At 37.8% G+C, this 135,403-nt stretch overlaps 11 protein-coding genes, 1 long non-coding RNA gene and 1 other non-coding gene across 21 annotated transcripts in view; 4 read left to right on the forward strand and 9 right to left on the reverse strand.

Moving 5' to 3' along the window:
• The first annotated feature begins 1,138 nt into the window (after positions 1–1,138).
• LOC140940713 (uncharacterized) lies at positions 1,139–8,213 on the forward strand. Of its 3 annotated transcripts, none has more exons than XM_073389677.1 (8): positions 1,140–1,711; positions 1,985–2,130; positions 2,860–2,916; positions 4,760–4,873; positions 5,490–5,603; positions 5,996–6,358; positions 7,027–7,118; positions 7,754–8,213. In XM_073389677.1, the coding sequence occupies exons 2-8, from the start codon at positions 2,046–2,048 to the stop codon at positions 7,847–7,849; spliced, it is 921 nt and encodes a 306-aa protein (XP_073245778.1). In that variant the 5' UTR covers positions 1,140–1,711; positions 1,985–2,045; the 3' UTR covers positions 7,850–8,213. The 3 variants fall into 3 exon arrangements, with proteins under 3 accessions (XP_073245781.1, XP_073245778.1, XP_073245779.1); XM_073389678.1 differs by having other exon boundaries at positions 1,142–1,711; positions 1,985–2,118; positions 7,754–8,210; XM_073389680.1 differs by lacking the exons at positions 7,027–7,118; positions 7,754–8,213 and adding an exon at positions 6,454–7,002 and having other exon boundaries at positions 1,139–1,711.
• A 23,895-nt stretch (positions 8,214–32,108) lies between these two features.
• LOC140940561 (uncharacterized) lies at positions 32,109–41,458 on the reverse strand. Of its 3 annotated transcripts, XM_073389549.1 has the most exons (7): positions 41,185–41,455; positions 40,552–40,654; positions 40,216–40,352; positions 35,354–35,383; positions 34,524–34,705; positions 34,056–34,252; positions 32,109–33,588 (listed from the first exon to the last, which is right to left on the reverse strand). In XM_073389549.1, the coding sequence occupies exons 3-6, from the start codon at positions 40,328–40,330 to the stop codon at positions 34,076–34,078; spliced, it is 504 nt and encodes a 167-aa protein (XP_073245650.1). In that variant the 5' UTR covers positions 40,331–40,352; positions 40,552–40,654; positions 41,185–41,455; the 3' UTR covers positions 32,109–33,588; positions 34,056–34,075. The 3 variants fall into 3 exon arrangements, with proteins under 3 accessions (XP_073245650.1, XP_073245651.1, XP_073245649.1); XM_073389550.1 differs by lacking the exon at positions 40,552–40,654 and having other exon boundaries at positions 41,185–41,458; XM_073389548.1 differs by lacking the exon at positions 41,185–41,455 and having other exon boundaries at positions 40,552–40,806.
• Positions 41,459–44,336: 2,878 nt separating this feature from the next.
• LOC140941059 (uncharacterized) lies at positions 44,337–46,812 on the reverse strand. The gene is made up of 3 exons (XM_073390018.1): positions 46,178–46,812; positions 45,441–45,611; positions 44,337–45,186 (listed from the first exon to the last, which is right to left on the reverse strand). Exons 1-3 carry the CDS (start codon positions 46,733–46,735, stop codon positions 45,151–45,153), a joined length of 765 nt encoding a protein of 254 aa, XP_073246119.1. The 5' UTR covers positions 46,736–46,812; the 3' UTR covers positions 44,337–45,150.
• A 534-nt stretch (positions 46,813–47,346) lies between these two features.
• LOC140942225 (uncharacterized) lies at positions 47,347–50,921 on the reverse strand. Its single transcript, XM_073391189.1, has 2 exons — positions 50,378–50,921; positions 47,347–48,290 (listed from the first exon to the last, which is right to left on the reverse strand). The coding sequence occupies exons 1-2, from the start codon at positions 50,457–50,459 to the stop codon at positions 47,347–47,349; spliced, it is 1,026 nt and encodes a 341-aa protein (XP_073247290.1). The 5' UTR covers positions 50,460–50,921.
• An 870-nt stretch (positions 50,922–51,791) lies between these two features.
• Positions 51,792–70,801, reverse strand: LOC140940064 (uncharacterized). Its single transcript, XM_073388941.1, has 3 exons — positions 69,825–70,801; positions 69,405–69,646; positions 51,792–54,384 (listed from the first exon to the last, which is right to left on the reverse strand). The coding sequence occupies exons 1-3, from the start codon at positions 70,081–70,083 to the stop codon at positions 53,770–53,772; spliced, it is 1,116 nt and encodes a 371-aa protein (XP_073245042.1). The 5' UTR covers positions 70,084–70,801; the 3' UTR covers positions 51,792–53,769.
• Positions 70,802–71,601: 800 nt separating this feature from the next.
• Positions 71,602–83,684, forward strand: LOC140940066 (ras-related and estrogen-regulated growth inhibitor-like). 3 transcript variants are annotated; one of them, XM_073388944.1, is made up of 5 exons: positions 71,602–71,659; positions 72,621–72,762; positions 77,888–77,944; positions 78,176–78,249; positions 82,903–83,684. In XM_073388944.1, exons 2-5 carry the CDS (start codon positions 72,744–72,746, stop codon positions 83,329–83,331), a joined length of 579 nt encoding a protein of 192 aa, XP_073245045.1. In that variant the 5' UTR covers positions 71,602–71,659; positions 72,621–72,743; the 3' UTR covers positions 83,332–83,684. The 3 variants fall into 3 exon arrangements, with proteins under 3 accessions (XP_073245045.1, XP_073245043.1, XP_073245044.1); XM_073388942.1 differs by lacking the exons at positions 71,602–71,659; positions 72,621–72,762 and adding an exon at positions 75,255–75,531; XM_073388943.1 differs by lacking the exons at positions 71,602–71,659; positions 72,621–72,762; positions 77,888–77,944 and adding an exon at positions 75,255–75,531.
• Trnal-aag (transfer RNA leucine (anticodon AAG)) lies at positions 73,664–73,744 on the forward strand. The gene has a single exon. It is a non-coding gene; the product is annotated as a tRNA-Leu (tRNA).
• Positions 83,577–88,138, reverse strand: LOC140940067 (uncharacterized). Of its 2 annotated transcripts, none has more exons than XM_073388947.1 (5): positions 87,963–88,138; positions 87,683–87,867; positions 85,205–85,272; positions 84,389–84,464; positions 83,577–84,311 (listed from the first exon to the last, which is right to left on the reverse strand). In XM_073388947.1, exons 1-5 carry the CDS (start codon positions 88,096–88,098, stop codon positions 84,150–84,152), a joined length of 627 nt encoding a protein of 208 aa, XP_073245048.1. In that variant the 5' UTR covers positions 88,099–88,138; the 3' UTR covers positions 83,577–84,149. The 2 variants fall into 2 exon arrangements, with proteins under 2 accessions (XP_073245048.1, XP_073245046.1); XM_073388945.1 differs by having other exon boundaries at positions 84,389–84,470; positions 87,963–88,135.
• Positions 88,139–91,164: 3,026 nt separating this feature from the next.
• LOC140942226 (protein SpAN-like) lies at positions 91,165–103,261 on the forward strand. The gene is made up of 12 exons (XM_073391190.1): positions 91,165–91,243; positions 92,217–92,297; positions 93,069–93,206; positions 93,412–93,490; positions 93,657–93,820; positions 94,155–94,250; positions 97,237–97,366; positions 98,690–98,874; positions 99,327–99,545; positions 101,457–101,613; positions 102,024–102,216; positions 103,187–103,261. Exons 1-12 carry the CDS (start codon positions 91,165–91,167, stop codon positions 103,259–103,261), a joined length of 1,596 nt encoding a protein of 531 aa, XP_073247291.1.
• Positions 103,262–104,721: 1,460 nt separating this feature from the next.
• Positions 104,722–113,477, reverse strand: LOC140940084 (uncharacterized). Its single transcript, XM_073388971.1, has 5 exons — positions 113,021–113,477; positions 110,630–111,430; positions 109,618–109,899; positions 108,672–108,964; positions 104,722–107,982 (listed from the first exon to the last, which is right to left on the reverse strand). The coding sequence occupies exons 1-4, from the start codon at positions 113,370–113,372 to the stop codon at positions 108,681–108,683; spliced, it is 1,719 nt and encodes a 572-aa protein (XP_073245072.1). The 5' UTR covers positions 113,373–113,477; the 3' UTR covers positions 104,722–107,982; positions 108,672–108,680.
• A 3,082-nt stretch (positions 113,478–116,559) lies between these two features.
• On the reverse strand, positions 116,560–125,590 carry LOC140940085 (cysteine-rich motor neuron 1 protein-like). 2 transcript variants are annotated; one of them, XM_073388972.1, is made up of 9 exons: positions 125,453–125,590; positions 121,703–122,075; positions 121,026–121,241; positions 120,675–120,744; positions 120,345–120,409; positions 119,470–119,673; positions 119,322–119,391; positions 117,419–117,483; positions 116,560–116,952 (listed from the first exon to the last, which is right to left on the reverse strand). In XM_073388972.1, exons 2-9 carry the CDS (start codon positions 122,061–122,063, stop codon positions 116,927–116,929), a joined length of 1,077 nt encoding a protein of 358 aa, XP_073245073.1. In that variant the 5' UTR covers positions 122,064–122,075; positions 125,453–125,590; the 3' UTR covers positions 116,560–116,926. The 2 variants fall into 2 exon arrangements, with proteins under 2 accessions (XP_073245073.1, XP_073245074.1); XM_073388973.1 differs by lacking the exon at positions 125,453–125,590 and adding an exon at positions 123,660–123,804.
• A 2,714-nt stretch (positions 125,591–128,304) lies between these two features.
• Positions 128,305–130,522, reverse strand: LOC140941322 (uncharacterized). Its single transcript, XR_012166447.1, has 3 exons — positions 130,318–130,522; positions 129,792–129,950; positions 128,305–128,676 (listed from the first exon to the last, which is right to left on the reverse strand). It is a non-coding gene; the product is annotated as an uncharacterized lncRNA (long non-coding RNA).
• Positions 130,523–132,475: 1,953 nt separating this feature from the next.
• LOC140940393 (uncharacterized) overlaps positions 132,476–135,403 on the reverse strand; it is a 9,195-nt gene continuing 6,267 nt past the window's right edge. The window contains exon 3 of the mRNA XM_073389362.1: positions 132,476–135,303. Coding sequence (XP_073245463.1) covers positions 135,266–135,303 — 38 coding nt within the window. The 3' untranslated portion in view covers positions 132,476–135,265. The remainder of the gene's footprint in view (positions 135,304–135,403) is intronic.

Consider the following 135,403-nt stretch of genomic DNA (forward strand, 5'->3'; position numbering starts at 1 on the left):
AACCTGAGAAAAATGTGGGTCTACTCATCGCTCTTAGCAATCTTCAACTTTAGGTTTAATAATCTCTTAAATGTGGTAAAATGACTTTATCAATTCAGTTAATAAACCCATTTTTCACTCCCCTACCCCAGTTCCTTGAGGAATTTTTCTTTAACCTTCAAACTTCAATACACTCGATATAGGAAACATTTCTGTTTGTTTACCAATACATCGCAATCTTGAAGCAAAAAAAAATTGTATTCAGAAAGTGTGCTAGCACACTATTACGCAAAATATCGAGGAAATTCACTTAACTAATTATCTTGTTTTTCCTAATGCAACTGATGAAAATTACCGCAATGAAGGAAGATATAACTCAAGACATGTTGAAAAAAGTCGTTTGCTGCTAAATTATGAATATTTAAATCTTTATATTTATCATTTAAAACCCGCCAAGTTCACGCTTTACATGATTAATATCCCTTTGAACGCCGAACCATAAGAAAGGCTTTGTTAAGTAAAGGCTTTGTTTTGAGACAATTCAGATCTCTAAGCAGATCACTGAGCTAAAGAATAAACTAGAATATAATGATATGCTGTTTGCACATAATCAAAATATCTTTGCTCTAAATATCTGTTATTGAATCAGATAGTAACCCTAACATGTCTACGAACAGGAGTAAAGCAGTGGGTCATTTGACAGTCCCAGATTGATAAATATGGAACTGATGAAGTTTTTTGCGTGAGATCTCATAGTCAGTTTTAATGAAATTTAAATAATTTATACCTAGTTGAAGAATATCAAATGTAAACAGCCCTGGCCTTAGAGCATTCGGTTCTGGAGGGTTGTCTTCAGTGCCCTTATATTCCAGGCCATTGAGCTTTACTAAATAAGAGTTTAAGCTGGTCGATCACTGTTTTGATCTGATTTTGAAGAGTTGACTATAGGCAATCGTTTGGTTTTAGTTGACATATTGTCTCTGACAAATCAAATTCTTTTGTGTTTTTGAATTAATCTGCTCTTGTGTGGCTTTCTGTATTAAAGATTATATTAACATTTTGATGAGAATCTTTACCAAAATAACAGACATTAATTAATTTCTCCCTAGATACGGATCGGTGAAAAAATAAACAACCACCGGAAATGGACTATTTAGAATGAAACGACAAGGCACATCACTGAGTAATTTCATCAACTTATTTCTTATTACCTGGAATACAGGCCTATCTTTCCTTTAAACCTGACAAAAGAGGCAATTTTACTTCACATAAGGATAAAATTGTTGACCCAAAGCGTCATGTCCTTTGTAATCCGGCTGTTTTTTACTAAGTGCAATACACACGTTGCTCGAATGTTCTTCTTTTTTATCGTGATTGGCCATGCATGCATGAGAAGTCAGTACTCACCGTACTTTTTTCCCCAATCTCATGGCATTTTTGTGGCTAAAATTTGCCCATAGACTCTACAGTTTTGACAGTATTAACTCTTTTAACTTACTTTTAAATAATATTTTCACACTTCATTTATCAAGTGGAACGTTAGCTACTTAGGAGACGTTCAAGAAGCTCGCCTACTAAAATAATTGAAATTCTTCGTTGCAAATATTGAATGAAAGTGAGCGACGTCTCTCTAGAGAAAAAGGAACACTGGAGCTACAGGCCCAAACAGGAAATGGTACCGATCTTGCACATTCCATCCGAAACTGATTCGAGTGATTTGTAACTCTGTCAGGTATTTGTGTCTGATCTACCAGTCTCTTCACCTAAAGAACATATCTATAATAGATATAAGAAATAGATAAACGATACGTATTTCCCCGGAAAAGACGCACAGTAATAGAAATTCTAGTTATTCATATGCTGATATAATTTGATTGAGCACGCTTCCACTTACCATAGACAAACAAACTACTTTAAAACGTACCGCTGAGAAATTCTTTACTTAAAATTTTCATCAAGTGCTGTTTATGTCTGATTAAGTACAGTTAGATTTTTATCTTTTAAGCTGACAAGCGAGATTTCTTCAAAGAGTCTTGAATGAGTCTTGTGAATGACATTCTGGAAACATGGTAGATTTCAACAAACGGTTTGCGACAAAGTATTTGGTTACGGCATTCTGTCTTCAAGTCATGTTCAGAGGTACGATAATTGGTACACATGACAACTCTACCCCTTAAGTCCTAGTTAGTTACTTATTTGTTTATTTCTTTTAGTTTGCATTTGTTTATTTGTTTATGTGCCATTATTTTGTTTGCATATCTCTTTCTCCGGTTTTTGTTTTTAATTCAGTGTTAACCGTAGTTTTGCTGTCAATTCACTTAATTTAGTTTTCAGTAGTCTTGGTTCTTAACTACGTTACGACTTTATTCACTTACCATGCTGAGTTTCTTAACTATATTTACATACACAGACACGGACTACGGACAGTCCTTTTTGCGCTTATAAAGCGCTTTCATATGACGTCACGGCGGCCATATTGGTGTCCCTGACAATAAAACGCCGGCCATGTTGGTACTCCAAACCAATTCTGTAGAAGTCGAACCTTTTACCTTTTGCTTATGTCAACACTTTCTTTTGCTCCAACAAATTTGCCTACATGTTGGCCACGTGACTGAAAACGCTCTATTGCCAAATACATAATCACCAATGAAATTTTATTGTTCTTTTTTGCTTATGAGCAAAATAAATAAACTTACAGACAGTGGTAAAGGCCACTCTCCAAATAACGTAGCTAGTTACCGTTGATGGCAACCGAAAAGAATTTCGAACTGTCCATCTTTGATGGAATTACATAAAGTGACTCTTCATTTGAGTGTTGCTGTCAGAGACAGCGTCACTCACTGGTACGAGGTTTTTCAATCACATCAGTGCTGTTTATAGTTTCAGAGGCAAACCAATCGTGCCCAGCAGGATTTACCGGAAGTAATTGCTCTACCGGTACGTATTTCATAGATTTTCTTATTTCCAGGGGTTTCTGACGCTCTTAACGGGGCTTTGACAATTGACGGTTATTTTTTTGCCAATTGTGACGTTTGACGATTAAATTTTAGACCTTTTGACGGTTGACTGTTATTAAGTAGAAATTGAATCCAAGAGTTTAAGTAAGCGTTAATTTCTGTATTAATTAATATTAAAGGGACAGTGTCCCGATTATGCGCACGCGCGAGCGTCATCTGTTTTTTCTTCAAAAGACAATAGAACTGTCAAATTGACTCGACAAGATTTCCTTCCGGACCGCACCGCCGACAGAGATTTGTTGTTTATATTCTCAAGTAATATTTTAGACTTTCGAAGAAGTCTTTCGTCTTATATAAAAATTTGGCTCGCGGTTCGAAGACTCATCGCGATTTTATCGCTAGCTGGGCCGCCTCGCAACCCGAAAATCTCGTTCCGCTCGCTTTAAAAACATATTTTCTAATTTGAAACTCGTGTCAGAGGTCAATCGCTCCAAGTCCAGTAATATCTGCCTGATTTGCTCGCGTTCTAGCCTCAAACGTTTGAAAGACATAAATAAAAATGCAATCTCAACGCTATGAATCATCACAAAGGTTAGTCAAAAATGATATTATGATTTCATGTCACTAGTTTTTCAAAACATGTAGCGCCTGTTTGTTTGATTTTGTCCGCCGTAGGGAGATTCATTTAAAAGTTTACTAACGCGTCGTTGCAAAACATTCTGCTTCACGAAGCTTCCCTCCACAAGATCTCCTCAGTCACATCAATGTCTCAACGGTTTCTTCCTTACAGTCTTTATTGTTGCTGTTTCATTTCTGCGTATTCCTTTCACAATTATCTGAGCTTGTATGGAAGCTAGCAGAAGAAATAAGCCTTCAATCGGTTTCAAAGTGCTTCCAATCTTTTGGTCCTCCGGCCAACGGTAATAAAAGTAACGCCAAAAAATCCAGATTTTGCCCAAATCGAAACTTAACAGGAACAATATATCATTGATCTATAATCCTGAGAAGTTTTAGTGTCGTATTGAACCCGGCCAAGCGCGATGCAAACGGATTTTTCAAGATTCTCTTACTCTCCTCGCATCTTTTGATTTCGCGACATCCTCTCCAAAAATCAAAGTTTGGTGCATGCGCAGTAACGGGATACTGTTCCTTTAACTATTGTGTTTTGGAGGTTGACTTGGTCTTTCACTTTTAAAATTTAAAAACACTTTCAGATGTAAGCAAGTTGTAAGGGCTTGTAATGTCTTAAGAGAGTGTCTTTGAGAACATGGAAACTGGTTTTTCCAGCTAAAAGGCTCTTTAGGAGCCAGATGTCCGTGAAGATCAGCTGAAGTAGTGAGATTTGAGATACCTTGAAATTTTTGGGCGGTTAATATTAATGTGCATTTTTAGAGGTTGACGGTAAAAAAATTATCTTTTCGACGGCTGACGATTACATTGAGACCCTCGTTTGTTAATTAATTATTGACCTTTCCAAAAACTGCTTTCAAATGCCATGTGGCAGTTTGGTTGGCCACCGACTGACCACGCCTCATTGAAAGGAGTGACGATACTCCTATTGTCTGGACATGTGACGAATTGTAGTTGGCTCGAAGGGCCAAGAGGAATGGGCGAACTTAAAGGAAAACGTAAATTACCACCACTGATGGTGGCATAACACAACCCAAACTAAGATCATGAGATCATGAATGCATGGGGGGAGGGGGGGGGGGGGGTATGAGAGGAGAATAGTTGATTGTCATATTTCAGTATCAGATTAGTAGTTACGTCAAGGATGCTTGTACATCATTCGACATATTTCAATCTGCTCTATTGTTTTACAGACATTAACGACTGTATTGGTGTTAGTTGTTCAGGCAATGGAAACTGTAGTGACCGTGTAGATGGCTACATTTGTTTCTGTAACAGTGGCTTTTTCGGAATCAACTGCGAAGTGGGTAAGGCGAGTCACCTCATCCAATAGTCTCATTAGGTTATCTTAGAAAACCTTTTAATCTTAAACTATTTTCATAACATTAACCTATTCCTAGACATACATAATAGTGATACAATCTTACTTGGGCCATCCACAAACAATGCCTATATGTATTACCCCCTCCCTTTTCTCCTTTCTCCCCTACTCCATTCGACCCCTGTGACACAGGCTACTCAGTCCGAGGGCATGTATAAGATTGCCACACCGATTACGCAGGGTTCTAGGTTTTTAGGCCCTATTATTGCGGAGTCCCTAAAGAGAATATAAAGTATGTATTTTGTTACACATGCAAAGCTTGTAAAGACGAGATGTTCATACAAGTACTGAGACACAAGACTGGTACTATGTTTCAGTTAAAAACAGCCTGCATCATTTTATTTTTGCAGAGTGGTGTCTGTACCCCACACCACTAATTAATTGTAGAAACGATCCCTGCTCACCCCCCATTTCCACCTCGAAAAGCACTCTCCCGAGTTTCAACTATAAACGAACTGTCCTTAAAGCTCTAACAATAAGTACTAGATAAATTTGACGTTGTTAGCTATTAAGCCTTAACAAGCTAACCTTTTTCTGTACAGGTGCTGATACGTGTTCACCTAATCCTTGTAAAAATAATGGGACTTGTATCAAACAAGGAATTTCCTTTACATGCAACTGCGTCTCAGCCTACGAAGGAACAAGATGTGAATCAAGTAAGTCCAGTTAAAGCAACAATTCCGGCTAATGTCATTTAATATGAATCTTACTCACGCTACCTTCATATATCAACTCGAAATTAAGTAAGTCTTTACAAAGTGATTACTTAATGACAACGAATTGCCTTACCTAAATTGCCTTGATTCTCGGTGACATTTTCAATATAGGAGGTCTCCTTTCCTTTGATTCTTTATTCAAAATAAGAAGTAAAAAATAATTTGTTCAGTTTCGCGTCATACAGTTCCTCACATCAGGGCCAAAAAAGTACCAAATAAGTTTAATGCAGTACCTTCAGCTTGTCAGTAATGTGTTCTCTGTTTTCTGAAGTTCATCGCCCAGGCATTTATATTGGAGCAAGCTAATTGTCTTGTTCTGTTCATATTTTCAGAGAAGCCACCAATCACGTTTTCAGTAACAACCAAGCTGAGAAACAGACAGTATATCTCCGACCTTGCCGATTTAACCAAACCTAACACGCGTGCTCTCATCTTAGAGCTCACCAATATTTTCCAGCCTTTCTTTATGAAGATGTTCCCTGACTTTCTTGCAATCAGTTTCCTTGGATTTTCCTCAGGAAGTTTAGTGACAAACTTTGACGTAACATTTGAGGCAACATCGAATGTTTCAAGCAGCAATATTATTCAGGCACTCACAACTGCCAACAACTCTAGAGACCTGCAGTTTCTAATTGTCGAGGAGATTACAGTTATATCTGTAGGAAATATGAATACGCCCTCAGAAACCCCGACAGGTTTGTTCTGACTCTCCTTCACTGTTGAGCTGTACTCGACACTTAATAAACACCTGTCACTTGCTGATACTAAATCACTTGCACTATCATTTTAGTTGAGACTGGTGCAAGTGAATTTTAAAAGGGGTAATTAATTCCTCAACAAACAGTTGGACCCAACACAGATACAAGGGGAGTCGTTTTAGCTGGAACAGGGCCAAAAGACAGCATTAATGCATTCTTTTTTAAAATTTGCCGGCTTGTCTGTATGGCCTTGGCCTCCTGTGATAAAAATATCCTAAAAATCTTTAATTTAGCTTTATCGTACGTTGTATGATTTTTTTACTTAATTATACGTTTAAGAACTTTCGCTCATACTGAATCATTAAAACACGGGCAGCGTCAGTATTTACATTTGATTGCGTTTGTCGGGTCATGAAAAGCCGAAGTAAATAAGAAATACCATAAGTGGATGTGAAGAGAGGAAGACAGGGAAAAAATTATAAATTGCAAAATATATTCATCGATGATTGCGACAAAGTATCGTTATGACATGGTTGCTATAGGAGAACTGTGGTCATCTCTCCCGGGAAACGACCTGCTCGTGACGCGGAACGATGACAGACCGCTGTAATCTTAGGCCAGACTGATAACTGTTGTATCGAAGGAGTTTTTTTTTTTTTCAGCAGATTCATCTTCACAGCTGGCGACGTGGGAAATCATTTTGATTATTACTGGAGTGGTTCTCTTTATCATTCTTGTGATTCTTGTTATTTTCCTTGTGAGTATACATAAAAGTATTACTGAGCAATATTTCGTTATTAACCACCTTTTGGCATTACACTCTCAAGGTTTTATACCAGTTGCCAGGGGGAAATTATGGTGTGCATGTGCAGAAGAAGTGATACCCCCACCTTGAGGCGTGTAACACCTGCGAGCCCCTTCTTGTCCAAATGCTGTGAGACCAGATTCCCTTCTCCCATTCTTAGCGGCTATCCACATGATACCGGAATGACTTTAATTCGGAACGAGCTCATTCCATCTCCATGTATTTATCTGTTTGTTACATGATACCGAAACAACATTTCGTTCTCGTACAAGTCATTTCGGAATAGGTTCATTCCTGCTTTCAAAAGGTTCGCTTCGGATTGAAAATCAAAAATCGTGTAATCTGGGGCGAGTGGCGCATGAGTATCTGATCTGACGCGAAAACAACGCGGGCAAGAACGCTTTACGGTAGCCGCTCGATTTTATCATGTGAATGCAATACGAACTTCATCAAGCAACGAAACTCATTCCCAAACGAAAGTCAGAAATCACATAAACAGGATTCACTGTCGTAAAAAAGTTAATGAGTCCAGTGATGTTTAGATCCAGCTGCATAATTTTCAATTTTACCCAATTTTCCTCTTGCAGGTGTTATACAGAAGAAAAGTTTACACCCACGAGGAGACAGTACCTGGTCATAGTGACTGGGAAAAAAATGCAAGCATTAAAAAACGTGAAGTGTAATTGCCATCGAGCTGCAAGATATAGATATATATATATTAATTAATCAAAGCATGTTACTTGCTTTTACCGATCACTTGGATTTTTTTCACGTTAATCTTTATCATTTTCTATTAAAGGCAACGTAAAATTTGTACCGTGTTACTATAGAGAATTACGAGTGGTGAAAAGGACCATTGAAGTGACTACTACTCAAAAAAGTGATCTAAAATTGTAAAAAACACGAAACCATGAAAACGATATTCTTTTAAAAGACAAAATTCAAAATGGAACATCTAAGTAAAGTTGGTAAACTTACATGGAGTTTGATAATAAAGTTCTTATCTGGTAATTGTTGTTTCTTTCAAAAACAAGTTAACGAACCCCCTTCAGAAACTGGCTGCAATGTGTAGTAATCTTTTTTAAGGCCCCACACATTTCATTAACCCTTTCACCCCAGATGCTTTGGATCGCCAAGTAATGAAATCAATTGAAGTTTCTGGGTAACTGACCACCTACCCCTCCCTTAAGTTACAATTTTTCAATAACTGAGAAGCAAGTTTTAATGTTGACTAAGGTGAGGGGTACGTGGTCAATTAGAGAGAAACTTCAATTGCACAATTTCTATATGCGAAAACTCGGCACTTCAAAGAGCTAGCAGATAATTTTACAATGTACAATGAACCTCCTTAAACAAAGGCAGACGGTCATTTTAGATTAGGGTGAGCCTTAAAGAAATGTAATCAGTAGAAAATGATCTCATACACAAATTCCTTGGCTTGTAAGTGCAACGCCCCTCAGAGGGATACATATTAGACTTTTTAGCTTCTCACAGGGTAATGCACTTTTGTGTTAATTGCTGCGGTTATTGGCTAATTTGAAGCCTGCTGCTAGAATTCTCTGAGTTGTACACATAATTGGCGAAAAAGAACAAACAACCTAATGCAGTTTTAAAAATGAGGCTTAGCAAAAGAAGGGTCGAATCCTTACATTTTTACAAAAACTGCTGTGTTAGTTGATAGAACATCTCTTCACAGTGATATCTTACAGCAGGATTATAGGTTCGAAGTCATTTGTCCGTCCTGTTATCTCGAACACTTAATTGGAAAAAAGGCACCCACCTTTTGGGAGACTAAGTCTCTAAGAATGACACACCATGGTCATTATATGAAACTCCAGCAGGGGACCATTTTAATTACTGTTGAGCTTTTTCTAAGCTTAAACCACAAACATATCTGCACCCTATTTCTCTTTACCTCAGAGTAACGTATGAAATATAACGCCGAGAAAAAGTCATTTTTCGAAAATACAAGGACCCGGCTAATGTGGAATTGTTTACACTTCATTAAAATACCTTTGTTAACATTAACCATCGGATCTGTATGTGCACAGTTTGAAAGATACTGTAATATTATAATAATAAATACAGAATACTTGACTGTTGGATTCCTTGATCTGCTTTCTCAAGCTAAGTGGGCATGATCTTTCGCGTGGACAAACCTTAAGACACTCACTCTGCTGAAGTTTTTATTTAATTTGTATAACAAGTCACTGGTTAGTGAAAAAGAGCACTATGTTACTTGAATATATCCTCTAACAATTTGTGAGAATTATGTGTAATTTTAATCTTGTCTTATTTTATTTTCTGATTATCGAGTACACCAATTGCGTGCTTATTTCCACTTTTCATGCACTTTCTCACTGCACTTTAATTTGTAGCCATACCACGACATTATTTACTGTTTGTTTCAAATAGGCAAGACAAAAGAACAGTATGACTGGCAGGTGTGGCTTTGCTGGCTCTTGGCCACAAATGACGCAAAAGAACATTTCCATGAAATAATAGTGGCAAAAAAAAACCTACAGTGAGAGCGAAAGTAACCTTTGGCCTTAGACATCACACAGTTTTCCCAGACCCAAAAATTCCAGGGAACGTATCACTAAGCTTTTTATTTAATATTTTATCTAGAATGTTTTGTATTGTTTGTTGATCGTGAGAGTGTCTTTGTACCTTTGACACATTAACATAATGCTGTTATTAAGCAATCAAATCATTCAACCAAGAAGAAAAATACAACAAGCCCTTTCGCAAAGACAACATAACTATATCATCTGAAACGTAATAAATTCGTTAAAAGAATCCAAAAGCTACTGAAAAGGTGAGTCTTGTTTTATTTTTCATGGACATTTTTTTTATCCCCATAAAGAATGTATAGGTCTATGCTTTTTAAATTAAACAATTGCAGTACCTTAAGACACTAGTTAAGTAAAATTTAAAACGAAATTAGCTACTTTCTGCTTGAAATCAGTGTCATAGCATTACCGCAAGAGTGTCTTCGACAAAGAAAAGATGCTTTTGTGATTCCAGTACCCCTAATAAGATGTAGGCTCTCAGTGTTCTTTTTGTCCTACAGTTGTTACAAACTCAAAATTTTTTCTCTTGAAAAAAGTATGATATTGAAAAAAAATACAATAAAAGAAAAAAGGTAAGAAGAGCACATCATTTAAAAACAAATTGTGTGCGCAAAGCCTATTGTCCAAAAGTTTTGAATTCAGTTTAGTCTTGCGCTGGCTTGCTTTGCGAGATGTTTTTCAAGTCGAATCTGCTAAAATGATACTTGATGCAGTTTGATAACTCATTGACAACTGGGGTTGCGTATTTTTCTCGGGTTTTCTAAGCTCTTCGTAATTCTCAAAAATACTCCTTCTAGAATTGTTATATATCATAGCATTGATGCCTCACCTGCGTAGCCAACAAATGAGCAAAAACAACAAAAAACTATTCGATTATTATTATTATCATTCAGCCTTTTTTATAATGCGTTTGTCAATTTTTTTTTGCTCTAGTGAAAACTGATTTGCTGTTTTTCTAAGAGGAAAATTACCCGCGCAAACTGAATAGTTGAATAAGCGTCTTGGAGGGATTTAAAACGGGTTTATAATTAGGAATTAAGTTGTCATTGGTGATGGCCCTTTGTTCACATTGTTTCTAAAAACAGATGTTTCTCGAAACTTCGTCGGACTCATTAACTTTAAAATTGTAATTTTTAAGTTTGCAATGCAAACTCTATATAATTAACCTCTATACGTCAAAAATAGCAGAAAAATACCTTGACGTAAACGTAGATACGTAATTCATAGACAATGATTTTTTAATAATTAAAAACCCTATATTTTGTTATTAGCAGTCATTTTACCTTTCTACATCATTGTCAAGTAAAACACTACATAAGTAAGTTTATACATTGCTAGGTCAATTCGGTAACCTCCGTTGTTAAATGACCATTCTTACCTTAATAACACACACTTTACTATGTTTTCACTTGAAAGGTTCCAGTGCAACAAACCTACAAAGGCAATTTCCTAAACAAATATCGATGATAGACATCCAGGGGACATGGACTTGAAAATACCCTATCTGGTTCATTTTTGGGGGTTAGTTCTTCTGCTGATCATGTTGAAAGGTAAAAACACTCAATCCATTCAAGTATCACGAACCACCTACTTTAAGTTTGATCCGAAACTCTTAAGGTTGGAAAAAGTGTTGGTATTTCATGTCAGTTAAAAAACAGAGCCAACCTAACACACCGCCGTGCTTTTGTGAAGTTCCCCCTAACAATTAGGCAGAGGGAGATAATGCCTGGAATCAAACAACATAGTAGATCTGAAAAATGAACAGTTTTTGAGAGAAAGAGGCTCTTATGAATTTCTGAAGGAAATGGATGGAATTGGCACAAAAGTTGGAGAGTACCGATAAGGAAAGACCATGCATTAAGTCGTTAATAACCGTTTTCTTTTTTACAGTGTCTACGGGTGATCAGCCTTGTTCGACTGGGTTTACTGGAAATAACTGCTCTGTTAGTAAGTATCTTGATATCTAAGTTTGCAAAGAAAAGAAAACAAAAAAAAAAGTGAATATAGCAAAAAAGGGTCTCGATTTGGAGCTTGCCCGACTTTCTGCATTTGCAAATAAGGATTGTTATTAGCGCAAGTTAAATCTCATCAACATTTTTTGTAGATGAGTAAACTAATCAAATATCTCTCTTTCAAGTTTTTCTTGTTTCCAACTAAATTCCTTGCCAAACGAAAATTTCTAGCGTGAGAGAAATTGTGTGATACTATGCGTGGTCACGTGTTTTAGTTTCTCAGTTCCGCAATAATGATTTCAGATTAAATTGCATCGTTCGTCCACTAGATATGTGGCGAGTAACTTTGCGACAGTGGAATATCCCTCTACAGGAGCAACAAAAAAAGTTTTCCATCTCACCCTTAGAGGTCGCTTAGTTAAGGTTTCAAATGTTGCGCGGTATATTGTGTGGAGCTTCCCTCTCTGTATACTGCTAGGAGAGAATAGTTTTCTTTATGTGTTAATTCTCAAGACACACTTTTCTTAGAAGTATGAATTGAGCCCCATTTTTCTCATTGCAAGCACTCAAAGCATGATCAGATGATCGGTTACGACAATAGTTAGATATTTGAAAGAGCAAAAATCGTTACAGTCCGTCCCCTTTTTAATAAAATGGCTGTCGCACCAATTATCATTAACTCCCAGATAAATGACAATCTTTTCGTTTTACAGATATCGATGATTGCATTAGCGTTAATTGTTCTGGTAATGGTAACTGTAGTGACCGTGTAAATGGCTACTTCTGTTTTTGTTTCCATGGCTTCTTTGGAATCAATTGCGAAATAGGTAAGGAAGAACAGACTGCTTTTAAATAGTCATTTAAGGTTGCTGATATCAGTTTCAACACTATCTACATGTGTCAGTCCTGCTACCCAATACCGTTTAATACTGTTTTAATTCAGTTGCAATGGCTATGGATCCCGACAAGTTTTTCATGGCTCTTTATTCATAACATTTTATTCATCGTATTCCAACTTTGTGAATGGATACGCTGACCAAGAGGACGCATCCAGTCAGTTTCAACTGAACCAATATATAGTTATGCAAAGTCAGAAAGCTTCCAACATAAACTGTAACACCTGTTTTACGACTTTAATTTCCACCTTTAATAGCCATTGTAAATAGAATGAATTGTTTTGATAATGCTACAGTCGCTTCTTTTGAATTTACAGTCAACTATGGGCACAGTTTTACCGTTTTAACAACCTTGCAATATGCGAGGAGGTGCTCAGAGTCACGTTAAATATGATTATACCTGGTGACAACACGTTTGCTCCGATTATTTTATTTTTAGATGCTGATAAATGCTTTCCTGAACAGTGTAAAAACGGCGGGACTTGCTATCATGAGAGAGACTTGTTGAAATGTAACTGTACTGCAGCGTATGAAGGAGAAAGATGCGAATCAAGTAAGTACGTCTTTAAAATCAAGCGTTTTTATAGATTAGAAGTTAGGTTTTAGATTCGTCTATTATTTGCAGTGATCGCCTATTTCAATCTTCTCATTCTTTAGTATCTACAACTAGGGGTACCTTCCAGCAAGTGCCAACGAGGCGAATTCGTTTATCTTTTGTGGAATATGCCTATTCAGATCTTCGCGATATTTTTTTCATAATTTTAGAGGTTTAAAATGGATTCCGCAAAAGAAAAGAATGGCACCCAACTTCAAAACAACAACTTTGGCACATTCTAGCCTTTCACTTCTATTAAACAATCACAACATGACTTGGAGCTTTGTTGGTAAATACGAGCAAGTTAGCACTTACGTTTCTTGAAAAATTCCATTGTATCAAAACTGCAAACGTTAGAAAGTAAAATATAGTTTAAATGAGGCCTTCGACTGCTGAAATTAAAAATAATAATTAAATTCCGAGCAACAGCGTCATCAGGGATAAGACAAATATTTCGCGTGGTAATATACACAAGAAAAAATTGGTGTAAAGTAAAATGTGTGAAAAGCATAGGAATAGGGCGGAATGAATCAGAGGTATAAAAATATAAACTTGAATAAAATACAAAGAACGAGTGTCACAGGACAAAGAGTCTCTTGAAAGGCATAATAATAGTCTTCAAAACAAAAGGTCCGCTAATTCGATGCTTTCCTCCCGGGAGTTTTTGGTTGTCTCAATGTAAATCGAGCAGCAAAAAAACATGCTGGTTGACAAAATCTCTCGAAAGACATAGATAAATTCTAAAAAAATAATAGGTCCGCAAATACGTTGCATTCCTCACGGGAGCTGAGGACTGGTTCAATGTAAATCGACCTGGGAAGAACACGCTGGTTCTGATAAAAGTTTTCAGAATATAACCCTATGCCTTGATCAACTGCCGCTTAAAATTCAATTCACAAAGGAAAAGAGAACACTGGAAACCCTGGTTCTGAGTCGAAAAGCGAACACGCTACGTCAATGTAAATGAAGCTGCAAAGAACAAGCTGGTTCTGACAAATATTTGAGCGTAAAACCCTATTCCTTGATCAGCTGCTGCTTTAAACGCAATTTATAAAGCAAACCAGGGCACTAATTGCCCTTTTCAAACTAGAAATCGTATGAAAGCTTGCTCACCTGTTAGGTACTCTTGAACAGACAACAAAAAGCTGCACACTGAATCACACAATTGAACCACTCCAGAAAATACCATGACATACCATAATGCTCTTTGTTTTTCACCCCAAAAATTTGAATTAGCATTGTTTTCAGTTTCTCTTGGGGACATTTTAACTCCCAAGAGAAACTGAACGTGGGACAATACTTATGCAAAATTTGGGGGGGACAAACAAAGAGCATTATGGTATGTTATGATATTTTCTGGAGTGGTCAATTTCGGACGACGAGTTGTAAATACAAGACCATGATGTCTTACTTGCACCCAAATATGGTCAAAAATGCAAATTTTAGAGGGATGCGCGGCGTTATAATTCTGCCGCCGAGGCAACCTCGCTTCTTAGCTCGGTTGCGTCGTTGGAAACAACTAGAAAGTTAATTATTTTTCTTTTCTTTTCTCTACTTTTTGTTTTTTTCTATAGAGAAGCCATCTATAACATTCTCTGTCATAATGACGTTGAGAAGCAGACAATATATATCCGACTTTGCTGACCTAACCAAACCAACGACTCGTGCCATCATCGCAGACCTAACCGACATATTCACACCTTTCTTTAACAAAACATTTCAGGACTTCCTTCAAGTAATCTTCTCAAGATTTTCCCCTGGGAGTTTAGTGACAAACTTCGATATATATTTTGAGCCAACAGCGAATGTTACAAAAACTAGTATTATCCAAGCACTGGAAAGAGGCAATGGTACAAAAGACTTGCAATTTGAAATTTTGGACAAGATTACATTTGCCAGTGGAAACCCAGAGAAAGTGGAAACCCTTGAAATAACTGAAGAAGGTTTGAAATCGGTTTGTAGTTGCTTAAAATGTCATTAAGGTTCGACCCAACACGGTATGGTCCTGGAAACCTATACCTTAAAACCGCCTCTTTCTTTCAAGCAACTTCATAATTTTTACCCCACTTTCTTCGGCCAGTCGAGAGCTAGTGAAGCTTTCGGGCAGGTTAGACATGTATCTGGTTCCAGGTCAATTGTTTCGATGCTTGAAAACTTGAAAGTGTCATTATTTTGTTTTGATGCTTAAAAATTTGCATTCCTTTCTAGCTATAGAGTTGTGCTATAGCAGCCCTTTATAGTTACAAATTGTCAGAAACATAAAATAATGGATCGAAATTTTAGGATCATGGGTGCAGCAGATAAAGGCACCTTCTGATAGAAGGTTTATGGTGTTCAGTCTCCTTAGGTGTTTGACGTGTTTACATTTATTATGGTTGGACTTTTGTCTTAAATGAATCACAAAGGAATGTTTTGGCTTGAAGTGAATGGATAGAAAGTGTTAAATTTTGAAGATTTACCAAGAGAAGATGTTCTTTTTAACAGATTCTTCCTCATCGAAGCTTGCAACCTGGATCCTGGTTTTGATCATAGCCGGAGTCATTTTCTTCATCCTTCTTTTGATTCTCGTAGTTTTGTTTGTGAGTATCAATAAATGTTTATAGTAAGTTGATACAGGACTTGTCAAGTTTGTCAACTATTTCTGGTTTACAGCTCAGGCGTTAGCCATATGGCGGCCATGTTAGTTGACAAAGAGTTGTCTGAATGTAAATGTTTTGATAAAACAGTGAATTTACATGACATACTAGTTGCTTGTACCGCGTAAGCTACTGTAGCTTCTTCTCTTATAAGGCAAACCTGGCGTTTGTCAAAACCTTGAAATAACAGCAATGTATATTAAAAAACATGATTCGTAGCCAGCACAGTAACACTATAATGGAACTGTTAAAGGTGATAAGAACTGTTAGCTTTATTTTTATTCTGTACCTTAATTTGAAACGGTTATTATTTGTTTGGCTGCCCTTTGTCTCTACACAAGTAGTTTACTTCATTGCCTTGTTTTGACAAGTAATATGATTGAGGCATAAAGTTATTCTTTTATACTTGAAATTCAAACTTCCCTGGACACTGTTATAAGTGAGTAGGTAAAAAGCTGGTCACTTGGTCTTTGTGAACTACTCTGTTCCTGGGGCGTAAAACAATTCTCTCTCTTGTTGTAGGTGTTATACAGACGTAAAGATAACCAGCACCCAATGAGACGAAGACGAAGTGAGATGGTAGTTATTGATGGTAGTTGGTCCTTAACATCGCAGAAAAACACGAGAACGACATTAGCAGAATGAAGAATCAACAATTACATTGTAAGTTGTTATCAGGTTTGTTAGGTCTCACAATTATTCACCGAAGTGGAGGTGAATGGTGCTGGATACATTCCAGTGTTTTTGGATCGGACACACTTTAATCAACGAAAAAAGGCAATTCAAGTCATGAATTCTTTTCGCTTCTCAACATAACAAAAGCTCATCTGAGTAAAAAGAAAAAAACAAAAAAAATGAAGTACAAGTGTGTAAACAAAAGCAGATGCTTTTGTGCTGTGTGCTGATTTTGGGTGTGGATGGAAAATTGGTGACACAGAAGTACACACAAGTGTGTACGCATGTCACAAAGCAAACGAACAAACAAAAAAGGAAAGTAAACAACAATCATGCTGCAATATTGTACTTAGTCTTTACCATTTGAAAAAGCTCGGAGCACGGGAGGGGTTCACTGAAGTCATATTTCCGAATATAAAATACATCACAATTGCCATCATAGGGTTGGAACATCAGAACATTGTAAGACACACGTTCAAACATGTAGTTTTTAAGGCTTCAAATCTCAGTACTGCTGTGTATTGTTTCACTTTCATTTGGCAACAATATTAAAAATCCCAAGGATTATTCGAAAAATGTCAGCAGGTCTAACAAACCTTTTCAGTTATAGATTTTGAATTCATAGTTCATAAAAAAATAATTGATTTTCTATAGAAAAAAACATTCCGTAAAGGCAACGTCCTTAAAGGTCTTTAGTATTAAGGTTAGTTACCGTTCACTCACTCATTCGTTTGTTTATTTATTAACAGACGTTTTTATTTCATCTTCATAGATTTTTTCGTGGATTAGACTAGATGGAAGATTAAGGCGGGCCACCAGTGGCAAATACTACCATCACCTGTTCTTGTTTTTGTTGCTATTATTGTTGCTGTTATTAAACCTCTCTAATAAAAAGATAATATTTGCGTTTTCTTGAAGTTATTGAAAAAGTTATTATTTTAGGCTTGATTTAACATAAAGTATACTTAACGTATACTTAACAACTCATTACTTTGTGCGGCTTGTAGCGAATTGGTTACTATTCTTTTTGGCCTTTATGTTTTGTTTTTCAAGTTCAGACCACCTCATGTTCTCAAGGAAGTTTTCCTTTAATTTGTATTTTCTTAAAATTATGCATACGTATTCAATTGGATAGGCTGACATTTAAAAGAAACAGTTTTCTGGGGTAACGTCACATGATCTGAAACAGGAAAACATTTTATTTTTAATATAATTTAACACTTTCAAATAGCTGAGCTTGGCTACACCCAAGTCATTGTTTGAAACTTCCCACAACAGGTAACATCTGGGAATCACCTCTCCACAACTGGAGGCCGGACGACTTGGTTTGTGTGTACAAAAGTTAAAAGATTGAGGGTTGTACTTTTGAATATGTTTTGTTCTTCTATTCAGCTTTGATTCAGTGAAATTGGAAAACAGTTACATAAATGAACTTAAATTAATGTAAAAAACTGAAAAGTAACAAGTAAATATTCATTTTTGAGTAGGGATGTTAATGTTCACTGTAACAGCTTGACTTGCCCATTAGACGGATAAACGTTAACACTGAGATCTCGCAGCATTACAAACACAACTGTTAACGAACATGCAACATTCAACCTAATTTCGCACGAGATCGTTTATTATTCATGCCGATCAGAACTGTCAATCACCAGCACGCTGAAATAAAATCTAAGCTCGAAGCAGAGACACAAATGTCAATGCCCTATTACTCACCACCCCCCTCGGAACTTTTCAGGGATAATTTATAACACTAGACATGTGCCATATTGTTAAACAGCTTGTGGTTCAGTGTCAAGTGTAATGAAGTCGTGATTGAGATGCGAATGCCCTCTAACGTAACTTTGGCATAGACACTAAAGGTGGTCGTCACTGCCAGACACTTTTTTACAGCCCTAATGGTGGCCTAATGGTTCGTCAAGCATTTACGATACCTATCCGAAATGACTATTTGTAGATGTAAAAGAATCTACAATTTGTAAATGTAAAAGAAAGCACTTTCTCCTCTCTGATTTAAAGACCGTGAACGTTGCTCCCGCCGGGAATCCAACTTCAACCAGAGTAGTAACGATTTGCTACTGAAACATTGTCTTCAGTAATTTTTAGAAAAAATTTTACTTAAGTTGGAAAGAGCACTAGAGGTTATTGCAGTCAACTAACAACTTTACAGCTATACCATTACGTTGAGGATAGGATAGAGTAGTTTGATAAGTTTTATAATGTCAGTGAAATATATGTAGGGTTTTGGATCCCAGATGCATAGTGAACTGTGTTCAACATCTTCATGCTGCTGCTGATGGTGACGATTATTAATACTATGAGGATCCTGGAACATTGACAATGTAGGCCCATTGGATGTGTTGGCCTTTTTGTCTCTTTTCCTTACAGCTAACATGATGAATACCTTCCTTCTATTTTTTCTCAATATTACTGAGTAACTAACATTTAGACTCGAAAAGCCTTATGTTTATAATTTCGTCTTACCAAGGAGCGATGGTGGTTTCCTACCCTCAACGTAATGGTATAGCTGTAAAGTTGGTTACTTGACTGCAATAACCACTAGTCCTCTTTCCAACTTAAGTAACATTTCTCTAAAAATTACTGAAAATAATGTTTCAGTAGCAAATTGTTATGATCACCTTATTGGAAAGTTCTATTATAACGTTTCCAGCCCACAAGTTTGCGGCGCACATGTTGACCTACACCTTCCAACGTCATGACGTCATTTATTAGCGCGAAAATAAAGGAAACAATTAAAAATGGGGTTTTATCGAAACGTTTTGTCACGTCTCTTACCCTTGGTGAAACCTGGTACCCATGATGAGTTAATTATACTTACGAAAAATGAAACGTTGAAACCAAAATTCCCGAACGATTGTTGATCTTTGGTTTCCGTTTTTTCCGTTTTGCTCTGTTTTGTTTTTTTCCTCAGGAAACGTTTTTGCTAGACACATAGTATGAGTATTGCACTCATCAATAACATTCTTCGTAATTTTATCCGACATATCCTGTTTCCATTGTCTCCATGACAGCCGACTTTGTAGTTCTTTTCCATAAAAGGACATAAATTATTTTTTATGGTTGCTATTAAATTGCAAGGCAGGTGGATCGTACAAAACTCCAGTTTTTAGAATCCTCAATTATTCATTAAGCGATCGCGACTTTTTGTTCGGTGTGAAATTAACGGAGGTTAGTGCGGAAGGAGATGTGTGCCAAATATCTGGAAATTTTGTGCATTTGCAAACAGTATATTTTACTCCACTGAGATGTATGTCTCACTTTTAAAGCTTTGCATATGGATCTTGACTGCGATTGTTATGGATATTTTCCCCACAGTTTTAGGTAAGACTTCCTTTTGTTGTGATTGTCATTTAACATAATAAGCCAGGTCTATAAAGTATTATTTACTTTTGAAATGGATGTCATTCAAGATTATCAAACTAGAGAGAGATGAAAGTCTTTAAAACTGCTAGTTTTCTTTCATCAAAATTAGATGCTTGTAACGAGAATGTGATTTGATCGAGTAGGAACTGCTATAAGTCGGAATGAAATTCTGTCAGTGTTAATTATAGAATTTCCATTTTTATATGATTTGCTTTCTTTTGATGAGAGACGTCCCAGCATTTACATTGGTTTGATGTCTTCAGTTTGTTCAAGTCATTCTAACTTCGTAAAGAATTTAAAAGCACCTTCAGATGGACGTCTCCTTGTTAAGTAGTAGTTTTAGGTAAAATATCCAGGCTTTTTTGGAACCCCACCAGTTTATCAATGTCCTTATTACTATTACTACACATTTTGGCAAATATATAAGTGGGATATGTGTAATACAGGTACAAAATGATCTCAGGTAAAATTATTTACTAACTTTTTTTTAATAGTTTCCACTTATTTTTGCCATTTCTTGTTATGGAATCCAACGTTAATAACGTTTCTCATCAATAAAAAATATTTAAGCAATAGGGGGCTGGTGATTTACAAGCTTTTCGTGTGTTCTCCCATTACATCCCATGTGGGTTATCACGCTGGGAAACCCATAGAAAGTGTGGTCTATTACTTTTATAAAATAACTTAAAGTTTTCTATGACTTTACCGGCAAAATAAACAATAGGCTTCTAACCAATCAGAACGCGCATATTATCTTAGTTTTATAAATCTGACAGGATGAACAATGTTCCAAAACCCTCATTGTAATCCGTTATAATCATCAATTTTGCCCATCCCTATATTCCTTTCCGTTTTAGGAGGTTATTTATATATTTCATTCGGTTCTGGTGGCTAGTTTAGAGTGACTGGATTTGGCTAAGTTGCGCGACATACGATAGTTCCCACATGTTTTTCACCTCTTCTCCTCCTATAACAAACGTCTTAACATACACTCCAGATTTTGTGGAACCTCTAAAGTGAAAAAGGTTTAAGCCAAATTAAAACTGTCAGAACTTTCTTTGTGAAATTTTAGCAGAGCATCCTAATTTAAAGTAACCATCTCATACGTTACGGTATATATCTTATTATCAATCATTCAAATTAATTCGCCTGCTAACTTTTCATTTCGACATCTATATCTTACATTTGGAAATGACACCTGGAAAATCTTGATACTTTACCCAACCAGAATAATGTGTTAACTTGATATTTGCTCCATTTTTAATAGGGGCAAGTAGAACTTCCTTTGTGATAAACGGGGCATCATTTTCCCAAAAGCCTTCTTGGTTTTCTACGACACTGATTGCCTCACACAGTCATCAAGTAGACACAGCCAAGCTGACCAACTTCACTTCTCGTTGGTATTTAAATCCGAATAATTATCAGACTATTTATTTCTCTAGTCAAAGTCCCCTTCTATCAGTGGATGGTACAACAGATCACATGATTTCAACTATGTCAAGGGATGGGAAGTCTACAGAGAAGAAACAAGATACAAACACCGCCTTTTCAAATTATTCTGTTACAACGAGACAAACATTGGTTGCAGAGATTGAAGTATCAGCAAAAGTAACAAAAATTCTAGCGGCAACGACAGCAACGAGAACAGGAGTATCAAACCCTCCAATAAGAGCAGCAGTAGTAGCAACAAAGGAAACAGCCGTAGCAGTAGTGACGACGACAAAAGCATCGGGAAAACTAACAATAAAATTAGGAACAATAACAACAACAGGTACAATGGGAGTAACAGCCTCGCCAAAAACGGCAGAAACAACAACAGCATTGATGGAAATAGCCGCCACACCAATAGCAACAGCAACAACAACAACAGCAGCAGCAACAATGGTAGTAGCAGCCACAACTAAAGCAGCGGCAACAAGAACAGCGTTAGCAACAAAAACAAGAAATTTAGCAGTATTGACAGCAACAACAGACAAGGCAGTAGAAAAACAAAAAACAACAATAGAAGAAGCAGCACTAGCAACAAAAACAACGACTACAATAACAACAGAAGCTACAAAGTTTGCTACTTCTGTTGTTACAGCGGTAGCAGCAGCATCAACAACGACTACGACAGTTACACCAAAAACAACAGCGGTAATGACAACACAACCCACGATAAAGAACATAGTTGCGAAAACATCCGAAGCAGCGGCAACAACAACGACAGAATTTGCTGCTTTTGCAGAAACAGGAACAGCAGTGGCAATTACCACAAAAGGAGCAGCAGCAACAACAACAGTAGCAGCAAAAGCAACAATACAGGCGGCATCGACAGAAACAGCAATAACGGTGATAACAAAAGGAAGGATGATGGCAGAAGGAACAATCCCTGAATTAACAACAAAAACCTCTTCAAAGGAAGTAACATCAGGAACTGTAGCCGCTTTACTGACAGTGTTTACAGCAGTGTCAACAGCAACGGCAGCAACAATCACAAAAGCAGAGCCTCCGGAGACAACAACAACATCAACAGAAGCAACAGCAGCAACAACAACGACGACAGACGCAACAACATCAACACTAACAGAACAAACAGCATTCGCATCGCAAAAGGTGGCGACAACAGCAATTACAACACCAGTAGAAGTGACAATAGCTACACCATCAATAACAACATCAGCAGAAGCAAACACAGTAACAGTAATTACAACAACAGTGACAACAACAACAAAACCAGCAGTGACAGTAACAACAAAAGTAATAACGAGAAAAATATCAAATGCAATAATAACAATACGAGCAGAGACAACTGAAGTAGCGACAGCAACATCACCAGCAGACTCAACGACGTCAGCATCGACAACAGCAGAAACAACAACAACAGCAGAAGTAATAATAGCCACAACATCAACAACAACACCACAGGAAGCAACAACAGCAACAGCAAAAACACTACCAGCACAAGAAACAACATTGGCATCGAAAAAAGCTGCGACAACAACAAAAGCATCAATTACAACACCAGTAGAAGTGACAATAGCCACCCCATCAATGACAACATCAACAAAAGTAAACAAAGCAACAGTAATAACAACTGTAGCAATATCAACGATAACGAAACCAACACCAGCAGTAACAACAGTGGTAACCAGACCAAAAGCATCGAAAACAAACCCAACGGAGGGAACAATAACAACAGCAAAAGACCCAAATGCAATAGCGACAGCAAAAACGACAGGAGCAACAACAATAGCATCAGTAACAACACCAGCAGAAGTTATAAAACCTACACCATCATCAACAGCAGCAACAGCAACACCACCACCAGAAAAAACAGCATCAATACCAACGCCTGTAGAAGTGATGACTGCTACACCATCAATAACAACATCAGCAGGGGCAGACACTGCAACAGTATCGATAACAACAGTGGCACGAACAACAACAACGAAACCAACACCAGTTGGAGCAATAACAACAGAAGTAATAGCGAAAGCAAAAGCAACAATAACAAGCCGAGAGGAAGCAGCAGCAGTCGCAACTACAATTGCAACAGCAACGTCAACAGTAGAGACAACAACATCAGCAACGACAATAGCAGAAACAAAAGCAACAGTATCAATAACAACACAAGCAGAAGCAACAACTGTATGGACAACAATAACAGCAGAAACAACAACTGTATCAACCGAGATACCATCAGAAGCAACAACGGTGTCAACAACAGCAGCAGAAGCAAGAACAACAGCATCAACAACACCAACAACAAAAGCAACAACTGCATCAACATCAATAACAACACCAGCAAAAGTGACAATAGCAACAGTATCACCATCAATAACAACACCAGCAGAAGTGATAATAGCAACAGCACCAATAACAACACAAGCAGAAACAACAACTTTATCAACAACAACACCAGCAGAAGCAACAACTGCATCAACAACAACACCAGCAGAAGCAACAACTGTATCAACAACAATGCCAGCGGAAGCAACAACTTTATTAACAACAACACCAGCAAGAGCAACAACTATATCAACAACAAGACCAACAGAAGAAACAACTACATCAACAACAATAACAGCAGAAACAACTGTATCAACAGAAATACCATCAGAAGCAACATCAGTTTCATCAACACCAGCAGAAGCAAGAACAACAGCATCAACAACACCACCAACAAAAGCAACAACGGCATCAACAAAAACACCAGCAAAAGCATCAACTGCATCGACAACAATACCAGCAGAAGCAACAGCTTTATCAACAACACCAGCAGAAGCAACAACTGTATCGACAACAATACCACCAGAAGCAACAACGGCATCAACAACAATAACAGCAGAAGCAACGACAGCATCAACAACAACACCAGCAGAAGCAACAACTGTATCGACAACAATACCAGCAGAAGCAACAACGGCTATAACAACAACACCGGCAGAAGCAACAACTACATCAAAAACAATACCAAAAGAAACAACGACTGCATCAACAACAATAACAGCAGAAGCAACAACGGCATCAACAACAACACCGGCAGAAGCAACAACTACATCAAAAACAATACCAAAAGAAACAACAACTGCATCAACAACAATACCAGTAGAAGCAACAACTTTATCAACAACAACACCAGTAAAAACAACAATTTCATCAACAACAACACTAGTAGAAGCATCAACTGCATCGACAACAACACCAGCAGAAGCAACAACTGTATCGACAACAATACCAGCAGAAGCAACAACTGCATCAACAACAATAACAGCAGAAGCAACAACAGCATCAACAACAACACCAGCAGAAACAACAAAAGCATCAACAATAATAATAGCAGGAACAACGATAGCATCAACAACAATACCACCAGCAGAAGCAACAACTGTATCAACATCTGATTTAATATCAATCCCAGTAGAAGCAATACCCACCACAGCCACAATAGCGATACCAGCAGAAGCAACAACAACGTCAGTAACAGCATCAATACCGACGCCAACAGAAGCAGCAACTGAATCAATTACTACCCCGCCAGAGGCAACGACAGCGACAGTATCGACAACACCAGTAACAGCAACAACTGCATTACGAACACCCCCAAGAGAAATCATAAATACACCATCAACAACACGAGCAGAAACATTAACACTAACAGAAACAACAATGACAAAACCAAAAACGACAACCCTAGGGGAAGCAAAAACAGAGGTACCTGTACAGCTTTCAAAAACAACGGTGCAAGTGATAGGGAACATTGCAAAAACCAAGCAAAGGACTATCACGTGCGTTTTCAAAGATGCCATGTTCTGTAACACTCGTACACATACGCCTCCACTAACGACGGATTCAAAGGAACATTATCAAATGTTAACAAGTGAGTTAATTTAACTTATACTTGGCTTACAGCGGGAACTACATAAATAAGTGCTGTTATAGAATAAAGACCGTTCTTAGCTTATTCGTGCCAAATCTGGTCCAGATCAATTTGAAAAAAAAAACAATAACACCACTTTACGGGCAACGGTAATTGTTTTTACGAAATTAGATCAAAAGATACCCTCAGTAATGTCGCTTTTACGGGACACTTAACCTGATGCCCTAATTAATGGGTGTGGGAGTCAGTCATCTTCTTGAGTACCACACACTGTGACATATGACTTTATTTATTATTCGCGACTGATGCGATTTTCATCTCCTATTTTCTTAAAAAACTTGTAATTCTCTTTCTCGTCCGTTCCTTGTTAATTTTATTTTAAGTCGACATTGAGTCCCATTTACATGTACTTTCGGCATAGTAAAGGATTGTTTTAACATTCACTTAAAGAATTTGGCGAAGACTATTCCACAAAAAAACAAGTCTTTTTGTTAAAGTTACTCGCACTGATAGGCAGGTGCGTTATGCACAATGCAACGATGAGTGTCGAAATTTTTTGTTAAGATTGTCAATTATTTATTGATGGGTTTGTCCGGTGAAGGCCTCAACGAAGACAGCGTTACAAATCAACACAAAGGATATCTTTGGAAGGATATAAAATCATTCATTATAAAATGAGATGATAGCTTGTAGCCCGATGTATTTCTCTTGGATTTTCCCTTCTATTGTCTGGGGAATTATCCCCACAGTTATAGGTACGTCGTCTTTCCATTCGTTTGTTGTGACTCGTTGCGTTGCGATTCAATAAGCTTTGAAACCCCATGCCTAACTCTGCTGACGCGCTGAGGAAAAAGTTAACTTGAAACAACTTGTCATTTTCTTCAATATTTGATCTGTACCCAAACATTTAAAGGGCAAATAATATAGAGTGCTTAAGTTAATAAGTTAAGCGAAAAATACAATCTTTATGAATGTTAAATAATGCTAGGTTTGAAAGCATTATTTTGTGATTGAAAACGTTCATATTTCTATCGTCGATGATCTCATATCTCCACTTCTGCTTTGCTTTTAATTCTTAAGAAAATAATTTCTCATCACCACTATGGCAACTTTTGTGACATGAACTTTCCTCTCATTTCCTCTGATTATCATAATACCTCGGCGAAAGTCGAAAATTTTTAGTTAATCGTTTATTTTTAAATTAACTGAATAATAAACAATAAATACAAGAGATGACCATAGTTTCTCTCTTGAGAAGTTTCTAGTGAAACTTTAAGATGTTTGTAAACTACAATAAGAACAGAAGAGACATATCTTGTTGTTTCACAGTGCAAAACAAACTAGTTTTAAACGATATCAGACTGGCAATTCAAGAGCAACTGGAGAAGGTGCAGGGAAATAAGTGGTCAAGAATAGAACCAATCACATTTTACAATCTTTAGATAAAACGAAGGCAGGTTTATATGAACTATTGCTAGCAGCTCTTGAAAGCTCGTGATGTTATTCGTTCCCTGTAGCACTAAGCCCCATTGATTTAATGACCTTAAGACCATTTTAAGGCTCACTCGAACAAAGAAGGTGTGTAATCTTGAAAGAGCTAGGGTCATCACATACACAAGTGTAAATGAAAGTGAATTCTTCCTCTCAATAATATACAAGAGTGAATAACTCCTTACCTCGTTTCGACAGGTATCACTACAAGTTTTTCTGTTACAAACGGGTCATCGGCTGTCAACGAGTCTGCAAAGTTGACTATTTCGCTTACATCTATCAGGACTGTAGCAACATTACCAACGGAGTTATCTTTCAGTGGCAAGTCAAACTCGGGCCATTTGTTACTGACTGCTACAACTACGAATCGTGTTGCAGGACAAAGCTCTGAGGTAAGCAAAGGCGTAAAGAATGTTGGACTATCCCATAACACCACAGTTTGTTTATCACGTACGGTACAGAGGGTCTCTTCTACCATGACGTCGAAAACAAGCGCCTCAGTAACAAGTGTTGGAATTTCATTTAGCGCTACAAATTTGGTATTGTTCACACCACTTGCTCCAAGTAAAATGTTTTCGCACTTGACCACTTCGCCTGCATTTATCAGGATTGAAGCAACATTATCATCGGGTTCATCCCTTAGTGGTAGGCCAAACTCGGACCAACCGTTACTGGCTGCTACAACTTCGACCCGTGTTGCAGGACAAAGCCCTGACGTAAGACGAAGTGAAAAGAATGTTGCACCATCTCACAATAACACCACAGTGTTGTTGTCACGCACCATACAAATGCTCCCTTCAACCATGACTTCACAAACAGATGTTTCAGTTACAAGTGTTAACATTTCATATGGCACTACAACTTTGGCATTGTCTACACCACTTGCTCGAAGTAAAACGTTTTCGCTACTCAGTTTTTCGTCAGCAGAATTTCCTGAAGGAACAGCTTTTTCTCCTGACCTTTACACCTCAAGAAAAAAGGTTACTTTAACTTATAACAGCACAATTATGGTATCTCGGGTACCTACGCCAAGGATTGTTAAAACAATTAGCTCGTTCGTGAGATCAAGTTCTGCAGCTTTCTCTATAGTTGACGACATCTCCAAAACTAGAGCAATTTGGGGTTTGCTTTCGTCCCTTTTCGAAAACAAAATTTCGATGGCTAAAGAGAGGCTGCCTTCTTCGATAAATAGTGATGTCCTAACAACGACTAAAAGGGCAACTACTAACAATACTATAGGCACATCCTATCCTTTTGATCACAGTTCATCCATGACAGACGTAATTCGGTCTTCAACTACTTTCAGACTTTCGGCCTTTTTCTCAGGAATCGATACTGCAAGTGGTTTCCTTTTCCACAACAGGACAGTGCAACAGTCATCTTTGTTCATGATCCAAAGCAGGACGATCTCTCTTCAGGTAATGGCTGATTCTGAAAACTTTATATCTGAAAGAACAAGTTTTGCAAGCTCTCATAGTAGCGAGATACTTGAAAGATCTGTGCTTCTGGTCCAAAGTACATCAACTTTGAATACCATTACTTCACTTCACCCACTTTACAAATCTACAGGAAATTACGCGGATGTTTACGCCTTCTCGAGGATCTTTGTTAGCAGCTTTAATACAATCAAGTCGATTTTGCCCACAACCAAATTGAAACCCTTTACGACATCTCCAGTAGACGTTTCTTCAGAGTTCAATTTCCCAAGGACGACTATCTCTCGTTCTCAGGCCGTTACAGGTACCTTAGTTTCACCCGTGAAAACCCCCTACATTGAAACATCCAGAATACTCCTGAGCTCTTCTTTCAAGACTTTCGAAGCAACTATCGTTGCCACAGACCTGAGCGCTCCGAGAACAAGTACTTCAGCTTCTCGAAATTTCACAAGGACGTTCTCGACGTCACCTTTCTTGCAGAATGAGACAATCACGTCGAGAACGGTCGTCTCCTCCACGATTTCCAAATGGAAACGTTCTACGGGTTGGTTTACTTCAAGCAGACGTCGAGAAAATAGCTTTTCTCATGTTTCTGCAAGTGTTTTTGAATACTCCTCAAGAAGACAATCGACCACCACATATGCGTCTCATATAATTTCATCAACAATTCAGCCAGTAAGTGAACGGACTTTTACGCCACATATAAGAATTGTATCAACCAGACCCACTCTTTCCAAGGACTCATCTAGCCAATCTTTGTGGATCACATCGGAAACTTCCCAATGGGCGATCTCACCTACGTCTATCCTTGTAAGTCCTTCCAGTATTTACTACACCGTACGGACCGAATTTACTCCACCGTTTCAGAGAGAATTATACCGTGAAAGTGCAAGTCAGACCAGACCACTTAAAATATCATCAGTAGTTAAAAGTAATAACGTAAACTCCATAACTTCGTCGGGCTTGCGAACATTTCTTCCTTTCCTTACAACCAGCAACGATTTTTCTAGGTCAACTGACTCTCCTCACCAGGCGATTACATTCCTCAGCTCAGCGGTTAAAAACACCTTAAGCTTAAGAACGTTTCCTTCCGTAAATAAAACAAGCAGTCGCGTAAAACTACAAACATCGGTGGGGTCATCTTTAAAACACAAGACTGCAAACACACTCTCTGTGCAGAACTTCTATGGTCACACTGACGACTCATCTCGGGAATTTTTTAACGGAGAAATTATAGCCAGTGGCACCTTAAATATTGATGACACTATTCGTATGCCTACGTTGAAGCTTACCACGGTGGAAAGCTCTCAACTACTATCGACATATCCAAGTCGCGTGAGGAAAAGCTTAACATCTTTAGCGTCGTCTTCAACAGGGAAAATTTCCTTAGAGTCCATAATTCCAAGTACAACCACACCTCGTGAAGCACTCAGTTTTACCCTGAAAACGAAAAACACCTTAAAACGCACCAGTCAAACGTCGACGGAAGCGCTTTGCACCCAGTTGTCTACAATGTTAACTACTTTGATGCCTTCCTTAACTCTCCAGACGGCGAGAGTGTCTATGGTGACACAGAAGACTGTGTCTAGCATCCCATTCATGGATAGCTGGACAATAAGAACTGTCGTTAGCGCAAGCCCCTCAACAGGCTACACCTTGAAATCGGCGAGCACTGCACCAGCTACTACTCAAAGTCCTCTACAGTTTTTCCCCAATTTTTCTAACGATTCTAGACCTAATTTCCCATCGTCGTCTCCTCTGTTAGAGATGTCATCATCACAAGTTAACGTATGGCCAACTTCAGCTTTAAGGATTTCTCAGAAGAATGATCGAATGACAACAATGAGAACAATAGAAAATCAAGCCTTCCCAAGAAGCTTGTATTCAAGAGAGACATCTGCTTTGTCTGGTTCAGTTGCCACAGAACGTTTTACGTTTTCCGTCAAATCTAAAAGCCAATGGACGCAATCCGCTACGGAACTACTTGTACCTACTTCCTCTGGTAAAATATCAAGCACAATTCTTGATATGTCTAAATCTTTTACAACATCTTCCCATCCCATCTCGTCATCAGTTTCTGTTTTCTTTCAAACTGGACCACCACCCGAGGATCCAAAGCAATTTGAAGGAACCATGGTGTTACAGATGCTTTGGAATTTACGATATCTAAAAACATACACCCCAGAATACCAGGCTCTTGCCTCTACAATTAAGAGGGAAATCAGTAAGGCGTTTACGAATCTTGAAGGATTTCTATCTGTGCAAGTTCTACGCTTCTGGGAGAGTAGCGTTGGAGTTGACTTTCTGGTGTTTGTAAGGAAAAATGCCAACATTGACGAGAATACCGTAGAGAGGATGCTTACAGAGGCCAACAACACGGGGGTATTGAATGTACCTATAACAAGCCTGCAGGTTAACGAAAGAAGAGCTACAACTACTGCTTCGGTACCCACTCCTGTATCATCTAAGTCTCTGGAGCAGTGGGTGCTTGTTCTCATTGTTGCTGGTATTTTAGTGTTCCTACTATTGCTGATTATCTGTATTTTAGCGGTAAGTAAAATTGTTTTTCCAATAATTCCCTTAAACTCTGCTATTCTATTGTTTTCCTGTTATTTGTTTTAAGTATTAGTAACAAGGGTTGAAAAAGAAGTGAGTGACTGCAATTTTTGCCAATTCCAACGCTAAACAAGTTTTGAAAAGAAACACCCGTAGGAAAGCCGAAAACGGAGTGTGGATGGGAAAAATTTGAGACGATAAACTCGGTTTACGTTTGAGTGACTTCTGAAGTACTTTCGACCAGCCTCATTTTGTTCAAAAATTTGTACGAAAGTGTTATAATACTGTATTTATAATGCTTGTTTTGCGGCCTTGATGTTGTTAGTTAAAGGCCTTAGATTTACCGGCTGTAAGTTTGGGGATTGTAGTAACTGTAAAAAGAAATTTAACCAAATTTTCCAATTTGTTGTTGAGTGCGTTTAATGGTTTTTGTTGTCTTTTAGGGAAATAACCATTTTATTTGGCGGCCATTGATAGGTTGGGCAAGTACAATTGCAACCGAATTTGAAACTGATCCGACTTCTTTTTTATTCAGGTCAAATTGGCCAGGCGAAGTGGCGGATTTAAGCGAAGCAAGAAGTACGAGCTTTCGAGATGGAGTAATTACATTCACACCGAGTATCCTGACTCCGCTGCCAGATCCAAAACAAACTTGCCGGTGATATTAAGTATGGAAGAGAAACGACAGTACGTCAAAGACGATTCATATGAAGAACTTATTACATACAACATAACAGAAAGCAAAAGCGACGAAAGCCTAACACGCGAAGCTTTCAGAACGAAATTACGAGAAACTAGCTTCAACGGCAATCCTGAGTTCAGATATACAAACCAGGAGTCCAGAATATCGCCATCAGAGGTTGCAGTGAAGGTATTCCTATATCAATAAGACAAGATGCATGCACCTCCCCATTTCCAGCTAGCCAATATTCATTCTTAACTAATCATTGCCAACGATCTAGGCTGACATTTTGGCAAAATTAACAAATAATTCAAAACTGATCAATATTGATTTAGTGGTAGCACAACAACAAAGTTGGTTCTTCGCCCATCATTCCCCAAAGGAACGGAATTTGGAAATGTTTTGTTATTGAGGAGGGGGAAAATCGGAGTACCCGGAGAACACCATCTTAGAGCAAGGGAGAGAACCAATAACGAAGTCAACCCAAATATGGCGTCCCATCCGAGATTTGGTAAGAAATGAGTGAAAGGTGAGTGTTCTGACCAGTGCACTTCCCTTGTTCTCCCCGCTTTTCCTTTTTTAAAGTATGTGAATAAAAACATAACTTTTCTATTTTATCTCCAGGGCTCCCAGAGAAGTGTTTCAACCAAAGAATATCCTGCTCAGTGGAACAAAGGCTGTGATGATGTAGTGAAACTATAAACTGTGTTTGGAAAGCAGTTTATTATATTATAAATGTACGAAATCAAAAGCGCATTTCTACAAAAGCTACAAAGGAGCCAACACAAAGCTGCTCAGCAGTGCTGATTTTGTCCACACGAGGTCGAGAATAAGTTTGTAAACGCCTACAAAATTATGAGTGTATGGCCACTGTGCCAACCTGAAACTACACAAGAAAGATCATCCTAAACGATCGCGTTTCCCAGTAAAGGAAGGATAAACGAGAAAGGCCGACGGCTTAACATCACCGCCCACTGATCCCATCATCTCAACTGACGGCGACAAGATCTTAAACTCAGCCAGCATAATATTACCACCTTTTTTAAGACCCTAGTTGGTGGCCTGACCGGGTTTTAAACACAGGTCTACCAGAGGGAGTGGCGCGGCGGTTTCCAACTAAGTTTACCGGGCGGCTGTTACCGCGTGCACAACCATAACAGCACACTAAGTTTGTATGCGTTTACAAACCCAGACGAACTCGAGTGGTTGACCTTGGTCACTCAAAAAATAATGCTTAGCATTAAAATTGACTGAGTTCTGATGATTAGAGACTGTTAAGTACATTGTATAATGGATATGTGTGTCACTTGATTCAGTGCAATTGGTTTACTATCTTAGAGGCCCTTTAGAAGACTTTGGCTCAAGGACCGCTCCCTTTCACACCGCTGACTTATTACTGACAAAGATACCTTGGGCATTTGATATGATAGCCAATCATGTCTATAAAATATACTATTTACAAGTTATAGTTAACTTTTGTACGTAAGACTAACAATATTTCGTTCGGTCAAATAATTTAGTAAATAAGTACAAAATACCAACTCTTAAAACAAATCTAACAAAGACTTTTTAAATCTTACTTATTTTAATCACCAGCACAGTTATCTTACCTATAAATTTTCGTTAAATGGTATAGGATCACAATCGATAAAAAAGATAACTATAAATGTTTGCACAGGTAACGTTGATTAAATTGTACTTAATTTTTTTTTTTCATAAAATAGCTCTACCGAATATCTAAAACTTTAATTCCATTTTTGTTAAAGCTTTTTCACTATTTTCTCATACCAGGATTAAATAACATGCTCTACGACCTGAAAAAACCAAGGTCCATGATGGTTATAAGCTCTTGCTCTCAGATCGAACTTAGATGTAGCACGAGTGAGCAAAATGTGGCAGCGCTAGTACCTACGTTCCCATCTAACCCTTGCCCAAAATAATACTACTGGAACAAAAAAGATGACCTCGTAAGGGAAACAAACCACTTTAAATTACCTCACGTTAACATATGCCAGAAAATGAAACGATAGCCACTGGTTTAACGAAAAGGACTTGAACTGTAAGTTCGCAGTATAAGTTCAATTTAGGTTCAAGGATCACTGACATCATGGATTTAAGGACTCCACAAGATTGTCATTTTCATGGCTTCCTTGAAAAGGTCTCTTTTATGGTTGTATTTGAGATCTACAGAAAAATAAATAAATGAATATGTGGTTTCTTGTTTTCAGAGACTGTCAACCTCTTACTAAACACTGATAAAATGTATATAACATATTTTGCACCAGAAATGCAGTGCCACAGCAAGAAAGAATTTAGCAGCCTCCTACAGATAATTTCACCACCTTAATTTGCGAGGACCAAAAGGATGATGATTGACAGTAACTGAAAAATTAGTCTGTTTGTCGACAGCTAGAAGCAATGTTTGACACAGGGAAATTTTGTCAGTGGGGCAATAAGTATATTATAGCAACTTGAGTAAGTGTACATTCTACACGATCTTAAAAATCTATGAGTTCAAAAAATGCAATATGTGAATTGCGTCACAAACACACTACTGGACCAAAGAAAAAAATGTTTGTCTTCTTTCTCATAACTCTATTGAAAACTGGTGCTGTTCAAATTAGGTTTAAAAATTCTGATTCATTACTTACCAGGGACTGCACGTTAACTTTTAAGAACGTTTTTCGTTAAGTGGTCTGTTTGAAACGCCGTTATTGGTTTTAACTTCCGAAGCACGCAGATTTCGCTCCCACATAAGCAGATCGTCGTTGCTCCGTATCCATTCAGAGTCATTGATTGTCATGTGGTCGAATAAGTGAGTCCGCTTCTTTAGCCTCCTGTACTTGCACTGAAAGACAAAGCAGATTGTTTTCAGTAATCAGTTTTTTGTAAACCTGAAAAAGTTGGCCCAATTTGTCAAGTTGCCATCCGTTTCCATCCTGACCATTCAAAGCCAAAGATACACTTAAAGATGGGGCATTGTTTTAGAGTATTTTTTGCAATAACATTAACCATTATTTCATAGTTACTTCTTATTTCCACTTTTTTTTAGGGATTGAAAGTAATACCAAAAAAATCGTGACGTAGCTCCTTTAGTAACAGAAATGAAATTTACTTACACAGACACAGATAAGAGCAATAAGCAGGATAAGAACCAAAGCCACGGCGACTATAACAATGATAAAAGTTCCCAGAGGTGTAGCCAAGTCGATGGCTTTATCCCACATGTTGGTTGGTTTAGTTGAACTGCTTGCTGTTGCAGTAGTTGGTTGAGGTGTTAAAGTCGCGCTTGAAGAAGGTACTGACAAAAAATTGAAAACGTATTTTCCTTGTTAGATGAACTCAGTTATCGTGGCTCGTTTAGCACAAAGTCAACAAGGAATCATAGCGCATTATGTGTCGGTACAAGTTAATGGAAGAATTACAGAAGATCGTTTGTTCAACCATGTGCAATTTAAGGAGTCCTAAAGCGCGCACTTTAAGGTGTTCTAAATGTGAACACTTTAAGGAGTCTTAATGTGAACACTGTAAGGAGTCTTGACGTATTCACTCTAAGGAGTCCTAAAGTGAACACTTTAAGGGGTCTTAAAGTGAACACGAAAGGAGTCTTAAAGTGAAGACTTTAAGGGGAATCAAAGTTAACACTTTAAGGGGTCTTAAAGTGAACACGTTAAGGAGTCTTAAAGTGAACACTCTAAGGGGAATCAAAGTTAACACTTTAAGGGATCTTAAAGTAAACACGTAAGGAGTCTTGAAGTGAAGACTTTAAGGAGTCTTAAAGTGAAGACTTAATGATTAAGTTAAAAAGGGCAAGTTTATATAATTTTAATTGTAAGATTTATATAAGGGACTATTTGGAATGGGGTGTATTACTGGATAAAATGTATCAGAGAAGTTACTGATCTCTGTCAATTACCAAGGAATTATTAGGTTATTAAAGGGAACTTACCGGAGGGGCTATATGTGGTTGCACTTGCACCTGGATAAACGGAATTTTTTATGTACAAGATTAATCAGTGGACACATGCACCTATGAATATATTGTCACAACTTAATAATTAGAAATTATTTCATAGAGATTTAGTTAGTATCACTGAATAATCATTATTCCACATCTAACAACCTTACGTTTGTACATTCAGCTATAAGCAAATTCACCCATGCACTGGGTGACTTTTTTAAAACGCGCAACTCCTACAGGGCGTAAGTGCTCTTTCACATGTGTTCGTGCGTTTCAGATTAAACTAGAATGTGGAAGTGTTGGTTTTTGAGGAAAAACGTGATACCCAGAGAAAAACCTCTTGGATCAGAGAAGAGAACCAACAACAAACTCAACCCACATGTGGAGTCGCCTCCGGCAATGGAATTCGGTCCACATGAGTTGAAGGCGAGTGCTCTCAACAAAGCGCCATCCCTAGTACTAGGCTTACAAAAAAACACACATTTGACCTGTTTTTGTCATTTTAGCAGTTGAAGTTGGAACAATAGAAGAGGGTGACTGTTGCACTTCTTGAACAACAACATTCCCTATAAGCTGGTACCCCATAGATCCATTGCGGTTACCGTCTTTCAGTGCACGTTCTATGGTATTCGTACTCGCATTCGACAAACTATATACCACTACAACGAAGTCTACCAACACACTTCCATTTGAAAGACTTTTCAAGTCAATTTGCTTAAAATATGGAAGGCTTACACGAAAGCAATCTTTCATTTTTGTAGTGAAATTGTTAATAAAGGTAAGGGATTCGGAGAAGCTGAGATTAGTATATCCAGGCAAAAAGGTTTCGTTTACTCTAATTTGCACGTTAAAGGTCTTTCCAACGAGCATTTCTAGAAACACAAAACAAAAAAGAAACTTAATTAAGTTATTTGCGTTCGATAACATGCTCAGCTGTGGAAAGGTTTCAGATGTAATAAAGTATTTACACCTACCAGTAGGCGAAATGCTTGAGGTGAAAGCTAAAGTGGGAGTTTGAACTAAAACGAAAAATAAAAAAAAGTAATAACAAAGATAAGAAGAAGAAGAAAAAGAAGAAGAAGACAATAAACTGGAATCTGGAAGTGCTGGTCTTTGAGGAAAAACGTGTGATACCCGGAGAAAGACCTCTTAAAGCAGAGAAGAGAACCAACAACGAACTCAACCCACATGTGGGGTCACCTCCGGCAGTTGAACTCGGTCCACATGAGTTGAAGGTGAGTGCTCTCAACAAAGCACCATCCCTAGTACTAGGCTTACAAAAAAACATACATTTGACCTGTTTTTGTCATCTTAGCAGTTGAAGTTGGAACAATAGAAGAGGGTGACTGTTGCACTTCTTGAACAACAACATTCCCTATAAGCTGGTACCCCATAGATTCAGTGCCGTTAGCGTCTTCTAGCGCACGTTCTATGGCAATCGTGCTCGCACTCGACAAACTATATACCACTACAGCGAAATCTACCAACACACTTTCATTTGAAAGACTTTTCACTCCAATTTGCTTAAAATGCGAAAGGCCGCGTGCACGAAAGAAATCTTCAATTCGTGCAGTGAAATTGTGAATAAAGATAAGGGATTCGAAGGATATGAGATTAGTATATCCAGGCAAAAAGGTTTTGTTTTCTGTGGAAACTTGTAATAAAGTATTTACACTTACCAGTGTGCGAAATGCTTGAGGTGAAAGCTAAACTTGAATTTTGAGCTAAAAGTAAATAGAAAAAAAGTAATACGGATATGAGATTAGTATATCCAGGCAAAAAGGTTTTGTTTACCCTAATTTGCACGTTAAAGGTCTTTTCAACGGGCATTCCTAGAAACACAAAACAACAAAAGAAAGAAACTTAAGTAATTAGGTAATTTGCATCCGATAACAAGTACAGCTGTGGAAAAGTTTCAGTTGTAATAAAGAATTTACACTTACCAGTGTGCGAAATGCTTGAGGTGAAAGCTAAACTTGAATTTTGAGCTAAAAGTAAATAGAAAAAAAGTAATACGGATATGAGATTAGTATATCCAGGCAAAAAGGTTTTGTTTACCCTAATTTGCACGTTAAAGGTCTTTTCAACGGGCATTCCTAGAAACACAAAACAACAAAAGAAAGAAACTTAAGTAATTAGGTAATTTGCATCCGATAACAAGTACAGCTGTGGAAAAGTTTCAGTTGTAATAAAGCATTTACACTTACCAGTGTGCGAAATGCTTGAGGTGAAAGCTAAACTTGAATTTTTAGCTAAAAGTAAAGAGAAACAAAGTAATAAGGATAAGGATAATAATAATAATAATAATAATAATAATAATAATAATAATAATAACACAAACGCAAGCCAAGAAACAAGAAGTAGAGGTTCGAGTCGAGTTTGTGCGCAATAAAGAAAATCATAACTCTCTAAAATGTATCATTTTATAGTTCATTTAAAATTTCCCTCCGTTTATAATTGGCTGAAATCCCTCCGCAAATTCTTCAAAACCAGCTAGCCTTGACCAAATTTGGAAGATCCCTACCAACCGCTATCCAGTAATGACGTATGACGTCAATAGTACAGAATATCGACAAAAAGGGACGGACACCGAGCATCCCTGAAGACAAGGTTGCTTTAGCTCAGCTGTTTTGGTAGAACTGGAGAAAATAATGAAAAATTTCACACGTTTCAGCAGAGCTCTGCCGAAAAACATGACAAGAACCGCACCAATACAATCTGTAGAATATCTGATAGACCAAACACCCCTTCATACCTTACATTTGCCGAGGAAGAGGCAAAATTAATAAAGACGAGAATGCAATATTTATAAAGCCAAGCATGTTTTAGCTTGTTTTAAAAGTATCAATCGTTTTGAATGAATAATTGAACAATTATTGGGGTCGGCTTTCGTATGATCTCAATAATAATGCAGACCGGTGTTATGTGCTTTCGCCAATAGCAAACGAAAGCCACATCCATAGGCCATTTTCGAGTTCGACCAGGCCTCTGTATCAAAACGAGGTTAAATGCTCAGCCTTTGATATGGAAATGATTTTTCATTCTCATGCAAATAAAACTCATTTTCACATGGAAGGTTGTGCACTTGGCCTCGTTTTGAAAGTAAGGGTTTTCGGAACTCGGAAATGGCCTATAACTGCAATAACGTTATTGTGATCCAAGTAAATTCATTTGTCAAGTGCCCAAGCCCTTTGTTTGCCTTCAAACGCCTTTTCGACAAGAATTGTACATCAGGTAAAATTCTGGATCATTAAAGGCATACTTGATCACGACTTACCAACTAATGAGGTAGTTGGAGTTATAAAGCTCCTGCTTTGAACGGAAGCTAGAATGAAAAAACAAAAATAGAAAATAAAACAGTAAACCGCAATAAAATCAATTACCGTAAAGAAGCGGTGAGATCAGTAACAAGGAATGGCAAATTCAAAAGAGATAGTCACAGTTCCGTCGTAGTAGTAGTATAATAATAATAATAATAATAATAATAATAATAATAATAATAATAATAATAATAATAATAGTAATAATAGCAAATTTGGCTCTACTCTCAGGGGAGATATGGAGCTCACCTCAATAGTTCCTGCGTTTAAGGAACATTTATTAAAAGCGTGCTTTGATTAAAAGGAATCTTTAAGTCATAATTCTGCTTTTTTCCTTATAATGAAATTTTTTCCCCTTATATTTTAAAAAAGTCTATATATTTGTCAGAAATACCATTAATTCATCTCTCAAGGCCTGAATCAAAATCTGGCCTTCATTGTTACCTAACAGAGGAAACAAACAGTGATTTTCTTATATCTACTCTTCCTCGGCCTTTTTAACTCACAAAATAGCTGCAAAGAAGTGATAAATGCAATCATCATTGTGTTGAAATGCTATATTCTGTGGAAGTGTTTCCTTTTTTAGCTAAGATGAAAGAAACCATATTTCTGCAACGTTTGATAGTTTAATTTTTTTCAATATAATGTCACTTTGTCTAACAGGCCTCTGGGTAGACTTAGTTACAGTCAAACCCCGTCAATACGGACACTGGAGGGGCCACAGAAAGCGTCCATATTAACGGGGTGTCCGTATTAAACGGGTCATATTATTCAAGTCAAAATCTACCTTTTATTTGGACAAAATACTAAAGAAATAAAACAGGTGACTAGCATTGTCAAACCAATTTAAAACATCTCTGAAGTTCACAAAGCCGTTAATCCACGCACTATGTCCATGAAAAAAATCAAAAGTCTCGAATTGTCGCTCATTATCCATTGTATAGTCAAAAACCGTTCACTGCATATTAACTCTATTGATTTCAAATTAGTCTTAAATTGACGTCCACAATTCATCCTATTCGGTGTACTGTAGCACTGGAAACATCCACATGATGTCAACTGAAAGTTTTTTCTACCTTCAGGAAAGAGAGGTTTATTACGAGCACACATTGGAAAATAAAGTGGCCTCATTACCGAGCTTGACTTTCTGTGAGAATCTGTTGATTGTGCAAGAAAAAAAAATATTCGTTGTCAACAATAACGGGTGTCCGTATTTTGCAGGTTAAATTTAGAAAAAATTTAAGGGCTTTCCCCGAGGGACAAAGAAAACTGTCCGTAATAACGAGGTGTCGCGGGGTTCGACTGTATTTGCATAAACAACAGACCGAAGCTGAGCCATAGTGATTATTGCGTTACTTCCGGAATAATATTACATCGACGTTTTCAGGAAAAATCGTTTAGTGGTTATTATTGTGTGCATGAAAACACCAAATAGCTGTTTCTATATCTCCTGTTGATAAAGTGGAATACATCTTTCCCAATTCCCAAAAGCAAATCTTACAATAATTAATAAGAAATCAAAAAACTTACTCAGATTGGTTGTATTTGAAGCAGACACTGGGTGTGTAAAAATAACAAGGGCAAAAACGTTGAACCAAAACACCGCAAAGCGAGCCATTCTTGAGTGAGCCATTCTCTTTGCCATCCTGTTAAGGTATTGCCGGATTCTAAGAAAATAAACAAAAGTTGAAGCGGTCGTATTCGACGGAAGAATATCATGAGCAAATCGGATCATATCTGTATTACCTCGCTCGATTCATATATCCAATATATTCAATATAAGCCTTGCCGTGCGCCCAAGAAAATTCTGTTAGTTACAGAACCAAATAAAGGGCTTACAGTAATTACCAATATCGTAGAACCTACCCTGTTCCTTAGCAAAATGGCCGTCTGAGTCAGTTACTTTCCGCCTGACACAAGCGAAGAACCAGCTGAAATTTGATCCACTAAATTTTCAAAACACACGCTTCTGAAAGGCAAAAATTGAACCTATCAAAAAGTTCTGTACCAAAATCCGAGGAAACTGACTTAATTTATGTGGACACAGAAGGCATTTGTTATGTAAACAAAATTGACGGATGGCTAGTAGTTGTGCATACGATAAGCACCACAAAAGGATTTACTGAAGACAATATTGATTGAACAAGCATGACGTCATGCAAGAAAAATTTTTATTGGATCGTATACGTGTCGACTGTTCCAATACTGCCCCCTACACACGATATTCTGTTCAAATTTTCTGTTTTAAATTTGCGAAATGAAGTAGAAAGATGGAATTCCGTCATTATATTCGGCGATAAAACATATGCGAGACCAGTTCATAAAATATAATCCGACTGAAGTCAGCTGGCTTCACCCCGACTGGCGAAATATGGCACGTTTTGTTCTCATGCACCGCAATATTCAGAAATAACAAAATGAATCACCAGTAATTTGTAGGATATTAGCTAGTACTCATTTGAAAGACACAAGGGTTTGTTTTGATTATCTTAAGCTTACCTGTGTTCAATTTAAGAGCAATTTGATGGCCTTATAACGGATCCTTATGTTGTCTGGCAACCAATTCTGTCCTCTCGACCTTCAGGTCACTTTCAACAGGAAACAAGGCAGCTAGGCTTTTTTAGTATATTAAATGGATATTTCTGGTATAAAAAAACCACAGGGTAAGACAAAATACGGAAATATAAGTGGCATTACTTAAATAGGATCAACAATCCTAGTGTTTAAATATTTGTAACTTTCGGGAAAACGCAAAAAAGGGTTGTGTGCTGCGCTTGGTCCTAACATACGATACTCTTTGTACCGTGGGAGGTCTGGTACGGTGCACAGTCGTCTTTACAATGTCGTTTCGCTTGCGATTCTGTGCCCATTCAGATGTAGAATAGTAAATCGGAACTATGATCTTTTTTTTCCAGTTCATGTATCCACGTTCGAGAAGATTTCAATTATGATGAGTGCGCACGATGAGGCGAATCTTGTTTTCTGATTGTATACCCGAGCAGGCCCATAACCGAACAAGCTTGGCCAGTAACGCATATAAAAGACATAAAAAGCAAAGTTAAACAGTTAACATAATAAGTGCACCTAAGTATCACACTCTGAGTATCAACAGTAACACGACGTGAAAATCGGCGTCCTCCGTGATCAGATTATTTTTGATTGGCTGAGCGACATAATTGACACGTTTTCTGTGGACAATGATGCCTGTGTTTGTTCAGAAAACAACTACCGCCTTAAAAGGCCTAACAGAAGACAAAGGACAAAATTAGGGAGTCATTCAGTGAACAAAAAAAGAATAGTGTGCAGCCCGCTACACTGGACAGCAATAACTGGTCAATGGCATACATATACCTTTGTTGGCGCGCGAAAAAGATGATATAAAGGGAAACAGAGTAGTCAACGATTATACCGAAAAAGGCCTAACTACAGTCAAACCTCGTTAATACGGACACTGAAGGCCTTAGAAAGTGTTCGTACTGAGAGAAGGGGTGTTTGTATTAAACGGGTCTTGCTATTGAAGTCAAAAAACACTTGTTATTACAACAAAATAAGCAAGAAATTAAAGAGGACATCAGCATCGTCAAATTAAGCATCTCTAACTATCACAAATCGTGGCGTCATTCCGAGGACTATATCGACCAAAAAACGCTCATTTATATATTACTTAATGCAAAACCGTTCTCTACGTAACTTGTTTGATGCCTGAAAATGGTCAGAAATTGATGTCTACAAATTATTCTATTCGGTTTATAACTGTAGCGCTGGGAACACGATCGACATGCTGTTAACTGAAGTTTATTTTTAAATTCAAAAGGAAAGATTTGTTACAATACACAGTTGATCATGATAATGAAGTATCCACATCAGCAAGGTTAACTTTCTATAAGAATCTGTCCAGTGGGCAAGAAACAAGTGTCCGTTGTCTACATTAACGGGTGTCCGTATTAAGCGCGGTTTGAATATAGGGAAAATGTATGGGCTTTCCCCAGGGACAAAGAAAACTGTTCGTAATAACGAAGGCGTCCATTTTAAGTGGGTGTCCGTAAAGAGGGGTTCCACGGTACTACAGTATACTAAGCTGGAATGAACACTTTTTAGTGGTCGCTTGATACTCTCACTCTTTTTCTAGTTTACAAATTTCCTATTACAGCTCTGTTACAAATCCTTTTCTACAAAAAGCTATATGTCATAAATGTAAAATACAATTGAGTTTATACTCGTTACAAAATTTAAGACAAAAAGTATTATTAATTTCAGAAAAATGAAACACATCTGTTCAGTATCGATATATCTAGTGAGTTATACTCATGTATGCTCTATGAGTCGCGTTTGACCAGCATAAACGTGCGTAATTGAATCTCATTTAAACGTCTACTACATGCTCCGAGGTTTTCTACATTAGAAGGAGAATCACGAAACAAAATATAAATTATAAATATAAGTTCAACTTTTGCGAAAACGCATCACGTAACCTTTCTCAGCAGCGCATAGGACAAGCGTGTTGAAGCTGGATAAAGTTAATCCGGCTTTCGTATAAGGCGTGTATAACCCCGTTAACAAAAGAAATGACCCTGACCAGTAGTGAAAAGATGTGGTCCTTTGCACAACTAACTTGTCACTAGTCATAGTTTAACCCTTAAATAGACCCTTTAAATACTAAACTACCTAAAACCAACCAATAACACGACAATATTTTATTTCATAAGGAGAAATAATAAGAGTAACTGTAACGTTATTCTAATTAAGTTTCGATGCATGCATCCAACATCATTATCAAGTTTAAGGAAGCGCTCTACTGTATAACATAACAAACGCGCGCTCTGATTGGTCAATTACCCATTTACTATTTGCCCGTGGGTGACTGGTGACGAACGCTAGCGCACGCCCAAAGCCGTACACGCCACTTTGTACGCAACTACATATTTTTTTACCTCGTGGTTTGCAAAGATTTTTCTCTTAGAACTGAAAGAAAGTTTACAAAGACCGTAACGATAACGTAAAATTGTGACAGAGGACTAGTTACCGTGTGGCACGAAATTTTTGCGCGAGTTTATTTATGCGGATTGCCGATCTTTTGTGTTTTCCGGGAACTAATTTTTGCGATTACGACAGATGGGTTTTTCTTGCTGGGAATTAATAAATTTTTGCGATTTTCAGAAAGTACCCAGTACCCAGCATTGATAATATTTTCGGTTTTATTGAGTACGTGCAACAGAAATACATATTTCCAAACGATAAACCAGTATTTCGTTGTATACCGTTTTGTTTCTGAATAAAACAGACAAGTTGTGATTGAACAGAATCACGTTTAAAATAGCGAAATGTGATATGTCTTACGAATAACAGTTATATTTACGTGTCATAATTCCAAAGTATTTGTATGTAATTAATGACCCGCCTTGTAATTCAGTTTATGCTGCAAAAAGGTTGAATAAACGATCATTATTATTATTATTGTTATTATTATTATTATAAAAAAAACTGTCAACTTCCAAAATTCAAAAGTTTCTTTCAACTGCTAAAAACAAAAAAAAAATAGTAATAATAATAATGAAATATTATTATTATTATTATTATTATTATTATTATTATTATTATAACAGACACGATTTCTTAGTACTGTATTTTTGTGTAGTAAATTTTTGCGAGAAAAATGTTTGCGGTAATTTTTATTTGCGGGAAATTATTTCTGCGGATCGCTGGAAAAATCGCAAAAATTTCGTGCCACACGGTATTCAGCAAAACGATATTTTTGAAGGAAAAAAATTTGCAAAGAATGATGTGCACACGACATAGCGTGAGCAGATTACAGCACTCACGTCATTCTACTGCTATCTGTGAGCAAAATTAAAAGGTTTTCTCTTTTGATTGTTATAAAACAAATGGTAAATGGCTCAGTGGGTACTGACTATTGAATTACCGTAAAATTCCGAAAATAAGCCCCTCCATGTATAAGCCCTCCAAATATAAGCCCTCCAAACCGGTGACGCAAAAAAGCCTCCGTTAAATCGCCCCTCCAAATATAAGCCCCCCAGGGGCTTGTACTTGGAAAGTTGCCCTCAAATACAAAGTAAAACAACACAAAAACGGTAAATTTACTTCCAACTATAAGGCTAGCCCAACCGATTTGTAAACGCAAATTTCCTTCCGTACATAAGTCCCTCCAAAAAGAAGCCCCTCAAAAAGGGCCTTTGAAAAATATAAGCCTCGGGGCTTATTTTCGGAATTTTACAGTATAGTTGCACTTGGGATAGGGTTCCTAAGCACGAAAGAAGCGTAAGAGTCGCACGAGGCGAGAGCTGAGCCATTTACCATTTTGTTACATGTCAAAAACAACTGACCATCCAATCTTTATAATGTGCATTCCAAGGAACAAATTTCATTTGCATACTACAAAACGTTCAAAGAAACTGTCTCCAAATGCCCTGAAAGGTGTGATGCTGATTTTGAGAAGGTCGTCCATGATCAGTAGTCTGCGTGGGCACCGTTGGAGCTGTAAGTCTGAAAAATAAATTTAACAACATGACCGATTTTTGTGTAGTTTGATGTCAAAACTGGTAATTCCAAAAAAAACAACCGCAACAAGTAATCAACAAGATGATCTAATATAGCTTTATTTTTTGTGTGAAAGACTTAGCACACAAGTGAATTCGCAGTGCTTCACCACTGCTCTAATTAGCTACCTCAGAAGAAAGTCGCATTCATGTTAATCGCCTACACTTCCCATTTCGGTATGGTAACGAATAGTTGCTTACTGGATTACTATGTGATCCTATTATACGTCTCTCCATTGTGGAGGTTTTGCCATCTGTTTTAGCTCGTAGTTTACCGTGGTCTGCATGTATGATCTCATATGTGTGCATTTCAAGTCCTCCGGTGGATATACCGTACGCCATGTTCTCACCTTTAGATCTTCCACATTTAACCTATGTTCAAAAAAGGCATTGCAAGTAAAACACTGTCACGGGAACCCTTGTCTTATTAAACGTTGTTAATATTGTCATGCAGCCAAAGTTTTTCTGTTCTTGTATGATCCGCACCTATAAAACCGTAGGGACATTTTCCCAGGAAATCAAGAAAGGAAAGCATGAAGTATTATTTTTAGCAATTTTTCAGAGACACAATGGCACAAGTTGATAACAGATTAGCAACATTTTAAAGTTGCAATCATTTTCCTACGCCGTGCAGTCATTGCGCTTTTCTTTTTTAAAATACTTCTCAGCGAAAAAGGAGAACTTTGACTGTTGCGAAGTTCCTGTGTCTGACTAAGAGATATAAAATATGACACACAACCAGAATAATCTGATGTTACCCTAGCTTTTCCCTTTGCATTTCTGAGCAGTTATTGGATCGTTATCGGTAATTGGCCACATAATAATAGTAATCACCAAGGGTAACTTCATTTGAACGTTAGCATCACTTCACTGAGAGTTACACCAAGCATAAAATAATCATATAAAAAGAAACTATGATTGTCTCTTTTTTAACTTACACAGACGCATATAAGAGTGATCAGGAAGACAAATGATAAAGATCCCGACGCGATCATAGTTATCAACGCCCAGTTGGGTAGCTTCTCTTCTGGTTTAGCTGTCGCTTCTTCTTCAACTTTGACACTCGTTACTTTAAATCCAAACTTTTTCTGTTCACTTGCTGTCTCCAAAGTCTTTTTCAACATTTCCTCATCAGCTTTTGAATCCTTTGCTAAGATGACGATATACATGCATACTACACTTCCCTTTCTTATCAACAGAATGTGGATACCAATGAAACCCTCGATATTTTTATACGTTTTCTCCAAGCTCCTCGTCAGGTTGGTCGTTAAATCCTTGTATGCTTTACTGTTTGGATTCTTGTAATCGTCTTTAAATGTCAAGTCAAGAGTCATTTCCATACTAACAGTTTTGACTCCCTCTACTGGAGTGGTTGGCCGCGATGAGGTTGATGTGGGTACGATGGCTAGAGAAGTTGGCGATGGATGAACAAGGGTAAATGAGGACGAGTTTACGTTGCTAGCAGTGACTGTAATACCAGCAGGATAGCTAGTCATAACCGAGGTGGTTTCTCTTAGTACAGATACAGTTGACTGGTTACTCGGCAAGGAAAGAGAGGACTCTCCTACTTCTGGCGAATGAGCTGCAACGACAGTTTTTACTGGTTAAAGATAACGTACATTCTTTAATTGCTCAGCAAATAATCATATCTAATTGAAGAATTAATTTTGGTGGCGCGAAGGCTATCATTTTTGCGATGCAGAACCTGGCTCGGAGATAGCAAAAAAAAATGGAAAAACGCCTGCACTAGAATGCTTCTAGAAAATGTCTGTAAGAGAAAAAAAGATAAGGTTATATTCTGAAACTGTACACAAACTGGCAAATGTTCTGCGGAAATGTTTTGCAGCTGTGGGCTGCTGTGGACATGGAAGACGGCGAAGTATTTGGAAGATTAGCAACCAGCTATTATTAAATGCCTTATATTTGTCTATAGAAGACTTACGAGGAAGCAAACTCTGTCCTGAATATCCGGCCACATCCAACGCACGTTTATTATTTAACAAATCGCCGCCTAAAATATGCTTTTAAAAATATGAATTTTATGGAAAAGTAACAAGACAGAGGAACGTTTACGGGAACAATTTCTCATCAAGCAAATACATGAACATTACAAGAACCAAAAGTTACCTGATGTTGGCCCAACTGAAGAAGGCTTCGGTAATACAGTAGCCGAAGAAGATACAAACAAGGACGACATTTTGGAAGAATTAGTAGGTGAAATCGTTGAGTCCGAAGGCTTGAAATGTGAACTCGTATCCACAGAGACGACTGTAGTACCACCTGCAGATGGTTTAGGCACCAAGGATTCCACAGAAAGAGATGATACCAAAAATTTTGTTACGAGAGATGGTGACATGTAGGATGACGCCATGGGCGTGTTGGAAATGGTAGCCGTGACAGAGTTATAACTGTTTTCAGCTGCAGATACTGTGTTTTCTGTTGTTAAGTTGGATTGCACGGAAGCTACCATTGAGTTAGTGATATTGGTTGATGAAGCCTGAGCAGTGACGTCAGATTTAACCGAAGCGCTGCTTTCCTGACTAGAAAAGTGAGTGGTGGAACTTACGGAAGGCGCAATGGTTGCCGTGCTTGGGTCTTCGTTACTCTGAGCTGTGACGGTGGAAGAACTTTGATCCAGTTCACTGCCACTGGACATGAGGGTACGTGTACTTACTGAAGGAACAGTAGTTGAAGTGCTTATGTAGTTTGATTGATTGGAATGTGATATCATGCTCAGAGTGATGGTCGCTTTTATTGTGTTACCGATGCTGGAGTGACTGAAAGCCTGTGCAGTAACGCTGGGTGTGGCTGCGGATATTGTCGTGACGCTTGTTTCAGTCGTACCAGTGGTACTTGGTGCATCACTTGACGTGTGTGAAGTGGCAGTCACAGCTGCAGTCACACTAGAACTCACTGTAATCGCATTGTTGATAGAAGTGTTCTCTTTACTTGGTAAGCTGGTCACAGTAGTTGAAACGCTTCCTAAAGGTACTGTGGCTGAAGTGCTTGTGGCGGGATAAGTTGTGTTATTTGATCCGTCAGCTGCTGTCGCTATGGTTGTTGAAAACATAAAAGAAAAAATATCAACGATATTAAAGATCTAAAAATTAGGTGTGCATCAACGACTAATATAAGGTAATACAATCAAGAGGGGGGCATGTATCTGAGGGGTAATAATCGCGTGCATTTTTTTTGTTTGCATGTAGATGGGCCTATAACTGGGGGGTATATTACAGTTTGTACGTGTGTGTCAGTTTACGGTAGCTCCTGACGCGGGTAGTTAATCCACTTATCCATTTTCGCAATAAAGGCTACGAGGAACTTTGCCTAGTCCCTGGACCTCATTATTCCGCGCGCGGCCAAAGCGTTTCGGGCCACGTGACTAAAAACTAAGAATTTCAGGCAGCTAAAAGTGATAAAAAATTAAAGATTGTCTCAATTTAGAATAAACATTTGCGGCTCGGCTTACGAAATGTTTTCAATTGTTTGTATAACATACCACACAATAAATCCTAAGGTACACAAAAAACATTCAAAACCAAAAATGCTTAGAATTTTTCGGTGATTATCGGCATCAAGGAAGGTGCTAAACAGCCAGCTCGAAAGAAATGTCGTAAAATTAATCAAGAGGGTCCAGCAAAAGGCTTCTTTTCCACGAATTAAAGATTCAATTACTTTATGAAAACGTTTGGTTTACCGTATTTAATGCGGGGTGAGATTAGATACATTGTGTATTATTTGTCAATTGACAGGACCGCGCGGACCCCATGCAAATTTTTTCTATTGCATTTTTAGCTGCCATTAGAGTTTCAATCTTGACTTATTTTGAATAATGATGAGTCTCGCGCATTCGGCCATGGTATATACATGTCGATTTTCAAATGTTCAATTCACGAAATGTTTGATTTTTATTGCTCCATCATGTCTACCCTGCGAGTAGAGGTTTCTCTCTTACATAGCTCAGTTTAGCAATTGCAAAGTCGTTCCCGTGGGCGTAAACAAAGCAACTACGCGCAGACACTGAGCCATGCAAACGACCTACAGTAGCAAATGCTAAAAGCCATGCAAGACAGAAACCTCTGCTCGCAGGGCAATACATGTCTAAATAGTGCTTTTGCGATTTGCAAAACTAAGCGGTTCGCGACGTTATGCCAAAGTTTTAATTTTCATCACAATGTCTAGACTGAAGATAATTTTGCACTTTCTTCGCTGATAGTTTTTTTTTTTCACGTTCCAATCAACACGATTTGCCGTTTGTGAAAGATGTCGGACATCAAGAGTTCGTATTTCTCACAGACCTAATGATTCCTTTAGCGTTGCTACTGTTTATCTACTTTTCGATATTTCAAGGTTAAAAATAATCTTCAGTTTCTTTTAAACTTAATAATTCGACCGTCTGGTGGACTGAATAATGAACTTCCCCAATCCATATTCCCGCACCGGCCCCGAGGATACATTTTGGGGGTAATTTAATCTAACGAAAATTAATTTCGCCTTCAGCAAACATGTATTCGCTTGTTACGACCACACAGGCAGGAGTCGATGGTACAAATCGATCAGCAAAAACTAAGTAGACGGGTGTCATTCGCTTACTATTTCGCAGCTTCTTCTTCTTTCTTTACAGCCGTCGCTATAAAATTAGACTATTTTCTCGCGTTACGGGCAATATTTAAATTACATCTACCGAGTGTGTTACGAAAATCAACAAAATCCTAGCCTTTCATTGTTCTTAATAATCTTATAAATTGTCCAGTGCGTTCGATTTAATATTCTAAAAATGGCGGTGATTCAGCTGAGGCCGATCTGACCGATATGGGGTGAAATCCTCCTTCAATTTGGGGGTTACCTGCCTACTGCCGACAGAAAATTATTATTAACACTCTCTTCGGGTTTGATAATAAAGAACAAACCGTATCCAAATAGACTGGCCTCAGGTTAGTTATAAACAACGGCATATTTAACTGTAAAGAAAATTGTCAGGCTAACAGCAAATTCAGGAGCTATTAACGAAAACGAAGATCTGTGCTTTATATGGTACATGCGCTGTAAATCACTTGACGCGCGAAAATTAACTACAACCGTAGAATGTTTAGCCACAATCATGGAACTGGTGAAACAACTTAAAAATCCTTACGTACCTGACAATGAAGCTGTGATAGCAAGCGTATAAAACAGCGTTATCAGACTGTTCATTTCGTTGTCCACATCCAATAAAATCATCTGCTTTTTTTTTTTTTTGGAGCTAAACTAATTTTCACAGAATGCTGTTCTGACTATATTGACTCGGACAAGATATTAAATGTTTTGTTTTCGCTTGCAACTCGATTTTCTGCCTTTCCAGCGTCTTATCACAGCAAAAATGCGTCCTTTTGAGGCAATCTTTACTTTACAGAATGTAAAAGATAATGGCTGTAAAATGGTCGCTAGCGATTGTTTGACTTGCCTCCCAACTGTCTCTGATCATCAGAAAATCGTTTTAGGTTTTTCTTTGAACGCTTGCATCAGAATAAATTTCCATATCAAGTGCCGACCTAAATTAAATATGGGAACCAAAAAGCAAACACTCTGCAGCCATTTTGTCTGTTTCTTTTTTTCATCGAGAAATATAAAATCTTAATAATATATGTGGTACATGGATTGGTATCTATTGCCCGCCTTTTTGCGATGACAGCTCCGAACTGACTCTTTTCTCACTGGATTATAATCGATTATCATACTCCGACTTCATAGTTAAGTCTATGGTAGACAAAATCAGTGGCATAGATGGAACATCGAGAGGTTCTTTTTTTAGGGCATTAATTTAACAGTCGGCATATGAACGTTTTTTACGAAATTAAACCACACAATAAATTCTTATTTCTTTCTTTTTGGGGCACGAAAAAGTTGCATGATGCAATTGACAATTTATCCGAACGTTTGACAGTAATCCTTAAAAAGGATTATTACCATGGAAACCTAGCTCAATTTATTCCCTGCCCACGCAAAATTGAAGGCGAAAATGTCGCTCTCCTCCGCGCAGAGGCGTCTTTGTGACGTAGTTATTGCCATCTTTATTGGATACCTAGCGGGAGCATATGAGGAGGAGCGAGCGAAAATGTCAGGAACCCTTCTATACGCTCAATCACTGACCCTTTTAGTTAGACTAAAACAGAGAAGTAAACGATTTGGCCAGTACAATTTGCGGCTATGCCGAATATATACGTGACCGACTGAAGGCAAACATAAAATATCAAGACGCCCCTCGCACTACAGCTGTTTCATGACTGATATTACGACTGTAAATCGAATGCGACACTGCTCTGCTGCAGGTGGTTAAGTTGTCGCTTTCATGAATCCTCACTATTTTTCACATATAACAGGAAGCGGCGTCTGATATGGCCAGCGAATGAGGCCGCCACGCATGCATCGCTGGGTACGTTTCGCGAGCGGCGGCTGTATTTCCAGGTTACTTCTGATAGCAACAGTTCAGAAAGATGAGAGACGTGTGAACCAGACCACGCGGGGTCTCCGTTCCTATTTAAAACGGAAAAAAAATACGAAACAATCGCAGAATAACGTTTGCAAACAGCTTTTATTACAAGACTATGAAGAATGAAGTCTGTGGATAAAACCGATCATTATCAGAACTGTACCCAATCTTTATAATTCTGTGAACCAAACAGTGCGAATACGATTCAACACTTTCAAAACAAAACGAATCATCAATAGCACTTGAAAGATACTACGCATGTAAGTTCTGACTACAAGAGTTATGTTTATAGCAAAATGGTTATTAAAAAGTTAAGGTTAAGTTTGTCAGCGACAACTGGGTGATTAATCATGAAGAACGATATTGAGTGCAAAATGACATGGTGGAATTCAGAATGACAAGAAAATAAGGCATCGACAAAAAAGGAATGAAAAATAGAAGTTCCGGTAGGACCACCAAATTAAGGCTACGCTCACCTGTCGCAAATTGTTAGGTTCACACGGAACCACGCTAACAGTACGAATGTTTGAATGCAAAAATCGAGGTCAAATTTTTGACTGGTACGGTCGAAAATTTGAACGGCAAGTTGTGAACACCGAGACCAGCAAAATTTTTTAACAATAAAGGCACGGTTGCGTGGTAACCCAGCTGGGCGAAGCCATTTTGGATTTGCTCAAGTAGTGCTCTGCGGAAGGGCAGATGGTAAAACCTCTGACAGAAGTTAAAATTCCACGTGGTTCGACAGTTCCGTGTGAACAGCGGGAAAAGATTGAATGGTTCAACGTAGCCCAAAGCTACTCTAGACAACACCTACAGTATATTTGCAACAATCTGAACGTTATAGAAGATAATCCAAAAAATTGTATGAAGCATTTACACTGTATAATACTTGCAAATTAGTTTAGACTTACTATTTATACAATTTGATTTCAGTCAGATTAAACTCTTTATATGTATATCACATTGTTACTATCATTACATTGTACACGGTAAACAAAAATAAGTATAACGCTTTAGAGTAGAATGCGGTCATCGGTGAGCGAAATAAGTCGCGATCTGATTAACTGAGTGAAAAATAAGAATTAAAATATACAGCCGATGCTTTTGTGATTTTGAAATATAACGACTTTTACTGAAAATTTACCGCAACACCACTATTTTTTTAAACAAAATTATAGCAGTGGATTGTTATTTTGTTTTGTATTTTTCTGATTTGTATCGCAATAGCGAGTTAGGTTCCATTAAAGTTACGCGCCATCTTTCGACTGTTATAGATGTGAAATAAAATTGTCCCTATATTAACCACGATCAAAAGTGCTATTCCCAATTCCAGAAACTATAACTCAATGGGTACAAGCTTTCGGTGCTATGATTTCTGGGATCATTTGGGGGGTGGGACAAGCACACTCAACCAATCATTGCTTACGCTTCTCCACCCTATCGACCCATTCTGCCTAGAGTTTCTGGAGTGGAGAATTTAGACATATTTTGACTAACCTAGAACATGTTTTGTTCACTGGTAAAAAAAGAAATAACACCAAAAGAAAATGCCGTGCTTAATAGCATTTTTATAAAATGTTTCATCTCAAACCTCCCTTGCTCAACTAAAACCTGGCACAGCTCAATTTCGAAATAAGCTGCCGCGATTTGGGTCTACCTCGGTGAAAAACCTCTTCCCTTTTATGCAATTTAAAAGACAATGCTAAGTTTTGGAAAAGAGGGTGCACAAAGTACAAGGTTTCTTGGAACATATATTTAAAGCTAGGACCGGATTGTCACCCAAAGGAAGATTCAAGCACTGAAATCCAGAGTTAGTCTCCATGAAAACTCACAAACTCACTTTACTGTTAACCAGGAAAAAAAATAGTCTCCAACAACTCGTCCCTAGTCATTTCAGTATAGAGACTAAAATCAAGGTAAACCAGTGGGCGCCGAAGAGGTGTTGGGCCTTTACCAGTGGCTAAACGATCACTCCAATCCTCAACCTCCACACTAAAACAACATCGCAAAAACAGCCAGAAACAAAACACAAACAAAAACGAACGTGTTTCCTTTTTAAACTCACACATCTGCTCGTCCATTATGTGTTCTTGCCATATCAACGACCACCGAGTGCTCTTTCGCTTTCATTCTTAGCGCCGCAATGCTCGTGGTATGCCGCCCAGAGCACTGTGACGACTCTTCACGTTCGTCACAAAATGTTTTCTGCGTCATGGATCCAGTTGATCCGCGGTAACTCTCACCGGGAGAGTGACATGCGCGTTGTGGAGGAGCATGCGCACAAGGCGAAAGTTGCCTTGTTGGATCATGCTGTGAAATAGTGACATTCGGATGCACGATAGGTGATCTCCTCATTCCGTTCGTTGACGTTGTCATAGCATTGACTTTTACGCAATGCGGAGGGGACTCAGGAGATGGTGATCTTGGTGACTGTCTGTTTGGTGGCAACGGGTGATGCACGTGCAGGACAGGTGCATAGCTTGGAACTGACATGTGATGAGGTAATGGTCCAGCGCCAGGTCCTGACGGATTCATACAACTATTAGAGGGACGAGGCCAAGGGGCCTGTGGATGACGCTCGTAAATAGGCGCCATGCTCATTGCCCGAGCAGGAACTGGGACTGGTGCAAATCTTTCGCGCTTCCTCCACTTGGCCCTCCGATTTTGAAACCATACCTATAAAGAATAATATAAAGAAAGAAAGATAATTATCTTTATAAGAATTAAAGATACAAACTTACCTACTACCCTAATATGCCAATAATATGCTAATATGGTGCAAATATTTATATAATAATGATAATCATAATCATAACAGAGTGATCAACATCAATTTTCTCCACGTAATATCAAGACACCAAAAAAACGTTAATGAGAAGCAATACAATGATCAGCAAAGGGAAAAGGGACAATAAGAATAACGTCTTCAAGGAATTGTATAGATATCATTAAGTGGGGAGAAGTTGTATGTGCATCTCTTGGGGAAAATGGTAAATTACATCAAACAAAATAGAAAAGCAACAAATAAACAAACAAAACCGGGCTCTATTATTAAATTGCAATTTCTGAAAATACGGTTAAACATGGCTGTGTCGTTTGTGATAATTTGGCCCAGTGTGATTGATTACATGGACGCTTATTTAAAGTACAAATACAAGTGCGTATCTGTAGATTAAAACGCATCATTTTAATTAGTATATCTTTAATATCTTCGCGAATATACTAAAATATATATTGGCCAAGGGAGGGAAAGATATTTAAGACTTAACCTAATGTGACTGACCATGAGGAAAACCCGGAAAACACCAATAAGAATGTTTCACACGATCCAAAGGTGAAACTTCCGATACGGACTTCGCGTTTTCGTGCAAAAAAGCCAAACTTTCCAGTTTGAAGGAAAATAAAGTAACCGCATGTCAACGCGTGCAGATTTGTGCCGAGATGAAAGGATTCGCGGCTATCTTTTGTAACCTCTACTCCGGAAATTTGCGTGCTAGCATATATGTGTGTATCTGTCCTTTGAGAACTCCTTGTTCTCTACTGCCAGGAGGGGAATAAACCGTCTAGACTGGCAGACTCCACATGAACTCAAAAACGATGCTGGCGTTAAAAAATGCAAAACGCGCAGCTCGATAAAGCTTAGTCAAAAAATAACAATAACAACAACGAACAACTAGCTAGGACCAATTCCAACTTGTCAGAACAACGAATAAAAATCTTAGTCTCATCTCTAAATACTAAACCACTCTCCGACCACAGAAATAAAAAAATTAAGACCACATGCAGGGACATGGTTACTACGGACACTTTTTTACTAGAAAATTACCTCCTTTCAAGAGCTTTCACTTGGATGATGATCGCTTATATCTGTGCACTAATTATTTTTTTCTTTCACTCCTACAGTTACATGATACCAGCTTCGATCATGTCAGTTTTTGCATTTCTGCCTCCTTAGATTTTAAAGTTTTTAAGTTATAACTGTGAAAGGTTTTTTTAAAGTTATGTTTAAAAACGACTGTGAACATGGAGACGTACTCTTGGCCCACCTCACTGTTTTCAGACACACCATTCGGTGCTTCAAAAGGCTTATGAGTACTTTATTAAAGAAAAGCCATTCCTACAATGATACCGGCTTCCATTGCTCATCTTGTAACGAAACCATTTCCGTTGTTAATTGCAAAAAACAGAGCTGAGAAATCAATACTTTGCTACTGATATTTGTGGTTGAATATACCTTCCTATGAAAGGGGAAATTTATACCCACTTCAGAAAGTATTTGCTAAAAATGGTACAATTTTTATGGCAGGGCGGAGTGGTTTAGGCATGAGACTCACTCGTTTACGTTTCACATTCTGAAATGAATTGAACTGTTGAAAAGGACTACGTGTTCCGAGGGCAAACACTACACCGAATATAGAGACAAATAAAAAACTAAGCTATTAGATTAATAGGTCGCATAAAATTTAGTTTCTTCGTTAAGAGCCAGACATCTGTTTAGTCACCTACTTGGTGTTCTCTTCACCAAAAGTACCTCTAAAACCAGAATAAATTTAAAACCAAAAGTTGGTTTCTCATTGAAAAAAATATTGTTGGGGGCCTTCACAAACACTTAACTTACACTATTCAAAGATGACGCGAGTAAATATAAAATGTACTTTGTTGCCTGGTTTATGATACAAACAAGAGTTTGGACCCATATTGTTGAATGAAGGAACAATTTCAATGTACCGGAATTTCCTGTGCCGGAATAAATCTAAAACCAAAAATCTGGATCTCAAGATACACTATTCCGGCAAAGATGACACGAGTAAATATAAATTATACTTTGTAGCTTGATTTACGATAAAAACAAAAGCGTTTGGACTCTAATATTGTTGAACGTTAAAAACTGAATTTCAACCAGTTAATCGTTTGCCTAGACAGATACCGGGAAAGATTCTGACTACCTCACCCATTCATTGAAAATAACAAGACCAGCAGCAGAGAGCAAGGGTAATGTAAAGAGAAGAGCTTTCATCTCTTTATCAAATGCACAACTACAAATAGGCAAATATTCAACTCCAGTCTTAAAGGGATCAAAAAATCTAGTCGTAACTAATGCGAATTATAGAAGAATACCTGTCACGAGAATAATCATAAGGTAAATATAGACATGAACTTCAAAATAATGAGGTAACTTTCCCTCAAAAGAGCGGATTGTAAGTCATTGTCGCTACACAGAGAAAGAAGGACGTTTTACACCGTGCACGGCTGCAATTTACTACAAGCACTGCAGCATAAGAAACGATATCTAGATAATAACTCTAAAAATAGAAAATGCTATCTATCATTCGATACACCGCTCTCGTATAGAATGCTCTTGTCTACATTATGTAACCTTTTGCTAAGATGGCTTCTTAGTGAATCCGTTATCATATGATTAGTCTCAGTTTAATCTTGCTCTTGTCGAACAGATGAAGTTCATGTTACAAGGTTATTGCCTGTCTGTGCTTGATTTTGAATCCTGTCCAATACTTGACTATAAAAATGCGTGCTTTTTAATAATCGATCATCATGATTAGCGTGACGTTAGCGAGAGAGGAAATATGTAACATGGATTAACGGAAATCAAAATGATTGCTGAATTAAGCCCTCGTGCGTCTAAGCATGGATTAAAAAATTCCCGTAATCAAGTTATCTATCCGAAGGGAATGTCTGCTATCATACGTCAACTAATCCATGTAAACTTGCTGCGATAAGTTTGTCATTCTAATTCTAACCATGGAAGAACGATAAGAAAAGATATGCTACTCTCAAAACAAAATAATCTTTATATCTTTTCCTCTTCCTGGACCTAAATCGTGTCATAGTACACAAGTTTCAAAAGGAGTGATCCACCGTTTTAAGGGAAAAAAAGGCATTCTCAATGTAAATAGCCATGCTATTAGAGTTAGTAAGTTTTGTTTTTATTTTTTTTGTCTTTGTTGTTTTTGGCTGCGTCACTTAACGATTACTCTGGCTTTGACGTAATAGAGTAATAATTCCCAGTCTTGGTGGATAACTGCATAACCCTTTCTTTCCAAAAACGTTTTGTGGGCTGTGGAACTATTTTTGGTGCATTAACTTGGCGCGTAAGATAAAGGTTCCAAAGCTAACCATTTCAATGAGATATCCGCACTTGACATCTTTCAAGTAAACGGCCATTAAAACGATTTGTAAACACAATCGTATGAAGTAAAGTATCCTTTCAAAAGATACAGAAAAATGATAGCCAACACCAGGAAATAAACATTTTTGCCAACAAACTCCTGTCAGTATATATTTTCCCTTCGCAATCATTATTTTTATTTATTTTCATTTTTTACCTTTTTGTTTGCTTATCACTTGGAAATAATTTGCTGTCGAAGGTTATCTCTCAATAATTAAAAGCGATTGTGTTTGTAATCGTCAGCTTTGGCAATACAATGACGTCGTGCCTTTATTTTGAACACTAAAACCGCCCGGGAATCCAATAAACATGGTTATAAATCTTCAATGTATAATACTCATAAAATTCTTCATAACGGCGCTACAATCTTGAAAATAATCCTTCTCGAAAAGAAAATCCAATCAAGGGTATTAAAACTTATCTGCGCATCCCTTTCAACGAAAAAATAATCTCAAGGTTAAAGACAGACAAAACAACTTGAATAACTTTACAAGAAGTTCAGCTGGGATAATGTGTTCTTCTTTCTCAAAGAAGTGGAAGGTGTTGGGTTTGAGGGTGGAGGAGAATACAACGGGCCATTCAAACTGTTAAAACTAAAACTGCAATTACGTCTCTCTTCTAATAAGCGCCCCTCTGTCTCCCTTTTTTCTACAAGCAGATTTACACATTGATTGTTGCTTCAGTCTGTTCCGTAACAGTTTAGCTGTAGAGCAAAAATAACGTTATTATCTACGAATACGAGCATGCGACCTGGCGCGATAAGAATTCAAAGACAGCTTCGAACAACAGTACGCATGTTATGGTTGTTTTCATGCACGTCTGTTACGGTGTGATATAATACCACAAAAAACACACAACTTGCATCTGACCACGACTTAGAAGCAAATAAAATACCCCCACCATCGTTTTTATTCTACATTATAGGCGTTCTGAGGGCGCTAAATTAAGAGTTAGCGGTCATTCAATTCAAGGGAAATCGCCGTCTCAGGAAAGAACAGCTATAAAGAGTAATATACTGAAAGTTTAATTTGATTTTTTTGACGTCTTAACTCTATGTTTAAGGATCACACATTAGCTGTAAATATGAGGTGGTTCCCCTCGTGATGTCTTCTGAGAAAATCAAAACTCCAGTCGGTATATTTCCTAATTACTAACAAAGAAAATACCAAGTGAGTATGATAGGTCTTTACAGAAAGAGATGTAAAATCTATAAACAGCTCCCTGTAGCCGGTCCCAGCAGGCCCTCCAATAGTGGGGACGGTGAGAAGCCAATCAAGGTTATAATAATCTGGTTTCCCGTATTTTCCGTCTCTTCCGCCTCGATGACACGATTAATTTGATTAGTACCAATGTGTTTCCAATACACAGTGACACTTCAAATTCGTTTGTCTATAAACGAATCGACGCTGTTACTGCTAGACAAAAACAAGATACTGCCACTTTACTGCAACGATTAACTGTACACTATTCCGTTATAACATACTAAGGAATGAACAAAACAATTTCATGCTCGCTGACGAAATAAAATTTATATCTTTACTATTAAAAGAAAAAAACTTTGGCAAACAACTATTATTACAAGATTCGCAATTTACAATACATCAAAGCACATTTCTCGAGAATTCAACAATTATTGGTTGTGGTGGGAAAACGATTCCAGGCTCTTCAGAACCGTAGAAAGGAAAACCGCCAAAAACAATGATTTTAATAAGTGCAACTGAAAAATGGAGATACAAAGTTCACTAGCAAACTTGGAACAGAAAATGAGATATTTTATAAAGTATCATGTTTTCAATTAATGCTATGGAAAAGAATAGAGTAACGTTTATTTTCGCCTGGAACAAATTTTATTAATTAAAGGTTTAAACCTTTTTGTGCGCGGACTACGTTCGATTGCAAATATAGTTGAGAAACGAAAGGACTTCTTATTCATTCACATTTTAAACATGGCACTGTTTACAGTATTCGAAAGAATGCAACCGCAAGTAACAAAAGAAAAACCACCCCAAACAATAACATAAAATGAAACTATAACCGATTATAAACAAAGTAATGACGTTTGTTTTTGCTGGAAAGTACGTAGAATGATTGAAAAATAAAGCATGTCCTATAATCAGCCCACAAAAATAACTGAGCCGAAGAAATATTGTTTTATGAAGTTTCCATATATCCAGCTCATTGTGATTCACATTTCACAATTTAACCTTATCAATGCCTAAAGTGGCCAAAATCAAATTTCGGCAAAATTTCCAAATTTCATTTTGTGAAACGTTGAAAAACAAATAGGGCCATGTGAAAATACTGGCAAAGACCTTTGATTTGAATGGTCACAAGATAGGATTTCGTCCACAGACTCAAAAGTTAGAACCACTTTGTACAGCATAATAAATACAGTACCACTGGAAAGTACTGCTCAGTAGCTTTCATTTGAATGGTCACAAGCACAGACTCAAAAGTTAGAACCACCCTATGAGACTCCATCATTGAGTCTGACAGTGAAAGGAAGTTGGAAAGGAAGAAGTGCGCTTGGCATAAGCGACAAAAACAATTTAATACTAGAACTTAACACTAGCAATGCAATGAAATAAATCGATGGACGATAAATAAGACGTCATTTTGACTCCATCAAGATATTATGGCATCTGAAGGCTTGTCATTTCCTTGAGACATTTTGTAAAGTGTTCCTGCTTAGAATTCAGTAAATCTGGAAACTCGCAAAGAGGAAAGCTAATCAATCGGCCATTTTATTGCCTCAATGCAGACGCGTATTAGATTCAACCAGCCACTTCTGTGGAGCTGGAAGGTATTCAGTGATTTAAAACGCAACGTTGAACCGCTCACGCCAACATCTACAAGAGACGTAGAAGAAACAATCACTTACGAAATGAAGGGACTTCCACGTCCAAGTTCTCTATGCAAAATTCGTTTCATACACTAAGTCAGTAGTCAATAATGTACTCAGAAACAGTTACACTGGCAGAAGTATAACTAAAAGTGACTCCTATATCCAAGTATACTTGGTAAACTAAAGGTGGGAAATTGCATGAACACCAGAGACAGGTCAGGTCAAGCATTAACTTAATAAGAGCCGATTTTGGAACATACAAGGACAAATCATTGATGAACATGAGCAAGACACTGTGTTGATTATAAAAGCAAAAAACTGAAACATATACTTCAATAAAGCACATATTTCTATGCAAATACAGCAGAGCGTCGATATAAAGAACCTGTATTTTACGAAGTCCTTGGTGTAACAAACGATTATCTGTACCTCAGTAAGAGCAAAATATAGGGAAAAGAACCTCGATATAACGACAACTCCCGAACAAATTTTGCCAATCCTTGACCCTTCGTTATATTGAGGTTCCACCGTATGTTGCGGAGTAATTCTTACTTTCAAGGAACTCTGTCAGGATAATTTAAGCCAATATTTTGAAACATACGTCTAAAATCAATATTTTGAAATAGTAAGAAACCTCAAACATGTGTTAATGGTAAAATAAGAAAAAACTAAAGAAAACACTTAGGATAATTGAGATAATAAGAAAAAGTAGACAAATTTAGGCTACATTTTCCAAAATGAATAAATCGTTAACGTAAGGAGTTTAGTTTTTTCTTAACCACTATTTATCACGGTTTTATAAAAGAGACATTTCCTACAAACAATCCAACAATCAGCTATTTACCAAAAAGTCTTCCAACCCGCACGAGACATACTGTATTGAAAACATCCGTCTTTAGTCTGACTTTCTTGTGTTATATGTTATGAATATTTCTTGAAATAGATAAGAAATTTCTGGCAAGCAACGTTTTTACAAAAGCTAATAATTCCAATCTGCTAAAATAGGTTGACTAATGAGTCGAGAATAACTGACACGAGCCGGGAATAGATTCCTCTTTATTTGTTTGTTTGGTTGGTTACTATTAAACATGGTTTAGCAGGAAACCGTGATTATTTATTACGCACATTCCAGTGCTAAGTGTGGCAGAAACAGGGCGACAACTTTAACTGTTTCTAAAAAAGTTCATTTTCCCACACGTTTGCATGATCTGCGCCGTCTGTATCGAAATTTAAGTAACTCTGGTGCTTACGACGTCTGCAACTTCAAAATGTGACTATTTATATAAGAAAACACTATTCTGCGAATCCATCATTGTGATGGTAGTCTTGGGGTCACATTTAGCCAGTCCTCAGTCCGGTTAAAAACAATTAGCTAACTTTGAAAAATGTCTCTCTATTTTCCTACCGTTCCACGCTCGGAATTATTGTGACTTGCAAAACATTTCTTCAGTCAACTTGACGTTACATGTAACTATCGATCTTTGTTAAAATTACAGACTGTCTCGCTTAAACAAAGACAAAATGAAAAGGCAAGTAACAGTTTACTAGAGAAGAAAATTTTAAAAGTTTGCAAATAGCAGAGGAAAACAGTGAATTTACCTGTCAATTTTTAATGACGCAAATTTAAAGCCCGTAGAATGCAACAAACGCTAGGATGCAACAGACGTTATTTCTTGTCACTTTCAATAATCCTCTTAGGTCGAAAACTGTGATTATATCTCCTTAATAATCCATAATTCCAGCTTTATTTACCGCATATCCCTCTCTGACCCTGGGCTCGGCGCCAACTTTATGATAGGCCAACCTTCCTTGTGATAACAAGTTTGCATTCTTTCTGGGGATCTAAGTTCACATATGCAACCGTTTTTACACACTGATCTGAATTGTCAGAATTTTCTAAGGTCGCTTTCTTTTTTTTTTGCTTTTTTCTGGCCCAAGACTTTCCCCAATACTTTTTGCGCTAATTGAAAATAATTAAAAAAAAGCGAAACACTATTATAGCTGCCATTATACCATGTGCTCACGTGGGAACACTAGACTGTACTAAAACAAATTTTCGTTGTTGCCATTATTTACTTTGAAGTCTATGAGTTCATACACGGCTGTTTTCAGATTAATTTTTCTTCAAGAAGCAATTTTAAAAATCTGGTCAAGTTCCTAAAGCGTTACACCTCATTGAAGATAGAGAGTTAAACAAACATTGATTTCATTAAAACAAACGTTTAATGTGCAGTTCAAAAAAAAATCCTGTTAATTAGTAATAAGCTAAGGATCAATAAAGAACATTGTTAAGTGTCGTCATCTATGTTCATAGAAACGTCGATCTCTTATTAAAACAACACACTGATTCAAAACGAAATTTTTTGCGACCTTGGCAACAACACAGAATTTGATGGAACAAAATGTTCAGTGGTGTAACTGAATCCCTACATTTTTTCTCCTGGAAGTTTCCTTTTATAAGAAATAAGGGAATCTTCCAAAATTTATCTTTACGCAAAGGGAAACAACATGAGACAAACTTGCCTAAACTGTAATTGTAAATTTTCTTTAAGCAGATTTAATTTCTAAACAACAGAGAGGGATTGACATCGTGCATATGTCCGTCCGTGGGTTTCGTCATTATTTACAGAGAAGGAAAAAACACAGAGAAAGTCCAGTCGTTGTTAACATTCCTTCGTCGATTAAAATTATTATACTTCTTAAGGACATATTTTTTTTTAAATAAATGTTTTCAGAACTTTAAAGGTCGACGGATTTATCTGCATGTATCAATAATAAAAGAAGTAGCTAATTTTTACAGCCTTAGTGTTTCTATCTATTACCTAAACAGATACTGACAAACTGGCTCAACACCCTTCTTCCTGATACTTTACTACATGGATGTGGTCAAAATCGGTATTCTGTTTTTTAGACCCTTTTATCGTAAAATGACAATAAAAAATTCCCTTATTTGTCTGACAGATTTCATCATCGCTAGATGAAAAACTTTGTTGATACTGACTAAATTAAAACTATTACTATCTGTTTCACCCACAGTTTATTTTCTGAAAAACCATTTACAGTGATGGATTTATAGTGGACGAATTCTTAGATCCTAAAACAGCTATCTCCTGAATGTCAAGTTAATCTGTCTACTGAAAGTGGACCCCAAACGATGAACGATTGTTTGTATTGCAAACATCTAACTCGCTAAACACGTAACTAAAAATATCATGCAAGGCCAAAATTGTCCCAAATTAAAGTTAAAGTTAACTACACCTTCAGCAGTTTATTAGTGCTTTTTAGTGAAAACGGTGGAGTAGATAATTATAAGAAAAACGCGGTCATTCTTGAAAACTTACAATCATGATGTTCAGTAAATTTAGCAAGTTTAAATGTGGAGAACAATTAAAAAAAACGGAATTCTTATGACTATATACCTGTAAATACTATATAAATTTTCTCTGGTGAAGAATGCATAAGACTGGTCGGAAATTCTAAACTAAAGGCAAGTTTTAAAGAGTTTTACTGAATTCCAAATTAAACGTGGAATGATTCAACAACAATCGCAGGGAAATTAGCATAAACATTTTAGTGTGCATGGCTATAGCCAGGAAAAAGGAGCCAAGCTTTAAAAAAATGGAAAAAGTTTACATTTGCAGAAATATTAAGTAAAAAAGCCGCTAAATTTCCAATTTGAATACGCCAGTCAACATGTGTGAATATGGATTTCTGAATGAAAGTCTAAGTAGCCCTTGTAGTGAGGATATTTTAATCAACAACGACGTGCCCAGGCGTAGTACCGTACTGTTGATAAAGATTGATGGCAAATGCTTGGCATATAACGCAAAGAAAAACGAAGAAAGGTAAAAAACGCTAGTAGACTTCCGCCTATTTTATCATTCTCTGACCTCCTATCTTCTCGCATGCCTGACTAGTCCACATTAGGCTTCTGTTCGAATGTCTACTGGAATAAAATATCACCTCAAGACTGAGCGATTTTCGATTTTTACAGCCGACTTAAGAAATTAAACAAGTTCTAATGCTGGTAAAGTAAAGGTGTATCACTCCCATTGCTTATTTACTTCGCTTATCTTTGCTTTATTATCTACAAACGCGAAGAATCCTGCAGAGTTGCCTCGCCTGTTTACAATATATACGGGTGATCTATAAAATTCTATAACTGGCGAATGTATTTTTTGTTTGTTTTAGGCTTTCAACAAAAAGACTCATAAATTCGTTCCATAATGATGAAACTTATAACTCTTCTCAAAATTTGCAATCTGCCGTTTATATCTGTCTCAACCTGTCGAACACACGATAACGCTTTTGGGTGGGTGTGTGTGTTTTTGATGCATTCTGAGCGAGTATTTTAATTACGCCGTTCACAATACAATACAACAATGCTTAATTAGGGCATGGATACATTTATGGCAGGAGACCTTAGCAAGCCCTACTGGGCTTTTCTGAGAAGATCCCCAGTTTAAATTAACAAATATAAACGTGAAAAATAATATGTACCAGAAATCAAACACTGCTAAATCGAAAAATAGTCCAGTTTGAATGAGTCGTTTTAGGCTAAAATTAATATGTACCAAAGGGTATTCTTATTTGAAATAAAACGTGGTTTTCTTGTCACGAGAAACAGGCCAGAAAGATATTCTCTGCAGACACACACCCCAGGCGTGCACGCCCAAAGAGGGTTGTTGAACACAAAGCGTACAGGGGATTAACCCCACTCAGTCCCTAGCTTTGCCGACGGAAAAGCCCTGCAGTTTTTTCAATAAGCAGATAAGTGGTTGCGGGTTGAAGCCGGTTTTGCTTTATCAGGATCAAGATACATCTCCCTTGTTGCAGCAGAGAGGTTTTCTCTTGAAAGCACATTGAATCACCTATAACACTCTAAAGTAAAATGAGCCTTTTAAGTGCAGGCCACGAGAGAAGTACAATGGAACAGGTTAACGACTTCTTGAAGGGTTTGACTTTTGAGGGGAAATAGATCACCCTACTTTTACATTTATTCAGTTTAAGGAATTGCTCCTTCATTTAGTTTGTGCTTGAAATCCTAGCAGTATTATGCAGTCAACCGCTGCTTTTTTCACAGCAAAAACAAGATTCTGTATATAAAGCGTTTATCAAAGTTGTTAAAATTATTTACGTGAACGTAACAGGTGACAAGAAAAAGGGAATTAAGTCCTCGAAGTCCACACATATTTGCGTTCCTCTATCCTTGGACCGCCCCGTGGTAAATCACACCCACAATATCTACTTACTCTACAAATAACTTTTAAAACTTTTCTATTTTGTTTAACTTGCATTATATGACATAAAAATCGTCCATAAAGATCCACATTACGTCAATTACCATTCCCCATTAGGAACTGGCGATCACAAGCTTATTGAGCTAATAAAAGAAATGTTGTTGGCCCCCAGGATATCCAAGATCTATTAGCAACAATAGCATGAGGCGACGACAGCATACTATTTCCGAGAAGGACTTTCAGCTTAATCCCTAAAAACTTAACATTTATGCATTAAATTTTCCAAGACAATACAGAGAAAGCAAAAGCAAGGACGAAAGAAACTTAGTTGAAGGTTTCGCCCACGCGTGGTGAATAAAGTAATCACCATTTTTTGCTATCAAATAAAACTACAGAAAAATATAGCCTGAGTAAGTCCTTGATATAACTTATCAAAAATTAAGTGTAAGATTTATGCAAAGCTTAGCAGACAAGGAGATAAATTATTGCGTGGTTCGGCAAATCACAGAACCAGACAACACACATTCAAGCTTCCGGTGTCACTTTCCGACATATGTCAAGAAAGAACGCTAAAAACACGCGCTTGTCCGATACTGTTCATCCCTTTTCACAGTACTAACCTTGACCGGTTAAAAAAATATGAAATATTTAGTCAGAATTAAGAGGATAAGCAAATATGTCTCAATAGCCGCTATTAATATTTGGCTGTCAACTTTTCTCTAGTTCCCTCGATAAGAAGGAGAAAGTGATACGTTAAAGGCACTCCTGAATGCCGTCTGCTGCGACTTTTAAACATAACAAGTTCCCTTTATTTGTTGACGTTAGAAGTGAAAATTGTCTAAACAAAAGATTTAATTACGAAAAGATATAAAATCATTTAGCGGTCCAGCATAACAAGTTTACAATTTACTTTTGAAGAACAAATAAACAGACGAAACACAGACTGTCCAATGTTACCCCGATCAAAATTTATCAGGTTTCCTTTGAAGTTGCCGACACATTTTTTGCAAAAAATAAATGCACGACATTTCAGAATCAAAGTTTTGATGTAATTTTCTACGCGCAAGTCGAGATAGATAAAATCGGTTTTAAAATAGTAAAGTTTACATGTTCTGTTCAGCGAGAGATAAGTATTTTTGCAAGTTTAATACGAATATGACAGCTCAATCATCATTCACAACTAGCGATACACATCGAAGTATTGATAGGACAAACACTTCACGATCAAGGGTTAGATAAGCGATTAACAAAGTAAGAATCGAGGGTATCGAAAATTGGACATAACAAGCGCTAGTAACAAATGTTCCGTAAACGGGCGCAATACAGCTTTCCGATAAGCCAGTATCCCAAATGGCGTAAAAAAGCCCATTTACGGAAACGCCTGCCACAAAGACACTGAAGCTGCCATTATGCAAAAGACATAAACCAAGCAGTTGCTCACGCCCTTCTTCAGATCCTCTAAATCACCGCTTATAAAAATTCCACAACAATCAAAATGCACTTGCACCAAATAAATTTACGCTTAGTTCCGCGTCTATTTAATTCAAGAAGTTACTTGGTGATATAAAAACCAAAATTAAAGTTGACCAATTGCACGTAAAGGGAAGGAATTGACTTGGCTATTGTAGTAGTGTATCTATAACTCTGTAGTATCAAAGTTTAGCCTTTATTCGCGTGCCTGGAATCGTGCAAGGATTGCTTTAAGATTATGAAGCTTGAGCTGCCCCTTGGACCAACGCTGAGAGTTAAATGGAGCAAAGTTTTTTTCCTAATGACCGATGAAAGAGGAGACTTTGATAACAACTTTAGCGTGACTTTCCGCTGCAAAGATTTCCCCATTATCCTTTGTGCAAGGGGCACTAATTATACACTTGCTCAGACGCGGCAGAGAAACATCTAGACTGCCGCACTTTCACAAAAATGTTCTTTTGATTCCTTCTCTCCCAAAGTGTAATTTTCGTTCGGAGATCTTTCGATTACTATCACTATTTTTCTGGTTCAGTTTATTTCATTTTCTTGAGTAACGTACAAAATTCTGTTTTCTTTTAAATAATTTATTCCGCCTTAAAATTAAGCTCTGATAGAATTTAGGTGAGACACATGTTTTTCCACCTCGTGATTGTTTAAAAATCTGTTTTAAATAGAAAAAAGTAAGTAAGAAAGAAAGAAAGGAAATAAGCTGCTCAAGCAAACACTAAAGATGTGAAATTAAAATATATAGCTCTGCAGACAATTAATGATTGAAAGCTGAAATCCCTTTTCTCAGAGGATCCATGTAAGGACAATCACTGGAGGCCGGTCTTACGGAAGTTAAATCGTTTCTAGCAGTGAAAAAATGACTTATAGTTTAAACTGCAAGAATATAGTTCTGTCAATTCATGGCTCAAGATGATAAAAAATAAGAATGCGTTGCAGACTGTTAATTTGCACGAGTGACGTTTCATTTCCCGACACGAATTCTGTCCATCGTTAAACATCCATGTGTTGCAAGATTACCTTCCTGTGATAAAACCAAATTTTTGATGGCGTTTTCCATGTGGTTAGACCCATCATCCGCTAATTTACAGCATCTTTAGCAAAAACAACCCTTTGTTGGGGGCTGCGATATATCATTTTAGACCACATCTCTAGGCAAGTACTTGTACGTGTTTAGCTCAAAGTAGACCGCTCCAACCACAACTCCTTTGAAGTTCTCATTATAAACTGCAAGAGCCTCTCTTACTTGAAATAATCGGTTACAAGACGTTTTAATGCTCGTGAGAATGAGATCTAGTATTTCTGTATTTGCGTACTCTGTTCCACATCGGCATAATTTGTAGGCGACTGCCGTTACAGATATTTCCCACAAAAACGAAACCCTCTCTCAGACCATACCTCGCGTTCACGAATAGATGTTTCATGCATCACAGTAAGTATCAGCTACAAACCCTAGCTCACAAGAAAATGATTCATTGACCTTAAACAAACTTACCTTCGATAGTAGAGTAAAGTAACGTAAAGGAAGATATACCACTAAGAACGAATTAGTTACTTATTTTCACTAGTCTACCTATTGGTTTAAAAAACTGCACTATTGCTTGTGCTAAACCCAAATGATCGGGCCCCAAAACGACTTGATACATTCGCTGAATTTAGACCTTAATGACTACTTACTTAACAGCACCTTTCGCTAGGTGATCAGTAATTTATAAATTAACGCAATGAAAATCAAAGAAATACAGTTGGTCTGACCAAGCTAACTTGTGTAATCTCTTTTCGTTATCGCATAGTAACAACGACTAATTGAATTAGTATAACAGGTTGTGTAAAGTGGCCGTACATCATCTGTAAAATGCTTGAAAAGTTTAACGACGTTTTCTTAATGGTAATAAGAAAATGATACAGAAGTGAAACATGGGATGGTTTTTATCAACAAACTGTTTACCTGTACGCGTGCTTCCGTCAAGTCGCATCGTAGCGCCAACTGCTCCCGTGTGTAAACATCAGGATAGTGCGTTTTCTGAAAAATTCGCTCCATTTCCTCAAGTTGAAATGATGTGAACGTGGTTCGGTTCCGACGCTTTTTACGCTTCGAGGTAGACTCGTTACTGCCGCTCTCCATCTCCATGCAGGATTGAGGACTCGGTGAAAGCTGCGTCGGGCTTCCAACTGGAGGCGAGTACTTGCCTGCACGAGTTAGTAATTGGAACACTACATGTCAAAGCAGTTTAAATGGACAAAATGCAATTACAAGTGAAGAACAACTCATTAACTTCATATTAAAATCAATTAAGGTTGATTCTCTCAATTGCGATTATTTTTGGACAAAAGGTAGAGTCATTATAGAAGTCAAATAAATAATTACCTGGTTGGGATGGTGTACTCAACGGAAGAGCGTGTTGTCTCGCTAAATCGCAACTCGCGTAGCTCACCGGAGGGACGTTGGGAGAACCAGTTCCCCGTGGAATTGCCCCACTTGAAGACATATAAGAAGATGAACGCGCATTCTGACCGATAGACGACACAAACTCGGCGAACTTTTCCATTACGTCTCGCAAATACGGTTGCTGATGTAGTCCGACCTGTATCGCCGGCGTAGAAAATGAGTTTAATTCAACCGTCATCACGCGCGCGGGGTATTTGTGTGACGTGCGTGACACCCTGAGAAGACGACCGACCAATGAGAGCCTCGCAGTGGGAATAAGCTGCTAGTTACGAAACTCACTTGTCACTAATAAAGATTTCACAGATAAGAAAAGATAGAAACTTTTCTCGATAACTCACTCTTATTGGCCAGCCCCGAGGAAAAATAGTTCAGGCTTGAGTGACAGTGATCGTTGGAAAAACAAAACGAATGCGCTAGAACTGAAATTATAAAAGAGAAATCTTCATTTTGACTTAAAAACAATGGCGCGATGAATTTTGGCGATTTTTAAGTGCTGAAAGTGGAAAGGCGATTTTCTTAAGTCTTTGTTTAAATAACACGAGTTATGGTCGCTTGAAAAACACAAAGGCTCGCCGCCTTTCCGGTTAACACCTTTTGCTGGAAGGCAAAATCCATATGGGACCAGTCTGCCTCTCAGTACAAAGCATAAAGCATTCTGAACAAGGTGGCCCGTTTGCCGTTAAACGCTTTCATTAATAAGTCATCCCACTTCTGCCGTAACAACTATCGTAATATCTCGTAATTAAATTAATTATCCGTTTACGAGGTACCCAATGTTTTGTTTCCCGCGCTTGTTAACTCGATATTAATGTTACAAATATGAACGTGGGAAGGGATGCGTCAACAGGCCTAATGTTTACTATTGATCTGACCTTATTCGCCTTATCGTCATATCACCAACATTAAAGAAGTTGCACCCAGATGATTTACCTTTTTAAAGTTAGATTTCGTGTTTAATCACTAATCAGTATTCGCAGTAGTACGAAATCTCGACAGAATTCAAAAGTAGATGAATTGGAGTAATCGAGAAGCTTTAAGTGGCAATTCGGGGGTGGATTGACGCGGTTTCGAATCACCATCATTAGGCATCTTCTTTGTGGTCTCGATGCTCCTTCTCCTCAACTTCTCACATGATGGGGAATGAAGCTTGAGGCTTTCAAGAATTTGCAGAAATCAAAGCAAATACATAATGTACAGCGGAAACAAGTGGTGTTTGCCTTTTAATTTAACAAAAATAAAAACAAGAAAGGTACCACTCCCCAAAAAGAAACAACTAGAAATCGCCCCCCGGAAACTTGCCCCCATGCTGCTCTCAAGTGAGAGTCTTGAAAGGATCAGCTAACATCTGTCGCAAACATGCTTTTGTTGTATCCGCCGCCATGCGACAGTAGAGGGGTGAACAGCTTTATTGTGCACTTGGATTGTCAGTTACTTAGAGTGTCCTGTAACATCTCATGTCTATTTTAACGTCACCACGAGGAGACATGTGCGTCTAGAATTAGAACTGAGTTTGTCTGCTGCCAGTGTTTCAAGCTTCCCGAGGGTTCTTGGTTAGTCTGGTTTCTTCTTTTTATACTGATAATCCGCTTTGCAAGCTTCACAATATTTTGAAAGAAAATATAAAGGAACGTTCCTCTTGAACCCTCTTGGCTAGTAGCGAAATCTCTAGATCTAGAAAACCAGAGAGCGACAAAAGGGCAAACTTAACAAGACAGAAGGGAAAATTGCATGGCACCACCTTCAATACATTTGAGGTCAGCTGAAGTCATTTTTTAACTGAAAACTGAATCGTATGTGATCTGAAAAACAAGACAAAAAACGTCGAACAAATTTCTGGCCACATTACATGGCTCAATTTCCTCAGTGACTGCAGAAAAAGGTGCCATTCTTTCGAATCAAAATTGCACTGATACTCCCTCGTACCTTCTAAAGAGTATTAACGGGACACAACAACAACAACAACAAAAACCACAACAACAAAAGTAGCAATGGTGAATTATTAGGGCGCCTGAATATGCAAAAAATGTGAGGAAAAGGCCGTCCTATTCTATTTGGTTATTTTTTTCTTTAACTCAGTCCTTTGAACATAAGATTCACGGACGGCGCCTTTCTTGAGTGTTTTCTTGCGTGTGGAGATCTGGATTTACATACTTGAAAGGTCCAAGGCTGAATTGGTATACTTTCTCAGAAGTTCTTTACAAATAGATCAAGTTCCAAATGTACGTGGGTGATAGCGTAGTATGTTCGTCAGCGTTGCTAGGAAATGATCCTAAAGGCATCAACCACATAAAATGACATGAGTTTTTCCTGATTAGACTAATAAAGAATCGGAAATTCATGGAGTACCTTAATGAGGATTTAGAATCCCGACTGATGTCAGATTTCAAGTTTTATAAAGGATCATCCTTTACGAGGAAGAAAAATGACGAATACTTTACTTGGTCAGAAATACTTTATGATTCAATATTAAAAATGAATGGCGCCACCCACAAAAACATTCAATGCATTCATATCCAACTCTTTGGCACAAAAAGACTGAAACTGGTACCTTTTTTAATCAACGAGGCCTTGCTCCACCCATCGAGGAGAGAGACATTCTCTCTCCCCGATTTCCACATTTTCTGCATGTGCTGCTGCCACACTAAATTTACGCTGATGCTTTTACATTCGTTTTTGTATCGTTTATTTGAAACACCGGGTGGAATTGTCTTCCAGGTACGACATCTGTAGCTGATATCAGACCTCATCAGGAGCCGATTATCGGCTCCTGACCTCATATAAGATCTAACAAGAGCCATAATGGCTCTTGGATCTAATAAATGCTCCTGCTAAACCCTAATGGACTCCGTACCACAGAGTAAGTCGCCAACGACAATAAATTCCCATATTAATGAAGAGACAAGAGTATTTGGAAACTTCAAAGGGATTCAGCATTCAGTTCAGTCAGAAAGGAGAAAGAGTAAATATAGTAAAATATAGTAAATATCTTAGTATCCACTCCCCTCAGGGCTTTTCAGAGATAATTTACAACACTGGTTGGGGGACTTTGCCAGACTGCTTAAGGTGCAGTTTACAAGTAATGAATGAATGAGTAATGATGCCCCCACACATGAGTGTGAAAGAGAACAAACACTGAACTAAAACTGGAGATAAACGTAATTTAGTTTCCTTAATACTTTTACATTCTCCAGGCCTCGCTCGCTACAACAACATTGCCAACGGGAGTAGAGTCTCCGGGTCCAAAGGGTACGCTTTTTTCGCCTGTAGTATCTCCGGGGGTCTAAAAGAGGAGTCTTGATCCCGCATTCCAGCTCCTTTTTCACGACAATCACGCATCCCTAACTTCTGTCATCTCCATCCCGAATAGCGTTTTCCGTTTCCAATACCGCATACAGTGCCAAGATTTCGGTGAATCCCACTTACCGAGAAGCGGTCTAATCCCACATCCCGTCAAGAAATTTTGCGTTTTCCCGAATCCCGCACTATATTTCGGTCAAATCCCGCATCCCGAGAATACCATTCCAGACCTTGTATCTCATTTCAGTTCTCCAACTGGCGGCAGTGATGTATGACCAGACAAAAAATTTTCACGTCGAAAACAAAGGTCGTTTAATTCCTTGATGTGCCTCAACCAACATGTCTCAATTAAACTGAACTCCTCAACGCAACGATTACAAGCAGGGCGGATACCCTCTGAAGTTACGCGAAGTACTTTTGCCTAAAAACTTTCAACAATATTTCCGTCCTGACTCATCAAAGGTAGCGTGGCCGAGTGGTCTAAGGCGCTGGTTTAAGGCACCAGTCCCTTCGGGGTGTGGGCTCGAATCCCACCGCTGCCACTTACCATTTTTTTGGTTTGATATTTTTTGGTTTGTTTGTTCGTTTATTTTTTACGTTTGAGTCATAATTATTGTTTTAGTAGTTATTTTCTATAAAATGAAACATAAGCTCGCACCACCAGGTGCCCTGAAACAGTTTTGTGTGAAAAAAATGCTGCGTCGATCTGGAAAGGAAGGAATACAAATGCTAAGAGCACATCAGATAACGAAGTTAGCCACTTATCTTAAAGTCAACAAAGCCGGGTCAGAAAATACCACAACGTATCCATTTGTAATAAGGAGCTCATTCTATCATATGGTCGGGCGAACCTACCTCTTTCACTATTAACCGAAGTTGGGTTGGTTATCCTTCTATTATGTTTTCCCAGGCTCCCTCTTAGTTTCATTTGGCAGGCCGAACATTGTGCAAGATTGTAACAAAGCATTCGAACACAGCGGCACTAACAATAGAAAAAGACGTAATTACGAGTCGGCGCTGGTCTGCTCTGCGGCTCACCCTATAAGGACAGGCACCGCCCTTCACAGACTATTTTGTATTAGTAAAATCCAACTGGCCATATTCTCTAATCAAAATCCGTTTGAAATCCCAAAATCGTCGCATCTGCCTTCTGTTTCGTCTCAATAAAAGAGCAGGCAGCCTGACATCAGTTAGATAAATTTAACTCAATCGGAAGTTGGACAGTTGAGCAACTGGTAAAAGGGTCGCCAATATCATCTTGTGAAAAAAAAATAATAGCAATAGTACCATCCTCTCTTGTACCAAGTTAAACTATAGCTGGAAAGGTTTCATTTGAATGGTAACACCACAGGAATTCTTACAGACCCAAACGTTAAAGCCAGCCGTTACAAGACTCCATCATCCACCCTGGAACTGAAGGTCGGGAGTTTTCTTTTCACAGTGAAAAACTTTAAACGACATGCGAGTCTCCACATCAAAATTATATTAATCCGTTTACAAAGTTATCCATTTTGGAGGCTGTTTTCAAAAATGTCCATTCAAATCATGTCAAATCGTTCACATGAGAACGGAAGTGGTCACATGAGAACGGAAGTGGTCAACTCATAAGTTTGTTTTTGTTCACAAACTAATAAACGGACTAATGTGTGCATATAGCACTGACCTGACTGACACATAAAGACATTTATTACGTTAATAGCATAAAAGAGGATTAAACTCATCATGTAGCGAAACTGACTCCTGTCATTAGCAATTCAACTTTGTTCAGTGCGTAAACGTTTATTTTGCTATTAATTTATAAGATTTACAAATGATTGTTTCTTTTCTATCACAGATAAGATACCACAGAAATTAAACTGATAACGAGCAAGTTAATGTCAAACAATCTTATAACTTTAAATGACATTTTTCATCAGGATGAATTAAGGTTAGCAATTGCTTACCTTCATCAACAAAATCAAGTGTTCTCGAGCAGAGTAAACAAGGAAAATACGAAACTAATAACTTCAGAGTTGAATGACACTGTCGATATTACGTTGATTGCTTTGACACCTTCCTCATTGCTAATGCGCACTAAATATCAACTCCCTGGGGTAAGACTTTCAATAACGCTAAAGGGAGTAGAATTATTGTTCAAAATCAAATCTTTTATGAACACAACCGGAATGTAAAGGACGTACAAATTGTTTGCTCTATAGCCTATAGCCTTTACCTAATTCTTTGTTGTTCACGAGCATTACTAGCCTCGCTATGTTGACAAGAAGAGACTCGTACAAACAAACGGATGCCAAGATCGCCTTGCTAGGATCCAGGCATGTAGGAAAATCAGGTGAGTTCAATGTCAACCCGTGCCTTTCTATCTCACTTTGAAATACAGTTCTTTGTAAATATGCGATATGAGGTAGAGACGCGTTTATAGGCCTTGAAAACCCACATCTATTCAGTATACTCAACTGTACTTGCATTTAACACCTACACGCCTGAGACCCACACTGGTTTCAGCCAGTTTATACCTTTTCTGCATGTCTTTCGACGGACTCAGTATTATTCATTTCTATAATTTGACAATCCACCCTAACACACGTAACAAGTTTCAGGGCTACGACTTGAAGTTATTATCCGTGATTCCAGTCGCAGTTTCAGAGCAACAGGAAACAACACTGTTTTGCACTGTGCCTCAGTTGGTACTAAGTTGTTTAGGGTAACCCCATAGTGTACAAGAAAAAGAATCTATTCTGAAAAATTTCTAAAAAGGAAGCGATTTTCGAGAAATGAATAATGTTCGACACTATTTATCCAAGCTACTTTCTCCGAAGAGGCCCCTTATGACACCTTGCTGAACTGAAAAGCCACCGTACTTTTGCCAAAAGTGAGGCATAAACATTGCACCGCATGTGTACCGTCAGGAATAAGATTTATAATAATAGTCCTGCACAACTCAGTATGTAACAGTATGAGCATTCCTGTCTAGGTCTCACTGGCAATCGATCGAGATGGGTACCTTATGAAAATAAAAATGACAGGAATAATAAGAAAAGAATCAAAGTTCCAAAATTCATTCGCTTTTGGTCTGGATTCAGAAATGCTAAACTGAAGTTCTTTCAAATATATCAGGGGCGCTCGTTCAATAGCTTTAAGTCTGATTGTGTAGATGTCGTATGGGCCCTGTTCCGAGATGTGTACAATGCTTAATGGGCTAATTAGGCACGTCAGTGACACCATCCATCATAATAATATAGCTTTTGTCTTTCTCTTCTGCGGCGTCATGACTTCAAGTGCTAAGAGGGTAGAAAGTGACAGCCATTTCAAAAGAGTAGATCATGCCGAAAGAACCTTTACTCGATAAATCACTCAATAACGACTATATTAACCTCTACTGTACTTTCTGAAGTTTTTTTCTCAAATCAGTTGAAGTTTTGGACCGGGCGAATGATAAAGATTTAAACTGAACTCAGAATGGCTACAAAAGTTCGCACTGACGACATTGCTAGCATTTGAGTTTCAAGATGAAAGTAATGCGCTGTTTGTAAGGATAAAATGCAAAATGTAACGTGTCTTTTAAAGAGTTTTTGTCACTCCAAGCTCTCATGTGCAGATTATAAAAATTGCACGAAACAAAAGTTGTTTACCATCAACAGCAATCGTACTGAAAGCTTTTGAATAAATTATCCATTGTTTTTTGAGGAAATGGAGTTTTAAGTGGATCAAGGAGAATGACAATGACGATTAGCAAAATGGTGATTAAGCACTGATTACAACCAGAGGATTACAACCAAAACGTCACCCTCTGGCAGAGTGGCGTTAACATTCCTAACTGAGAGGGACCAAGGAGGGGGGCAATGGGTTTAAGTTGTAAATCCATCTAGCTTGTATATTTATCCCAAGCATGTACGCACCAGATGCACATGTATATGTTGCAGTTAATTTTTTATTTCACTTAATTTTTATATTTCCTTTTTTTCAAATTTATTAGCATTCATTACCATACCCAAAAACAATCGAAAAATGAAAATTAACTGAGATAAAAAATTAACTACAACATATACACGGTCATAAATGGCCTCGCCAACATCTTGAGCAACCTCTTCCATTGTGAAAAAACGCCAGAAGACCTCGGGTTTAATACTGGTAAACAGATCGAAAAGCCCGGGCACTGGATGCAACAACAATAACATTGTCGATTAACTGTAAGAAATTGTGTAATCATTTATCGTTCTGTCTAAAACCCCAATGTCACCCTCCTAAATCTTAACAGAAGAGAAAGTGGAAGACATTTTCCTGTTTCCCGCGACTTCTCTCGGAAAGAGGGAAGTGACTCTATTGAGCAGGAAACCAAGAAGTATTTGCAAAGTTACCCTTGATGAGTTCAATTCCTGAGACCACCCGATCTTTAATACATTATGGCTGACGTCTTTATTTTCGGTGTAGAAACCAAAAAGACTCGCGAGCCAATAACAACTTAACTAATTTAGTGGTCTATTTCTGTCCAGCTAAAATAGAATGGCCGAGTTTACATACCTGTAATAATATCAAATTTGACTGGTTATGACTCAAACCGAGTGTCTGTCCTGAGATTTCACAGAACTATGCCAATGCATTCAGAGTCTATCGGCTGGGTTTTTCTATTGCCTTTATGAACAAAATTTTTAGAAGATTACTGAGTTGATTTGTTCTTGCTATTAAAGCCATTGCAGTGAGGTTCCTAACCAAGAGATTCATTGGGGAATATGATTCATCTCAGGGTATGTTCCTCCGTTTAATAAATCGAAAATTTTTTTAACACTTCACTCGCAGAATGAATAATGAGTCTTGTAAGGTAGTTCTATTTATTATTAAGGTGGTGCTATTTGTTTTTAGCACTTCAAAAAATGAAATTTAGACATTTTGTTGCATTTAACTTTAACCACTTCTGGGATTGAAAGAGTTAATTAAGTTTAAGGTGTGGTTTTAACAATCCAAATTTTCGTCTTTAGATTTCACGTACCAGTTCACCGCAACCATCGACGATGATCAAGTAAACTTGGAGATACTAGACCCAGGTCCCGAGGTTAGCATCAATTTTACAAGTAGCTGTTGTGTTTCCAAAACGGACATTGGTTTCCCACTTTTAACTTTTATATATATTCTCTTGCTTGATTGTTAGTCTCGCTTGCTTTAGAAAAGCGAGACTCTTAAAATGCGAATGTTTTTTTTTTTTTTTTTCCGGTGGGACCTAGTTTGTAGGCCCCGCGTTCCTTGCGAAGACCGTGGAAACTGGGGATAAGAATCGTGACGACTTTCATTGAATGGAAATGAGTCTCGTGATGAGAATGCAGTTTATTTCGGCGATGACTGAAATGACGCATGTAAGTTTGGCAATGACGTAATTTTCCTCGAATGGAGGCCCTTGATTTTCGTGTAATTATGCACGACATGCAGGCACATCCCCAAGCAGGATGAGAAAATATTATAGCGGGGAAATCCTCAGGATTTTGTGGCTTTTTAAGGCGTTACGTTTCTCAGAATATTGTCGCAATTACAGGAAATGTACGGTTAAATAGATTCACTTTGTTTTATGTATTTAATTGATAGATTTTCGCAGTTGTTACGATGTGAAGTCGTGTTGCACTTCATAAATACTTGAGATATGAAGTATCCACTGTCACGTAATTTTTACGTGCGCACGTGCGTAAAATTTGCGTTCGCAAATAAAATAAAGGCAATGTATCAAAGGCTGCACGTACAATTATGTAAGCGTAAAAGTAGAAACTCGCTTAATTTGACGTATAATCTCAATACTTTATGTCTTACCTCTATTTGATTTACGTGATTAAAATTTACGTGCGTTAACGTGCGGAGCCAAAAACGCATCAGTGGAAATCCACCCTAACGTGTCACGGGTAGCTTTGAACTTGACTAACCGCACACTCGACTTGCAGCACTTCGTGTCCATAGTTAATAGAAATCCCATATCGAGCTTTTCCGGAACGGGTTGGTCCAAGAATTCTATGGCTTGAAAGCGTTGATTATTTGGAACAACTGATCACTTCAGTGGTCGGAAAAAAAAGAATAATCTTAATGAGCAAAACTTCAAGGTTTACTGGAAAATCAGGATCGAGGATCGAGGATCGAGAAATCAGGGATCAAGGATCGGTTAAAAAGAACTTGAAAATAAAATAAATAAATAAATCGTGGATCAGTGATGATGTGGGCCGCAGACTGTAGATAAATTTCACAGAACATAACGCCGTTCGCTGTACTGAGCGCTAAATTCAAGTAAACTAATCCGAGTCTGTCTGAGTCAGTGATTGTTTTGACGAGAAAGTGAAATTTTCCGGGAAAATGAAACGCTTTATCCTGGTGATACTGTAATGCGAGAAAAAACTTTTAACAGTTTTAATTTTTAACTCGTGGGGACGCGCGAGCGTACCACGAGTTATTGCAGGCACAGAGATATGGAAATGAGTCACTCGCTCACTCGTAGTAGACGGACTTCGTAATTAATCGGGTCCGAACTCGAGAGTGCGAAGATCTATCGCTTCCGAAGAAGCACGCGCTCTTGAAGTTCGGTGGGATCAAATTCTTCGCTGAGAGCGTGCATCGTTCGGCGTTCGCCTCTCAGACTCAGAGTTTTCTTTATGGCAAATTTTCTACAGCACGGTTAGAGGTCTTACCAAATTTAAGACAAGTAGGAATCTTTCAAATGAGTACGATGGTTAACTTGGGGATTGGATTTCAAGAGCCTTTGACTCGTCCAGGCGTTAAACTTGACGAGAAAATGAGCAATTATTCTTCTGACTCCGAAAGATCACGGGGGATACAAATTCCAGCTTGCTGGAAAGTGATCTGAAAGTAAGAAAATGTCATGCCATGCTATTCTTAGGGACCGGTCATTATTTATGTGGCGGGGGGGGGGGGGGGGGGGGGAATCATGGGGTGGGCCAGGCCTATTTTTTTTAGAGAAAAGGGGTGGGCCAAAAGAGAATTTCACGATGATTGGGGGTGGGTCATTGTGTGTTTTGTAAAGAATCACACTCATTCATGTGGAAGTTCTAAATAAATTCTAATGCAATGCTGGACATAAAATATAACACAACTGGATATCACATGTAGCAATCCAACCTAAGTATGGAGAATCAAAGATGTGGGCACTAAATATCAATAAATAAACATAAGCCCTATTGAGAAGGCTTGCATGCTTCCTTTTCTTAATATACCTGTCTGGGAATTTTTACTACCTGAAGCGTGAACAGCTAGAAATCATTATTGGTTTCAATAATGGATTATTGAATTCATTATTTAATTTAGTGAAATCAAATTTTTCCAATTTTCAGATCAAAAACAGTTTGAAAATGCGTTTTTTAATTGAATTACTATTTTTTGTTTAATGACTTCAATAAAAAAGCATTTTTTTAAAAACTGGTTTTGATTTGAATATTGCAAAACTTATGTTTTCAATAATCGATTAATGAAATTGAAGGGGGTTGGGGGTGAGTCACCTCTTATATAAAGTTATATGGGGGTGGGTCAAGAATTAACTAATGGACTTAAAGGGGTGGGTCACGTTTTTTCTTTCATGCTAAAACAAAAAAAATCCCCCCCACATTAATAATGACTGGTCCCTTAAGAACCTGTATGGGCCGAAAATGGATGTGATTTTGACCATAAGCTTCAAAATAACAGCAGAAATCGAGATAAGAAAACATATGTTTTGCCTCCTACTTCGCTGACGAGGTGTATCGGCTTTGTAAAGCACATGTTATTTTGTTTATTCGTTGCCATGAAATGCGTTGACATTGTTTTTTCACTGTCAATAGCTCGGTTAATGCGGCTCGATCATACTGAACGAATTTGCTGGGGGAAGTTCCATGGAGAACGAATTAAGTTGAAGAGTTTTCGCCAGAGTGATGTAATCAGCCTTCGTGGTGTAGTGGTATAGTAAAGTCGCATACAGCCGAAGGTTCCCGGGTTCAAGTCCTGCTTTGTACCGTTTTTTTTTATCTTCCTTCTTTCTTTTTTTCCCGTTTTTGGCTTGTTTTGTTTGCTTATTTGTTTTGTTGTTTTTCTATAAATATGTACCTAAATAACCGTTATTTAATAAAATGCAATAAACAAAAAGAAAAGTATTGTCTTTGCAGAGCAAAGATAGTATTAAATATATTGTACATGGATAAACAATCTGAATTTCTATCATTTCCTACAATTTACTGTGGGAAAACCAGAGTTGATAACCATTTGATCATTTTCTAAACAATGTTCCCACGAGTTGACGATAGGCTTTCTACCTACCTACCTACCTACCTATCTATCCATCTATCTGTCTGTCTGTCTGTCTGTCTGTCTGTCTATCTGCCTATCTATCTATCTATCTATCCATCCATCCATCCATCCATCCATCCATCCATCCATCCATCCATCCATCCATCCATCCATCCATCCATCCATCCATCCATCCATCCATCCATCCATCCATCCATCCATCCATCCATCCATCCATCCATCCATCCATCCATCCATCCATCCATCCATCCATCCATCCATCCATCCATCCATCCATCCATCCATCCATCCATCCATCCATCCATCCATCCATCCATCCATCCATCCATCCATCCATCCATCCATCCATCCATCCATCCATCCATCCATCCATCCATCCATCCATCCATCCATCCATCCATCCATCCATCCATCCATCCATCCATCCATCCATCCATCCATCCATCCATCCATCCATCCATCCATCCATCCATCCATCCATCCATCCATCCATCCATCCATCCATCCATCCATCCATCCATCTAGCTAGCTAGCTAGCTAGCTAGCTAGCTAGCTATCTATCTATCTATCTAAAATGCGTGCTGTGTACAACTCTAAACATTGTACTCTGAGACTGTACGGAGATATTAAAAGTAGATACTAAGCAGCTATATATGGAAAATGTCATTACTTTCATGCGATATTGATATCTTATAAAACGGACAACAAATTCAGCAGGAATACGCGCGAACTGAATTTACTGTGTGTTGTATAACGTTCTGTCCAACTTACACTTTTTTCCTGTGCTGAACATATACTGTACCGAGCCGTATCTTGGTCCGGTACAAAGAAGCTATGTATATTTGTACTGACAGAGTCATAGGCCCCTGATACCGATAAAAATCATCGTTCAATTTTTCGAGTGTAGAATCCCTGAAAGAGTACTCCTCAATGGAGCAATATCAATATGTAGAAGGTTTTCAAAGGTTTCACACCGGTTTGAGCCTAAGATGTGCAGTCTGTCTCTCCTTGCAATTTTTACTTTTTGAGTATATACATTATGACATACAACACTCGTTTTGTATTCCAAACGAAAAAGTATTATAACGGCACCGGGGCCTTTGACATTAAAACTCATCTCCAAGCAAGCGAGACTGGAGGCTACTAAGAGCGTTCTTGTTGTAAATAAAATGGGACTTTTTTTCAGAAATGACATACATACAGTTCCATCTTTAATTGAACGTGAAATAGTGACCGAATGGGGTGGGCTGGGCAATTAACCTGCGATCAGGTTAGGAAAAGGGAGGGGAGGGAGAGTTTTAGGGAGTGGGGGCAGCATAGTAGTAGAACTTAATAGGAACTGACAATCACAAAGTTCCATAACCGATCAAGTTCGAAGCTTTATAGGTCTACGATGAGAAGCTCAAATCAGCTCACCTTAATTCTTTTGTCTTATTTTCAGTCGACAGGAGAAAGTTCATTGGAAAGCCGTACGCTTTGGGCCGACGGTCTCGTACTCGTATACTCGATAACTGATCGGAAAAGTTTCGAGGAAGTTCGAGATTTACACAACCTTCTCATCCCATTCAAGCAGAAAATCGTGGTAATGATCGTCGGAAACAAATCGGATCTCGAACACGAACGACAGGTATCGAAGACCGAAGGATATTCGTTGGCGGAAATTTTTAAATGCATGTTCGTCGAGTGTTCGGCGTCCGATGGATACCCCAAGGTTGCTGAAGTGTTTCACGAGTTATACAGAGAGGTTTTGAAGAGAAAAAAAGACAGACGGATGTCTCTTTCGCCTCGACCCTTGCGCGCTCTTGGTAAAGTTTTCCGGCGAAATAGCAGCAAAAATTTGCTGCTTGCACCTGGTAGTCCGAGTTTGTAATGGTATAAAATACAGTGGAACTCGGCCATTTAATTGGGCGGCTAAACAACTACATGTATACCATAACACCGTAGATTTTGTTAAGAACAAGTCGAATCGAACTCCACTCGCTGCCATTGCTTTAACCGTTAGGAACTGTGCACAATCTCTAATTCCAACAAAGGCCATAATAAGCGACACACAAAAAAAGATGATAAAAAATAACAAATGAGATAGGTGGTACAATGTAACGCCCAGCATTGCGCGAAATGTATCTTATAAAGTGTATCCCTCAACTTGTGTGTAACATTGTAGAGTTAGAAAATCCTTCCACATTTTCAACATTGCACCAATAAATTTTGTCTTGTATCTACCATCAGCTTCCTCCTGTAACCTTGAAAGCTTGTAATGGCGATAATCAAGAATGACATTCACGACTTTTAAACCACAGCAAAGAAAAGTTTCCCATCGTGCGCTTAGTAGGCGCTAAGCAAATGCTTATATAATGTTGAACGCATGCCATTTGTTCCTTGGAGACCACAGGATATCAGTCTCCAGAAGAAAAAATGATGACGATGATGGCGAAAATGAAGCAAAAATGAGAGCGACGTTAATAACACCTCTAGGTCTATACCTCAAGGCGCAATGCAAGTATTTACGTCACTACCAAATTGTCACACCTGGCTCTCAATTTTGCGGAATAGATGTTCAATTCAATTACCCATCAAAAACAACGATGATAGTGATGATAACATGACATCTTTACCTATATATTTCAAGGCACCACGCTGTTCACCCCGTGGGCGTCTCAGCCATGTTTATCACGTGACCACAATTTGTCAGGACTTGCCCTGAATCTTGCCAAGTAGATGTTCTATTTGATTAGCCATCACAGGTTGTCCTCTACGCGTTTTTTTGTTCAAGCGGCCAAAAGTTTCACGGCGCTTCCTCATTTTCTCTCGAACCTCCTCCCTGTGTTTTTGTATCATCACTTCCCTTTCCTTTGGGAGAAATATAAACAGGCATTTCAAACAGAAGAAAAAAATCGACAGAGGTAAAAAAATAAATAACAACAAACCTTGACTAGCTTTTCCTTTTCAAGTTTTCTTTTCTTGAATTCACTTTCAGCTGCTATTAATACGTTGACTGGTTTTTGTTTTCTAAGAGATAGAATGTACAGTTTGTACATGTAGAGAGTTATTAACAAAACAGAAGACGAGAACAAGCAATACAAAATGTATGTAAACTAGGGCTGTAGTTTTTAACACATGTAGTCAGTACACTAGACTATTTCAGCCAGTTTTCCTGAAGGCCAAAATGCAAATTAAAAACAAGAGAAGTAAAATAAAAAAATTTGGAATTTCAAATACACAGAAGTAAAGATGGTAATCATAATAGTCTAGTCTACAATAATATTATTGAAGCTGGGCAACCTAGCCTTTGGGTGGAAGCGAGGCTGATAGTCAGTTTGTTTTGATAAGAACCTCAGTTGCATTCATATGCATATGAAAATGATTTACATGAATTTTTAAAAGGCAGTGGGGTTTTAATCAAAACTAGGGCACCTCTGGCCATGCTGGCACTCAAGGCCAAGATACTCACTGACAGTAATTAACTGTGAGATGGCCTATTCAGATCTTGCCAATCTAATGCTAATGTAGGGATGAAACACTGAACCATCATGTCAACTAATATACTAGTAAACCTCCAATTGCAGCCGTTAGTTTTCCTTTCCCCATGTCCATGGTGATACCGGGTAAAAGGAGACTTATGTTTAGCTTAATAAGACCGATTCCTAAATTAGATGTAGATGCATGGAAGGTACACATCAGATGGGGAATCACCAAGGATTCAAGCTTTATTTATTTTACAGGCACATTGTAAGTTTACTTACATCTGATTATGTTGTTTTCTGACACTTTGCGAAGAACTTTCTAAACAATCTTGATTGTTAAGCCTGACCTGTTTCAGTTGAAATACACAATGAGATAATAAGTACAAGATTCTTTGAATTGTGTTGTAACACACCTCTAAAACTCAAGGTTGCTATTAAATATTGCCTTGTGCAGTCTCCTATCAGAATAGCATTATCACGACAATAAAGATTGAATCATAGCATTGAAAAGTTTGCTCTTTTGATTGCTGCAAAATTACAACAGAACTGTAGCAGAATCCTGATTTTTTAAACCTCCTGGAGGGAAGTAAATTTGTTGGAATTAACAGGAAGTTCAAAATCTCGCAGATAAGAATTAACATCCTTAAGTGTTTGACTTGGGATTGAAAGGGAGTTTTGGTAAGTTAACTTACTTTGACACTACATGACTAAAATCAAAACGCATTATAAATTGTTCAATAACTCATCAACACAGTTGAATTTCATTGGGGTTTATGGAGGTCTACATGTAACTGAAATAACACCTACTGATTTAAACAGGCTATGCCACACTATTTGCTATCTTTTAAACGCTTAAACACATCTTCACATCAACTGAATTCCAAAAACAGTACTCCAGTTTTGTTACTTGGAACAAAATTTAGGCCTTGAAACTGCTTGCTGTTGTTATGAATGGCAAGGATGGACATGGATTGAAACTTCAAAAAATTGGGCCTATATGTTCTTCCAAGTTTTACTGTAACAGTTATTTCCAGCAAAAATCACCAAAATAATATTATGGTTAGTCCTCCCTTATGACATTTGTTTGATAACTTTTTCATAACTCTACAGGAGCATTTTGTGTATGGGTAAAGCCTAAAAGGTACTAAGTAATGAATTCAGCACAGAATTGACCTAAAACATCCTGGTCACATAGCCCCTTTAAATAAATAATTTGAATTTTTCAAGTTAAGTTAGATATGCCAAAGCAAAAAGTACCATAATTATCTTTAAAATAATTTCTGATGGGTGATGCCTCACTTAAACCTGACTCTGGCAAATATCTTTTGTTCTTTACATGATTTTCATGTGCAATTCATCAGTTTCTCTTAATGCAAAGAACAAAACATAATGTACCATAAAACACCTTGGTTGTTCAAACCTTGGATATTGCTATCCAATGAATAAATCACACTCCAGCCAATGAAAATCAGGCTATCCACTTGGCAGCAATTTATTTGGTGGATAGCGTTATCCACCTTTTCAACGACTGGACCCTGGACCACAATATTTGTCACGTACTGTTGCAGCCTGGACAACAATATTTGTCACATACTGTGGTAGCCTGGACAACAATATTTGTCACATACTGTTGTAGCACTTGCTGTGGTATCCCTACCAAGTTCCAAACAATGGAGGACTCCACGGTGGGTAAGGACAGAAAATGATATTATAAAAGTGGGTTGAGAAGTGGTGACTCAAAAAACCAAGACTAAATTTTAGAGTATAACAGTCTCCAATAGTGTCTACCTTCCTGAAAGGCTGACAATACACAGCATTCCAGTTTGTTCTTTCTACTTGGGATCATGTAGACCCTCTGAGGGGTCACCCAAACCATGTGCTAATTTTTTTTGTTATATTTATAACTTAACATTTATAAATTATTTCAGCTGTCAGTTCAGGAAGCCTTCTTTTTTGCGTCATTGACCCAAGACCCGTCTGTCATCTGGAACACTGGATACACTGAGTTGACTCCCGATAACTCGAACCTTCGCTACCTTGAACCTCGCACTAACTCGAATCAAAGTTGATTTCCCCTGGATTTCCTTCATACTTCACAATAATTTTACCCCCGGTAACTCAAACCCTCAATAACTTGAGGTTCCCACTAACTCAAAGTACATTTTGTTTCCCTTCTTATCATTTCTTTATAATTTTATCCTCAAAACCTCAAAACATGTTTTAAATGCATGACAAGTAAGAAATAAGTGTCCTGAAGTCCGAAAACATTGCTGAATATAATTCAAAACAGCCATGTCAGTTCTTTGTCTTTACTTTTTAGAAATTTTTGGTCACTCCGATTCAAATTCAGTGTCCATGCCTGTCTATTAATCAAGCATTGTTGCTCAATTCCTTTTTCAAAATATCAATCTATATCTCTTGCTGCCCATATAGTGAAGTGTGCAAGATTCCTGGATTCCCTCCCCATCCATTTGCTGATTTCATTATTACAGGTTATCTCCTTCGAACTCCCCAATAATTTAAACTTTTTTTGATTTCCCTAGAAGGTTCAAGTTGTCGGGAATCGACAGTTCTAAATCTAAATGTCTGATCTGCGAAGGGCAGTAGTGCAGGCCATCTTTAGCAGTTTTTCAACTTTGAGCAATGGTATTTTTAAGTTGTCTTGATATTCCACATCAATACATATAACCGTAATTGCTCGTGGAACGATGAGTTAATGATACTTAAGAACACTAGTGGAGAGAGAGACACACAAACCTGTGGTCGCGAACGGCTGATGTTATCAGAGTCATTGCGTCCTTCTGGAGCTCTGAGGGTTGGCTTAGTTTGCTGAACTTTTTCACCTGATTCTTTGCGCAGTTCTTGTTCTTTTCTTGTTTTCTTTAGTAGCTTTTTGTACTCTCTGAGAGCCATCTTCTTTCGTTTCTCGACAAAGGCATGGCCTACAAGTACAAGAAACACGCGCTGATTTTAAGATACATGTGAGGAGGATAGATTATTGAGGAGTATCCTAAAATGTTGAATCGAAAACGCTCACCTTTTTCTCTGTTCCCCACGTTTAGTAAATTCTGTGGTTTTCTCCTGTGGGATTTTGATTTACTCCTCGGTTTTGTGATTGTCGTCGTTTTCTTGTTCTTGCCGTTCTTGTTTCTCAAGCTTTCTTCATCCGCCATTTTGATTTTTTTGAAGTTGCCAGCTCGATTGCGGGCGCAAATATTTCACCCAGGCCCCCAGCTCTTCAAGGAACAGCTAGCCCAGTCTTTCCGGAGGGGAAAAAGGTTCAAGATTGGGACTATGTTTTCGGGTCGTGAATGACGTTCCAGAGAAGAAAGAAATGGATTTGTGAAAGTAGATGTCAAGTAAGTGATCGTTTACATGTATTTGCGGTACTTTTCTGTCTTTTAACCCTTCCGAGTCTACAGTTTACGCTCGGTCTACATTTTACCCCCAGTCTGCAGTGCTCATTCTTCATTTTGCACCCAGCGTATTTAATACTCTCAGTCTCGGCTGCAGTCTTCATTTTACACTCAGTCTGCATTTTATCCCTGGTCCGCAGTCAGCAGTCCTCAGTTTACCATATACACTAACTGGACTTATAATATCGGTACATAGCTCAGCGCTGACAGGTGTATCAAAAGGAACTGAACAATCAAGTGACTGAATTATTACTCGCTTGCTATTATCTACTTATTAAACAATATCATGATAAGCTTAACAATTAACGAAATCCTTCCAGAAGAAAATTCAAGGAGTCATATAAAAAATTAAATAAACGCATATAAATTATAATAGACAATAGAATCGTTACCTTTGGTCGAAGTGGCCTCCCAGTTCCTTTAATGAATTAATTATTTTTTGTTCGATGTTTGGCTTTTCACCGTTGAATAATGTAAAAAACCCATCTCTGTCATTCATCAAAATCGGAAGCCCATATAGCAGTTTTCTTTCCTTCGATTCTGAACTGTTTTTGACCGTCAAAAGTAGACTTATTAACTTGAGTTTAATTCAGACCAACGACGAAATGTTTTCCTCTGAGTTGCATGAAAGACGTACGTATACAAACTTGCTCATTCCAATTCTGAGGGCCATACCGGTGAGTCGTGTCGGTTCAAACCCAGTCCAACCAGCTGCAAAAACCTTTCAAAAATAAAGTCAATTTATGAAGCCAACAATTTTAAGACATTATAGGAAATTATGCTTTCTTCGTGTGGTGCTCATTCATCCTCGCTCACGCGCACAAGCACAACTGCGACACACGGCAAAGTTTTCGCGCCTTTTTTGACGGTTGTGCTGATGCCAACTAAATGTTTGCTCCTATTTATTCAGACATGATGTTTTATATAAATGTTTTAAGTGCTTGCATTTCCATACAAAATTTAAACTCCTAAGTTTTGCATATTTATTTATGAACAACGTAAAAAACAATTAGAATAAATACCAAAACACAGAAGACCACAGAATTTATATGTGCTTTGCTCAAACAGCACCCAAGCTCCTTTTCGGTACGACAAAACTGACATTAGTCAAGGATAGGTTGGATAGGATTTTCTTCAGACGAAAAAAAAAAAGCTGGGTAGTAGGGTAAGTCTAGTTATCAATCACGAAACATACAATAAATTTAGACGGCCTATATGCAAGCGTGAGCACAAGCAGAATGACAAGGATAAAATTTTTGTTCCTTTTCTTGCCCTTGCAAGTCCCTTATACCCTTCAGATGATCTTCACGGACTCCTGATTTCTGAAGGATATCCAAACTGGAAAACCCAGTTCCTATGGTCACAAAAGCACTCTCTCTAGGCATTACAAGCCTTAGAGCTTGTTGATACCTGAAAACACGTCGAACTTTTATTATGAACGGCTAAGACAACTTCCAAAACACAACAGTTAATATTAATTTCTACAGTAGTTAAAATTCAATTTAAGTTGGATTAAATTTCCACTTAATTAACCGTCAACCGTCAAAAGAACCACACCCCATAAGATGGTCTTGTTTCAAGGTATCACATTAACACATGATATCTGATTAAAGAGCACCTCTATAGATTAAAAAGAGGTCGGAAACTGTAGGAGGGAGTGAACTAAATGATAACATTGGAAAACAAATCTATGCCTTTCTTTCGCTGTACAGCACCATTTTTGCATTAGCCAGTGTACGTTGAAAATTCTCTTTTGCATAGTTAGCACAATTAGAATTCAAACAGAAACACAAACAGAATTCTCAGTCGTTTTAAGCCCTTTAAAGGAGCAGTTTAGGTATAAAAAAAACTCAGCACTGAGAGGTGTACCATCTGACGACCATGTTTGTAGGACTGCGGGAGGCTGAAATGTGAAGAAAAAAACTTTAGAGGCTCATTAAAGCCTTTAAAATCCTAAGCATGAATTCTAGTTAATAACCCCCATAATGTATGTACGAGCCAAGTAATATTTTTGAATTATCTTTTCAGTTTTTAATTAAAACTTGGTGTATGTTTGAAGTTCTTATCCCGTTTTTCTATTTGTTACTAAGTATCAAAGCCAAAAAACTGGCTATAATCAGCATAATGGTTCTTAGCCGATAAGAGCCAATTTCGCTTTACATTTTACAATTAACACTGTCCAAACTTTCGCTACAAAAAACTCTTGGACAAACGCCGGACTGCTCGCTAAAAATCAGTCTTGAAAACAAATTCCAAGCAAAAATCTCTTTTGAGTTAGACATCAAGGCGGCTTGAAGAATCATTGCGGATACTAGTTAATTAAATGCTAACCGACTGAAATAAAGTATGTTAAAACACAAGAACTGAACTGAGTATTACAGAGTTCAAAATGATACTATCAATTATATAATATCAATAATGAAAAGGAGGACAGTTATAAAAACCAATAAAAATAGCCACAGCTGTTTGTTAGGGGAATTTTCAGAGGAGTTTTTAAGTGTTCTGATGTCTGATGTATCATTAACCGTGGCAACATGGCGAGGATTCAATTTAAGAAACGTTTGACCCTCATTTTTGCACTATTCATTTGAGGGAGCGCGACTATTATTAACAAGAGTACACCACTTAAACTTATCATTAAACAAGATAGCCGTTAAAATAAACAGAAAACAATGAAATGATAACAATTAGCATCATAAAGGCTTTTTTCATGTCTTTATAATGATCGTTTCCAGTTGTTAAATGTATTAGTTCTTTTGGGTATTTAAAGAAATCGCTCTCAAGCCAAACGACAGTTGCCTGGCTGGCACAAATAGTGTAATCATGGTCTTTTTGGTAAAAGAGGTTTTCGTAGTAACTTTGGTGGCCTGTGCCCTAAGCTTTCCAAGGAATAACCAGTTTGGTAAGTAAAAACGTTACTTTATCAGGTCACATCAGATCTTAACCTGCGATCAGGCGTATTTTTTTGTGGGAGAGAACAAGTAGGCGAACAGCGAGGAGAAAAAAGAACATGGGAGGGACGCCTGATCGCAGGTTAGTCACATCTAGATTTTTAATTTGTCTTTCAAATAGCTAACGTTTGATATACTGATTACATGTACCTCAGTCGCTCTCTGTCAGGTCTGATCTGGTTCTCTGTAACCTGAATGCAGGATTAATTAGTAATACTCAGTCAGACGGTTTTCAGTACGGTATAATCCCGGAACAAAAAACAGCAACCCTTAAACTGTATCAAGATATTACCCTGTTTGAGTGCAATGCCTCGTTCTTTTTTTTAAAAAAAAACACTTTTCGAATGCACCGTAACAATTTTAACATTTCGCTGAAATGTTAATTTTCTGTTGAGAAATAATTAAATTCTTTTACCGCTTCTAGTTCGTCACAGCATTGGTGAAGATTTTCGTTGAGAATCGTTTCTTTAAAAAAACCCTTAATCCGAAAATGGAAGAGTTCAGATTCAAACTAAATATTTGAGATAAAGTTGAGTTAACTAAGGATTAAAAAATGGTAAAAGTAATTTATCAGCAAAAAACACAAGCGCTGCGTGCCTGCAGTGTTAACGAGAAATTTCTAACTGTACGAGGCGTGTAGCCGATTTAGCTCGAGGAGATAGTGGAAAATAATCTTGCATCACAGTAATGACAAACATACAATGAGATGAAATTGGAATTTCAGTCTTTGTGTCGTCAGCGTGGCTTTTTCCACTAAGTCCGTACGTTTATCACGCAAAATTTAAGCAAAAAGTTAACAAAAAATTAAAAGAAAGAAATTAATATCATGAAATGACAAAGGGTGCAAACGAATACAATCCCGTCCATGATTACATTTAATTGATGCTTGGAGTTAGAAGATTCAAAGATTTATTTTGTTAACAGAACATGTGCATGACAAAAATGATCCTGTGGGCCTTATTCAAGAAGATCCTGAATTACTTGTGAGGCCAAAACTGGATGACGGTAAGCAAAAATCGTTTTTGCATATGGGCATGCGCACTACAGAAGAAGTAACCTCCGGGGTACTCCGATATATAGACTAGATGGGTATGTGCCGCCCAGTACGGTATGGTTTTTGGAGGTCTCCATCCTTCTTTAGGCTATCATTTTTGCCCTTCTTGGCATTGTGTTCCCGGTGTGATCCTTATAGATAGGGTACCTAAACTATATCAGCTAAAATTGTTAAGAGTCAGGGTCTTTATATGATTGAGTAGAAATTCTTTCCTTTGGAGACATCAGCAAATTGTTTGACTTCTTTTCTAGTCTTCTGGAATAAAACGAAAAGTCATGGTCCCGTCTCACGGTACTTACAGTTACCCTGAATCTGAATTACCGGGCGTAAAGAAACTAATGGGAACGTACTGAACTTTGGCAGTGATCTGCACCCCTGGTGTCAAACTCAGTTCACATTCACATTCACATTAGGGGGCGTGCATAACACATCACTTCATGGTGGGACCTAGAAAGCGGCCTACAAGCAGTCTGGAGAGTCCATCGCACGGTGCCTAGAGAAGAGTGGTTGAAAAGATTTGGATTTGTACTTGTAACGCGATGCTATGTAGTCAGTCCACAATATGACAACGCAATGCCTTGAAGTGAAGAAATCATCTAATTTTTAGTGATCTACTATTTTGAGGCATGAGAGAGCTCAAGCGTGTCTGGCCGGCATAGCACAGCCGAAAGTCTTAAAACCCTTATATATCCCATGTTTTCCTTTTCTCAATTTTGCTTTAGAAGTGAGCCATGCAATCTCCATGGTAACCTACGAAGATCCACCAGACGAAGTTTATCCAGTGGAGGCCGAGAATAAGGTACAGGACCCTCACCAAGACGATCTAAAAGAGGTTTATCCGCTAACAAATGCTGAACAAGGTGAGGCTAAAAGACATTAAATAATGCTATTGCATTCAAAATAACTTGCAGAATAGTGCCTTATTCCTTGGTTTTCCCAAGGTTTAGCGGGGAGCACGAACTTGAAAGGCGGGTGCTAAAATATCCCAAAAATAAGCGATCGCTGGCGACTAAGGACAAGGCGGGGCAGCGGTATGTACAGCAAGTGTGATGCATCTCTTTTAAGCTGATCCAAAGGTCACAAGCAGCCTGGCAGAGTCCGCCACAAAATGCTTAGACGGGAGTGGTTATTACGACTTGGATGTGTAATGCGCTGCCTTGAATATAACAACGCATTGTAGTGCAATACTAAACTATTTAACGTAAGGCAATGCAATGAAATGAAGGAACAGAAACGTTTTCGTGAACTACGAGAGGGTTTGAGGTACATACAAGGCTTGAGCGTTATCCATGTTAACCTTGTGACTATAGTTATTTTCTTTCAAATTTTACATCAGAATTTGAAAGTACATTCCCCTCACTTCCTGACGAAGATCCACCTGGCGAAGAGTATCCAGTAGATACAGAGACTAAAGTAGAAGACCCTCACCAAGAAGATCCGAAAGAAGTGTATCCTCTGGTATCTTCTAAAGGAGGTGAGGGTTTAAGAAACTGTACAGTGTTGTCAGTATAAATGACCATTTGAGGCAGTATAGAAAGATTGAGCTAGATGCTTGTACTAGTCATATAACTTTCCTCATTGTGTACTCTGTTAAGCTCACGTTTAAAAATGGCGTCTGACAGCGTGAAATGGAGTAACTATGTACACAGTCACATATCGGGTACTCATGGTGTGAACACAATACCATTTTGTGTCGGTACCTGAGCACTGGCTCCCTGGCACCAAGTGTGGACAGCCCCTTTAAGATTTTAGTTCTAGGAAAATGTGATACAAGACGAAAACACATGTATTTTAAACTTCCTTCAAAGCCCAACGAGTAAAAAGAGGAGCGAATGAAGATGATAAATGGCCAGCAACAACGGAGGATGGGCAAACTATTGTTAGAATCCCCTACGTAGAATCAGGTACGACTTCTACTGACTTCTTTCCCGCGCAATCCTGAATCATAGTGAGTTTACGCAACAGGACAGGAGAAAGAAGATGGCGGCAAAACGCTTGTGTGTGACAAACGTGACAGGCCAAATTCTTACTTCTTTTGTGGTGATCTTCACTTAAGTTAATGTTTTCTGACCTGTTTAAAAAAGGGTGAAGTTCGGCGAAACGTTTTTCAAACAAAATTATTGTCACGCTTGTCACACAAGGTTTGCCGTCTTCTTTCCTCTCCCATCCTGTTGCGTACCACACAACTGTACTTGTAACGGTGCAGGACTGATTTGATGCCAAACTTCCTATTGAAGGAAAAATCGTAGGGAAAATTGATGTCACGCCTCGTACCTAGAAAAGTAGGATGAGGTGTAAAACTGACCTTCAATAAGCATTCGAAAGTAAGCTAACTGAGACGAAATTGTAGCAATCCAAATGGTCCATTGATATCAAAAACTCAACCTACGTAGCGGTCGTCATGGTAAGGTCCAGTACGGTGACCAAGGGCCCGGTTTCTCGAAAGGCCTGGAAACTTTTAGGGCCCGAAGGCAAATTTTAATATCAAAACCTTTTGAACAGTAGCACAGTTAAGAAATTTCAATATTTGGCATACAGAATATTGAAATTTGACTACTGTCTGTTAAATCAACATAGAGTTATTCAAAACATACCCACTAACGACGTTAGTCACGAGTATCAGTGCCCAAAGTTTACTGTTACCACAGTGAAAGAGTGAAAGACTTTTCTCCGCGCACAATTAATTATTAGAGCGGACTGTCAACATGCAAAATTTGGAAAAAATCTTTCAGTCGCTTAAACGACTGGTAATTCTACCGCAGATAAAGCCGAGTACTAAAAACGAACAACAAGAAAACAGTAGTAGGGAAAATAAACGAGGTAAATCCTTAAGATATTAGCGCTTGACTTTATATTTCGGACGCCAAAAGAACGTCACGTATTTGCGGTAAAGGCGTTATAGTAACAGACATGGTAAAACGATTAATTCTCCTACAAGAAAAATTTACTATTATTAAAAAACTTAAAATCTCTAGATTAGAGGAAAAAAAAATGAGCTGAAAAGCGTGTAAAGTCTTTTAGTTATGGCCATTCATAGAGTACAAGACTTTTGCGCGCGGCCAATTATTAAGCGCGTATTGACATGCAAAATTTTTGAAAAACTTTTTGGGACGCTTAAGCGCATATGTCATTCTACTGAAGTTGAAACGTAAACTAGAAACATTAAAGGGCAAGAAAAAAAGAGTTTGCAAAATAAAGGGAGTAAATCTTTAAAGATATTACCGTTCGAGTTTATATGTCGGCCGCAAATTGCACATTTTTTACTTCACTGATTAGCGATCCTCCAATATGCGCGGCAAGACATAGCAAGAGGGACAATGCTCGTAGAAAGATAAATTTACTATCATTAATAAGCTGAAAGTCTCTAGAATACAGGAAAAAAAATTAGCTCAAAGGCATGTGACTCCGCTCTTAGAGTTGTTGCTAGTCAAAGAGTGGAAGACCTTTCCGCGCTGGGACCAATCATTGAGCGCGCACTGTTAACATGCAAAATTTTTGGAAATTTTTTTCAGCCGCTAAAGCGCATATGTGATTCTACTGAAATTGAAACTGAAAACTAGAAACATAAAAGGGCAAGAAAAAAATAGTTTGGTCAATGAAAGGAGAAAGTGTTTGAAAATATTAGCGCTCGAGTTTAAATGTTGGCCGCAAAAAGCAGATTTTTCACTTCAGTAATTACCGGTCCTCAGACGTTTTAGTATGCGCGGCAAGACATAGCAAGAAAAATAATTCTCGTAGAATGAAAAATTTACGATTATAAGTTCCTAGCTCAGAAACCAGTCAATTCTGCTTTTTCAACTGATAGTTTTATTGCCTCTTTTTCAAAAATTATTGAATCTTTGTTTGTAAATGCAAACACGGCAAACACAAAACAGCTTTTCGGGGCCGAAACGTTACCGAAGTTTCGAGAAACGCCGGGCCCCAGACTGGAAGTAATTTTTCCGTGCGCGTCAATGCCTAAAATATTTATAAGATGCCACGACGGCAACACCGGTCAAAACGCACTCTTTCAAACTTTTTCGCGATTATTACACTGAGTCGCTTACTTTGTCAAATGTACGCGAACTTTTAGTAGAATCTTAAGTAGGTTAGACCCAGATAAAATTCAATTTTTTTCCCAGGGTTGTTCCATGCAGTGGCCTATCTACAGTATATGTATTTTCTTTCCAAACAAACAAACACCAAATGCTTTATTTGCATGACCATAAAGGAATTACAGTATTGCAAAAGCTATTAGTCTAAATTTAAGTACTAATTCAACTAATTAGTACGTGCAAAACATTACAAAGCGTTACAGTTCTCATTCATTCATTCATTAATATTAATTTGGTTCTTAATTCAAAGCATTGCGAGATAAATGAAACTAATAGACAGTTAATGAAATAATCCGAAGAATTCATAAGAAGAGATATTAAAGTATCGCCACAGAAGGAAAGTGATTTGAAGTCAGGTATTTTAGTTTCTAGTTTGGAGAACAATATGTCTCTGATCTGAGAATAGGCCTTACAATCTAGTAAGAAATAAATTTCATCTTCAATTTTGTTACTTGTACAAAAGTGACATATCCTATCATTGCGAGCGATTTTCTCGTATCTACCTGTTTCAATTCTAAGTTGATGACTACTTATTCTAAATCTCACTAATGCTTTTCTCGAAGGGTTTTTTCTTGTTAAAACTAGGTACTGCGAGGGGCTATAGTCGTCTTTGATTGTACAATAAAAACTGAGTTTTTGTGATTGTTGAACAGTCTGATTCCAGTAAGAGACGTATTTATTTTTCATTGACTTTTGAGTCACTCAATGAATTACAGGAAAAGTCATAGTTTAGATCATAGTAGTCAACCATTTTCATGAGATTAGAGTAAAACATTGTTTTTCCGTTATGATGAAGATCAATTGAGCGATAACACAAAGAGATGGTTAAAAACAGTGATTCATCAGCTGGACCAAGACACCTGTATTCGTTTTAAGGAAAAGACCAATTCAGACAGCCACTGGGTAGAATTTAAAACAGGAAGTGGGTAAGTTGGATGTTCAAACTTTACATCACTTAATTTATTTCCCTTGTCAAACACATTGGGAAAGATCAATGATAAGTACATTATCTTGGCGGTGTAGTCCGGCTAAATGGGATATAAATTATGTCATTTCTACTGCTTATTGCAATACTGAAAGAGATTCATCATTTCATGGGGACAGTCCGGCGGCAGTCGGCTGAGGGTGGGCAATGATCTTAGAGCCGGGAATCATAAGGTGTTCCCTTCAAGTTTATTGGTCTCTAACAACTGCGTTTTATTATCTGATGCGTGTTTACTCCATCTCATCACCTAACGAGATACTTGCACAGGCCACATGCCCACAAGTGTCTTTATGTGATAAGATGTTTACGTAAAGAGGGATACCAACAACCAGATGTAGGTTACGTTTTTAGATCAATTGTTTTACCGAAACTGACGTATGGTCTACCTGTATACCCCTCCTCAATACCGGAATTAACAACGGTCCAGAATTTTCTACAGCGCTGCTTTAAACGCAAATATATTTCGTACCAAATTGACATATATAACGTATTAGAAGAGGTAGATCGCTCACTGTTTAAGATCTCTAGTATGCCAGGCCACCCCCTGTACCCTTCCGTCCCAAAAACGAAAGAAAGTTCAGCGCGCCTCCGAGTTCCTAGCAGTCAACTCCGTAAGGTTAATACCCAGCGTTTTAAAAATAGTTTTTTTAATAGGCTACTTTTCAAATATAGAGTAGCTATTTAATGTAATGTGGATCTTGAATGTTAAATTCAATGCTTCCACATGGAATTTTTTGAGCCTTGTAATTCTTTCTGCTATTTTTCATGTAAGTGTCCTTGGTTTTAGTATGTATTTTTGCTTAAAAAACAATAAAGACCTTTTATTTATTTTATTTACATGAGTTTAAGGCTGGTTTCCATTAGCTACGGAGTCGGAGTCGTAAGGCCAAGTGGAGTCAAAAGTCAGAATCGTAAGCGGAGTCCGAGCGCGACGGAACCAGAGTCAGAAGAATCAGAACGTTTCCATTTTCTCCCGACTCCGCTTATGACTCCGTTGTTTACTATCTAGTGAAAACCGGAGTCGGAGTCGGAAGCAGTAGCGGAAGGATATATCACAAAGCACGTTCCCAGAATTTGTGATTGGCTTAGTTCTTCCGTTTCTTCTTGTTTTAACTCCGACGACTCTGTTTTCACTTGATCGTTAAGTTCTACGCTTCTGATTACGACTCCGACGCTATTGAATAGCAGTCGAAACATCAAGAAAAGTTTCGCGCCGGCTTTGTTTCTGTAAATTCGGAGTAACTGCTTTGATTTTATCTTTTAGCTGCAGTTCATACGTTGGGTGCAAACCTAGCATTAACCCCCAGCCTGTGACCTTGGACTCCAGCGTATGCTATTTCCGAAAAACAATTGCTCATGAAATAATGCACCTGCTTGGTTTTTATCATGAACAAACCAGACCCGATCGAGGTCAATACATTAACTACTATCCGAATAATGTCCAATCAGGTATGGCCACAATAGTCAATGCTAGTTCTTAAGCCTATTATGTCGTTTATAAACAAGCCACATTGCCTCCCTCACCACTTATGCTGCAAATAAAAAAAAGATAAGAGCACTCAAAGCGCCCCCCCCCCCCCCCCCCATTCCCCATGCAGGGTCAGTTATTAATTACCGATTTAGCATTCTACATACTTACCCTCAACCCATATGCCAGAGCTTGTAGCCGGCATTGGACGGATCTATACGAGGGGAAAGAGATTAAAATTACGAGTTACAGTCCGCATATAACATGTCTTTCATTAACAACGTAAGTAAAAGATAAAGCTTTGTGGTGAGGTCTATTTTAGTGCTTAATTTTCTATCAAAATTTGTTGATCGGTAGTTGTTGGAAAAGGCATCTTAACGACCTCGCGGACCCTGTCTAACCAAGCCTCATTTTTTCTTTTTTGTTGCGGCAGGATTGACGAGTCAGTTTGATATAATTTACGATCAGCAACTCTGGGATTTTGGGTACGATATATCTTCTGATATGCAGTACAACGAGTATGCGTTTAGCCAAGACGGGACATCAAAGACTATGGATGCCAAAAACGGCCAACCACTGGGATCCAACTCACACATGGACGCAATGGATGTAGAAAAGGTCAATAAACTGTATGGCTGTCCTTATATAGACTGTAAGTATATACTATATCAAAAAATTACGCTACTTACTGATTTAACGCGCCCTGAGAGTCCCCTTGATTATGTGCTCTGTGAAGCCCAAATATATCATAGTGGAGCTCCACGCGCGGCGCGAAGGCGGAGCCCCATAGCTAAGGAAATGTGGTAATCTACCCATCCGAGAAAATTTGGTAATCACGTGACCGTACACCCACCGCCCGCCCGACCGTCCGTATTCACCACAGGCATACCAATGTAAAATAACTCAATCAACAGGTATGGCAACCCAAATGCAACTCAAGGTTTTATTTGGAAGGAAATCAAATGGCCACCCTGACTTTTAGAAAGAAAAAACAACAAAAAAGTCATGTCTTTTTCGGCGTTATTTTTTTATGCTTGCACTAACGTGGATAACAGAGAAAGAGCTAGAGCTAGTTATTGAAAACAAAGGAGACGAATTTCGTAGGAAGAAAAACATGGAAATTCAAAGCGGCGGTGAGAAAATGAGAAATGCTAGCGGCCAACAAGGTGAAAATGAGCGGCAGTGAAAAATAAAAGCGAACATGAACACAGGAAACAAAATATTGGGTAATCACATACGACAATTCCTCCATACGAATAACGTGTAACTAGGAAGTTTGACGTTTAAGGTGTACAAAACGGCGTTGTAGTCGTGCAAAACAACGGCAAGGGAAAGACAAAAAAGCGTGCGGCACGTGCAAATTTGTTTTTTGCTAATTAGAAGAACTTAGAAAAGTGTACTGCACGTGCAATTTGCTTTTTTGCTAATTAGATCTATTAGTCTTGAAGCCATTTTCATTGTCGTCCCCGTTTAGCATTACACGATTTAATTTTTGTTGTTTACACGTATTATTAACCAGAGCTTCGCTTTTAGCCCTGGCTAAATCTATATATTAGAGTGAACGATAAGGAGAGAAGGGAAAGTCAAAAACCTCCTTCATGTTTCTCCAGATAAATCCATGCAAATTGATTTCCAAAAGTGTTTTTATCCTCAAATTCGTTATAACTATTAAAATCGTTAGAGATAAAAAGTTAGCCTTCAAATTGTTGAGGTAAAAATTGGTTTATAATTTTAGTTCTCTTTTTGCCCAATACATGTGAGCAGCAACGTGGCCTGTCAACTGAAGCCACTTGTTACAGAAAACTCCTCTGTAATTGGTTAAGGAAGCATAAGCTGCAAGGCTTTTCTCAATTTGGTATCTTTATAATGCGTAGATAACTGTCCAAATTTTTTTTTCGTTTGGTTTTTGGGTCTGATAACATCACCTCAATTCATGTCAATTAACCCTCCAAAACTCATGTATAGCCGGAGCATCTTTTACTGTATTAGTTGTTTAAAATGGTATTTTATAATTTGCGTTGCGCCAAAGGATGGGCTTTCCAGAATATCACGCAGAGCAAGAAGTTTGAAAATTAATGTCATTTTTATCTTTTTTTATTTTACATTTTATGACTGCCCCCCCACCCCCTTTTTTCCTTAAGGCTACCAAAAAGCTCAAAAACAAATAGCAGAATCCGTCTCTAATCTGTTAATTTCTGCGACATATAATTATACAGTCGTAGATCACGAAATAGTTTTGAAAACCGGAGACAGTCTTGGGGATGGAACCAATGCAGATCCTTTCATGAAGCTGATTGGAAGTAATGGCGAAACCCCCTTTCAGCTCGTAACGTCGGGAGGAATGCTTTATGCTGATGAAAACGAGCAGGGCGCGTGAGTTTTTTTGTTTGTTTGTTTGTATCGACATATAAACGTTTATAACCCACCAATTAATTTTCGCGCGATTTTATCTGCTATTTTGGGTCACGTGGTAGCAAATCAGAGGGCGAGTATCAGGCCGTACACCCCACCCGTTCACGTCGATATTTGCCCTACGTTAATTTCCGCAACGTATTAAATATAGTCGTAGATCACGCAATAATTTTGAAAACCGAGGACAGCTGGCTTGCTGGAACCAATGGAGACCCTTTCTTGAAGCTGATTGGAAGTACTGGCGAAACTCCTTTTCAGCTCGTAACGTCGGGAGGAATGCTTTATGTTGATGAAAACGAACGGGGCGCGTGAGTTGTTGCTTTCTTTATTTTTGTTGCTTGAATTTTGTCCTTTAATAATTTCAAGGGCGTGGTCCCGGGATTGAGTGGGCTTTTATATTCAACCTATATACATACGTACCACGTGATTAAGTACGGTAGGTTTTTTTGACATGATCATACGGCGCAAACGCCGGCTGACTGCTGAACTCAGTTAGTGACACAGCTTATTATACCTGAACTAATAATCTAAAGCATAGCCAAAGCAAGTTTGAGGAAAAAAATGAAAAGGCATTCTAGGCACATTCAGCTGCGCCTTACGCGAGAACGAATGGTTAAACTATAGCGAGAAACTTTAACTTATTTTTAGCGTGAATATTTACACAAGCATGGCTTTTCTGTCGTCATATATCCCCAACTCGTAAGTGCTCTTTTTTCAGCGATGAAACTCACGAACTACCTTTTCCAAATGTGGGGACGATTTCATCTATTAAGGTGGCCTTAGTGAATAAAGGAGAGACGCCCTCGGGGACAAGAAAGCGAGGTTTTATTGCGGACTGGACTAAGGGAAAGTGGATTCCGAAACACGAGAAGAGATTCTTGTTCTCGACTGATGGATGGACTCTTGAATCTGTAAGTAAACATAAAAGATAAAATGAAGTCTAAAAAAAGATTTCAGTAAGAAAAAACCCACTTGTTCACCTCAAGTTATGAGGGCATCACAAAACAGTTATTTGCCGAAGTGGTAGCCTCCCACGCAGACGTTCTTACGGGTTCGTCACGCAATCATTCCTCTCCCACGAGAGGGTAGGAACGCGTGACGAACCCCTAAGAACGTTTGCGTGGGAGGCTACCGAAGTGGAGACACAGAGGTTGTTTGTGATACTCTTTTTTAGCAACAATATACTTTATTACAATCTTATAAAAAGCTGCACAAAAAACATAAGTAAAATATTCATAAAAAGAAAACGTAAACATCAGTACAAAATTCCGGCAAAACCCCTTCGCAATTCAAAATTTCAAGAAATCACATAGAGTTATAAAAAAATCAAGTGAAAAGTCCCAGTGGATGACATAAACGTCAATGCACTCATTCTAATAATACGGAAAAGTTTCTAATCCATGAGGCGAGATATATATCTATTGCTGTTCATTTTCCGTACCAATTTCCCGATAAGAAGACGTAACTAAACTGAGATTAAGATACTCTTGAGCTCTAATTAAGAACGCTGCTAAACCCATGTCTGATTACCAGCACATTGTTGATGATAGCGGACTTCTTACAGTCCGCCTTTTCTCTTAAAATCCGTCTAGTTCTTATCTCAGCCAGCGCGATTGCCAACCACAACGTTATGCAGTAACTTTTGCAAAGAAAAATAAGAGACTGCCCGAAGTCTATGTTGATGAAAATTCGTCTACTTTTAACAACAAAGCCAAATGTCTTGGTTTAAGAACCTGCTGGCAGCAATTTGCAATTCTAATACCCATAGATGTAACAACCTGTTAAGCCATCGTCAAACCCAAAAGTACACAAGTTAACTTACACATCTAACTTTATAACTTTCCCTTTTCTCACCTTATCTTGGGTTTATTTTAATAACAGGTGACCTTGGATGGCACAGAGTTCGGGGGGGCGACGCTGTATGTGGGAGAGGAGGCGACTGTTTATCCCGCATGATCAAATAACGGTTGAACAAGTGCATTTACAAATGCGCCGGACCGGACCACGCCCACATGTTAGTCTAGTACAGTATAGAATGATAGGCAAATATGACACAGTTCTGTGAAATCGTAATAAATAAAACACAGCACATAGATTGAATCTAGGAATAAAGACGAACATTAAAAATCATTTATTTGTTTTTGCTTTTTTGTTTATCAGGAAGAATCTACTTTTCAAAAAATTTGCCTAAAAAAAGTCTGCGCCAAAATATTGTCATGGTGTGCTATCTACTGCCAAAAGATTTGTGCGCAGTGAATACATTGAAGATGTGAGGCTCACCATTCCACATAATCTGCGTCACACAGATCAGATGAAATATATACACAGCACACTCCTGATTGGCAGCTAATGTGGGTTCAATCGTATGCATCTTTAAACCACATGACCTTTTAAAAGAAAACGTCTCCGGGTTATACTAAGAACGAAGCACATAGAATAATGCCTGAGATCTAAGACCCTGAAAAAGGAAGGCCGTGCCTTCCGAAATATTGGTAAAAAAGGAAATATATTACCGACAGTAAAATCAGCCTTGCTTCTTTTGTTTAATATTGTCACTTATTGCTGATTAGATCCTTTATTGGGATCCGGTCTTTCTTTTTTGTAAGCTGGTCCTTGCTTCAAAAACTGAGCTCCCAGGCCTTCTCGTAAATAATGACTGAGCGCGTAGCACAAAAACTTTTGTTTTAAGATAAGACGAGGAGCGAAGGTATTGGCTGTAGCTACATAGCAATTTTAAATTGGATAAAAGGCTCTTTCCACGGGGAAGCATCTTTTCGAGATGTTCCCAAACTGGGCTCGAAAAACTTGCAACAAATTTGGAGGCACATCACTGAAGATTGCCGTTTGAAAATTCCTGTAACTGTAGACTGTTTGAAAAAAACATGTATGTTTCTGGTCGGTGGGAAGCGCGGGTTGGGGTTGGCGATTTTTTTTTTTTTAGAGACCGGGTAATGAAAGGCCATACAGTCTGAAAATTTTATTTAGTTACTGCTCACTGAGATTCTTGGCTTTTTTCAAGAAAATGTGTATTTTGGGGTTGTCCTCGGGGTGAATGTTCCCTTCTGTGAAAATTGAGACGAGAGTTGGATGGTTAAAACACAATCCTATGCTCAGTCAGGGATTTGATTTCACGGAAGCATACAGTGGCCATAATACAGGGAAGCGAAGGCGTATTACCCTATTTTACTTTGTTGAAACACTATTCATTCATCTAATCAACCCTGATTATAAACAACATATTCTTAAAATCGCGATGTTTTAGCTCTGGAAAGCGAAACGCCATAAAAATTCAGTCACCCTTAATAAGGATGCTACCCACATTTAGAGACGATTTTGTCTTCCCTTGCAAGGAACGGATCACGATGCCCACTCTTTGGACCAAGAAAAACAAAGAACGTCAGAAGACAAAAACTCAGTTGTCTCGGTTTGTTAACGACTATTTATTCACATGTCATTTCTAAGGCCATGTCCACACCAGTCCTATAAGGTTTACAACGCAAGCAAATAATGCGTTCAACGCTTCCGCACACACATGAACTATGCAGCGATCGACGTAAACAGAAATTTTCACATTTCCTGAAGGTGGTCAGTCGTTTCTGGTGTGAACCGATGAGAACGCAGCAAAGGATTATAATAGAATTCGTGTGAACATAGCTTAAATGATCAGGCAGCACTCATTTCAAAAACAGTTTAACCCTTTAAGGCTAACTGTCCACATACAAATTTTCATACATTTCCTTAAAGAATGAATTGAGAGAATTTGATAAAAGATCAAAACATTCTCCTTTGGTGATCATTTTGATAATTCGCGTAACCTTTTCCCTTGATGGTGTAATGATAGTGTTAAGAGAAATCTGATGTTGATCACTCTTGGGAGTGTTAGTATAAATGCTTTGTCTGTTGAGCTGATGAACAACTAAAATAGACAATTGTGCGATTTTCGTATGACCTTGAAATGAAAACGCGCGAAAAAAAAAAAGAAGCAACAAACGAACGGAAATATAGCGATTTGATTGGTTTGTCGAACGGAAACAAACTCCCGGGGCTTTTGGTTGGTTAAGCGAACGCTCGGGTGAAAAAACTTCATGCCCAAGAACTTTCTACAAATCAATCGATACTTCGCTTTGACGTCATACTGCAACACGATTGTTTTGATTTTTTTATCCATTGGCTGATAAAACAAATAACGAACACTTACCGAAACGATTTTCCAAGGTGATACGAAAACCACTCTAAACCTTTCACTTCGTATAGTGTTCAAAAATTGAATTCACAAAATTAACTATATAGTACTAGGAAAAAGTTCTACCAAAGCGGTTTCATTTGAATGGTCAAACCACAGAATTTCGTCCATAGATTTCACGGTTAGAATTACAGATAATACTGCCATAACATGACCCAGGGAATGAAAGGGATAAATGGACTACGTAAAATGTTAATCGTAAGAGTGACTCAGTCAGGGATGACAACTGAGACAAAACCAAAAAAAAAAGGGTACCTTTGGCTCTAGAGTCAAGACTCTGTTATACAGAAATGAAGGGGTGACAAATGAACCACAGCCCAGAAAACAAAAATGGTTATCTTATGCTGTACAGTCAACTCTCAAATACAAACATGAACCACACCCAGAAAACAAGAATGGTATCTTTAGCTGTACAGTCAACTCTCTAATATAGACATGAAGGGGTGACAAATGAACCACACCCAGAAAAAAAGAATGGTAAATTTGGCTGTACAGTCAACTCTCTAATTTAGACATGAAGGGGTGACAAATGAACCACACCCAGAAAACAAAAATGGTATCTTTGCCTGTACAGTCAACTCTCTAATACAGACATGAAGGGGTGACAAATGAACCACACCCAGAAAACAAAAATGGTATCTTTGGCTGTACAGTCAACTCTCTAATACAGACATGAAGGGGTGACAAATGAACCACACCCAGAAAACAAGAATGGTAACTTTGGCTGTACAGTCAACTATCTCCAAGATCAACATCAGGGGGGCGGGGGGAAAGAGCCACACCCAGAAAAGAATGATACCTTTGTCTATACAGTCAACTCTCTCTAAAACAGATCAGCACCTTGTGGCCCTCTTAGAGAGGTATCTACCGTAAGTCTAATAACATGACTGAAGGTGTGTGGATTAGGCCAACTGTGTTGGTCAAGTGAGAGTTGATATACATGCTTATTGTTCATTGCAAATTATACGAAATTCCCACGAATTTGATCCTTTGCCTTTATGGAAATAGAATACCTAAGGCACATAACCAATCTCTAAAGATGATACTACCAAAAGTAACGTTACACAACTTGAATTGGGTTGGTTTTCCAGACCTTAGGAATGAAGGAGAGAGTCTAAATATGAATGTGACTTTGTAGCTCCTGACTTCACTCCCTCGATATCAAAGGGTGACAACATTTAAAGAGAGTACATTTGAAGGCTTGTGTTTAAACAAGCCATATAAAAAAAAAAAAGGTCAAATAAGTTTACTGGGCTATACAACAGTCTTTGCAACAGAGGAAAAGGTAGAAAAAATGAGCCGTAAAAAACTATGTCTAAAAATAACTTATATGTCACTTCTGGCATGGCACTTAACACTACTGGTATTTTGTTCTTAAAGATCATAATACTAAGCTAAGGATTAATATATCATATTTAACCTGCATGGCTTAATTACCCAATCTTTAGTGTAGCAACAATTATTTTGTTTCAAAAACAAGAAAACAAAACAAAACAAAAAAAACCAAAGAGATGCTTCATAATGGAAGGTATATGTGTTTTAAAGTATAATGTCTCAGTAACCTATAATGCAAAGAATGCTGAAGTCATCTTTTGAATGCTTGCTGTGTCCAGCAGATCCAAACTAAAACAGAATGAAAACAGGTTACTTTTCTATTGAAACTGTGCGATTCAAATTTGGGTTTTTCATCAACAGCAGTGAATGTTCTTAAAAATTACAAACTACACAATACAGTGATAACAAATATTTATTGATTCACTGTAAAGAAATTCAAATAAAAAATGTGATTAACTTTTACAAAATTAAGATACTTCAAACTCTGCTGGACTCTATTGCCTGGCAGACTATTAAACTCTTCAGTACAGAAACATTTTCTTACTAAAACATTCTTCTACACCATGTGAAAGGTTCTAAGTAGTTCAATGAAACTTGAAGCCAAAGTACAGTTCCTTGAGTTCTAATGCAAGCATTACCATGATGATTTTTTTCATAAGATTGTTGCCTTTTTTCCCTCTGGTAGGTTAAGTACATTGCACATTCAACCTGCTTGATCACAACACGCATTCCAGAAATATTTTTAGCATCCATGGCATTTTGTCTTTGCAGCATAATTGGTTAATGATATGATATATACATTATTATGATTACTATTTTGACAACTTTTCCAAGGTGAAATATTATAATATTATTTAAAATTTCCTCAAATTAAATTTGGAATATTTGAGAATTGTACTTAAAAAAAAAAACATGCATGTTAACAAATATGTGAAAGTCAGCGCTAAAAACACAATGTCACAGTCTGTAAGTTTATGTACAAAAATTCTAAAATTATTAATATATTTGCAGAAGATTATTGCACTTGGTGCAGCTGTTTTCACATGTTAATGGTGGATTCTTTTATCACCATCCAGGGCTTAAACATCACACTGCTTGGCTGTAAGAAAAATTACCACAATATTATTATGAAATGTGACAAAGGATTGAAAGATAATACTAATTTATTACAAGTGCCAATACACCTAACTTTTAGCATAAGTGACCAAATAAGTAGCTTCATTGGTGACTAAATTAGATCATTGTGTTAAGGCAAGTTAATTTGTCATTGTAGCCTAGGAATCCAAATATCCTTATTATATCATACATTATAATCCCTTAATTTCAAGAACAGTACAATGACAAATCTCTTCATGTGGCAGACAATCATCAACTACAGTTGACTCCCCATAACTGAAACTTTCAAGGGAAATTGAAAAAAAGTCCGAGCTATCAGGAGTTCAAAGCAAATACCCAGAGGTATGGAAATGGGATTGGGGAGGAATGCAAGTATTATGCACACAGCAGAGTGCTAAACATTGCATTTGAATTACACTGTAAAGGAAAAGAATACATGGTTGTTTGGAAATAGATTGAATGTTTTGGACTATTGTTCACTGCTTTTTTCGAGTTGTCACCCAGCTGAAACCTAGTTTGAGTTATCAAGGGTAAGGTTTGAGTGAGCGAGGGTTCAAGTTATCGGGAGTCAACTGTATCTGTACAATTTAATACGTAAAATCAAGCAAGGTAACAGTTTCCAAGCATTGTTATCAAGCCATACAGTGATTACTAAATGAACAGTGTACAAACCTTGAAGATTCAAAGAAGTTCAGCTGGTCTTACCACCTGGGAAGGTGGATCAGTTCTAACGTCTGAAACTGGGGCGGGAGTAATCTCTGGTTGTCCTTCAATAATACATCTGATCCTCCTTTCGTCCTTTGGCCACGGAAACTTCATATAGGATTCCAACAAGCAAGGTACATCTTTCTTTGAAGACCCTTCAAGGATAATGGGCATAAACTTGCCTTTTCTGTTGCCTGCATTGTTAGCAAGGTCATTAAGAATTAAATCTGACGCAAGACGCAGCATACAGCTTTCATCATCTGCAAGATAATGTATTTAATAAGTCAACATGATTTTCTTTACACATTTACATCAGACTTTCCTGAGAATCATTACTAAATGACAAGGTTACACCTTTCTAAGCACAGTTATAATGCTGACAACATGCTCAGTTCTGGATAGTCTGAACTAACAAACTACTGAAATTTGATCCTAAAAAAAACTTTTGTCCAAAAATTATAAAAATTCAGCATTGTAAGCCACCATTTTGGATCAAGTATGACATCATTCAGTCCAAACCTTCCTGCAATTTCAACGTTCAGGGCCCAGTTATTAGAAAGGTGGATAACACAACCCACTGGTTAAATCTCTATCCAGTGGATAAAGAAATTTTAAGCTGGATAGTGATTTATCCAGTAGAGAGCACTATGTTTAAACAAACGGTACCAGGACTGTCAATTTGTCATCTCCAGGATAGAATAAAATCATGTGAAATGATCTGAAATGGCAGCTTTCAGTGTTGAGCTTTGACATTAAGAGAGTGCTCTGATAAAAACACAGTCAGTAGCTAAAAATGTTTTTTCTATGGCAACCCTTTCTTTTAATGCTGTATTGTACAATTAGGGTACACTTGGACAAAGAGGGAAAAGTTGTATGATCCACAGAAATTATAACGTAAAACAAACAAACCAACCTTCGAGTTTATCACTTATTTCGTCAGCAGAGGAGTCAAATAAGCGCTTTAACTGCGGTGAAACACAAATGAACAAGAAGTCACTTTGTTTCACTCTCTGCACCACGTAACGGAACATGTTTTCGGCTATTTTTACCACCTCTAACTTGTCCAAGTAGCACTTATAACCAAGTGTTTTACTGAAGTAATCGTACAGTTCAAATATCTTTTTTTGAAAGGCCTCTCCCTCTTGGTCAGAACAATGAATAATGGAGATTGATTTTCCCGAACTAACAGAGGGACCTGCAGAGAAAAAACAAAATAATAAAATACAAAACAAATAAAATTTCCAAAAGGAAATTAGCAGCATACAGAACATGACTAAACCAAAACAGTTTTCAAGTAAAATACTCAGCAATGTTGCTGCACCCAAAGGAGCATTATGGAATCTCTTCTATTGATAAGTGTCGATAGCAAAATTTTCTGTCAATCAAATAAATGTCTCCTATTGTTTGTAGGTGGAAATTGGTAAAACGTCTTGATCCTTTTGGAGACAATAGAAGAACAAAAGATACCAGAAAGATTAAGTTATGTGGTCTTAAAGCATGTTGCGTGACTTCATTCAGTTACAACATTTTTCATAATTTTCCTGCACTAAAACACTGGAATGAAAAGTCTAAAATAATCTAAGTCAAAATAAATTGTAAAACCAAGATTTTAGATTTTAGACGAAGTTAAGTTTACACACAACATCATATACCGTTATGGCTTTTGCTGTTCATACTTAACTACATATTGGTTTGTCATACAATACTATAAAACAAGGAAGGAATCACCCTCAAACCAAAACAAAAGGTTCTACATGATCAACATATTGCACTCTCATTCAGGTTCAACATGTCATTTTGCTTGGTAACAAAAAAAATTATTTCTTGAGCACATGCACAAGCCAACATGGTAGATTACTGAGGGACCATTTTTGCACAGAGGCCTTCATTATTAACAATTTAGTAATGCTGCAGTGTTATCTTACCTTCTGATGAATTATATCCAGACTCATAGCCTGGCGATGTCGGCTGGGACACAGACTCCCCAGAGCTCAGACTGTCCGTAAGAGACAACCTGCGAGCCTCTTTTGTATCCAGCTTAAGAGGAGAAAAGTTTTCAAAGGTTTGTTCAGCAGGTTCATTGTAAGTGTTTGTAGCAGTAAAAGATGTACATCCAGCTGTTGTGGAAGTACCAATACTTGAATCTTCAGTGTTCAGTGATGTACATGAATTTCGTTCACGGTTAGTTTGAACTGGTGACTTGCTCTTATCTTTCTTGTCTCTCTTCCACTTTCTGGAAAATCTGTGAAATACTTTCTTAAAAGGGGACTTCTTTTTCTTGTCTGTATCAGCAGGCTGAGAGTTAGAGCGGCTGAGCGCACCTCTCTGACCATTATCAGGCTCTTGACAGGTACGTTCAGGTGACCAGGATCGACAACTCAACAATGGAGGTCTTTTTAAAACTTCAAGTTCAGTCCCAAGGGTTTTAAGGCTATCAGCACTTTGGCAATTGTCATTCGATACTCTTCCATGAGGAGGCTCACCAGAAATACAATCTTTAACTGTGCCCTCATCGTCTGTTTCAATACTACCACTAACAGAGTCTGATGAACTGGGATTTGATGTTATGGATGTTTCTTGCTCTGTGCTATAATCCGTTATTGTAAACACTAAAGGATTTTCTGAAGAGACACTGCTTTCACTGGTCAGAGATGAAGGCTGCCTATCAGAGTCGTCATCATCTTCTGTTAGAATGTGATTTCTAACGCTTGATCTTTTTTCATACTCTAAAATAAAGTAAATGAAATCATGAAACTGATCATACAAAAAATAGTATGGAATCTTTTCCTTCTTTAAATTTGTTGGCTTGCATCTGTTACCCTCTAACTAATCGTTTTGTTAGCTCTACGTCCCCCCTTAAAGTTTAACCATCCACCCATTCCTCCTTTCCTTTTTTATTGACAAAACAAAATTATGCAACCAGTCAAGGGAAGTAAAGCCTAAACTAAACCCCAGTTATTTCATGTAACTGTAGTTTTATCTGCTGTTGTATATTAAACAAGTCTGTAGGTTTCGTCGATTTTTTTTCCATTGTTGTTTCAGCAATATGTGTACTTTTCTGTGCTGTTATAAAGCATTAAATAAAAAAAGAGGAATCTACATTATACTTTTCTCAAGCACATATTTATCCCAGGTTAGCTCCTACATACGTATAACAAAAATACATGGTAAACGGCTAGTTATAAAATAAGCGTATAATAAAAAGGCAGTGGAAATGTTCCTTTCAATTGATTTAGTCCAAAAAAATTGATAGTCACAAGATCATATTGCGTGAGGTCAATCTGTCAGCAAACAAGCGGAAGAGTCAGTTTGGATGTAGGAAAAAGCAAGCATCATCTTAAGTTCCGTAACTAACCTGCATACTGTAAATACCAAGAGAAAAACTTGATAACAAAAGGAAGTTAATGTTGACTTTTGCTTCACCAATAAACTTAAGAGAAACTAACTTCGATCGAAGACTACGTAGCGTGAAAAAAAGGGTTATTTGCATAATAAACAAAAAACTTGAAAATTTTACCACCCGCACGTATCTTTAAGCGGGTATGAGAGAATAATATTTTCATCGTCGCTTTGAAGGGAAATTTAATGTTTTAAGTAATAAAGACTTACAACAAACATAAGGAAAATTTCTTTATATCGAGAGAAAAAAAAAGAGAGAGAAGGATGTAAGAAAACTCTGCGATCGCCTGGTAAATTTGCTGATCAAATTTAAAAATGCGACATGCCATTAAATTTACATATTATTAGCTTAAGCGACGTGCAGAAGGTTATAGAGAAATAACAAAAAACACGAAATAAAAAAATAAATAACTAATCCTAAAATGAAGGGAAATGTTTTTCACGCCTCTTACAATAAAAAAAGGAAATTGCGCCTGAAAAAATCATCTACAAACAGGTAAATCATTGGTCTCATACAAAGACGAAATATATTAATGAGCTTGTTGCGTGGGAAGAGCGTTCCCTGAATATAATTTTATTTCTTGGGCTTTACATCAATACCCTAAACTTGATTTCGTAACCGTTTGAAATAACTAATCGTGAGTTAGCAATCGGTTGATTGGGTAACAGTACTACTAAAACGACACAGTTAGAACTGTGTACACGAAATCTGCCTGAAGCGTGCTGTTTGATCGCATGAATGGATTCTAGCTATGTACGTAAAGAGCGATGTACAAAAAATAAAACAGAAAAAACGACTTGATTGCCTTGTAATGACTCAAAAGACAAGTTCTTCCTGTAGCTTCCAAAGAAACGACTATTCTTACTTCGCCACTCTTGTAAAATTTCAAAAACCTATGAATGTACATGCAACTTACCTTCGACACATTCGTAAACCACTTCAAGGCAACTATGCATACGCAACTCGCCGAGGACAGAGACAAGTTTCTCGAGAATTCCATTCTCTTTGTACATCCAGTCTTCAAGTAACCTTAATCCAGGTCTTTCGTGATGTGCAAAGAGACCAAGGATATTGTCCTGGTCATAGCCAAGCGAAGCAGCTACATCTTGCCAGTTTTTCAAAGCGCCTAACAAGTTCATGCGAAGCGACAACGGGTCTCTCACTTTGTCATGTCGTAGCACATCTCTCGCTGGTAATGAAAGTATTTCTGGCGCTATAAGGCGTCCTTCGAAGCCTACATCTTCCTCGTCACAATCCATTTGCTGCATAATAAATGTTTAAGCTATACTCTTTTCACACAAATCATTTCCAGCAGGCTCTCGTACTATAGAAGATTTCTTCGCATACTCCATTACACATCCCATAATTCAATCGAACCTTTGCTTCACTCAAAAACACGTCACGTGGGTGCCAATTTCTTCCGCATTGTGGGGCGGTCTCGAAAGGATCAAGTTGCTCTTGGGTTTCATAGTACGTGTCATAATTTTTTCTTGATTAATTAAATCAAACTGCCCGTTTATGCAAGCTCTGATAGGGACCCTTCAGACTGTCTCTTAATGCCATAACCACATGACCGAATCACGACTTTCATTTCCCTTTTGCGTATTCCCGGCTCGTGATTATGGCTCTTGGTCACGTGTATTTAATTTAGGGTAACTTGTCTCAATTATTTTGCATAAGCATTCGAAGTGAAATAATGCTTTTTTACTCGTTCAGTCATATCCTTGCCTCAGTACTCTAGCAACAAACTCATAAACGGGCTGAAATAGTCCGGTTACGGTTATTTCACCCTTAGGGTGCATGTCAAGTATGTGTGCCAATTCTTCACGATCCGGATATGACCACTGGGATTTTTAAGAAGATATCCCTCAATACAAATGCCGATATAATCTTAATTTCCTGTGGACAATTTCCATTGACGCAAATTTCTGACAAATTTTTATGTAGGTTACAGTCCTTCCCAGAAGAGAGCCATAACTGTTCACGGTTTTTCTAAAAACTTTTTGAGCGTCCCACTTTTGGTCTTTGGTCCTTATTTATCTGTAGCATAGTGAACTATACTCTGACCTGTGGAATGTGAACTGTTTTTCTGACCCGCGCCCCTTTAAGGGCGTGCGATACCATGAAGAGAGAATACAGCACTATAAACATTGCATTTTCTAAAAGTAGAGCAAACAAAATGGCAAGCTCGAAAACGAAAAATTTAACGGAGAACTAGTTGAAAGTTTAATATAAAAGATAAAATGGCGATAGACGAGACAAAAATGATCTAAAAATGCTACGGCAACGACAAAGTACAATTGTAAATACAATAGTAAGAGAGCCTCTTCCTCAATACGCGAAACAATGACGCGCTTTGAAACATACGTACCCCCACCACCACCACGCACATCGGCACACCCACCCACCCCCCCCCCCCCTGCAAGACGGCCCCGTCTTTGCTTAGCGTACATTACACTCCTAGCTTTTATTAACACTTCCCCAAACTAATAATAAAAACGTATATACATCAACAAGGTTTTCTAGCCAAAAATTATAAAATTTCCGATAAGAAAAAAACTGCGTTTTAAAATAACTTGGTTTTCTCCTGACGTTTTTGGACGTTTGGGTATATTTGGGAGTGAGTGTTCAAAGAGAATTGGATTCAATCGCCGAAAGGCGTCTTGTTTAAAGGTTAAAAGAAATAGTAGTCTCTAGACAGATAGCATTTTTATATATTCATGTCTAGTACGTCAAAGGAAGTCGATGCAACCTGACACATTGGATTCAAAGTTGGCAGTTGTCATCTAACGAAAATGTCTACATAACTGAAGCAGCTTCAACAATAATCGTACGTGAAATGGCCAGCTTTTTTTTTAGCAGGTTGTCAGGTAAATCACAGAGCTCACCCAACCAGTGTGTTTTGATACGAGAATTATTTGGTTTAGAAGACTTGAAATCTTCGTTACAATTTTAAGATCGTTTCAGTAGATTCTCATTATGATTGGCGTTCATTAAAAAATATATGTGATATTCAGTCTTCATTGCAAACAATCAATTCGCCAGAGGGTGAAACTGAATAATAATACTGGCTAGTTTCAAAGGCCTTGTAACCCGATCAAATCTTCTCAGGAAAGAGTTGAAGCGGCAATTATTTTCCGGTCGTGTTAAAAACGTTTTTGACAGGTACCAATATAAATGTATTTTGTTACGTTTTTAGTATAAACACTTCCTTTAATAAAGTATTCACAAAATTGGGGCCAAGAGCCTTATTAAATATTTAAGAACTGTCAATCCAATGTGTTCTTTCATAATCTTACTTCAGTTTGTTATTTCGTAATTTCTCGATACTTTCTTATCCACCAAATAGAAAAGTGAAGCTGTTAATTGTTTTGCGTCAGATAACGTCAGAAGTGGTCTTTTAACAGAGATATCTCTGGTAACTGTTGTAAATTATTTCCAGATAAGCATAGGAAAAAATTGAATTTTTTAATTGTTTTTTTTTTTTTGTGAACTAACAAAAGTATGATCGCAGGTTTTTAGCTCGTCAGAAGCAACGTTTGATCACAATAAAATTTCTAAGTTCAACAATAAGCTACAGCTCCAGCATCACTTCCTGTCAGAGGAGCGGAAGTTGTTAGGGCGCGCAAAGTATGCTGGGTTTTTAAACAATTCTAAATTTTCGACTTTCACAGTCCCTAGAGCGGTTTTCACTTGACTGTCGTAAAACCAAAACCAAAGTAAATACACTAGCCAACCAAAGGACGTAGTAAAACCAAAACCAAAACCAAAACCAATCCCAATTCGACAGTCAAGTGAAAACCGCTCTATAATACAATTTGATTTCCCCACAAATTTTTGTAGAAATATTGATTTCAATTTTCTCTTAGCATTAATAATCGTCCCTTTAAAATTTGAAAACAAAACTTAAGCAAAATTTTATGGGGAAGACAAATTACATCGTGGGGAAGCTGAAAGTTGCAGATTCATCTGATTGAATTTAATATGCGTATTTCCCCATGGTGTCGAACTTGAGAACTGGGGTCAACAATGAGGCCCAGCATGGTTGGCTGTGTAACTATGGGATTATAAAGAAAAAATGTTTCTTGTCTTTCTTGAAAATATGAAGATGATGAATGATTTTCTGTTTGTGGCAAGACATCTTGTCAAGCCATCACTTTTGGGAGGGCCTTCTAAGAAACATAAGTCCTGGCAACCTTCTAATTAGACGGTTTCCGCAGTTCTCTATTTATCCGTACGATCGTCGAGATCGAGCGCGTTGCGTTGAAGAGATGTGCACTAGTGCTTTCAACTAAAATTGAAAACAATATAATCTTGGTTGACAACTAACTCAGAGTTATGCAACTCAATGCTGGAGTTTTTTGACGATACTCTAACACTTAGGAAAATGTCTAAATCTCATCCTGTACGCCTCCCGGTAAGCTTCAGCCTCGCGTTCTTGTTCAGATTGCACGTTATGAAAGATCGTCTCAGGCCTTCTTTGGGGGATACATTATGTATAATCTGCTTTATTAAAACATCTAGTTGATAATCTTAATATTTCCATTTCTCTAAATTCATTATTAAAACGGCGAAAAGTATCGTGGATGTTGCCTGAAATTTTAAGAGTCTCCCAGAATTCCACTGTTGTAATAATTACGGTTCCATCTTAAGACATAGAAAAAAGAGGTCTGCGGCTGTCTCGCTTATGAGACACAATAACGAAGGTTTTTCTCTGGCTATTAAATTTATTTCCTAGCAATGCTGGATTCACAGTAGAGAAAAACAACCAATAAAACAGTTAGCCACACCAGCTATAAGTGCTGTCCTGCAAGCTGGTAGATTACTTGGGTGTCATTTTTAATGGCTCTGCGAGAACAAGCACAGAAAACTAGTTAATAAGCAAAAATCAATTAACACAAGACTTTTTTAACGTTAAAAACAACATTAAGACCATTATGTTCCAGAAACGGAAACTGACGAAAGTCGCCGGGAAAGAAACAATATGAGTGCTACCCAAAAAAAATTAACGGAAACGTCAGCTTTTCAATCTTTTTCCTCGTGGTAAAGTAACTTTATTCAGTCAACTCGATCAGTTGATTAAACGGGGGCATCACCACAGATGGGCTTTTGAAACAAACCTCTTTCATGTATCTATAACTAGAATCTGACGTTTGCCGTTTGCCGTATACGTGAAGCTTAAACTCTCTAATAACAAACCTCTTCCAAGCGGTCACGTAAGGCTCGTTAAAGAATTATCCGAGGGGCTGAAGACATTAAGAGACAAAATAAATATTTTCAAAGAAACTAAACGTTATTTATACATAAGCTTTACCTTTTATCATCTTCGTGAACTTACATCTGTCACTTGAACACTGCCAGTAAGAGTTTCTACATGAACTGCATGAAAAGAGAAGTGTGAAGAGGGCTGTATAAACCATTTTAAAGAGTTATTTTAATTCTATATTTCCGGTATAACGCTTTTACCAACTCGAATCCAAAGAGAGTTAAAGATACCACTTTATGCCTAGAGTGTTTTTAACTCTCTTACCAGTGTTTGATATGTGATAAAATACTATGTCTTGTGTGCCAGGGTGGTGTAGTGGGTAACACCGCTATCCTCCCACCAATGTTGTTGGTTCTCTTCTTTGCTCCGAGAATTTTTCACTCCGGGTACTCTGGTTTTTCACCAGCTTAAAACAAAATACTTTCAAATTCGATTCAGTATGGAACACACGGACATGAAAAAGCTTGACCGTCATATTTTGTCCGGAACGGCCTCCATTTCGACTGGAGAATATCAGACACTGGCATGGATTTAACACTAGGGCGGCCATTAGGGCCATTTATACGAGGAAAAATAGGACGCGTCTTACATAAGACGCGTCTTAAACAAGACGCGAACTTTCCGTATAAACGACACATTTCGTCTAAAATAAGACGCGACTTAGCCAAGACGCGTCTTATTTTAGAACAGCCCTTAACACTTGTTCTTAGATACTTACATAAGACGCGAACGCAAAGTACGCATGCGTTAATTTTTGGCGGGAAAATTATCGCTTGCCCGGTGAACTGGCAGGCCACTGGCGGGAAAAATTGTTTACAAATTACAACGCGTTTTCGTTTCCTTGCCTATTCTGCTTTATTTTTTCTTCGCTCAAATATAAATGAGCACGCCGTTATTAAAGTTAAAAAGAAACCAGGCTTGGTCCCTGGCGGAGGAAAAAGATTTTTTGTTATTATGTAAGGAGAAGGCGATAACAGACCTCCTGGACAAATGCGTGACATCTGCTGGTGTAAGTAGACCCTTTTAACTTTAAACTATCACAAATTATATTTACTAATCAAATTGCTATCTTCGTATTATAAACTTACACTTTAAAAGTAAGTTTAAGTCTACAGAAGAGTCAGATAAGATATGCTCGTATAAACGGTTCAGTTCGCGTCTTATTTTTCCTCGTGCCGTAGATGTCAGCGAGTATCAACTGACATATAATGGTGTATAAACATATTCGATCTTACATGTGCCGGAGTACCACAAGGCTACAGCTTATTTATTATATACCCTACATCTCCCACCCATCGACGAGTCCAAAACCGTTGATGCGTGATGAAAACATACTGATAAAGGTTATCCAGAGTAAACCTTAATTAAAACTGAATGAGGACAAGACAGATTCAAACTCGACAACAACTCTACTGAGTCAGACTGTACTCCAAAACACAAGTTCATTATTATCATTATTGCTATAATTATCATTATCATTATTATCAAAAACTGAATCGTTGCATAATGCAATTCTAGAGCTCTGGCCCGGGTTGCTCGAAGCATGGTTAGTGCTAACCAGCGTTAAATACCACGGAAACCTATACATTTTGATACCTCTTAACCAACCGTTAGCGCTAACCAGGCTTCGAGCAACCGGCCCCTGATTGGCTCAGCCATCATGGTATATGAGCCATCATACCATGCTGTCCAAATATGGTAGCTGTACTCGTCTGCTCAAAATTCAAAACAAGCTGAAAATCGGTTTTTTCTACAAATAAAGTCGGGAAGAATTCTCGATATATTGTGGGCGTTTTTAATAAATCAATTATTCCACTCTCGCTTGTTGGATATGAGAAGATTATAGCCAACTCATATCCAACTCACACTCGTGCAATAATTATTAATTATCATTATTATTATTGTTATTATTAAGTACAAAAACTTCTGCATGAGTAAGAAATAAACTTACCACAATGTACATCTGTCAGGAAGCACTAGAAGTTCGCCATGAAAATACTTAACTCCTTCAAAGTGGCAAACTAAAGAAAACAAAACAAAAATAAATTGTTTTTACATTGATTTCAAGATATTCTAGCATTGCACAGGACATAACCCACCTTTAGCGTAGTCCTTTGGGCAAACCAGGCAGCATCGCCCCTTCATTTTAAAGGGATCGTCACACAGAGGTATGGGACAGCTAACCGATGAGCAGTTACCAGTCTGAAAATCTCCACACAAGCAATGAGCACATTCACTGAGGCTCCATATATCGCCTTTCTTGTACATCTCATCTGCGAGAGTATCTACACACTTTGGCCGCTCTGTTAAATATGCAATATAGTTCCTTCATAAACACCGTTGGAAAAAAGGAAAAGTTAGATGCGGTACTTTTCACGAGGCATTATTGTTAATGTATAGTGATTCCCCTCGCTGTCACGAGTTTTAAGGTGATGTTACACGGGACGATTCACAACGACGATTTTTAGCGGAACACGGCGTTGCAATGTTGAAACAATGTTGCAGCTATTTGAAACAATGTTGCAACTTTACATTGCGTTAAAAATCGTCGTTGTGAATCGTCCCGTGCAACATCACCTTTGGGGCACTCACTGGGGGCTTTTTCTGCCTCATCTCCAGGGATTATAGGACGAATGACGTCAGGATTGCTGCTGGGCGGGGAGACAGTAAATAAACGGCCCCTAAAGCGATACTGATTAACCTCTTGTTTAAGTTTTATCAGGGATAAATTTTTTCTCTAGATAAGTGTTTTTCTCCACCAAGATAATAAACGTAGGGCCAATAAAAACTGGTCGAAGACCACGTTTTCAGTCGTGAACACCGCCTACGTTTCGTTGAAATAACCAAAACATGCTAAACAGATAGTCTGGATACTGATTAAGGCAAGCCTGTTAAGGATCCTTTCACGGTAGTGGTACCAAGTTCACCTCTACGCACGACTTTCTAATAATATTGCACTCATTCTTGATCTCACCGTTGAGAGGAATCATTGCATTCTTATCATGTTGGCACACCCATCCTTCTGACTCAACACATTTGCTGCCACGAAAGAGGACAAAAAAACGATTAGCCGAGAGACAGTAGCAATCATCATTCCTGATGTGTGTTGTAGAAGGCGATGTTACAAGAAACGATCCAGTTTTAGGGCAAAAATGTTGGAACAATGTTGTAGCACTTCAAAACAATGCAGTGATGCGCTGAAAATCATGGTACGGATGTTAATTGCAGAGGGTGACATCATAATCTCAGCATCAGTTTAACTATTGTAAATTAATATTTTGTAAACCAGGCACATGCTACTCACCAGATGGAGCGATGATCTTCTAGCACAATGATTTCATTTTGAAAGTATTTCTTTCCGTTGTATCTGCACACTAAAGAAAAAATGTGTAAACAGTTTAAATTTGGTAAATCCATATTCAAGAATTAACTACAAACAATTCCAACATTTTTTATAAGCATGCTAAGAATAAGGACACCGTCATTCTCTCAATACAAGTGTGATGGTAAATTTTAAGCGTGGTGAATACATGACAAAGATGTTTGTTCAGTCAGTGATACCTTCCGAGCCGCCTGTGTCATTGATTGAATTATCATATTTCTCATATCTTCCTCTAATATGTCTGGGCAATCCAACAAAATGTTTATTACTTACCTTTTTTAGGATCAGTGTCCAAGCAAACTCTACAGCACCTTCCCTCCTCACGAGTAGTATGTTTGCAGTCAGGAACATTGCATGTTATTCCCCAGCAGTTTAACTGACCATTTCTTTTGCAGGTACATGCAGTGCATGCAAAATCGTCTCGTACCCAGATCTCTCCCGGTCGGTAAAATTTAAGTGTAAGTAGGTCATAGCATCTGTTTTTATCCTCTTAGGAAAAACGGAAAAATAAAAGAATCAAGATTATTAGCAAAGACGGTTTAATGTTAAATATGAAAACTAACTTGAAAATTGATGTCCTCGCAAATTTCTACACAGTAAACGGGGGAAAAGGATACCGAAAGGTACGGCCTTTAAGACGTAAAACGTCTTGAAGCAATTAATTCGTAGATAAGAAAATATATATCGAAAAAAATTCCCGATAAACACAGTCCTTTGCGGGAAGATTTTAAATTTTACATCTTAAGGTATATTTTTGCATTTCGTAATCAAAATGATTAACAAAAACGCTCCATTTATGTATAACGTCAATGTTTGGTGTTCTATACAAAGTTCTTGGTTATTGAGTTCATACTACATCATATATAGGGTGAACTAAATTCTGTTCAACATTAATTTCGTGATACTGAACCTTTCTTATTTCATTGTCTGCATTTTGGACACACACTGACCTTTTTCACATCTGCTGACTTTTACATTACTGGGTTCCATATTTTCGCAATACCACGCATCATCGCTTCGCCTACAGCTCAATCCTTTGTCGCACATTGCATCTTCCTTTTCCAGAGGCTCTCTCCTGCACGCTTCTCCTATGTCTTTAAGACACACATCACAGCAACCACACTTATCTTTCGCCACAGCGGTTTTACAGTTATTGACTGAAGGACATGCGTATTTAGGATCTGGACAGTCCCCTGCGCTTTTACACCAGCACGCAGGGCAGTCTGGGATTGCTGTTGGATTCCGTCGTGAATTGATGAATGTTACAGACACCAAAAGTAAAATGGTCAATGTGACTGTAAAGATTTTCATTGCTGCAGTAAACTAAAATAAAAGCAAGTTCAATGATGTCAATCAATAAGAGCCGGTACTCCAAGATAATTTCCTTTTTCCAATTATCCTGTATCTCCCCCTGGTACCCCCAGCTTTAAACAGTGCTCCAGAACATCATGGATGATGTGAATTTTTTCTGGATATCATCATCCAGTTTTTCTCAAGCCTTTTTTCTCAACTGTCTTTTTCTTTAGAAGCTTGAAATGACTTGTTTTGTGACTGTATATATTGACAGATAAGCTCGGAAAAAGTGGAACGAATCACTCTTGAATATCGTTTGTGGACGTGGCCAATACGATATTTGGTTGCACGAAAGAGAGTTTTTGATTACCAAAGTCAATTGGGTGACGAAAGGAATATGATTACGTTTGTCATCAAATGACCGGCTTAAAGGAAAGTTTCAGTTTTACTGGAATTTTCGTTAAGGAAAATTTAATTTAACTGAAAGCCATTATAAGAACGATATAACGTCCAGTGCATGGCTCAGCTGCCAAGTAGTGTAATAATTTTTAAAACATAATCAAATTTCTTAACTAATGCAAAGTCCGTATTCTTTGCTAACAGTAAATTTTCAGTGTTCCCTCAGTTACTGAAACGCATCCATAAAAGGGATATCCGCTATCGTCACTACTGATATTAGTAGCATTTCCCCAAATCAGTTAAACAATTCACAATGGCCTCAGTTGTGTTTAAACAAGGAATTGTACAAATGTATGTAAGGATGTGTACCATGTAAAAATTTTACCTCAATGACCCCGCAAACCAACCGACTTCAAACCATGCAGGCTCCAAACTAAAAGTTTACACTGTATAAAGTTTTTTTAAACCGGAGCAGTTGAAACAAATTTAGAAGGGACGTTGTGATAACTGATATACACCAGTACCATTTGATCAAGAGAAGACACCGCAGGAACAGCGCCAAAAACAGCTTAATATACACATGCTGAAGAGAAACTGGGCGTAGTATATTGAGCTGTTGCTGGTGCTGATTAAAATCATCCTCGATCTCAACACAGATTGAACGTAAGCTACACAATGCATTTTATGAATATTTTCACGATCCATGCCATTTTCTATTGAACAAGTATTAGTTTGACCAGCTTTAGCGAATTGAAAGAAAAATGCGAAAGACTGTCTAAGCAATAACGTTCCTGTGCTAAGCCACAACTTTCGTGTTTTGCCGGGAGCAGCCGAACGTTTTTGCTACGCGAGGTATACTTATGATTATTCAGACGGTAGTCTTCAGAACCGAAAACGCTCCAGTTATTTCAGTCACACAAGGGCATGCTCTCAAGACTGTGGAGAGAATTCGTCATCAGTGGTGGAAAGTTAGCTATGGCCCCTTCTTTGTATGAGTTTATGGCGTTTGGGTGTTTATGCTTCTTTTATCCTATCGGTTAGGATGCTTAGTAAAGTGCACTTAAAGTTTGTAAAACAAATGAGTAAATGATCAAACCTCTCCCTTAAGTGAGGCGCTACTGGAGAGCCTAGAGATCTTTTTTCGCTGGTGCAAGGGGCCACTGATTCTAATCGTGCACCCGACTATTACGAATAAATCAACAAAAGTCATCTCACCTTTTCCCACAATCACTTGCTTTTAACTAAGTCATTCAAGCACCCTTAAGAGAACTGTTTTAGCTCCAGATACTATAATTACATCGACGTGGTCCTTTTCATATCAGAGAACCTTGTAATGTAATATTGAACTTGTCAAAAGGTTATTTCATTCCGATAAACGTGACAAGTATATTTCATACATTTAGTCCATCATAGGAAAACATCTGGTATCCATAATTTCTCAGAATACTGGGCAATCTGCTGTCTGGGTGACGCTGAATATAAACTATGCCAGGAATAATACCCGACAAGAGAGAATGATTCTCTCTTGTACCCGACTGATAGTATTTATCCCAGGCATATTTTGGAGCTGGGTTTTCACAGACAGTTTGCTTTTGTCAACAGTTCCATTTTGACCTTGTTATCTACTCAATCGTTGGGTGTGGAAAATAAAACTGACGCATATCTTATTTTGAATCTGTGAAGGTCACAAGATAAGTTCCTTAATCCACCTTTTAACTTTACGATTTTACTTCACAACAGCGAAAGATTGTTGCGTGTCCACAAATCTTTCATCATCATCATAAAAAACAAAACAAAAGATAACTCAGGGTGACTTAACTGGATGTTTATAGCAACAATACCCGTCTTACATTTACAGCATGTTACAGCATTTAAGCCATTAGTTAGTTAATTTTGTTTTATGATGATTTAAAATCAGCTTACAGGTCCATCTAATGTAGTCGAGTCTCTAAGCTGAAGCAAGAAAATGCTTGAGATTGAAAGATTTCCGCTGAGTGCATATTGTCCTTGTCTTAACAATTATGGTCATGTGACCACAGTAAATGGACGAGTTGTTGGCAAATTGTTTTTGTGTTGTTTTTACAAAACAAAAGAATATTAATTTAATGCCTTTGGTTTTTCTTAAAATAACTGTTAAAGCTTGAATGTCGAACCTCACGGTGATTATGAGCGGTTTGATAAGCAGTGATAAGCGTTTAGTAGCACTATTAAAAGACGTAGTAGTTTTTGTTTCCTTATTAGTTTAGTTTTGCATATGGCGCGAGGTTAAAAAAAAATTGCCGCGTAATACTGAGGCAGCAAAAAAGTACCCATAAAATATTTTGCTGGAATTTTATTGCAGGAAGCAAACTAATATCTAAAATTGATTGATATAGATTTCAGCCCGCTATGTTGTAAATAATTAAGACAATGCTCCAGTATATATGAACTGAAAGAGAAATCATTGAAGACACGCAACAACAATTTTTTTTTTCTACAGTGATTTACCCATTTCTGCTGGCGTGTTCCCGGCAATGAAGGCCGGATATACTAATATAGATGAAACCCTTTTTGACTGATTCCATTTATGATAAAATTCTCTTGAGGGCTGAGCATAGTTTGATGATAAAGTTTAAGATAAAGCTTCACAATGAAATTCCAGACTGTTTTAGTTCGTCAAAAATGCTGCGGTCTGTTCAAAGCATTGCCCAAGAGCAGCGATTAAGTTATATTAGACCCATTTGTTTGTTTCATCCTGTTTGTAACTATCACCCTGAAATGAGAATTATGCATTTATGCAAAAAAATTTTTGATATAAAACTTTTGTCCCACTATCTGTTTTCTAGTTGTCGCTTGCAATTAACTTATTAAGGTTTTCGTAATAACAAGAACACTGAATAAAAACGGCTTGTATGGACAAATTTACCGTGTAATGACAAAAAGTCTTCGGCCAAACTGGCGAGACAGAAAAAGGAATTTTAAGAAGTAAAATCTACGAAAGCGCTCATTCAAATAGACAGGGTACATACCTCAAGCAGAGCTGTCAGAGTATTGGACAATATCCGTGCAATATCGGCGTCAGTATCTTTGGGTAAAGCTGGCTTCTGAGTTTCCGCTTTCTTTCAAATGATAAAACTAAACACACTAAACAGCCTTTTGCGCATTGCACATCGTCCTTCTCAGTTTGGCTCAGAAGTGTTAATACAAAAGAGTCGTCAGCGAACTTCAAATTATAGATGATATGAAGATTACAGACTAAATGGGGTCACAGAGATATTTCCTTTCTTGTCAAAACTGTCTGTCAGACCCCAATGTGGTATTTGTAAAGTTTATGCAAGTAAACACGGTGCTTTTAATCTTACAGTAGCCACAAAGAGTAACGCTAAGGACACTTAACTCAAAACTGTCTCATTCCTTGTCTCATTTGCGTTTTCCCTTCTATAAGACTAACAATCAGGCTTTCGAGTAAGATAGAACTTCAGCAGATAGCTTTTTAAAACTTAGATCAAGAGCAATGACCTTTCCCTAAATCATTTTCTGATGATATTCATCTTGAAAGTTAACGTAAAATAACTCTACAACACGATCGTATGACGGTACAATTTATCTTCAACCTATTCAAAGCTTCCCTTTTTTTGAATCGATGCCTCTTGGTTTAGAAACAGAGGATGTCACTCTGGAAAGGCGGACCTTTTCCGCCACTGATTTTAAGTGCTATTTTCAAAGTTCTAGTTCAGTTTTCTTGTTTGAAGTTTAGTGGTTCCACAAGGTTCAAATAACAATGCACCGCTGCCGGTAAATCAACTATGATAGGGAGCTTTCGCAACGTAAACGTCACTATTAAAATGAATGCGCATAATTTTTCAAACGTCGCCGCGACTCTTGCAAAAGTCTCAGGTGGGTGAAAGTTCCAGGAGCTGAATTCCTAGGGACCGCACCCAGATTAAGAAAGAGAAAGAAATATGACTTTTTATCACATGTCATTCTTAGGGACCTTACGGTCCGACGATGGCGACGCCAGTGAAAGCCGCCCGTCACTACATTAACTGACTTCGGGTCCTTTCAAACTTTTTCGCGATTATTCCAACACGTCCAGACTTTTCAAAGCTGGAGCGGAGAAGAGAGGACTACTTCAGAGCTCAAATGGATACTCGCTTTGTTTGCCGTGCACGTTCCCTAGAGAAGTTCAAATTTGGTCATTTCACGTTGTAGTTCGACAATTTTTGTTTCTGTGACGTTCCAGTTACCGTCACCGTTGAAGTTTTGTAAGGTCCCCCATTTTCTCCACAGGGCACCCAGGCTCACAAGAAGAAGGACCCTCGAGATCGCCCCCTGTAAGACAATCCAAAACAGTGGATTGTGGATTCCGGATTCCAAAGCCCCGGATTCTGGATTCCACAAGTAGAAAATTTCCCTTATTCCGGAATCCGGATTCCCTTAATTTTATGGGGCGACTCGAAGTCAAATTATAAGATTTTCTAGACTGCAAAACAGTCGGTTTTTTTCTCAAAATCAGTAAAGAAATCGGTAAAGCGTGGCGTAAGAGTCTTACGCGCCGAAGCGCCCGAGCCTCACAAAAAAACATATTCTTAGCGTCTCTCTCCAGTCTCGCTCTCTGTTTTCAGCCTCGTTCCAGACCTTTTGTTTGATTGCTCGCGCGTACTTGAATACGCAAAAATACGGACTGTTTTGCAGACTAAGGGTTTTCCGTTTCGCTGCAACAAGGTACTGCCATTTTAAAATACATACCTTATAAAGAGATGTCTTTGTGTTGTTTTCTTACTGTTCTCCTGAAATATGAACATTACAAGTATAATATTGATCTTCTGGTTCTCTAAGGAAAACTAAAAACTCGGCATTCTTGTACTTTCTTATTTACTTTTGTTTTTAACGTACATCTAGGGTTTGAATTCATTTTTTTTCAAGGGTAAATGAGCTGTCTAACAGCTTTGAAATTGAAGTTGTAATTGTAAGTAACAACCGGGCGGTGCCTTGCATGGGACTAGGGTCCCGTTTGCACTTGCCGTTTTAGGGATCAACAATTGTTTTAAATTATCCTTGTAACTATAATTGATTACTTTTATTTCTTTAAGTATATGTCGTCTTGAAAATTCTGTCATGATTGCATTCTTGCCCCAATCAGGAGCAATCCCCAATAAAGTGTCAAAAAAAAAAGAAGAATTCCTCAGAAAAAGCTCAGAAATTCACCTTCGTTCGACTCAAATCGCTCCCTTTCTTTGTAGGCCGTAGACCGAAGACTCTCCTTCCTAAAGAACGTCAATCTAGTTCCAAACATTGAGCCGTTCGTTAACCGTAGCCCCGGAGGGGGGACACCGCTTATGAAAGGGGTGGGGATGCTCGTCGGAATTTTGAATTAAAACCCTAAAGGAGACCGATCTGGGCGTGGCCCAAGCTTTATTTGACCCCTAAAAGAGACCATGTTAAAACACAGACAATATAAATATTTTTGTATTTTTTCACGTGCAACCCTAAACGAGACCTTCACGGCTAAATATGATGGCATTTTGCCCAGAACACCCTAAGTGAGACCAAAATCCGAAATTTACACGCCTAAGCGAGACGACGAGCATCCCCACCCCTTTCTTATGCGGAGTCCCTCCCCCCTCCCCCCGGGACCGTAGCCTAAAAAAATTTGAACTTGGCGCTTGGTTTTTTTTCCTTGGCTTATTAGCTACGCCGTACGGTCAAAAATCCCTCGACGGGGAGGAATATGGGTAAAATCAACCCCGGCAGGTAGATTTTACGAAAAAGCTATGTAAATTTTTAACAGAGCAAGCGACAAATTTTCGCTTGCGACGTGCCATAGCTGTATACCAAACCCCTGATCACGTCGTTGAATTTCATCAAACTACTACCAGAATATTTTAGTTAATATTTTAATATCTTGTGTCAAATAAATAACCAATTACATAAATAAAACTTAAAAATAAATATACATATCACAGGTATTGCTTATGTCACATAAAGATAGGATTTGTACTTAAAATAGGAAATTAAATTAACATATTTGCAAATTTTCATAAAAAGTCAGACTGTACGGTGCAAAACATTTTGTGCACAAATCTTTATCCAGTATAAATTTTATATACTTATGTGTGTTTTTAAAATACAATGTGGATCACGAATTGCACTATAAATAAAATATTTTCTGATCCCAAGCTGGTTATTCCATAAGCTCCTTTTCGTCTTGAGATATGTTGCCTACAGGATTACTCTCCTTTCATGCAGTCTGCTGGCAGGAAAAAAGAACCGTTAATTGGATATAACAACCCCTTTCTACACCTTTGTGTTTCCTAAATAAACAAGGTAACTAAGGCGTGGTTTTGTGCCCACGTTGCACCCACAGATAGCCTCTGGTAAAAGCTCTCTCTAGTCAGTACAAACTATACTAAACCATCTTTTCCTCCGCTGAAAAATAAGATTGCGGACAAAATTTGATCTGTAATATCTTGGCATGCCCAACATTACACAAATCAAATCAAACTAGCCGTCTCCTACAAAGAGAATTCTATGTCAGAGGTTTGACTGCATTATAAACAACAAAATATTTCTCTGCGCAAACGTAATGGACACAACAACCATAGGCCTCGTTTGTTTTTATTACTCTTTAGATCTCTTAATTACCTGTCGCGATCGCCAGAATGTTATTCCTTTATGTTATTAGATTATTCTCTAACTTTGCTAAGTTTTCATCCGCGGTTAGCCTTCCTGCTCTATGAAAAAACTTTTCCGGGCACATTTCTCGTGCAAAACACCATTTCCACTCCGGACGCTTTTTAAACTGATTTTATTGTTTATTTACACCTGTTCTGGCAGTACGATTTGAACTGTATCTGAAACCGTGCTTGATCTGGCGGCGCGGCGTGTAAAATACCTGACGTAGTGCCTATTTCAAGGTGTGCAAATGGAGTAAGTTATTTCAGCCTTGATTATTTTGTAGAAAAAGAAGTCAGGATTTTTCGCACGTGCTAATGGTTTTATCTTCTTTACGTTTACAGTTTTACTTAAGCTTGTTATTATTGCGGATTTGTCAGGAACTGTTAACCGTGGCTTGCCCTGCTATAAAACAAGAGCGCTTGACTACAAAGCGAGGGTTGGCGGCTTCAATACCTCGGGGACGGACCAATACTGAGGGTCTTAAAATAACTGAGAGATATAGAAAGGCACTGCCTTCGTTCTGCAAAAGGGTTCAATAGACCTTACTTAATTCTTCTGTAATGACTAAGTGCGTTGACACTTAAATAAATAACCTTTTTGATTTTTTCAAATGCGAGAGGAAAGATTAGTTGGTATATACAAATAACTCAAATAATTAAAACTGTTAATTAGTGTTTTTCTTCGACTTACTTTGTGCTCTTGACTCAAGGACGTTTCGTTTTGCTTTTAGGGCAGCCAGGTAGCTTTGGATCTGTCTGCCCGCACCACCACCATCGTTTGAATCTTCTCGCAGAACGTTTAACTTTTATGTCACGCCGATGAGGTCGCTTTAAAATCACATCTGACAGACTACAAAAAATAGAAGATACAATGTAACTCAGAGGTAGGTCCTGACTGTCGTTTCTCATCTATCTGATTAGTTAATATCGATTGTAACTTTATTAACGGATGATTTTAGTCACTCAAACGTAAATAATTCAAAAGGGGTTCAAATGGAAGAAATGTTCGAAAGGGATTGCCCTTTTAAGCGCTGAGAAAACAATCCCTCAACTTAACCTGTTCTTGTAGATGGAGCAGATTTGCTAATCCATGATATCAGTTGTATTTACTTTTCTCTTGGTTTCAATTGTCTCAAATTTAAAATGAAAGCTCCTACTTATGAATGAAGCTGCACACATTCAAATCACAAAGAATTTAGATAAAAAATATCCTTTACCTCAGTTTTTTATTAGCTGCGTTTGCTTTCATCTCTTCTAGCCAAGCTTTTTCTGGGTGTCCAGCAGTCGTTCTGAATAACATAACTAACACAGCGACGAATGCGGCAAATATCACAGTCTTTTTCATTTTGGTTGAAGTCAATTCACGGTCTCACACTCTTTCTTTCGAAGTTGTTACTGTTATGACACTACAAAAGATTGAAATCTGCGTCGTCTTATTTATAGTTTATAACTTCGAGTGCATGGTGACGTAAAGGAATATGACGTGGCAATCCCCCTAAGAGTACAAGAGCATTCAATACTGCGTCTAATCTCCATTGTTGAAAATGGGAAGTTATAGGTAAATAAACAAATTTAACATCATCAAGCAGCTTTTAATGAAGAAACAAACCAAGTTGCTCCTCTAAAAGATGCATTAAGGTTGACTTAAGTTGTTCTATAGCTTTCATGTTTTAAAACATTTGAGACACCACGCCTGTAGCCGGATATAGGTGGGGAGGAAAATAACGTTCCGATCTGGTTCCTTTCTGCATTTGCGTAACGGAAAACCTGTATGCTTCAATGAAGCTGAACAGAATATTTTTATCACCAGGAAAACATACTTCGTTGTTAAATTTTTAACGACAAAGCACCATTACCTAAGATTTGCAAAATGTTTAATGAGATGTCCTCTTCTAGGCTATACTGACACTTGGTCCAATTACTTTGGCAGCTGAAACAGGTGTTGTGTGAGAAGTGTAGTGTTCTGAAAATGGGACATGCGGCGTTTTTCTGCAAAACGCAATCCTTGCATTCCCCCCCCCCCCCCCCCCCACCCAAGCAGGCAGCCGAGAATTCACAATTTTTTTATTTTTTCAACTTTACATTTCGTTCCATCTCACGCGATTGAAGGGAAGTGATAGGTCAAACGACCTTAATACGCGCTAAGGGAAGAAATGATTTAGTGGGCTAAAACGAGCTGTTACAGAAAGGTTACCTAAAATTTCTTGGAATTTTTAGTAAAATATATTTAGTTGCGGGAGCAGGGCGCCATGCCCTTTATATTGCTTTCTTTCTTTCTTCCGACAAGAAAGAAATGTAACTCAATATTCAGTTCCTTTTAAATTAAAATAACCTTCCTTAGGCTTTTGTTTCTCTTCTTTACCATAAACCACAAGCCAAGTATCGAGTCATTTAGCCGGATAGGGATCAAATATACCTCGAGGAGGTCGGTACTAATGAGACTATTGGCCTGAAAGCAGAAAATGATTAAATACAAAGGAAGCAAGTAATTCTTTGCAAAATTCTGAGAAAGTAAAATCAACATTGATACGGTATTGAGGTGATGACCTTATTGACAAAAAGAGTGCTCAAAGATTAGTTTAATCCTGACTCTGTGCATGTTCCACTTCCACCAGGCGGAAAGACGTATCTTCAATGTATGAAAAACATATTAATATTAAAATATTAAAACGAAGAAACAAACTAAGAAAGAAAATACAGTTTACGCGCTATTCTTCAACGACTTCATTATTCCCCATCCTGTACCTCGAAGCGGCCACTCTTTTGAATTGAATTGTGGAAATTTGTCAAGTCTCCCAAAACCTTCGATGAATATAGCTAAAAATGCAGTGACGTGAATGTAATTGTTTCTAATAGGTGGGTATACTGCGATATTCCTTTGAGCAGTACCCTGAACCGACCAAGAATATCCACCAGCAACGGGGCAGAGAAGGTGGAACGAAACGCCGCGATTCAAAATAGCGATGCTTGCGTGTGGTTCTTTGTTTATTTGTTTACCTTGACAGCCAGGATGTGTAGTCAAAGAAACTAGTACCTTCCAGCGAGACTTAATCTTGTTACATTAGTTTCGTCTCATTATCATATATACATTCCTTTTCCGGTTTTATGCCCGCCCTGGGCAACTCCAGTGTAATATAAATTGTCTTTGTTTAGGCCAGGAACGCTAACGCGACATATTCTTTAAATAGAATAAACAGCCACAAACTCAGTGAAGTCTTTATATATGAGTGGAGCAGTTTCGTGTTCAATTTGTGCTGTAGCGTTTACGAGAGGAATGAATGTTCACAACAAGCTGAGGTTAAATGGTGTATTCACAGCCTGTTCATTATTGTACTTGACTAGTCAATATTGCTTTACGCATAGCCATTCATCCCATTCCATTTGTTTCATATTTTATTCAGTGATGGACAAGACATTACAATCAGTATCTACGCCTTATATGGGTCCGAAGGGACGTTGACTGTTGTTCCATGATATTGAATCAATTAAAAATATCATTCTTTCAGCTAACTCAGCTAATTGTATCATAATTATATATATAGATCATCTATTTATATGGAATGATAAAAACTAAAAACAGGTGAACATGTAGTATGAATCTTTTATCAATTAACTAGGAGTGCAGAACACAAAATTTTAAATAGTATAATAATAATAAATTTATTTACTTATATATCAGATCTCCACTGCACCAAGGAAAGTTACAATTTTCCTAATGTGATCATATATAGATTGTGCTCAAAAATGTTGAAAGAGTAGTGAAAAAACGGGGTCAAATGTTACTCAAAAGTTGCCCGAAAATGAAAAAAAAAATGCTCCAAAATTTCAAGAAGTTGCTCATCAACATTAGCCACTTTATTCACATAACAGCTTTAAACAATATACCGGTATAATGTTGTTTGACATGATTACAAGGATTCATTTATTGGTCGGCCACAAAATCAGCACTTCCTCTTGTAACTGAAGATACTCATATTAAATGTTATCAGCCAGGCGTTAAACGTCATGATTAGATCAGTTACAATACTATTTCATAGAGCGTTTTAGCATTATTGTATCTGATCATGACAGAAGCCTCTCTAGAGATAGTCTTCAGGGCCCGGTTGCATAAAACCTACATTTAAGTGCCCACTTAAGTAGGTCACTTATGAATTCGTTATGGGTACACTTACGTGTGTTGCATGGAACGCACTTAGCACTCTCGTAAGTTACTGTTTTACGTGGTAACTTACGGACTCACTTAAAAGCAGACGTAACTTTGATACAGTACTTTATTAATGACTCACTCTTTTTTTTAAGCTAGCCACCGGTGAGTGTAAAGAAAGTTTTAAGTCGTTTCGAACACTTTTTATCCTCTCAAAAAATAAAATTTGCATGCAAACAATATTTTTGTTTTTCTGTTGTAGTAAACCTTGGTAGGTAACAGCTGTTGGTAAAGCTCTTGTATTCCAGCGATGGTATGCGTTGGGGCATTCTTCCATGAAGAAAGCCACGCAAAGCATTCCTCCAGTTTAACTTTCTCGTCGTCCCATCTGTTCTTGATAAGCTTTCCTTGCCATCTCTCCTCAGATACCGTTGATTATTATTATTATTATTATTATTATTATTATTATTATTATTATTATTATGGTGATGATGATGTCGCACTATAAAAATTTGGAATGCTGTCTACATTATGTGGTAGTATAGGGCGCATAACGTAACCTACACCACTTGAGAAGCTATACTTAGAAGTAAAAAAAGGTCGGTACGAAACCTAATACGATCCTAATATACATAATGATATGAATCTCTCTACTTAAAAAGCTAATTTAGAATATTATTAAATTCTTATACACTGTACAACCTACGCAAAGACATGATAATATAATTGTCTCTACTAGAAGCATATCTCCACTGCACCAAGGAAAGTTACAATTTTCCTAATGTGATCATATATAGATTGTGCTCAAAAATGTTGAAAGAGTTGTGAAAAAACGGGGTCAAATGTTACTCAAAAGTTGCCCGAAAATGAAAAAAAAAATGCTCCAAAATTTCAAGAAGTTGCTCATCAACATTAGCCACTTTATTCACATAACAGCTTTAAACAATATACCGGTATAATGTTGTTTGACATGATTACAAGGATTCATTTATTGGTCGGCCACAAAATTAGCACTTCCTCTTGTAACTGAAGATACTCATATTAAATGTTATCAGCCAGGCGTTAAACGTCATGATTAGATCAGTTACAGTACTATTTCATATAGCGTTTTAGCATTATTGTATCTGATCATGACAGAAGCCTCTCTAGAGATAGTCCTCAGGGCCCGGTTGCATAAAACCTACATTTAAGTGCCCACTTAAGTAGGTCACTTATGAATCTGTTATGGGTACACTTACGTGTGTTGCATGGAACGCACTTAGCACTCTCATAAGTTACTGTTTTACGTGGTAACTTACGGACTCACTTAAAAGCAGACGTAACTTTGATACAGTACTTTATTAATGACTCACTCTTTTTTTTAAGCTAGCCATCGGTGAGTGTAAAGAAAGTTTTAAGTCGTTTCGAACACTTTTTATCCTCTCAAAAAATGAAATTTGCATGCAAACGATATTTTTCTTCAATGTCTACTGAAAATGATAGTTCTCCTTTTTTTACAACATCAGCTTTAAAGTGTACATTAGAGGTTAACAAAGCGCATTAGAACGAATTGCGTGAAGAAAACTACTTTTTTTCACTTCTCAGTAAAAGATCTCGTTAACTTTAGTAAGAACAGTAACGATACGAGACCTACATAGGTCCCGTAAATTTACGTGCTATTTTTCCCGTAAAAAAAGTTTTATGCAACACCTGCAATTTCTGTTGCATAAACGACACTTAAGTGAGCACTTACGAAAATCGTAAGTGCAACCACTGAGGTGAATTTCCTAAGTGGACCACTTAAGTGATTTAATGCAACTCACTTAAGTTACGAGTGCACGTACGTATACCCGTAGTCGTTACGGGCGTTTTATGCAACCGGGCCCTGGCCAGTGTACGCTCTTCCTGTGCGCGCACTAAATGCGTACGTTCTTCAGTAGAAGCTCTCTAAGGAGATGCAGAGCTCGACTGCTGCACTTATACCTGCCCAATGGGGAATTGCTTTACCATAGGCTGCCCATCAAGCTAATTTGCCGTTTTCATTACTTTTGCCAGAACCACACCATCAGCTGCGACAAGCCTGAAAAGAAAACCAAAAGGCTTGTTAATTACAATCAGGTCTTCCATTAAAAAACGGAGGAAAAAAAGGCGTCTAAAAAAATAAAGAAGTCTGTCAAAGT

Source organism: Porites lutea, chromosome 6 (assembly GCF_958299795.1).
Source record: "Porites lutea chromosome 6, jaPorLute2.1, whole genome shotgun sequence".
NCBI classification, from domain to species: Eukaryota; Metazoa; Cnidaria; class Anthozoa; order Scleractinia; family Poritidae; genus Porites; species Porites lutea.

Coding starts and splice junctions, on each gene's coding strand:
- LOC140940713 (XM_073389677.1), top strand. CDS start 2,046: ATGGTAGATTTCAACAAACGGTTTGCGACAAAGTATTTGGTTACGGCA. Junction 4,874..5,489: donor CGGAATCAACTGCGAAGTGG/GTAAGGCGAGTC, acceptor TTTTCTGTACAG/GTGCTGATACGTGTTCACCT. Junction 7,119..7,753: donor TGATTCTTGTTATTTTCCTT/GTGAGTATACAT, acceptor TTCCTCTTGCAG/GTGTTATACAGAAGAAAAGT.
- LOC140940561 (XM_073389550.1), bottom strand. CDS start 40,330: ATGGCAAAGAGAATGGCTCACTCAAGAATGGCTCGCTTTGCGGTGTTT. Junction 35,384..40,215: donor TTCAAATACAACCAATCTGA/GTAAGTTTTTTG, acceptor CCGTTTATCCAG/GTGCAAGTGCAACCACATAT. Junction 34,253..34,523: donor TTGCTCTTATCTGTGTCTGT/GTAAGTAAATTT, acceptor TTTGTCTTTCAG/TGCAAGTACAGGAGGCTAAA.
- LOC140941059 (XM_073390018.1), bottom strand. CDS start 46,735: ATGACTAGCTATCCTGCTGGTATTACAGTCACTGCTAGCAACGTAAAC. Junction 45,612..46,177: donor TCACTCTTATATGCGTCTGT/GTAAGTTAAAAA, acceptor TTTTGAACATAG/GTTAAATGTGGAAGATCTAA. Junction 45,187..45,440: donor TAGGATCACATAGTAATCCA/GTAAGCAACTAT, acceptor TTTATTTTTCAG/ACTTACAGCTCCAACGGTGC.
- LOC140942225 (XM_073391189.1), bottom strand. CDS start 50,459: ATGATTTTATTGGATGTGGACAACGAAATGAACAGTCTGATAACGCTG. Junction 48,291..50,377: donor TATCACAGCTTCATTGTCAG/GTACGTAAGGAT, acceptor CAACAACCATAG/CGACAGCAGCTGACGGATCA.
- LOC140940064 (XM_073388941.1), bottom strand. CDS start 70,083: ATGACGGTTGAATTAAACTCATTTTCTACGCCGGCGATACAGGTCGGA. Junction 69,647..69,824: donor GAGTACACCATCCCAACCAG/GTAATTATTTAT, acceptor TAACTCGTGCAG/GCAAGTACTCGCCTCCAGTT. Junction 54,385..69,404: donor TGACGGAAGCACGCGTACAG/GTAAACAGTTTG, acceptor TATTCTTTATAG/GTATGGTTTCAAAATCGGAG.
- LOC140940066 (XM_073388942.1), top strand. CDS start 75,453: ATGTTGACAAGAAGAGACTCGTACAAACAAACGGATGCCAAGATCGCC. Junction 77,945..78,175: donor GGAATATGATTCATCTCAGG/GTATGTTCCTCC, acceptor TTTCGTCTTTAG/ATTTCACGTACCAGTTCACC. Junction 78,250..82,902: donor TACTAGACCCAGGTCCCGAG/GTTAGCATCAAT, acceptor TCTTATTTTCAG/TCGACAGGAGAAAGTTCATT.
- LOC140940067 (XM_073388945.1), bottom strand. CDS start 88,098: ATGGCGGATGAAGAAAGCTTGAGAAACAAGAACGGCAAGAACAAGAAA. Junction 84,471..85,204: donor AGAAAACAACATAATCAGAT/GTAAGTAAACTT, acceptor TCTATCTCTTAG/AAAACAAAAACCAGTCAACG. Junction 84,312..84,388: donor AAAAGGAAAAGCTAGTCAAG/GTTTGTTGTTAT, acceptor TTTCTCCCAAAG/GAAAGGGAAGTGATGATACA.
- LOC140942226 (XM_073391190.1), top strand. CDS start 91,165: ATGGTCTTTTTGGTAAAAGAGGTTTTCGTAGTAACTTTGGTGGCCTGT. Junction 91,244..92,216: donor TCCAAGGAATAACCAGTTTG/GTAAGTAAAAAC, acceptor TTTTGTTAACAG/AACATGTGCATGACAAAAAT. Junction 93,207..93,411: donor GCTAACAAATGCTGAACAAG/GTGAGGCTAAAA, acceptor ATCTCTTTTAAG/CTGATCCAAAGGTCACAAGC.
- LOC140940084 (XM_073388971.1), bottom strand. CDS start 113,372: ATGCAGCAAATGGATTGTGACGAGGAAGATGTAGGCTTCGAAGGACGC. Junction 111,431..113,020: donor GGTTTACGAATGTGTCGAAG/GTAAGTTGCATG, acceptor ACTTTATTTTAG/AGTATGAAAAAAGATCAAGC. Junction 109,900..110,629: donor TGGATATAATTCATCAGAAG/GTAAGATAACAC, acceptor TTTTCTCTGCAG/GTCCCTCTGTTAGTTCGGGA.
- LOC140940085 (XM_073388972.1), bottom strand. CDS start 122,063: ATGAAAATCTTTACAGTCACATTGACCATTTTACTTTTGGTGTCTGTA. Junction 120,410..120,674: donor GAAGATCATCGCTCCATCTG/GTGAGTAGCATG, acceptor CTTTCGTGGCAG/CAAATGTGTTGAGTCAGAAG. Junction 119,392..119,469: donor CCCAAAGGACTACGCTAAAG/GTGGGTTATGTC, acceptor TGTTTTCTTTAG/TTTGCCACTTTGAAGGAGTT.